Consider the following 121,893-nt stretch of genomic DNA (forward strand, 5'->3'; position numbering starts at 1 on the left):
TCTATGTGGTCACAGCTTCACATGGTATACTTCATAAGAATTTAAGAAAACCATGTTGTTCAGTGCTCCCTCTACCCCCCTTTCCAGTGTTCCAGTTCAGAAAAAAACCTTATTTTTTACACTAGAAAAATGCAAAAATTGCATCTAAACAATGGCATCATCTGAAGACAATCAGACTGCCAAACTTCATTGCACCAAAAACATTCAAAAGCATGGAGAAAATAAGATTTTCATAAAACCTTGGTGCTGCATTTAGTCACAAGCAAGGAAATCCCTGTAAGGAACTGAAAATCCTTTCTATATTTAGCATCAGCTTAATAGGATAATGTGGCTACAGTTTAGTATTCTTCAGATTGATGGAGTTTTGCATTGTTTCACTAAAAAGGCCAGGCTTCTTCAAGAAGTCTGATCTTGCTACTTTTGCAAATAAGCTGTCTTAAGGTCAAGGAGAACAACTTCCACTTTCCTCTTTCTGTAGTTCTTTGTCTTATGCAAGTCTAATATTGCTCTGAAGAGGCCAATACAAAATTGTCTGCTTTCCGTGTTTTAGAAAGGTGCCCATACCATTCTCCAAAACAGAGTTGTTAAGCTACAGTCATCTTTTACAGCTTCAGTATTTCCCAGGGACTATCTTTTTCTGCATAGTACAATTCATATTTACAATCCTGTAAGAATCGGAATTTCTATGTTTGAAAATGAATTACTACATTTCAAAAAGACCTCTAAGATCATCGAGTCCAACCATTAACCCAGCACTCCTTGTTCACCATATCCACCAGTGCCACATCCACATGTCTTTTAAATACCTCCAGGGATGGTGATCCCATCACTTCCCAGGGAAGCCAGTTCCAATTCCAATCTAAAATAGTACTCTCTGACTTGCTCTAGTATCTTATCTCAAAAACCCATTTGAAGACAAAACTGAGAGCTTCATGTGATAAGACAATGCAGCAATGCTCTAAGCAGATGCAGAACATAAAAGGAACACATCCTAGAAGTTTTAGAATAGCCTAGCTGTGCCCTGGGTTGAAAATGATCTCCAGTCTTCCACCTGCAAATAATACAGGAGATGTTAAATGAAATGCATAACATTTTTGTGCCAAATTTTCAAAAAGTGTCCACCTCCAACTTCATTTTTTTTAAAATATGCTAGAATATTGCCATCTGCAAATGGGAAGCTGTGAAAGCATGAATCTGAAACCTGTCAGCTGTTCATCAACATGCTGGTAATAAAAAAATGGAAGTGACAGAAGATTGGGTTTTGGGGAGGAGGTTGTGGAGGGTGAGGGAATCATGCCTATTTTGCCAGATGGCAATGAGAAGCTGCACCTAGACCAAACTCGGGATGCTTCTGCAGGCTGTGCTGCAGAGCCAGGAGCTCTGCACCACTCACGCCTGGCTGCAGAGCATCCCAGCCTTCCCATGGAGACAGCATGTGACAGATCCCTGTCTCTGGGGCTAGAAATCAGGCACCTCTGCAATTTCAACATGTCCCAGGGATATTCACTGAAGTAGGAGAGAAATGCTCATAATGGCACACCAGCTAGGTACCCAACACCCAGCACTAACAGCTCAGTATTTGCTCTCAAGCCAATTCTTGACTTTTAAAACCCACCATTGTTAAAATAACTTTTCTCTTGGGAAATTGAATAAATAAAGTTTATTTCCAAGAGGAAGATAATGTATTATAAAAATATTAATAATTATCATAAATTTGACCTGGTAGAAACCTTTCTGCTTTTTTGTAATTTCTTCTCACTCAGTTAGTATTCAAAGGTTCTATTATGGAATTGTTCAAGCCATTGCTTGTAATACAGCATATTAATAAATTAATTTTCTCTTTCTAATAGCAGTTTTCGATTCCAATTTCCTTTATCTGACTTCTGCATGGTTTTTTAAGATGATAAAATGCTCTCTTTCATATAGTTAATTCATTAATTACTTTTAAAATCCGTATTTCACATAACTGTGCTGGTAAGTTTGCTCACATTAGATTGATCCCTCTCCCCTATAGTTTTGAGTTACCCATCTGAAGAGATTCCTTAAACTTCCCTCTCTTTTAGAAGCTTTAATTCAATCCAGACCTTTTGTAAGAGAACTGTTATGAATATCAATTTTTTCACACATGAGAAAGCCCCCTTATTATACAGGATTATATTAGTTATAATTACCTGCATGTTTCTTAGCAATTCTGGCACCAGTTTGCAGTACACACCTATAAAAACTCATAATGCAATGTCTCAAAATTCGCTGGAACAACATTTTTTGTGTGCTGAATGAGGCTTCATAAGAACAATAACTGCCTTTAAAGTCCAAACACCTCATAATCTGTTCATCTCCAAAATATATCACAGCTTTTGTTCTCTGCACAAACCCTTCTGTTGTATTAGCTCATCTTTCAAAAGGATTCTTATTTTTGATATCTTGACTTCACAATTTTCAAAGGCAAATGAGTAACAGCTTCTCCTAAATTGTCTTAGTTTATACATTGCTCGTAAATTCACAGCTTGTTTTCTAGTTTTGTCTTCTAACCCTTAAGTAATACTTAAACAAGGATTGAATAAGTTTTTATACTCCTAAGTCAAGCCCAGAGATGTCCACAAGCACCCTTTGATCCCCAGAATACCCACACAGCATCTTCCTGCTTGCAGCAAAACTCCTCTCTCCTGGTGAAATTTTGCTTCTCATCATCGCATGCACTTTCCCTTAAAAGATGGGCAGAAACAGAAGTGAATGAGAATATGCAGCCCAATCTTCACATTGTATCTGAGACACACGAACTGCAGTACCCTGAAGAGTGAGGTTTAGGTTCAAGCCTCCCTCAGGCTGAGAAAATTAAACCTTGGTGTCCCACCTCTCATAAAAATGCCCTTTCACCCCTCCTGGGCCCAAAAACAGGTGAGGAACAGGAGGGAGCTGGTGGTTAAACCACCTTTTTCCTCTTAACACAGTCAGAGTTGGGTTGTAGTTTCAAACCACATCAACAGTTACCAGACTCACCATCAGCTTGTCCTCCAGGTCTATTTTAAAAGAAAGCATTTACACACAGCCTTGGTTCTCTAGCAGAAAAATAATACTGAGTCCAGGACATTCTGGACTCAAAGTTCGGTGTTGGTGGAGATCCATCCAGGCTCCTTACCATCCAGAGACAGTAGAAGATGTCAGACACCATCTGGCCATCAGTGTTTTCTACAGTCTTGACCAACAAAATCCACCCCCTTGTCTGCATCCCATCTGGGGATCATCACTGTCCCTGTGTAGCACTGAGGAAAGCTGGACACCTCTCTCTAGGTGCTTGGGGCAGACATCATCCTGGGTGACTAGGGCTGGCTGTTAGCCTTGTGCTGGATGACCCCTACACCTCTTCTTCCCTTGGGTACTGCTCACAATCACAGTACAGGCAACTTTTAACTCTTGGGAAAACAGCACAGTGAGCTTTCCTGACATATTGTTATAACACATTTTCTAAAATTGAACACCTGTTTTCTGATCCTGTTTTCTGGAACTTTTCTTACATTACAGCACATTCGCCAAAACACTGTATAACAGCCTCTCAGATAATTTGTAAAACTGTACTAGCTACCTCGCTGCTCTCAGACAATCTGCTTGTGTATTTGGGGATTTCTGGTTGCCACAAATATAGTATATTAGAAGCTTTAAGCAACCATTTATCACCTCCTTTTTTTTAGGTATGACTTCACACCAGGATGCAACAAAACTCCCATCAGACTTAAACAGAAACTTCCACATGAGGCACAGGGTCATTAACAAGCTGATAAATTTTCAATTGTTGCAGAAGCCAGCTTATGCTAGCTTTTGAATTAGCTCCTCATGCATTCCAGGAGGCTGGTTTGAGAACTGGGATGGCCAGTAGCAGGCAGGGGACCGATACAGCTAAAGAAAGCTCATGAGCCAGTTCAGAAGATATGTTCCAAGCTCCTCCCCAGGTCTTTTGCCTTTTATTCTCCAATTCAGGTATTACATTTCCACTGGTTTCCACCAGGATTGTGCATGCACCTTGACATGTTCACAGAAGTTCCACGATACAGAGTTTCACAACTGGGACAGGTCCCTACAGTCGGGACACCAGGGTGACAAAACAGATTCTGGAGAATTTCCCACTGAATAGGATGGAGAGAACATAATTACCACATCGTAGCACTACAATGTCTCATAAACATAGAATAGACTAGATCCATTTACCACAAAAATCACAGAAAATAACTTATCAAAGAATATATATTTTATGTAAAATATACATTTGTAGAATATAATTTTAATACAATTTTTATACTTATTGATGTTGGGTTTGCAATACTTTGAATTTAAAAAAAACCACAAAATATTCTTGCTGCCAGAATTTTATTTCTGATAATACTTATAGTTTGAGGTAACAATGAAAGAAGACTGTGTGCTGTGAACAAAGTCAGTGATGTTTGTCTGCAGTCACGTTTTTGTTATCAAAGTGAAAAGTAAACTTAGGACTTGGCATGTACACTACAATTCATAACAACTTAGGTCATGGCAAACTGAGAAAGCAAGGACTTATGCAAACCTACTCTGTTCAAATTTGTGACTTTTGCAATATATGCCATTAGTATGACAGAAGTCAAGACAGATGTAGTTTACATCACTATCATTATTAAGCGTGTGTCTTTGTATGATCCACAGCACAGCTTACTGCAGGAACCAGGAATAATAAACACAGGGGTGGGGGTCTTTGCATGGAATCTTAGCAACGATGACATGAATTCAGCTTTCCTTGATATAGATAAAAACTGATTTTCCATGCACACACGTTTTATTTACACTGACTCATCAACAATGACTAGTCACCCCTTCCTCTGGCAGCAGTAATTATGAGCGGTCTTTCATCTTCTTTAACGAGCTCTGCTTCGCACGCAAAGTCTCAGTGACCTCCTCAAGGTGTGAGTCGTTTATCAGGGCCCATTCAGCAGCAGCAGTCTCTTTCCAGTACAGTCCTTGGTATGGCTAAATTCCATTGTCCCTTTTTCAGCAGTCAAAAATCCATGATAAATTCTGTACAACACTGTAGTTAATATAACAGCAGCACCAGATATTATATTAATTCATTTGCTAAAAGCTGTTTGCAATTATTCTTCTATTGACAAGATTTTACCAAAAGTAAATCAATGTACATCTCTAAATATCAGAAATGTATACTTTGATAACTACATTATTGTACAAGAATTCTGACATGCAGGTCATGCTATTGGGCTTGGCTATATACAGAAGAACATGTTACATGGTCAACAATAAATTTAATTTGTTTTCCTAACAAAAAAGTAAAACATGACAGTCAGGTATTATTCAACAATTTCAAGGATCACTTAAGATTTCAGTCATTATGGTCTTCCCCATGTAGTTCTAAAACTCTACAGTTTAAGGGTAATTTTTCCTCACCAGCCCAGAACCTCAAATTTGCCATTGCATTTGTCCTTTTGCACAAACAGAGGTTAATATTGAATGAAAAAGCCACTAGGGGAGATGCAGTTTCAAAATTGTAATGAATGCTGGTTGCTGGGAGGAAGATTGATGCAATAGGCAACCGGTCAGTGCTGAAAAGCCGCTCAAAAATCTTAGGAGTGCACACGAGTTAGTCTAGATGATACTAACTGCACTTGAAAAATATGTATATTTCTATCTATACATGGATGTATAGTCCATATGAAAAAAAGAGAAAAGGAGAAAAAGTGTTCTTAGTTCAACTTAAAAGAGGGGGGCATTTTAACAGTATCTCTGTGCTTTATGGAGACAGATGGAGAATACAAGGAGACAGGTTGCAAAACAGACAGACAAACAACATATAGGACAAAGCACCTCAAAAAACATTGACTGAAGAAATTTTTGAAGCCCACTAGCCAGAGGTATAAGGCTGGTCAAAAACCCGACTTCAGAACTACTACCCTCTTATAATGGTAAAAAAAAGCCCCCGATCATTGTTTTGATTTTACTTGGTACTCAGTTTCTGAAAACGTTGAAGAACCCTGGAGTAGAGAAAATACTACAGTACCAAGCAGCACTTGCTAGCTTAAAATTGCAAGTCTGGATGGCGTTTACCTTTCTTGCATGTTTTGTGCCTTCCCCAAGCCATTAAGAAAGAGATCTGGCTTCTGCTTGCGTGTAACCAGTAATGACAACCTCTTTGCAGTTATCTGTGTGCAAACAACCGGAGACATTCAGAACTCTGATACAGCAATCCAGTACCGAAATAAGTTAATCGCAAAATAAAGGCGTTTATAAACAAGTAGATAGTTAAAAAATAAAGGAAAAGGTTAAACACAGAAAAACAATCCCACATGCAGACTAGTTTATCAGTGCTTTCATTTCAGCAGGATGGTAACAATGTGAGAACACACATCCAGAGCCCTCTGTGGTCTCCACGATCCGCAACACTGCTTGTCAGGTGATGGAGACAGGATGGTCCATGCAAATGAGCAGACCCCTCAGAGCAGACATCTTCAGAATGGATTAGAGTCACAAGAAATGGAGGTTCAATGGAGTGACTGATAATTACTTGGAAGCACATTATTTTAAGTAAATCTCCCTGAAAATATGCTTATTTATTGACTATATGGACAACAGCATCCACTAACTGTCCTTTTATTGCCACAGGAAAGTAGGAATATATAGTAGATAAAAGGAGAAATGCTACCTGAAGTAATCTTTAAAAGCCAAGACAAAAATCTTCAGGTGCCCAAGTGGCTTTTCTTACTACTGACAGTTGTATCATGCAGGAGTTAGACCACATTTGTGGAGCCTATGCTTAATGCTACATTTATTTCCAATAAGTGGTAAACAGCATTTGATTTAATACTATGTAGCCGATTGATGCCATCTGGTTTACAAGATGGAAGGGATGGGAGACCGAGAGCGCCTTAGAGGACAAGGTGAGCTGTAGGGTGATGTTACTGGAGACAGTCGCAGAGCATTGCCTGTCAAGCCAGCTATGTTGTTTAAGCTTCGAGATTTTTCATAGCCTTGTATGAGAAAATGCACAGACATCAGTTGAATTCAGCCAAAAAATAGACAAAGACAAACAGTACAATGTAATGTAATCCAAGGAGCTATCAGGGACTCAGAGGGAATCTGCCTGCAAAAGAACTCAGTGCTGAGACACATTACTACCAAAAGATACTAATAAATAAAATTATTTACAAATTAATGCATCCACTTTTTCCCAAAAAAATTAAACAGACCACCACACAAGAGGTCTGACCTGCTCCTCCACATCCCATCTTGCACTTAGTATCCCACTGTGGGCTTCAGCAGGGGTGCACAGAGAGCAAGATAAGGGATCCCACCAGGGTGACTGAGCTATCTGGCTAAGCAGAATCAAAAACCCATTAAGACAGACTACAGAAACTGTCAGAATTACATAATCTGTGCTACATTCAATTTCTACTAAAGTACAATTTTTTCTTTAAAATAAATAAACCAGAAACCAGATAAATTTTATACAGTATGTGTGAATCAGTTTTGCAGAGGACTGAATGATAATATAAGAAGCTTTATCCTCAAAAATATTAACCTTTAAGCTTTGCTTCTAATTTTGAAGTCTAATTAGACAGCAGAGTTTGACGTATTTGTAAATGACTCCTGAATGGCTAACTTAAAACACTGAATTTGTGCTTCTTTTTCAGATGATTTGAACAAAATCAACAGTATTAATTCATATAAGCAAGTAGCAAATTATTAATCATTAAATGAGGCAACCACATAATGCTTCACAATTTGAAGGGAACATTGCACTTGCAGATATTTCTGTTCACGTACACTGTGAGCTCTAGCTACCCACTTTTTGCTACTGTGGATTGTTTTCACTTCGTAGAGGCTATGCTGTAAACCAACTAAAAAATATTGCTATTCACTGCATCACTATCTTCATATTCAAGTATTTTCAGCAGCTGCTGAATAACCCCATTTGTTAGGAAGCAGATCTGCTCATGAGCCTGAAGATATCAGCAAGGAAATACAACAAAGATTGAGCCAGGCAGGACCTCACTCCTGAAGTACATGGGTACATGCTTCGGTGCAAGCAGGAGAAGTCTCAGTGATTTCAGGGGTACTACTTATTTCATTGAAGACAAGTATGCATTTAAGCATTTGTCAGGTTAAAATATTCAGGTCTAAATTGCTTATAGGGAAATAATGAGACTTTCCCCCCCAGAAATCTTAAAATACCAATGACAGTAAAGCTAAATACCACATGGAATTGGTGGAGCAAATATATATTTTTTTTCTGATTGAAACAGTTACTGGCTCAAATTCCAGGTCTCTAGATAACAGTCAGTTAATAGCATCTTTAGGAAAAAAACGTATCTTAGGCTCTCCCTTTACGACAAATAACATATTTCTTACCCTGAAATCTGCATACTGTAAAACTATACTTAAAGCAAATGCATAACCTTATGTCTGCTAAAACATTGTGCAATGTTCTCTCCAGATGGCAAGGGCTGGCTAGACTGTGATACTACACAGAATTCTGATACATTTCTTAAACAGCCTCCAGTTTCTGAGTTTCTATCAGTATTTACACAGACTAGAAAGAATTATGTTTGAAAAGGGAATTAAAGAGAAGCACAATGCTAGTGTATATATTTAAACTCCCTGTAAACATAAAGCTTATTAAAAAATCAAAATAATCAGGTAACTTTTTCACATAGAAACTAGGAAAGTAGTTTTTAAGATTATTTTCTTGCTACTCTTCTAATGATAAAAGGAAAGAACTGAGAGAGGAGGATGGCAACGATTATAAATAAAGCAGAAACTCCTAAAAATGAAAACCAGGTACACAAGATGAATAGTGAGAGATGCACGATCCAAAAATCAGTACTTTTCAGGTATTATTAGTGGATCAGGTCTGAATCAGTATCATCTTGGAGATGGAGATGCAAAAAGCTCAGAATAAATTATAATTGAATAACCAAGAATCAACCAAGGAACAAACCAAACAAGAAGAATGTACCAAAAGAAGGAAAGGGTAAAAATAAAATGTGAAAGTAGTAGACTTGATGTGTGAATGACATTCAAGCATTCAAACCCATTTGTACATTATTTGAAGATATCTTCTGCTTATGAGCTAACTTCCCCACTCTGTATAAAATACACTCCAAAGCCAGTGACTAAAACATTTCAGCCTTAACTAAGATTATCATCAGAGCCAGGCAAAGAGCACATTTCTCATCAAAAACCTGTCCATTCTGAAGTCAAGCCCCAGTTTACTAGTAAAAACTATAAAACCTACAAAAGCTACACAAAAAAAATTATTTTAAATGTAGATTTACAAATCAAAATGTTCTGGGAAAAATATGTTTTACTGTTATATAAATATGTCTTTAGTAGCTGATGGGTAACTTCTTCCATTATTTCTGATCTGCTCTAGTCATGGTTACCACCATAACTTGCTGAGTGAAGTCAAAAAGCTGTTCATGCGAGATGCCATGGTACTCTACCTTATCCAGGTGTTCTTGACCTCCTCAAAGACTCTTAGCATTAGAGATATTTTAAATAATCCTAGTTGTTGAGAAAAAAATTAAATATATGCTCAGTGAAAAATGTAGTAAATTTGTGCAAAAACATGCTTGCAATGATTTTTTATTTAAGCAAAACTTGATATACCGGAGTACCTAAAATGCCCGAGCAAAGTCATACTCTGCAAATGCCATACACATGGAACTGGTTGCATATCTGGGTTCACAGGTTTAAACTACTGAGCTTATGCTTTGAAGTGCAAAAAGAGCATTGGCAGAACAACCCAAGAGAATTCCTTTAGACACGTGGCTGGCTGGGACAGCTATGTTTGCTATTCACCAAACAAGTTGGAAAAAAAAAAAAAAAAGAGCCAGAAAAATCTAGGGCAAAAATGTTTGTCCAGTGCCACACGGCTACTTCAGATGAACTCAGAGGTGAACAACTACACTTCAGCAGTCAGGTATGCAAAATCTGTCTGAATGATACAAGGTCAGAGGAATATAATTTGCCAAGAAACAAAAGCAGTTCCTGTCTAAGGAAATGGGAAGATTACCGCTGGCATGCTGATCTTAGGGCTGTGTCCTGATGTTAGGTTTGCAGCCACAGCCAGATGTGGCCTGCTGGGGTAGAAAAAATCAGTCACGTGGGAGATACAAGTACAAAACAGTTTTGCAAACTCCACCTGGGTGCTCCCATCCTACTGAGCAGCAAGTTATCAGATTTGAAGAGGCTAAATAACTAGAAGGGCATTTTTAACACCTTGAAAGGTTAAGCACTGTTTTACTACATAGCTGAATTACGGCTGGGGTAAACAGTAATCTTTTAGTATCAGTGGTTATTATTGCCAAGGGAAAAAAATAGTTTTTAGCATTATTAGCTCAAAATTTTGTTTGAAAGAAATCTAAATAGCATCTCAGGACATGCTTTTGTGTGTTCAGGAATGTTGCTTACTTCTGACATGTCAACCTTTAAAGTGTATTCAGCTGTAAATTTTATAAAGAGCAGACCACAGTTATAAAACGATTAATTTGTCTTTTAGAATGACAAGTTATACTGAGTGATGAGTGGTTGAATGAGCAAGGTCTGAATTGCAGGCTTTTCTACTAGAGATTATGGGCAAATGAAGACACAAGTGAAATGAGGGTCCAACATCAAGCACATTTTTTGAAGACTAAAGGGGATGAGAGTTTCTAAAAGGAAAAGAATGACTAGGAGTAAAGAAAAAAAGGTACATTGTGAGTACAGTCTTTCCTCTTAGATTGTTTTTCACAAGCACATTGCTGAGTAATCTTTTATGATCTAATGAAAGAAGTCCATACCTTTCCTGATCCCTCCATCAGTAGCACACGTGTAATCACCTGTTGTCAGTAGGAAACATGTTCCCCCTCTTCTGTTTTTGTCTCTTGTACTAGAACGTCTGATGGGAGGGAGCCTTTCACCAGGTGAGAGTGGCTGCTCACTTCCTGCACTGTCTTCACCTGATAACACTGGTTAAAGCACCATGCCCATTTACAGACAATAATGAATGAGGAAATGAGACATCACAAAGAGCTTACGCTGAATGCCAGATATTCCCATCACTCAAAAAAGTAGATATAAAGTAAATCATTAGAAGAAAACAAGATTGCAATTCATCATTAATCAGTACAAAATGGCAAAAGATACACATTTTGTTCAAGAATAAATGATCTTTCGGCTTTCTTGTACTTCTAAAATTTGTATAAAATTAGATTAAACTAACATGAACTAACAAATAATCAAACCAAGGCTCAGTTATTCACCTACTCTGGGCTGTAACTTGTCAGAATACAGTCAGCCTTGGATATTTAAAACACCTATTTACTATTTTGGCTATCATTTTTGCTAAACAAAAGGTCATGTTAGGCATTTTTGTTTAGATGTTTTAAAGTCAAGCCCTCACCCAGAAGGACAATATTTTCAATATTTGGCACTATACACTGTTTATTAACACACTTAGCTTTCATCTCCATATTGATTACACTTGCACTGCTTGTCATCATAAGCACCCAACATTAAATGCTGTCTTGGTCTCTGTACTTTATTTTGTCAAATAGCAAAACTTGTACCTCTCCTGATTTGTCACTCCCAAAGGACTCTCTTTTAAAATTATCTACCGTTTCAAATTCAGGCCACACTTCAGGAAAAAAAATCTCTTCTCAGTACAGCACACAACTTCAGCTTCACCTTTGCATATAAACCTCAGCATGGTTTTTTTCTGAACTGGGAATGCAAAGGGCAGAATTCAGCCTAGAAGTTTTGCACATAATTCATAGTGATTCTAATAACATTCTCTACCAGAAATAAAGCTACAGTGCATGATGCGAGCGGTGGCGCTACTTAAAAGGAAGATAATACTTTAAAATGAAGTCTGCATTCTTGCATGTCTGCTTTCTCTTTAACTTCAAGGATTATAACCCCTTGTAAATAAAGCTGTAGACACAAAAAAAGTGTCTCTTAGTGAGAGACATAGTGATCACACTGAGCTCTCTCCATTCAGAATACCTTTGGCAGGACCTGATGGCATGAAAAAGCTGTTATCATTCACAATTTAAAGATGCTAGCTCAAAGTGGGTATCAGTCAAAGCACTGAAAATCTAACTATATTTTACTGTCAGTCCGAGTCTTTTCAAGTGTTTCCATCCTTTTAAATACATTTAAGATGTTCAAAAAACTGTGTTAATTTGTGAAAAGTAACTCGGAGAGTGAAACCGAGCTTCTTTGAACATAAATGCTCTTCAGTAACAGAGCAACAGACCAAAAAAAGGATATTGTTCAGAGATGGATTTTCCAGACTCTTCTTTTTAAAATCTGTATTTCAATTACTGAATTACACCAGTCATGAGTGGTTTTGCTCTTATTATTCTTTAGCAGCTTTACAGGTGGAGTCCCATGACTGGTATGTGAGCTTTTAAACAGATTGTGTTTGGCTTAAGCATAAATACACTTAAGAAACAAAAAAAAAAATTTATTCTTGCTGCTAAACTATTTAATTACACTGAGAGGTAAAATTTACTCTTTAAATGCAACAGATTTGGAACATGGAGCAGTGGCTTGGATGGACTGAGGCTGTCATTTGATATGCAATTTCACTGAGTAAAGCACAAAATACTCCTTATTCATCATTTGGAACTCTAACAAATAGGGTAATAGAAATCACAAAAATCAACTGTAATAGCAATAATGGTGCTAAGAGCTGTCATTTTCTTTTTTCTTGACAAGATTTACATCAGCTATGCTAGTGTAATTTAATGAATAGTAAATATCATGCAATGTCTTATCTAACACAGATGAAGGAGATTCTTTTAGCCAGGGAAGCAGAATGCCAAATGGAAAGAAAACTAGAAAGAAAATTTCTTCCTATTTCCTTTGAGTGCTGGGCTTTGGATGTAAAGCACCTGCTCCTTTTAAATGACTGCTTCTTTGTAGGATCTTGCTTAACAGGCCACGATGTGGCACAGGCAAAGCTGACACAAGAGACAGACACTGAGGCAAAACACCATGGAGTCCAACAGGGTGGGACACGGTGGCTGCTCAAATAGTCACAGTCATGCAGAAAAACAAGAAACATCCATACAACGCAACAAACAACAGGCAAAAGAAAAGGTTGATATCATCAGCAGGAAAGCATTCTCAACAGAGCAAGCAAAACTGTATAGACCAGCTACATAGAGGTTTGGGAACATCACTATACCTATTTTTGTCCTCTATGAGACTGACACACGAAAATGTTGGAGGGGAGAAGGGTGGGAGCTACATCTTCTCCTGGCAGAAAGACTGGCTGCTTTCTGACCCCTACCAAACATACTGGTCTATAAAGTGTTTTCAGAGGACATGCATTTCCAGTGGGGTCCTACCTGATGATCTGTTGTGTTCCATCAGCTGGTTGTCCTTGCCCAGGCAGATGTCACCCTGCGTGCTATTGCAGGCCATATTCAAGTCTGTCTTGCAGAAGGTGGGTGAGCTGGCTTGAGGAGCAGGAGGGATGTGCTTCTTTCGCTTCCTTGGCAGTTTCTGCTTTGCCATGGCCAGGGAGTAGTACATCCCAAAATTGTTAACTATCACAGGCACGGGCATGGCTATGGTGAGCACTCCCGCCAGTGCACACAGGGCACCCACCAGCATGCCTGACCAAGTCCGTGGATACATATCCCCATATCCCAGGGTGGTCATGGTGACTACAGCCCACCAGAAGCCGATAGGGATGTTTTTGAACTGTGTGTGTTCACTTGCTGACGGGTCATTAGGCTGGGCTCCCACCCGCTCTGCGTAGTAGATCATAGTGGCAAATATCAAAACACCAAGAGCCAGGAATATTATCAGCAGCAGAAATTCATTGGTGCTGGCTCGCAGAGTGTGGCCCAGCACCCTGAGGCCCACAAAGTGCCGGGTGAGCTTGAAAATCCGGAGGATCCTGACGAACCTTACCACCCTGAGGAAACCAAGCACGTCCTTAGCAGCTTTGGAGGAGAGCCCACTCAGGCCCACTTCTAGGTAAAAGGGCAGGATGGCCACAAAGTCAATGATATTTAAGAGGTTTTTGACGAATTCAAGTTTGTTGGGAGAAAAAATAACACGTACTAAAAATTCAAATGTAAACCATACCACGCAGACTCCTTCCACGTATGTCAGTGCAGGATCTGTCTCAATCTCATACTGTAACACAGCTTCTGTCCCGTTGATGACCTGCTCAGTTTTGTTTATAATAGTGTTGAAAGCTTCGTGTGTTTCCAGGCAGAAGGTTGTGATTGAAACTAAGATGAAGAATAAAGAGGCAAAAGCGATGAACTGAAACACAAAGAGATAAAAGAGACATCAGAACCACACAGGTCTTCACATTAATACAAATGATGTCTGCGTTTATAGTAAAACTTTTACTCATTCTTCCCCAAATGGCTGACAAATTCATACGCATAAAAATTTCCATCTAGGCCAGAGAAGAGCAGCAGACAGCTCTCACACACAGGTCAGGAGTCCAGGAGCAGAAAAAGCCTTGGCAATGGATTTTGTCAATCATGACAAAATGCAACTCATTAGGAAAGTGGCAACGAATTCTTTAACTTGTACTAAATTGTCTGAATTTGATTCAGTGGTCAAGGTTCCTTTCAAGCAGTCCCCGTACACACCACCCACAGCAATACTTACACATGTCCGGCTCTCACACAGTGGAACACGTGGGCTCACCCTAACAGTCTTGAGATTATGGTTCAGAACTCACACCTGTCTTGAAGAGCACCTCACAGGGATCTAGAAGCAGATCCAAACTCTGTGTTTCCTTTAGATTTTTCAATGATTTACAAATACAGGACATTTACTGATAGAAAATGCCTTCTGTATTACAGGTAGAGTTGGTTGTGTAATGTATTATGTTTTTAGTCATCCATCACTGATTCTCTTGGGCAGCACTAAAAGTAAGCCTTGCAGAACCCCACACACACTGTGGTGGCAGAGCTTTCTCACATTCTTAGGATCCACAATCCTGCTAACCAAGTTACAAATTCAGGGCAATCCAAACAGAAAGGGAAATACAAATTCAGTTCTAGTAGAGGGATTTGAATTGATAAAATACAGGTAAATAACCTGGAAACAGCCATCACAAAAGATTATTTAGGACTTAAAAAGCACAGACTGCCTGATTTTCAACTCAGCCATCACAGCCAAGCATTGAATAACAGAGAACATCCAGAACAGGATCTCAAAAATTAACACTGAGCCAAACAGTTAGAGCAAGAGATAGATTTTCTTACACTGAGGAATATACATCAAATGAAAAGGTGTTTTGAGGTCAGCTGCTCCTCTGCCATAATGGTCGACTTCTTTTTAATGACATTACAACCATATTACCTAGCATTCAAACAGCAGTGGTGTGGTACATAAATAACAATAGCCAATATTATTCTGGGGAAAAAAGCCTTCTGGAGACATGAAGGTTTTTTGAAAGTGTTAGGGGCTCAAGGAGGCAAAAAGCTGCCTTAACAGGTTAAAAATATCTAGTATCTAGTTACCACCCTGAAATCTTGAATGTCATTGGAAAAATCTAGTTGCAAGGCAGACAAAATAACAGCCATAAGCAGGAATGCCCCTGTTCTGCCACTTTAATCCATGATACAGCATTGTGGCAAAACTGATTTTGTGTACTTCAGATATGAATGACTGAATTTAGTATTAGCATTCATACTTAGTGCTATGTGCCACAGGAACTCATTTGGGCTCGTACAATACTGAATGCTGGTATTTTTCTAACACAGAACACTTGTTAGACAATAAAATATTGTCTCCACAACCTGTAAAGAGAATTCCTTTTATTCTGGAAACAAGCTTAAATTTGCAGTGCAGGTCTGACAAATTTATTACATTCAGATTCACGAGATGGAACTATGAAAAATCCCATATAACTACCTATATCAGATATTTGCAGGTTATTTATGACTTCCTTTCCCCAGTCAAGGAAAGAAAAGTTATTACACTGTGCCCTACAATTGCAAACACTTCAAATCTGTTACCTTTCAAAAAGTACTGACTCAGACTGAACTGAACACTTATCATCCAGTCTGGACTTCTAGCCACAAGCTAAGCAAACAATCTTACACTGTCTGATTTTTACTGAACAGGCTTTTCTGCCTTTGCCTTAACTACAAATCTGCTGCAGGCTCATAGCTCACAGCACCTGACACCAACACACACAAAAGAGCCTCAGTCTTGTGTGAGACAACTGGAGTCAGCAAATACAACCATATTTATAAAACCTAAGTGAATTAATCTCAGCAGATCTTTGCAAAATTTCTCCACAAGAGGGATAGAGAATGTATCAGACTCTAAGCCACTGGTGGGCTAAGAATGACCCTTGGGTGTCTCCTAAAGCATCCTCCGGGATCCTTCTACACAGTCAAGGATGGAAAAAGCAAACAAATCTTTGGAGGCTGAGTCACTGAAGCTAAGTCAGCACTGTAGTTTGTAATTTGGGAGGGAACTTTTGACAGATAAAATATTGGGCAGCCTCATCAACAGCAACACTGGTGATTTCAGACAACTGTGAAATTTTTTTTGTCTGAAAATAAAAGAAAACTACGTTTAGACTAACCAAAGTAAAATTTACCAACAAGTAAATAATTTACCAGCAACTCAGATATGACAAGGATTAACTGTGCATTCAACAGCGCAGTGAACCCAACAGTATATAAGTGATTACCACTGTTTTCTGGACTGTATTTCAGAGTCCATTCAGGTTCAGAAACCTTCTAAAAATGCTAAATACCAAGAGAGCAACTACAGGTAGAACTGCCTGACAAGCTATTTATTACTGTTTTGCTTAACATTGACACTGCATTGACACTGCACTTGGCAAGGCAGATTGAAATTTTTAGCTGTGCACCTACATTTAGTGTTTTATTATCCCTAAAGGAAAAAGACATTCAGTCATGCCCAAAATCTATCCTAAAGACAGTCACGTTCCAGAGGTTAGAACAAAGACAAGAAAACACTATCAATCTGGTGACAGATTTCTTGGTAAGCCTGCAATAAACATTCATAGAAATGTAAAACAATAAGAAGTACACATTTTGCCATGCATATACATGCCATCACTGATTTTGAGCAAACACACACATTCCTTTTTATCTCTCATTGGATTTGGTTTTAAACTGCCAGCTCCTTGGATCAGGACAGAGCTTGCATATCACCTAGCAAGATGAAGACTCATACACAAGAGACCTACACTGTTATTGCAATAATTAGAGGATTCAGAGAACATGCAAGAAGCAAATGCAAGGACCAATGCAAGCAGGAACATTTTATTAGTCAAACAAAAAATGCTTAGGGATTAACCTTATATTAACAAAGATGCTTTGTTAGTATTATGTTACATATCAGGCAACGTGTTGAAAAGTTTTTCATACACAACTGCAATGATAGAAACTAAATGAAGTCATGTTCTATCCCCATTTTATGCTTTCCTTCTCCTTCATCCTAATTCCAGCTTCTTTAAAGTAATTAATATCTAAAAACACATCAATTTTTGTCATGTGGGCAAGCACCACATTTCAGAAAAAGCCAGTACAGATTTAACTCACAGATTCTCTGGTGGATGTGACCAACTAAGTTCTATTCCTCAGTCCTGCAATAGTTCCTCAGTCCACAATAGCCAGGGTAGCACACACAACTTTCTGGGTTTTTTTCCTTTTTACTTTTATGAAGCACAAAAATCTAAAAGCAGTTAGCCTGATCATTATTTCAGAAAGGTTACAGCAAGAGACAATCTTCTGTTTGAATCATTAGCAACCTTTCACTGTGAGAAGTTCTGAAAACTTTGGTTTTGACTAGTTGCAAGACAAGTTCAGCCTTGGTTTAGAGCAAAACGTCTTATTCACCCTCTTTTTTAAACCAAAGATTGCAGCCCTAAAACATTTTTTGAGAGTCTTCAAAAAAAGCTGAAGAAAAATTTTCAAATAATACCCAAGTAATTGTGATCTTTTCCTCATTTCTTAAAATGGGGTTGTTTTGTTGTTGGTTTTTTGATTTTTTTTTAAAGTAACTGATTCTTGTTTGGTTCAATAGATGTGATAAAATTAACTTTTTTCATTTAGGTTTTTTTTTTTTCCTCCTGAAGGAACCATCTTTCTAAGTGACAGAACGGTTGTAGGGGGCCACCGTTTTCGAATTTGAAATTAATACAAATTGAATTAATAAAAAGTTCAGTCAATTTCTGCCAGAAGAGAGCAGTTAAAAGTAACAAAAATGTTCAGTATGTAATACACAGCATGTACAGCATTCCTCATTAAGCAGTTAAAGCTCTCAGTAGGCTGCTGATTCCCTCTGCTCACAGTTTGAAGCCAGTGTGCACCCAATTGTGTTCTTGTGGGTCAGCATCACACATTCAGACAGTAGAGATTCCATCTCCCAGCTTGTCTAGTTGACAGGATCACTAGCTAAACTCTGTTGCTAAGTACTACTCATGTTCACAGTAAGTGGATTAATTATCTATAACTTAATTTTCAATGAACCATATAAATCTAGAGTGTGAGGTGCCTGCAGATAACTTGTTGGAAGTTATAAAGAAAAATGTATGATTCTTATTTTGATTTCAGCGTTTCATGGGGGTCTGAGTAGCTCAGAGTTTAAAGCAATTGCAAAATTGACAACCAATTCTAGAACACCAAACTGAGCAGTCTGTGGATTAGCAGAACTATTATGAGTCCAAAGTCATGTTTTACCTTGCACATAGCTCCTTAAGCTCCTAGAAAAATTAAGGTCAATTGTGGCTGCAAATAAAAGGCACAAGGTCAGAGGATGCTGTGGCTCACGTTTCTTTTCCAAGCAAATCCAGACATGGGACTGGTCATTGTCCTGAGATGGAGCCAGGGCCTTGCTGAAACATTCTAAGGTTCAACAGCTTAGACAGAGCCCAAACAAAGCAACAGCGGAGCTGGAAACTGACCCTCCCACTCAGGTGTATTATACCTAGTCATAAAATCAGACTGGCCCTACTTCATATTTGAAGTAAGTTTTTTTCTGTCCATCCCATGCCCTTAAAGAGGCAATTATTTCTACACAATTATTTAGTGTTCCAAAATGGACAAGTCATAGCCAGTGAAGAGGTTAATGCACAGCAAAGCGTTAATAGTCACAGTCATCCTTACTTCTTGCTTCACATTTAAGTTTTGAATAAAATCTCTCACCATATTTCAGTGTTTTCCAAAAAAATATTGTATCTTGTCTGGATACAACTTGTTCTGGGGTTGGAACTCAACACCTCCTCTTTCAACTCCCCTCACTGTGTAATGTATATTTTCCATCGTGAGCACTTAAAAGCAGCTTTTAAGAATCATTTAGTTTGAATTACATTCCAGGACACAGAAGGTTTGCCCTTGACATACTTGGCAATGGCAAAAGAAAATGACTGAATATTCAATAAGCACTTGAAAATACAACACTTAATATTATCTAATGCAGGTACAGAATTGCCTTTAAAGAACTAAGACCAAAACATTGCTTTAAATAAATTTCTTCACTGGCACATTGTGAGATTTAATATATGTGAGTTGCTGGAACTTAAAATGATTTTTAAAAATCAATATTCCTCCCCACCACACTCATAGACTAAAAATACAACTGTAAAGCATCCAAGAAAAGAGACTGTGATGGTTTTTTTCTAATGAAACTAACTCTGATGGCTTGCTCACTATTATAACCAAAATCCTGCTTTCATTACAAAAGAAGAGCTTACTGAACAACTTAATTTTTTTCTGACCAAAACAAGAGTAGAGGAGTTTCCAGGTTCTTTGGGTTCTTTGCTTTCCCAGATCATTCACGTTAACCAGAACCCTCAAAACTGGGTAACTTCTGTAGGATAACAGAAAACTTAAAATGAAAGCAGTATTTTTTATAGTACCATACTCATTTTGATAACTAAAAGAAAGTCCAAACTTTGGAGGTTTAAAAATTATTGCCAGTGATTTCTGTTCACATCTGTTAGTTTAAGCCTTGTCTTTTCATATTTCAGAATATAAAACAAATTATTTGAAAAAAAAACTGATTCAGTTTCTTCCTCGTACTAACCCCCTGACCACAAAAAGTAAACTACATGCACCCACTCTCAATGACTGCAAGAATTTAGTCATATATACATTACAAAATTTTATTTTACAAATTTTCTTCACATGTATTTAAAGACTCATAGAGCTACTTCTCAGGCTAAAATAGTTAATAGTTGTTATACCAAAAATATATACTCCCATCATACTAATTATAAATTGATATTGATTTTTTTTTTGTCTCTGTCAAGGTTCAGGAAAGAAAAGTATTTTTTTCCTAAAAACCTTCATAATTTTTTCCTGTAATATTTTCCAGAAGCCTTTTTTATTCTTGCAGGAATTCAAACTGACAGTTTCTGAAATCCCCCTAGCTCTGCAGGAGGACTGAATGAGACCCAGTCAAACAGGGAGCAGAGCCAAAATCACGTACTGTTTCTAATCAGTCCTAACTAACTTGCAATGCTGATTTTTTAATCTAGTTTTATAGCTGCTTAGTCATATAAAACCAAAGTTTCAAAAAAAATCCCATAAAAATCCAATAAATTTGAGGGATTTGGGCATTCAATGAGAATATGACTCAACTGTGAATGTTACTTAGGCAGAAAAAGAAGCTGCTTTTGTAAGTATATGGCATGCTTCACTCAAAGTAGCAACTAACCTTGGCTATGAAATCACAGAATTAGATACCACTTCCAGCTTAAAGAGATTCCTTTTGTTTAAATTTGACAGGTTGTCCTCACTTCTGATTTCAACAGGATAGATTTTTTTCCCTCTGTTTAATTCCATCTGGCTATCAGGAGACTGTTAAAATCATAATGTGATTTCAGAATGAGCTGTTGTGATGAACTTACCTTTCTATATAGTTTAATGCTCTGTGTGGCAGAACTTGAACATTAATGTGCATTTTACATAAACCTAAATACCTCACCAAACATCAAAACTCTTTTTCACAAAGCTGCTATTCTTCCTTAGCTGTAAGTTGCTTTTGGAAAACTATCATTTCATGAAAAACTAAAAAGAAGGCAAAGTCACAAGTTTTTATGGTATAATGCATTTTCAGTGCACTGTATCTGGATATACTTAGTAAGAAAACAAATACCATCAAACTACCATACCAAACAAATACCATCAAATACCATAGCAAACTACTGACATTTAAACTATCAACTCAAGGCAAACATACTATCAATTTACTTCACCACTCACAAATCATAATCTCTCATAATATTTCTTTCCAAAGATTAAGGCATTGATACAGACATAGCATTTTAAATAAACCATCAAAGGACAAACAAAAATGTACATAAAGTATCAGGCACTAAGACAAATTTTATGTCTCTAAAAATCTGCAAAGCATCCTCCTTCTGGGAATAATATGGAATGTCAGCATTAAAGTGTTTTTTTTAATGTCTACATAAAGATTTAACAGCCCAACCTTAGCATCCTAATTGGGAAACTCTGGTCATCGTAATATCTCAACTAACATCAAGCCACAGTTAGATTAGTTCCTGCCAATATTTTTGTTTTCATCCTACAAAAAATAGGAATTTTCAAATCCCCAGTACTGTTCTACCTACTACTGCCCTACTCTTTTCAAATCCCCAGTACAGTTCTAACTCATTTGTACCCTCTCCTGCTAACAACATCTGGCATTCAATTTAGCAGTTAAACTGCTGCTGTTACAATTCTACACATAGTCATAATTGAATGAAAAAAAAAAAACCTGTATGTCAATACATTTTTATTGGTATACTGTCTAAGAACAGCCTATAGCTAATGTGCAATGTGTAGATTTATAGTGCAGTAGTATTTACAGCTGAGAGTGGCTACTATCTGTATGTAGTAGCAAGAACACAAATGTTCTCTTGCTTGTTCATTCTTTTCTCATTTGTTACAGTTTTAAAAAACAGTTTCAAAAAACAGTTTTAAAGAACTGTTATTTTTCATTACCAGCTGGAACACAAATAAAAAGGTTATTAATGCATATTTTCATATTTAGAAATCCAGGCACAAAATTAAGTCACTCTAACTAAGCTGTTAGGTAAATCAGCAGTCTAACACCAGTTTGACCCAGATACATGTCTGACTCAACAAATCTTAATCACATCTACATTTTAAAGCAGATCAGAAAGAAAACCAGAGTTACAAATCATTCTGCATTTTAATTGCATTTAATTGATATATATATTTCTAGAGAATTCAAAACCGATTTACAAAGCTACCCTGATTCAGGCATATGTTTGTCTGCTCAGCATGGAAAACTTTTTCCTCTGCCAAGTAACTGGAAAGAAGACTTGAGCACAAATTTCAGTGGCAGGACCACATTTCATGCAGTGGGATTCCTGGGGACAGGACTGCTGCCCAGGACATTCCCTCGTACTCCATCCCTCAATGCCTATCATCCAAGAAGATTACAAATTTCCTAAGTGACCATTGTTGTTTCCCACTAGGCAAATCAAAATCATCTGACTTTGTTATCCCATGGGGCAGCTAAGTAAAACATGTCACACCAATACACAACATACATTCCACTGCATGCTATTGCCTCTTGGAGACTCAGCAGAAGTCCTTAAACAGCAATTACACTGCCTCCAGAAGCTTCCGTTTCCATTCACTTGAATTTATGAAGCTTGCTTCACTTGTGATTTTTCTGAGCCGTGACTGTTGCAGCAATGTTTTTGGTTTAACAGCTAGCTGTGTGCATTATTTTAACTAGACTTGGCATTTATATTCTAGCAATCATTTTTTAAAAAGGCACACAGCAAGGCTCACTTTGCCCTTGTCTTACTGAAAAGGTCTGCATGGCTATGTGGCTTGATAAGCAAACCACTGCCACTCATTCATTAAACATTGCTGTAAATCAAGCAGGCAAAATATTTATAGCAGCTGCAAAAACGCAATGGATGTTCTTCCCAGAGTCAAAGCAAAGGTGAGAAAAAGAAAAATTCACAGTTTGTATTCTGGCCTGGCATAAGGCACTCAGAGGTTTCTTATTACTAAAAGAGCATATTCCAAAATGAGCTAAAATTGTCTGAGGGGAAGAAGAATGCAGATTTTGAAGCGTGCATTTCAGCCAATCCCAAATTTACATAATGTGTCAAATTAGCCTCTCTGTTTGCTTTGTTGCCCTTCTGCAGACTACCCGCTGTTCACATCATTACAGGAAAGATTAGGCTCTGGGACCTGGCAACTTGAAATACTACACTGGCAGTATCTCTCTTTCTGCACTTGATTTATCATGAGAAGTTCTCATTTGGCTCAATGGGTCAAAACTGGAAAAAAAATCTTCAGTATAATACTATTTATTATTAATAGACTTTTACACCCATGCAGAGAAATGGAGAAAAGAGAGACATTCTTAATATAAATTAATGAAAATTCTATTATAATGCAGTTTGCGTAGTACATAAATCTCACATCCATTAAAATTACAGAAACATCTTCATCTGTATCATCTCTATCTCACTTAAGCACTCAGGCTCATTTATGTCTATGTTTCCTCTCCCTGAAAACAAGTCTGATGGCCTAATTTAAAATTACACTTGGGTGAATTCAGAAGAGATGTTGAAGCTTGATGTCCATTAAGATTTGTCATAGAGCCCATCCCAGATTTCATCAGAGAAGCCTTTTAACTAACTCATGTAACCTCTTTTTGTTATCTTGAAGTTAACCAATTCTGGAATTACTTACTAGTTTTCCAGGCCTGTGTCTTTCCTGTACAACATAATAAGACTTCTACTGCCAGTGCTGGAATGAAAACTACTAAACTACTTCTTAAAAATTGAAGGGATGGAGCCATTTCCTAGCTACTCAAAAGTGCATGCAAAGTCCTCAAACTGCTGATTAACAGGTCTCATTTGACTGGAAGCTTTTAAGCTTTTCCTTCCAAACACCATTCAAGTAGCACTGGGTTAGTTTTTCATATCTGCACCAAGTTAAAAAATAGATTTGATACTAAATAGTACCTTTGCTTCATGATTACAACTTAGTTATGGGAAAGCAAAACCATAAGGAACAGGATGCTTAGACTGTGGCATTGCCTAACCCTTAGTTGCTTGGTAGGACAGTCCTAATGATGAGCTTCCAATGGAGCAGGCTTTGTGGAGTAATCTAGGCTTAATAAAAGCAGATCATGAACACAGAAACTTCAGCCTGTGGCTTCTTACAGGAATTGCCACAGGTGCAATCCTGTAAAGAAAACCTCTCTGCCATTTGCACTAGCAGGAGTAGCTTAACTGACTCATGGCAGAGCACACAGTTCCAAGGCTCAGCAGTTTCCAGCTCCCTGGTTCTACCTTGAAAATCCTCTAGGAAGTATAGATTTCCCCCCCCGCCCCACCTCAGATGTCAAGAGTTTGACCCTTTCTGCATTTCCAACTCCAGTGTGTCCCTGCCATGGTACTTCCTGTCCTCCCTGCCCTTTCTCAGCCCCAGCTCTGTTCCTCAGGTTCACTGCTGGATCTCAGACTTACTTCCTCTCTTCTGAGCAACCTGTTCTTACCTTATTTGTATATCCACGTCCTATTCCTCTAATCATTCTTTATATCCATGTCCTATACCTCTAATCATTCTTTATTTCCATATGCAGCTCTCTTTCCAGAGCTGATGTGCCTCTGCTCTTCCAAGCCCCAGACTCAGCCTTCACCTCACAGGCTAGCCGGCTGTTTGTCCCAGGCCATTTGCTCAGTTCGTTACTTTGCTCAGCTTGTTAGTCTCACTCTCTTTATCTTTCTACCTTGCTCCACATTTCTGACCTTCAAGCCCTTGCCTTTTGACATAAATCACAACCACCTTCCTGTTTTCCATCTCCAAAAGTAAGAGATCTTCCTTCTGCTCCAGTGCTGATACCGCTCCATGGTCCCCTGGTCCAGCCACCCACCATCATGTATCTTTTCTCCTCATCTCGCAACCTCATCAGGATTTTTATGCCAGCCTACACTCCCTGTGCAGTTTCTGTGACTTTCATATTTGTATGTGAAGGGCATATGTGCCTGGAAAGTCATCTGATTTTTCCAACCAAATTACTGGTCTAATGAAAGATATTTTTTCTTTCAAACCTGGTTTGACTTTGAGATCAAGACTTCCTCCCGTGCATCAACTAGATTCCAGGAAAATGGAAGGGAGCAGATATGCTGATCCTAATTTTAAAACTCTACCTTCTAATAAAATTAGAACAGCTCCTCTTCAGAGAAACAGTTACATCTTTCTATAGTTAAATCACTGGACAGTGTATAAAATAGCAACAGTATCTCATCTTTACCTTTTTCTTAGGCCAGACAGGACAGCGTCCTTGCAACTCCTCCATGGTCTCACACGATCCTCTGAAAAGTCTCAATATTTTTTTAAAAATAAATATTTGAGATACCTGAGTCAACACACCTTAACACTCTGGTACAGCTGGAAGAGTCATCAGAAGAACTACTTGAAGAAGAATTTCAGGTCAGAAGGGTGTTTTTATGAGAGAGTGAAGGGTAAGACTGCTGAAACTCCTGAGCTTGATGTATGTGAGTATGTTTCAAGTTCACAACACAATCACATAGATCAAAGCTAAATTTAGAGACTGTGAATTATTCATTGAAACTGCAGTCTGCTAGGCTTATCTGAACCCTGAGGAACCAAGCATATCACCCCAGACAACACCAGTTCACATGTTTTTTTCAGATCAGTCTTTTGGCTCCACAGTGCAAAACAATTGCATGGTCAACCAATAACCCAGAATCTCGCTGAAGGTTTTTTAAAAGATAGGTAAAAAACTATACGTAGCTTACTTCCACTTTTTAATACATTAAAATTCCATTTAAACTTGTCTCCAGGAATGCAGAAGTGACAGCTCAATTGAGCACAGAAAGCAAATGTAAGAAAGAGAAAAGCCACCAATGCAACAGTTATTAGGACAGTCAGACAACTGTGACATTCAGATTTCATTCTCTGTTCAAAGCAGACACTTGAACTGAGATGAATGATAGTTCAAGGCTCTCCTCTAGAACCTGGGAGAAGCATATGAAAGAGATTACACATGTTTATGAGAGGGATTAAATGACACTGGCCTGTGATAAGAGAGGGCTGGACTCAGAGACCCAAGAGGTTCCCCCAGCCCCTTGCCCCCATGAATATTTCCAAATCCAATTTACACATTTATTTAATAAACAGATTATGTTCTAAGCTATTGCCATTGCAAGCATTAGCACCGACTCTGTGAATAGCACCATTTCAAATGTATTCCTATTATTTAGCTTAAACATTCTCTTAGAGCTTCGTCACCAGTTTGCCTGAGAGACTGACACTAATACTTACACTCAGGGCTGGACTAATCAGCACAAGGACAAATACCAGCAAAGCTGTGCATCATCCTGCTGAAGATTCCTTTATTCAAGAGCTTGTTGCTGATGAGCAGAAGCTTGCTAGCAGCAGAGGGGAACCATACAGGACTTGCTTTGTGACCTCAGGAAAACCCAGGGCTGAATTCCTGTGTCAGACCTGTCAAGCCACCATGGCATATATATTTCTTCACAACCAGGCTCTGATATGGACAAGAGCATACATCCCAATCCAGTAGGCTTCAGAAGAAGCCTTCCCAAAATACCAGGGAAAGCTACTGTCTGTCTACTGCTTATGGCAACTCACCTCTTTCAGAGGTAAAACAGCTATTCAGAAAATAAATAACTTTATCCTTTCCCTTGTGACTCCAAATGCCACTTATTTTTTAACTTAAATTATTAGCTTACTTACAAAAAAATCAATACTGGAATACACACAGTGGACCCATTCCAGGATCTTTTAATTACATTTTCCACAAGAAGGAGTGTGGGAAGAAATATAAACTTAATATAATAAAAAAATTGGATGTTCTGGATGTTCAAAATTCACCTACAGTAAAGCAGCCAGCATTAAGTACTCCAATGTATGTGTCAGAGAGAGCACACTGTTGAGTTGGCTGGGGGAGATGCTTTTCTGTGCAACTAGGGTTTCAGGCAAGCTAAAGGCAAAGAACTCTGCACTGGTTATCTTTACAATGGGCTGGTATTTTTATTTATTTATTTATATATTTTATTTATTATTTGTGCTGGTGTCTTTCTAATGATTCTCAATGAAAAGCAACATTTGCAGTATTCAGTGGAAACTTTGCTGTAAGGGAATTCTCTAGAGAGCATTTCTGTGGTGAAACCAGAGTTAGGAAATCAGGCAGTAAAGGAGATCTTTGACACGTCTGGAGATCTTGCTGATGATTATGCACAAAGGGGACCATGGGAGAATGAATTGCCACTGCTGCCACTACCAGGCAGATTATGCTCACTAGAGACCTTTTGTGAATGTAATCTGCAGGAGTGGCACACAATGCTGCACTGAGGCATATTTTGCAGTTTCTATTTCCAGTTTAAGTTCTACATGGCATATTTACTGCTGGCACTTTCCTTTCAAGACTAGTTACATCTGCCTGCAGACTCCTCCTTAAAAAAGAGCAGATTACTTGTCCATGGAATTAAAAGTGCTGTCACTGATGAAATATGCATGTAACATACCAGCAGAAGGTGGTCACTGGTGGTGTTTATGAGGCAAACCAAAAAAATTAGCAGGATGCCAGTGTACTTACCAGCCTCCTAAATCCACTTCTTGATCATAAAGACTCTTTGTTCCTTAAGATGTCCCTTCAGAACTATAACAAAACTGCATCAAGACATCAGCTGTGGGGATTTTCGGAGGGGGGGGGGGGGGGGGCGTGTTTTTGGACTGAAATTGCTTACATAGACGATGATCATGAAAATAGTTTAAAGCTTATCACTTGCAGTGTTCAGGATTACTTTGCCAAGCAAGAGCAGAGCTAAATTAATAGGCTGTATGTAACAAACCAGGAAGACTGTGGGAAACAGAAGAAAACTTACATGCATCAAAGTATTCTTTCTAGTTTGCAGCACATAGGAGACAGTATTCATTTTTAGGAATAAAAAGCTGATTCTTCCTTTACTAAAGGAGATGTTATAATAGAAATGTCAGCCCAGCCAGTCAGGTATTTCCCCCACCCTCAACAGATGAATAGCTCAGAACAAAATCATTCAAGATTTTGTGTGCAAGATTTACCAAGTATTCTATGTTTATAATCATATTTGCAGTACAGGTTACGTATACATCACTGTGTTTGACCCACAGTTTTACATCAGGCTCCTCTGGGGCTTGTCTCTCAGTGCAATTATTAATTTGGCCCCTGGGGAGAGACAGGGGTGGTGCCAGGTTAGCAAGGTACCAAGGCTGAGAGTAGCATCTCCACCCAACAAATCTTGTGACTAAGGGAATTTTAGCACTGCAATAAATACTTTCATCTGATTTCACAGCAGCAGTACTGACTCCCATCTGTAAACCCAGTCTTCTCTAGAGGAAAACAATGAAAACAGAAGTTACTTTCTAAATGACTAAATAAAGAGAGTCACCTATACTGAATATTTTTCATCCTCCCCAGCTCAAGTACTCCAGAAAGATCCATGATACCACTTGTACTGTGTGGGCTTGGATTTTTAATCCCATGTGCCCATAATGCTTCCTGATCCTGAGCTCAGTTCCGTCCCACCAAAGCAAGAGCAGGCAGCTCTCAGGCCACAACACTATTATAGATTGTCCCAGTACCAAAAAAAAAAGGATTATTTCTAGTTTCCTCATATAGAACAGAGATGAAAATCATCAAAGTTCAGATAAAAATAACCTGTCTCCCACATCTATGCAGTCTGGTTGCTTCCAAGACCTTCAGGCCTCTCACTTCTCTCTCACTTCTCTGTCACTGCATTCATTTAATCTAGAAATGAAAACTTCCTAAACTGTGAATGACATCCAGTTATAAGTGAGGTGTTTGGATAAGCCACTGTGCTTCAGTTTGATTTTTTTTTTCTCTTGGTCCTTCACCTTCATTCATGTGAATTTGAACCCTCAATTTCTGCATCAGTACCACACAGAGTGGACACAAAAGCAGTGCCTGGTGAAAGCCATGAGCAATTCCAGTACATTTCCAGCTTACTGTGAACGTTTGGAAGGACAGCACTCTGCATGGCATGCAGGATCTTTCACTGCCAAGTTCTTGTGTGGAGACAAAGCTTCTGTCTCAGGCAATACAATAGATGCCCTCCAAACTTACAGACATGAATAACACTCTTCTAGTAACATCTTTCTTTACACTGAATGTGGACATTGATGCAGAGTTAATGCATGAATAAGGCACTTAAATATTTCAAAACTTTCTGTGGCAGTGGATCTTCCAAGAACACTGAAAACTGTCAAACCTCTTCCTCCCAGTCTCAATATATTTCTGGGGGGGAGGACATAAAGAAGTGTTATACAATATCTGGAAATGATTCAGTTGGAAAGACCATAATGTCTGGTCAACTCCCTTAGTTCTAGCACATCATCTGCACTCTGCTACTTCAATTTCTAGAATAATGTAATCCAAGAGGTGAAAATCTGCTATTATTAAGACAAGAACTGCTCATGGTATTTTCACTGGGGATTCCAGTCTCCTCAGGAGAGAATTTAATTTCTTCTCTCCCCTGTCTCATCCCCCTCAAAAGAGGTGTCCCAAAAAAAATCCAGTATCCAGTGGTCCAGATGCTCATGGGGGTGATGAAAGACCATGCTGAAGTCTCTCAGGAGTCAATGTGTGCCCGAACTGCAGCCTTCCAAAGTGAGAAGTCCACCTTTCCCTGCCTTCCAAAGGGCTAAACAAACTTCAAACCCCAAAATTTATTTTAAAAAAGCTTTTGTTTTCCAGTCTGCCATAACCATTATTTTATCCCAGTTCCCAATGAGTAAGATTTTCTAACTGTAACACCACAACATATTCTCTCTCATTCTTTTCCTCTCCATCTCTTCTTTCTGCATCAAGCACCATCTGAAGTGACAGACAGGCAGACAATGCACCAGCCTTTTTAAATCCTACTGGGAAGCACGTGTGAAAGAGAAGTATCAAAACCATCCAAAACCACACAAAAAATATAATAGCAAGGAATTAATTAACCTGTCAAGAGAGAAGCAGACATTATTGTTCTGATGAGCTTTTTAGATTGTGGGTTGCTTCCTCTTGCCAGGTGCAGCTGCAGTGATAGCAGGGGGGAGCTCACAAAAATACTATACCACCAGTCCAGAACAAAATCTGGCCTTCAGACAAATGGCCTGGCCAGGCACCCAACTCAATACCAGAGCTTGCTCCAGAGAAAATCAGACAAAGCAAGGATGAGCTTTTTGTATGGATTCGGGGTTTTTATTTTCCATTTTGCACAGCTGGCACCAATACTCATTTCTACTGAGGAAAAAAAAAAAAAAAAAAAAAAAAAAAAGCTGTCTGGAACTCAAATGGAACCAAATATATGTAGCTGTTTAGGCTCAGCCCTATGAAATACTGAGCACCTCCTGCAGTGGAAACAGTTCTCACTGTTACCCACGTTAACATATACAGCCTTCTCTTTTGGCTCCATCGGCAAAAACTTTCTGGGGTTCAGAAATTTCTCTATGTTACATGAGGTTACATCACTACAAAGATTAAGAGGGTTTGTTGAACTTGGCCACTACACAAGCCTCCTTATTGTGGGGCCTTTCTTGTTCATAATTTCACTGTAGTTTATTCATAAGGTAAATGAGTAGGAAACAGCTAATTTTTCAGGTACAGATAACTGTGGTGCAAAGAGCAGACAGTTATTCATTGGTGAGGGGGGGTTGTTTTCGGTTTAGTTTTTTTTTTTAGATCTCAGCCATAAAATTTCAGCTGAATCTCAATATCAATAGGCATCCTAGGGAAGACATACAAAACATAGCCAGGGAAAATATTCTAAAAGCTATGAGAGATATGTCAGGATGGAGTTTTGATCACTGAATATAGATCTACATTTTAAAATAAAGGAAGTTTTATTTCCCATGTCACATGTAGGGATTTCATCAAGAATTTTGGCTACCAAATGCTATCAAGTCATATAATGCTTCAGATATGAAGTCTGAAAGAGTATGTTTCAAAACTTTGTATTAACAGTTTATTTCAAACACATGAAAAATTATGAAAGGTATGACCAGAAAAAAGTATTCAAATGTCTAGATTTAAATCCCTTTCCATCTACCACTGGTCAACAACCCAAATACTCAGATGTCAGAAACTGAGGATGAAGCCTAGGAAGGCTTTTGTGTACTTGTAGATAGACCTGAGCCCACTCTAGATGAAGCGACCACTGGTACATTGCCATATTCACTGTCACAAATCCATGACCACACTGGACCACCAGAACAGGAAAACATTAAGTCACTACCTCTACTGGTTGAGTTAAAGTATTTTTTATTTTATTTTTCTTAATCTGATAATAGTACTGTCTGAAGAAATGATTATATTTGTTTTCTGCTGCTCTCAGTTACCGAAATATGCACATTGCAAGAGGTTAAAGAGGCCACGGTGTGACTTTGCTATAACTGATTTGACCATGAGGTTCTTGAACTTTCCAAGGAAAGAATATAAGGTAGGCAGAAAACTTCCAAGCAAAATGGGTCAAATTCTGTGTAGACAGAGCCAGATATTAAAACGTTTTAGTGGTTTCTTGGCTGCAAAAAATGACAAAGCATAAAATCGGCTCATGCAATACAGGGTCAATTTCCATTTATGAACAGATGCACATGGAATCAGAAGCAGCTTATTTGAAAACCTGTGCCTGTGAAAGAACATAGAAGGCAATAAGGCAAGTCACATGCCAGAGCAAAAGAACTTTTACCAGTTGAATGTGAATTACAAGGCACACCAGGGAGGCAGGAGGCCATTAGGTGAGACTCAGTGTGGTATACATGCACCCGTTATAGTGCAGCAACAGCATGCACAGGAAAGGACACCTTTCCATATTTTCCTTCAAATCCAGGCTTCCTGTAATGCTCCCAGTACCAATGACAGTCTTCCAAAAATATAAGCTGATTCAGGCTTGTAGTCCTTTAGTGCCTGATCATCACCATACAAGACCTGATTACAAACGCAGCTGCACTGGTGCAATAACAAAATAACTTAGAACAACACAATGAAGTTTCATGCTGTTGGAATGGAGAAAAGAAACAAACTAAATCTCATAGAACTGGGGAAATGAGAGAGTAAGCCAAAAAAAGTAACCTAGGCTGGCAATGTCAGATCATCTGAGACAGTGACTGCAATTCAGAGTTTGCAATGAGGCACATGCTTAAGAATCTTACTAAGATAGCAATAAGCACATAGATTTTGGTAATGTGATGCTGAATCCATGTGCCCACATACACATAAGCTCACTCAATGTGCACCGACTGCTGCTGTACTGATCTGCAGCTACGAGGTGCAATAAAGTTACAGAGAAGCCGTAAAACAAAACTTGACATCCATTGCTCAGAACAGGGACTTAACAATCTTTATTTTACTCCAAATAAATCTGGAAAAACTCATGTAATTTCAAAGTACCCAACAAATATATTCAGTACAGTCTTGTAAGATATGCAGACACACAGCAAGATCCTGATTTATGTGACAGGGTATGTGAGAAAGCTCCAATTCTCCCAGGTCCTGTTAAATATCTCCACTAAGCTAATGGCATGGTAGAAGTGTTCATTGAACTAAATCTGGATGATATGTATGCATCAAGCCTTTTGAATCTTTACATACCAAACCAGCCAAATTTAAAGTGCTCAGTTGTCGCTGTAAACCAGGCATGAGTGGATAAGTTGGTGTAACAGAAAACATCAGTAAAATAAAACTTACCCATCTGTCCCCAAGGCACTTTTAAGACTATGACACTGCCTTTTTAAAGATTACTAGCTGGAATGACTTGTAGGAGACAAACAGTTGATGCTATTTTCAAGCATTATTTTCATAAAGTGAGTCCTAATTTCTAAGAATAGTCCTAATAATTATGCCACATAATGTACTCAGTACAAATGAAAAAATAAACACAACCTTATTCAACCTCTGGTGATATTCTTATCTTAGATGCAACAGAAGCTGATGAAATGCCAGCAGAAATGTTTTGAATTAAAGGCTGATTAGAAGCCTCATTTTGATCTTCAGCATGAATTTACTTTAAACCTCAGGCTAGACTTGAGAGCTTCTATCATATGTGGGCTAACTAGCTCACGGAGGAAACAGGAGGAATTCCCAAGTTAGGAGTGAAAGAAAGGCTCACATACTTGATACATAAAAATAAAACTTTTTTCAATTCAATATCCTTTTATTTACTTTTTAGTAAGTTACATGCAAGTAGGGTGATTTATTTCAGAGACTTGCTGCCACCATGCAGTATTGAAGGAGCAGTTCTTCAGAATTTCCTGGTTCTCAGATACATGTAATTTGGACAGTTGGTCTAAATCACAGATAAAAAACACAGTGAGGCAAAGGTTTAAATTTTCTGACGGTCTTCCTGTTCTGCATATGTAAGTGTTCTTGTGTGTGTTTGAATATTCTGTGCAGTTCTAACAGATTTTAGACTTTCAGCCTACATTCCTACTAAGGAGAAAATTCTAAGAAATAAAGAAAATGTAAGAACCAAGAAAAGGTAATAACATATTTCATGTTTTGACTACTGTAACAAAGTACCACCACAGAAAGACAAAATAAATCCAAGCCTTCAAAAGTTTATTTCTCAACCTGGTGGACTCAAGGAAAAAGTAACGAAGAAGGAAGAACCCACCAGGTTCTCCAAAAGCAACATGAGATATTGGAATGAAACATTAAAATAGGAGTCAGTCTACACGAGGGAACATATTAACAACTGGAAGCTGGAGAGTACCTTTAAATGAGCTGTTCTTAGCCCAGCAGTGTAGCAGTGCACCACAAATAACTGTAATTCCTTTTCTTCAGTGAGATGATTATTTACAGTTTTACCCCTGGAAGAAGTATCCTGATTCCTCAAGTAGACAGCCTGGTTAAGGAAAAATGGGACATGGACAGAACATATGTTCTGATCACTAGTACCTATTTAACATAATAAGCCCTTCACATGTGTTTTGGCAGTCATTTGTGCCACAATCAAAACCAAGCTTTCCATAAACATCAACCACCTCCCACAGAAAGACTGGGTTTAGATGTGTAGTTTAGACTCAGACTGTGTGTAGATGAGATCAGACACTTTTAGTATTGCACAGGCACGTCTGCAGGTGGTGAATTAACACTGAAAATTCGTGAGGAAGGAGCTGATCACAATTACCATAACTGGAAACCACCGAATATAAGAAGTGTTCCCTTCTGTCGGTGTAACAGTTTTGGGAATTGCTCTTGTACATTTGGTAACAAAGGACAGAGAGAAAGAGCTGCTTATTAGAAGACAGGATCTCTCCCTGGCAAATGTACATAACTGAAAATATGCCATAGCTATGGGCTGCTCTGTAACTTCCCCAGCGTACTAGATCCTCAATTCAGGATGGTTTTAGAGTATATCAAAAGAGAGACCATATTCTCACCAGGAACATTAAAAAATCATCTTGTCTTTAACCTGATCATGCAATAGGCAATTGATTTGTTTGCTTTCCTAACAAAAAGGTAAATAAATATGCCATAAACATTCAATCTGCAATCTTTCTCTCTTGCCAGTATGTAGTTGGTTTCTCATAGCAACAACAGCTGTGCCATTGTCAACAACAGGCCACTTGAGTTACTGCAAACCTGGACTAATTCCACTGAATGTAACAGTCCTGCATGTTCAGTCCTTCATCATAGCTGTGCCCCTGGTGCCAGCTGGAAAGGCTGGTTCATGATGGTTCAGCAAGCCAAAGGGCAGCAAACAGCCCTGGGCATAAGGTCCTAGTCCCTAGTGGGATGTCCCAGTCCCTCTCACCTCTCACCTCCTGGCTCACCTCCTTTGGATGCTGCTCCTACAGGGATGCAGGAACAAGTGGAGATAAAAACAGATAGCTACATGTCCTCCAGAAACCACTGAGCAGAAATAGCTATGCAATAGTGAAAAACAAAGGCAACAGAAACCCAGGTTGGTTCAGCAATTTCAGAAGTCCGGATTCAAAGTGGTGTGTCAGGAGCAGCATCTGACCCACCATCAGCTCACTGTGATGATATTAAATGTTTTATCTTTGTAGCCTCTACTACATTCTTCCTTTTGGCCATCAGTCATGTAAAGTACCTGATTTCATTCTGCAGATTATCAGGCCATTTATTGGTAAAACTGTTTTCTGCCCGTGACCTTCTCCTTAATATCTAGTTGACCTTGGTCAAACTCCCAATTAAAGATTCTTCCTTCATCAGAAAACTGTTTATATACCATGTTTTCAGCATAATAACACATCAGTCAAGATGCCAGCAGTCACTAAATGCAGGTTTCATGTTCCACACTAGGTAGCTGTTTGCTTCTCTAGTGGCCTATAAATTTCACAGTACCTAATAATGCATGAAAGCAGCTAAATAGGAGGAAAATTATAACAATACGAACTATAATGAACATTTCATTGCAGCTTACATTGCCAATGTCCAAAATTCTGGAAATATTACTGATCAAAACACTATTATTTCTGCACATAACACAGTGAATTATTCCCTCTTAATATTTAACTGTAAAAGAAACTGTCTAGATAAAGTACATGCAGCATTCCAGAAGACATGGATTTAATCAGAAATCAATCAGCATATATACCCTTTGAATTTAATAATGAAGAACTGTCAGTGCAAGTTGAAAATTTCCCAAGTTAGATTTCACCATAGTTACTAGCCTGTTAGAAGAATACAAAATATGATCTTAAAAATCCCTGTAACCAATTGACTACATGTGTCAACTTGACTTGAAAGATTAACTTAATTATGTAGAAAGGGGGAACTAGAGCTTGTAGGATTGTTGGGATTTAAAACTCTTTGATGTATGTTTCTTAAGTGCTGAAATAGGGCAGTTGAAACCACATAAAATACTATGAAAATGTGCTTTGAAATTCTTTGAAAATATAAGGTGCTACATAGCTGCTATTACAATTACTGTATTTAAAATGTCCATGCACAAACCATCTTTGAATGGCAAATGTTACAAAATCCTTAACCAGGCTGGAAGTTATCTCAAAGAGGTGCTTTTAAAGCATGTTTTCTAACATCCTGTAAGTTCATGCTATTGTAGAAATAATAAATCTCATCAAAGATAGTGGAAAATAGGCCTGCATTGAAAATCTAGCACTTGCCTATTTTTCTCAATTGGTATATATGTGCCAATTCCTTCCAAGCTAAAAATCTCTCCCTTTTTCAAGCTCCTAGGTTAATAAGGCCAAATACAGAGGTAATAGTTGTATGTGACCATGTGACCTACAGCCCTCAAAACTATCAAAACTATGATATAAAAGAATCTCCTAACCTGTCCTCTGAGCTTGGAGGTGCACCAAACTGCCAGCTGACTCCTTGTTGTGTCTTCATAAATTTCCAGGAAACATACAGGTTCTCCTTATTAAGAGCTGCCCCACTTGGGGAATTTTAAGGTCTATGTTCTCCTTAAGCTCACTGGGGTTCCAGAAAATAGATATTCTCTGACATTTACAATGAGTCTGCACAGAATTCCTGCCTTCTAGTCTCTTTTTATAGTCAACAGAGAGAGTGGGGCAATTCTAAGTTACCATTCATCTGGCCCATGAAGAGGTCTCCTTCAGAACAGAACCACAGGGCATGAGAGTGGACATTTGACTGTGGATTATGGAAGTAGATCAGTCTGAACAACACTGTGCACGCCAACATTTGAGAAAAGGCCTCCCATCTTCACTTCTAATGCACTTGGGATACAAATACCATTGAAACAACCTGAGGATACTTCAGAGAGCAGACTTCTTAAGACGAAAGGCTGATAGTGGCAGCAATTGTACTTGGAACTGTTAGGCTTCAGTTACCCTAGTTTTGAGGAGAGGGAGAGTACAGATGTAAAGTTTACATAACATGAGGAAAATCTGAAACACTGAATATGAGATTTTGTATTGGAGAGAAGGTTCAAAATGTTTACAGACTTGTAAAATTTCATTTAAAAAATCAGTGAGATTATTTTACCTCTGAAATAATTTCATTATGACCAGACAGCATCATATTCTTCAGGTATCTTTAAAAAAGTCTATTAATTTTTTTTTTTAATTTCAAATCAAAATGTTGGCCTCAGATCCTGAAACACAACAGAATAATTTCTGCTTGTTGCATCTCAGACTATAGTTATTCAGCAGCTATAAAATTATGTCCCAAGAAATTTCTACTAAGTTAGTCATTAAAGGAAACTGTAATGTAAGAGCAGGTTTTCAAATACTGCAAATGCATTGTTAAAACCAGATCAGAATAAATTTTTAGCAAAGAATGACATTGCAATTTCATCAGGAAACAAAGTGTGACATCTTAATTCCATCTTGAGATACAGTCTGATTGGCTGAATGACTGGCCAATTCTTTCTGTTAAAAAGCAGGTATACAACCTAGGGTAGAGAAACAATCAGTTATTAACATCTACAAATGAACCTCTATCTTAGGGCAACAATGCACTGTAATGAACAAACATTCTTATTTTAAATACAAACTGAGAAATATTTTGCTCTAGAGAAACAGCACACAGGAACGTTTAGGAGAAAAGTATCTTAGATACAGTATGATTTAAGGAGTGCTTATAACTCCAGGGACCAGTGACATTTCCTGTTACACTAGCAAAATTCTATTTAATAGGAGCAAACCTATTAAATCAGGGATTTCCTGGCTATTGCTCAAGCTAGACATCATGACTAGAAGAACATGAGTTCTGAAGGTCTCCCCAGAGACCTACCAACAAGACTGGATTTTCAGAGATCGCTTCATTGGGAATTCAAAGGTGTCTTAACACACACACTCAAGTAAAACCTTCCAAAAGACTTCAAAGCTCTTCAGAGGCACCGAAAGCTGCTGAGAGCAAGAGTGACTGCAACACAACAACCCTTTTCCACAAACATTAACAAACCATCACAGCACACCTCTTCTGCATCTTTGTTTTAAAAATTAAGAAACTGACATTTAATAAGGTGAAATTAGTTTACTAACAGGAGGTTGGAGTGAGTGTCCCTCCCATCCCATCCCATGCTACGCAGACACATGTAGTACCCTCGCTAGTCACTTACATCAATTTTCAGAAGAATATCTCTAACTCACTAAAACTGCCATCATATTTTCTGGTTTACCTAAATCCAGTCTAATTTGGCTACTTCTCACTCTGACTACAAAACTACTAAACAAGCCTAATTCTCCCTCATGTTCCCAAGTAGAATGCCACTGAATGCAAAGATAAGAGAAGTAATTATAGACCAAACAATTTCTTTTATGAGAAAAAACAAAAAATCCACTTTCTTTTTCAAAAAGATTCTTCAGGTTTTCTCCATTGTAGCAATGCTTTGAAGATATACAATGCTACATAGCTGCTATTACAATTTACAATTACTGTATCTAAAAATAAGCTATTAAGGTATCATAGAAAAACTAATTTAGAAAAACAAATATATACCACAATACTCTATCTCTATAAAAATGCAGTCTTGAATGTTTTTATGAGCTTGTTTCACAACGTACATTTACACAGCCAGGATACACAGAGGCCAATGTTAATATCCCCTTCAAAACATCTGAAAAATGAGTCAATAGTATTTACAACCAATGTTCTGTTTCCTAGACATGCTATCATTACTATATTTTCCTAACTTAGATATATTTTACTGTAATATATTTTGCATTTCTTGCTTCAGGATTTTTTATGCAGGTAACAACAGCAAAAATAAACAGACAAATAGAAAACAGTAACCACTTTAATATACCCAAAACAGGTGGATGATTATTTTGTTGCTTGGTGAAACTTTCCTGTGTAAGAAATAGCAACAGGTATAAACTAACAAAAGCAGATTCATAAGCACTGAGTGCAAGCATTAACTGAAATAATGTCCCTCTGGATTGAAAACTAAAGTTTTCAGATTGCTGATCTTTAGAATTGCTGAAAAATGCATCTATTTATACTCCTAGGTTTTCAGCATATTAAGAGAAAACTTTGACTTGTTGCCTCGCAGATGCACCTTTAGCCTCTATGTTCTCTTTTTTGTTCTGGAACATATGAAAAAAATAATAATGATGAAAGTTCAAAAGAAGCAAAAATGCACTCTTTAAATCTTCAAAGCTTAGAAATTATTAGCAATTAGGAATTAGAAGCATTTAAATTATTAAAATTCAAGTAAAAATAAAAAATTTTGACAGCCTTTGAAGGCATCATTTAACTTCATTCTCTAACAAATAAATATGGTTTTCATATAATTAAAAAGTATCTGTGATACTTCCCTTTTTATTTTTACATCCTTAGCCTACACATATAAAGACTGCATCTTCCTATGGAATTATGAATGCAAGACAAAGCAAGGCAAAACAAAAATCTAATGCTCCTTGGTTAAAGAGGAAAATCAAAGCAAAAATTCAGTACCCAAATAACTCCTTTCCCTATTGCTTCAGAAGTAATAGTGAAAAAAAGAAAGCATTCTGTTCTCTCACTTGATTCCACCATCCACCAGTAAGCCTCCCAAGGGGAAAGGATGTCTGACTCATGAACTAACGCCTTGGGAATTCTCAGAACTCTTAAAGTATTTAGTTGCCTTACTCTCCTTGTCCTTCATCCCTAGACATCACATAATGTTTAAAAACTGCCTGAGTCCTAACAGATAGGTTCACATGTGAGCTGAACTGCTGCAGCTTTCATTTTTTGCCATTCACATACCAAACAGGGATTAACTATCAATAGACTGTAGAGACCTAGAAGAAACTTCAATTTAGGGAAGTAAAATGGTGGTGCAACATCTTTTGGTTTGACTTTTAAATTTCCTTTCAGATGATGAAAATTTCTTCAGTGGCATTTTTATTTTAACTGTAAAGTTAAGTTCCCATACATTTATAACTCCATGAATTTTTTTTCTCTCTCCAAGAAGGCTTATCTCTACCTCTCTTGTATGGACTGTGTCCACCTGCTTACAAATATTTAACAGTAACTAATTAGACATAAAACCAGGAGCCTTCCTGTTGCAGATCCAAAAATAATAAAATTGTGCTTGCCCTTGAGATGTTGTACATCAAAGAGGCTCTTCAAGCAAGCTAAATGAACAAAGATCAGAATGTTCAGCTCACATTTCACATGAAGAGCTTTGATATTTGCAGCATGCTTCATTGGCTTACTTATTAGTGCCTTTCTCAGGGTTTGTAGGGATTAAGGCAGCATTTCTGACTCACTACCAAAACCAATGGAAGCCAATAGAAAGGAAGAATTCAATCAAACATATTCATCAAATATGTTATCATATAATGTAAAACAGCATTCCTCCCCTTGTTTCATCTGCCACCACTTAGTAAGAGGCCTGAGAAGCCTCTGTATTTCATTGTTCAAAGCTCAGAAGATAATCATGACAAAGCCCTCCCTGAACCTTCTCAGTATTTTCCACCTCTGCAAATTAAAAGGGCAAATTTATTTGTTGCTTCACAGGCAATTTCTCCTCACCTTCAGGCACCTGCCTCTTAAAATATGGAGGCGGGGGAGAGCAGAGGAGATGAAAACAATAAATTTTTCCTAACATTCAACAAAACCTTGGTTTTTATACAATCCTCTCCAGAACTGTATTTTCCTTGCAGGTCTTCTCAATGAAACATTGGGATTGTTGATAGTCAAGGAGCTGTGAAGAGTTAAAAGAAGGTCAGAGAAGCCAGTAACAAGGAAAAATGCAGCAAAAAAGGCACTGTCACGGAGCTGGAGGGTATAACTATCAGTACAAGTCCAGGACTGTCATTTTGAAAGTTCGTGCTATGAGCAGTCAGCAGCTTGGGTGGTGAAAAGCACGTCCCATGAGACAAGTACACAGGAGTTGAGGCACACTTCAGCCCACAAAACACCTACATGATTGCCCATGATGTGTCAGCATCTGGCCCTCAGAGTACATTACCATGGGTGAGTAAGATAATTTAGCAGTACGGTTTACACTTTACAGTAGGTGCTTCACAGCAGAGGAACAACATGGGCACGACACCAACTGGAATCCCTTCCACAAGAGACCACGAAAGCCATTGCCACTCTGAGAACGTCCATTTGACTAAGGGGCTGAAACTGATGATGTTAGATGGGCAAAAGAAGTGAAAGAAAAAATTAAAAGGAGGCAGGGAAATGTTTTTGCCATTGACTATGAAGGTTACATATAAGATAACATTCAGAAAGAGTTTCAAAAGATAACAGATGATTTTTGCACAATTTCAATTCTACTGGACTCAATTGGATATATCATTTAACTATTATTCCACTTGTCATGTAAACAAGGAATAAAGGAAGATATTCGAATACTTGCTTTGATTGCATTTCTTTTTTGGTATTGAAATGGCTGCTTTACATAATCTCAAATTCCAGTTGACTCACTATGATACTCATTATGAAATAAACTATGAAATAATGAGTTACAGAAAACACACATTTCTGCAATGGTCTCTTAGGACACATGCTTGGGGCTAGCCATAAAATCACCTTTCTGTTTAGAAGGCTTTGGCCTTGAATACTTTCTTCTAAATTATTCATTAAGGCATTGACATACACACAACCACAAGGATTAGAAAGTTCTGTCTCCATTCTTTCCCCATACCCTCTCTGTGTAAAAATATATAACATGTATTTGAAGTGACAGTATGTATACCATCTCAAACTAAATCATTTCAAATTACCATCTCTGTTTAGACACGCATAAATAAAGGCATATTTCTCACTTCCAAATAAACTTCTTTATGTTCCAATATTTGCAATCCTAAAACAGCATCCCTTTCTATAGGAAACAATTTTCTCCATGCCTCTACTGTATTAAGAACGATCCCACGGTTAAAAAAGGAGAAAGCAAAGAAAGAAGAAATGCTGCTGGCTGATCTGAGTTATTGAAGAATATTAACCAGGACAGACCCATAATTTCACCTATTAAGTAGTTTCTCTGTATCCTCTGCAACCCATACAGTCAATAGCAGTCTTCCTTCCTAGCAACAGATATCACAACATGCAAAGAAGTCTGATATTGAATTTGGGGAAGAAAAGACACAGGAAGCTGCACAGTTTTCTTCACCTCCTTCTGACTATTTGGGAACAGCTAAATCTGCTGGCTCCTCAGCTGTGCTTCCAGCAGGGAAGGGCGCATTGACCATCCCCTCACCTTGGACAGCAGCTGAAAGCCACAGTTTATTTTTAAACACTTTAATAATAGAAGGCTGAAATAACCTTCTGAGGTCTGAGCCGGATCCAGCATGCACATCTGACGGCACGATAACTCACACGGCCTGCACAGCTAGTCAGAGACACTTTGAAATAAACTTGATTGAAGTCACCAGCCAAGTGCTAGGTGCATTTTGAAGGCAAACCCCTCAGGCTGTGTCTTCTCACTTCTTCTCTGTCCAAAGCACCGGCTCAGTGAGCAGGCTCTGAAGCAGCTGCAGCCAAAGCACAGTGACTATTAATTGTGAACAGCAAAAGCCATCACAACAGCCAGGGGACGAGAAAAACCTGAGAAGTCTCAGGCATGAGGAGCTGCTAAAGGAAAAACACAAAATAGCTTTAGGTTACATTATTTCCTCTCAAAAAGCATAGAGAGAGCAGATACCACTGAACCACTGAAGATAAAATGAATAAATGCAAGAAAAAGATCCCATTTGTGCTCAGGTCATTGGTAGCAACTTGGTTTGCACAAGATACATGATGCTACATATTTTGTGAGCAAAGGGAGGCTTGTTAAAAAAAATCCATAAAATCCATAATGACAGCCACAAAGCACGGCTTTCATACTTAGGGCCCCTCTGCTGTTTTATAAAACATGTGGACACCAGTTAACTTTCAGCCACTTCCCTCTGTACAGAAAAGAAAATTGTCAAGTTCATTCTCTTCACATACAACATAAGGTTCCTCAGATGATCCTTTGAATTTGCCAGTGTTTTCATCAGAAACGCTGCTTTTCTGACTTAAATTTTCCCAGCTCACGCACTTCTTAAGTCATTAATTTCCAAAATCAATTCACAGCACAGCTGCACAAAGCTTTGTGGCAAAACTGCAAAGGGAGCAAAGTCGGAGGGAAAATGATGGGTCCATGGCAAAGCAGGAGTGCCACAGGCCAATATCACATATGGCTTTGTCTGATAAACCCTTGGCTGTGGCTGGTTATTGAAATGCCTGAATTTGGGTGATGAAATCTTCTCTCTTCCCCCACAACTTTGTGATTAGAGGTGGAAAATAACAGCAACCTAAGGGCAAACAAGAGTTGCTGCATTAAGCTGCTCCTCTCTCACTAGCCAGCCTGTGCCTTTCCACAGCAACACACATCCTGAAACACCCAGTGATCGCCAAAAATTGATCCATTTTCAGCAATAAAACTTACAGCAATATTTTCCAGAATAATTAACCTGCCACAGAATAATCCATACTAGTTTTACAAAATACTGAGCGTGTTATATTCCATAAATTGACAAGGATGCTAAACAGTTTTGCCCCCCCAACAAGCACTTAAAGCCAGTGAGAAATTATAATTGTCAAAAGGAATATGACAGAACAGCATTCATGAACAAACAAACATAACTAGACTCTTCTTCCCTCCAGGATAAACCAGATATGATTGTGACCAGGAGTTAGAGAGGTCTTAGTCCTGATTTAATGCAGTGAAAACATCATTATCTTACCAGGCTCTAAGCGGAAGAGCTGGAAGGACAGAAAGCCACAAACAAAATCACCCTGAAAACTGCACAGGGCATCATGCAGTGATTTACAAAAGACAATTATCTTTCCCACTGCTTCATGAAAGGCACTTTTCTTTAGGTTTACACGTGGGGAGAGAATGCAAACTCACACAGCTCCTTTGGGTTTCAGTGCTAGCAGTTAACACTCAACACACTCAAACCAGAGGCATTCAAATGGGAGATGGACAGCTAAAGCTGCATCTTTTTAATTTTACTTCACACTGCTTCCAGCATCTAAGACAACACCTTAAAGGTTGTTGGCTTGCCTTAGCTGTGCAACTGGAGATGGGACAGAGGAGAGAAAGACTTTTTTCCCTTCCTAATGAAATTCAGTAAAGCCTTCATTTGCATCAAACTGACTTTTCATTGATGAATAAAGAGGGAATATTTAAAAAATCTAGCTCAAACATCTTATTCCAGCAATGGAAAGTGACAGCATATGCACACATATAATCACATGGGAAATAATAATAGTACGTCCCAGTGCACGGCAGAGCATAAGAAAGCCAACTGCCTAAGGGATATGTCAAGAATGATTTATTTGTATACAGGGCTCTCTTTCCATGTGTCACTGCCTGATTTCTTCAACAGAATCACCAAACCTTGGTGGAAAATAGCTATAGTTTCTTCCCCTCTTAATTTTAAAATTTAAATCGTCCTTCAAGACAAATATAGGATCTTCCTCAGCAGCTGAAAATTTGAAGGGAGCTGTTTAAACTACTTTGTTTCTAACTTACATTCACAAATGTAATACTATAAAATGTCTAGATTCTACTAAAAATACCAGTATTTTTATTTGAAAAACACATTGCTAATTCAGAAATTGATGGAGGCCTTTTCCTTTCTCTCCTGTAGTTGTTATCTCATGTGACTTTCTGTCTCAATATTTTCCAGCTTTTGCAATGTGATTGTTTTGATTCTGTACATCTAAATCAGATGTATGGGTAATATATCTATGCATAATAGTTAAAAAGTTAGTATCTTCTCACAAGACTACTCTCTCCTTACTACCTTCTTCTATTTCTTTGTTTCCCTCATCCTTCATTGCAACTTCCCCGAAAAGTTTAAAGGAACCAGAATCTACTGGACAAGGAACTGAAAGACAACATGAGGAGTGGTAACATCTGGCTTTCCCTGTAGTAATTCCTTCTGGAACTGGGTGGTTAGTCAGAATTTTGACAAAGTTTTAGCAACACTATCTGCAGTATGAATTTCATCCAATGCACAGGAGCGAGGTGCTTATGAAATAATGGTACCTCGTCCAGTCATCTGACAGATGAGAGAATATTGTGTTTTCAAATGCCCAGCAGCATTAACACTTAAAATTGTCAGAATTCCTCCAAAGGCAAAGGCATTGCTCCTGAAATGGGTTCTAAGTGTTCCCATTATATCTTCCTGTGCTCTACCAGCCGCTAAACCCCTTAAAAACACAATCCTGCATCTAATTTCTAGACTTACTGAAATTTTGAAAAACATACAAGTCCTCATCAGATTTCCAGGTGACTTTTGAAGATCAGTGGGCTTTAACTTTGGCCTGGCAAAGTTTGAGAAAAATTAATAAAAGCATTATGAAGTAAGACCACCTACTACATAAAAGCATGAGATGACACATCATTATGGTCAAAGAGAACAGCCTGCAAGAAGACAAAGTCAATCTTAACACATTCAAAAGATGCTCTGCATGATACACATCTTTTGGTAGCATTGAATGGAATAGATGACAAATGCATTGAACAGCTTTGTTTTCACTGATTTTTTTGTTATTTTTGGGGAAATGAGGACAAAAATTATACACAGACTCATAAAATGACATAACATTGATCACATGCTGATGTACTCAGTATAGATGAATAGAAATGTTCAATTCTTAATACCACACAGCATGTTTAAACAGACTGCATTTGGTATTCTCATTGATGATCGGCCTACACTGTGCCAGAGATACAAGCAAACTATTGCTATTGTTTCCTAGACAGCATCAAAATTGTCATCAAAGCAGTTTGTGGTCAATAGGAAAGAGAAAATTTGATGCGGTGAGATTCACATGTGTCTGAGTCCAAGGGAAGGAGCAGTAGTGCTCGTCTGTGAAGGGAGTCAGGTAATCATTCAAGGAATCACAGTCCAGGTGCATGCAGTGAGCACACAAGGCATGTGCTGCAGCACTGAGCATAGCTTATCCATGTGGGAGCTGCAGAGTTTCCTGCTTCCCACATCACAATTTAAAGGCTTGTTCAGCGAGGGAGAAGGTGTGATTTACCAGAAAATCTAAAGGCAGAAGAAGTACAGCAAACAGAGGAAGACACCATCATGGCATTATTCAGAGAGGCAGTGCCGGGACATTGCTCCCTGGACATGAAATGCATTGAAAGGTAGAAGTGGGAATCTCTGCATGAGCACCCACATCCAAAGTACTTCTAACTTTATTTCAACATATATGATGCAGTGTGATTAGGGAGTGACATATTCATTAAAGCAGTAACTATCATTGCCATTCTCCAAGCTACACCACAGAAAAGAAACCAAAGATATAAACAGGCATTCAGGTTTACTGATGAGCTAGAGTTGTGCAGGGTAAAGGATTTCAGTTTCCCCACAGAAAAAAACATACTGCATTCATTTTTCATCAGCCAATTTGCATAAAGAACAACAAAAGCATAAATAATAATCACGCGTTTTTTTCCCAAATGTTGGGGCCACAAGCTTTCCTTGCAAATTTCATAACCTGAGTTATTTTCCACCCATATTAGATAAATGAGACAGGGATGACTATGCATTGTACAAATTACTCTAGATAAACCTCTAGAACAAACTATATGTTCTGAGCTAATGCTTTTTAATCACGGGCCTGCATCAGCAGCTAGAAGTCACTCAGCTGCAGATAATGACTGGGATAGGTGTCAGGAGACAGTCCCCAAAAGTCACCTTGCTTCTTGGACTGCAGAGGCCGAGCTGAAGACAGTAAGAAAACCTTCCCCAAATCCCTTAACAATGTGTGAGGTGCTGAAACCAGCAGCATTTATTTCTGCCAGGTTCCTGATTCTCTGCAGCCTCACAACAATCAGGCTGGGGTATGTTTTGCCTCCTTTCCATATGCCCAATAACCTGAAAATGTTAGCTGAAAGCTTGAAAACAAAAGAGATGCATGCAGCTCTCCTAAACATGCAAACATCACAGAGATTATGCCAAGGGTTAGCACTATAAATGTACCACAGTCAGGATGCAATCAGGCACAGGTTTGCTTTATTCATAACTGAAATGTCACCATACCATGCAAATTTGAATTTATGATGAAGAGAGAGGTAGTGCGTGCAGCATTTAGTTATGCTTAATAAGTCATATCCCACTCTTCTTAAGCTCTTTTTAAGAATCTTGGAAGACACATTTGCTTATCTTGTTATTTGACTGCTACTAAGCAGACATTAAGAATTTGTAAATACTCATAAGTACTGCAGTTAACAGTTTCTCTAAATATTTTCATGAACTGCCACCAATTCAGCACAGAAGGGTTCAGAACCTACAATTCAACTACCCCTAAATTCTTTACCTCTGTAACTACCAGGACTCATTCAAAAGTTAAGATGTGCACACCCAGATCATTACCTAAATGATTTTTAGGCTTTACATTCAGTTTCTCTGTTTTTTAATTTATACTGTCCTTGCTCTTTAAAGGGATTTTTATTTCCCTGATAAATATGAAATACTTTACATACGGAAGAAAATAAACCTGTATAAAAGAGACATTTTTTCAGAGACAAGCAAATGTACAAATCTCACAATTTTACAACTTTTACTACATAGGAAGATGCAAATTAACATATCATTTTCATAAAGCACTTGTGAAAATAAAAAGAGGAAATGGCCAATTTTTAAGAAAGTCCTTGTAAAATCTGCCTTATTCAGAAAAAGCAAAGTAAAAACCTCAATAAATTACTTAACAGACATCTTAAATATATGAAATCCCAGGATTCCTACCTTCCTATTAAAACATTTGTGGTGGTACTGAGCTTTAATTGCAATGACAGCAGAATTTCACAAACTCTGAAGTGACAAGTCCCTGCTCCAAGAGTTTTTAGCATAATTCAAATCCAAGAAATTAGTAATGGCTTAATTGCTTCAAAATTTTAGATGAATATATCCATTTGATATAAGCATGTGACAAATTTCTGAAAAAGCTTAGAGAACGTACTATTTAGTTAATTTATTATAAAAATGTGTGTACAGTTATTTCTACTTGCATCAAGTTGGATAGCCAACAAGCCTTAATTAGTTGCAATTTTCACAGAGCATGATCTGCAGGGACACTGGAGTCATTTTACATTACAGTAATTAATCTGCTAAGCCCTATAGCTTTATGCTTAAAAGGTACACCGTATCTACTACTCAAGCAGAACGGAAGGAGATTGCATGGATTATGTGAAATTAACACAGTTACACAGTAGTTTATTTTTTTCTCTCTTTAAAATACACCAAAATTACTTATAAGTATATACATGTTATAATTTATATATTATAAATAAATATGTATTATAAATAAATATATGAATTACATAGAATTTATATACACGCAACCACTCACTCATTGATAAAGACAACATTCCTTGCACTTTCAATGAGCTAACATATTCAAAAACAAGAATAAGGGTTCTCCATGCTCATTCTTAAAACATATTCCTATAACCTGTTTGGCACTGAAGGTTGGCACTGTGGAAACTTGCCTTCCTCCCAGCTACTTCAAAGTAGGCTTTCTCTGCAGTCAGGTAAAGCAAGGCTTTGACAGCGCTCTAACACACCATTTAATCAACAGGTCTTGACAACCATTTTCTTCCTTTTCATCCTTAGACCTCATAATTGAAATGATACTAGAAGAGTAAATCTGGAAGGATTACTCTCTCCTTTATTCTTATTACAATTTTTGTGTGGAATCCAAAGAGAGGACAATTAGCATACACAGCATACGTTAGTCATTAATGATTAATTTTAGATTCCTGATCCGTAAATATCTAAATCTATGCTGTCTTTATAGCCAGTGGAGAGAAATAAGCATTCTTGGAAGACACAGTACTCAGCCCAAAGGTTTTTTCCTGCCATTGCAGAAGGGTCCCATAACACCTCAACTATTTGACATACTCAGTTCTATAGAGAAAAGCTGGGAGAAGTGGGAAGCTTTGCTGGAGATGTCCTTTCTCTGTATGTGAAAGGTACACAAAGACAAGTGCAAGGAGAAGCTGACATGAAAGAACCAACTAGAGCAGTTCCAGGAGAAATTTTATACCCGTAGAACCACCACAAAGGGCAAAGCATAATCTAGGTCCAGGGTGCTTTAATTTCAGCAGCTGCAGAGGTTCTTTTCTGTCTCCCCAAAGGAAAATGCAATACAAATACCAGCAACCACCAGGCAATGTACCTGCTAGAAGGAACTGAGGATTATGGATGATAAAGAAATTGAATCCATTAGCATTTCCTTCCACTTCTTAGTAGATGGACCTTTTGGACCTTATTGTGCTCCAGACAGGACCAGACAAACCAAATAAGGAAGGAGATTCCATAACACTCCTCCCACCAAGTAATGAAGCCAGGAGCTATTTTGCCTTTTCATCCTGCCTCAGAACTACCCTATGTAGCCACAACATCTGAGTGACAGGCACTTCAGGTACTGAAATAAACATTACCTTCCTTATTTTTATGAGCTGTGTTGTCAAGAGATGCTCTAGTGCAATTACAACTTCTGTTCTTTATTTTTTTTGTGAATTCTGCGAGTTCTCACCTGCCATTGGACACATACTATGCACTTCAGTGTTGGTCTTGAATTTCTCCCAAGCCACTAAGCTAACCAGCTTTCATCTGGTAGCTTCCCTGCTTGATGTGAGTTAAAAGAAAAAAAATTCAATAGACATTTTAATAAATTACTGGTTTTAAGAATTAATTTACTGAAACTTTTAACTTTATTAGTTTAGCGTGACCAATGCAGGCAAGAATGGCAGCAGACATTGTGCATTACATTTCAGGATGAAATGCTCAAAATCAGTAGGTAACCATGGAATGGTTCCCACACTGATTTATTTTAGTCTGCAAACAAATGACTGGAGGTCAGTTATAGTTTTCTTAGGCCATTAAGAACAGGGAAAGTACACATGGAAGCTCAGCAACTCAGTTTAGTTTCTGGTTGGATACACCACATGGCTATTTTAAAAAGAAATAGAAAACACTTGTTAAAACATGGAAGTGCTCACAGTCTCATTTTTTTCCACAGCACTTGGGCAAGGAGAGCACTTAATTCCTGCAGTATTTTTCCTACAGAGTAAAAGCATTGTCACTAAGCTCAACTAAGATTACTCAGACTATGTGTATTTTCTTAGTGTTTTTTCTCCCTGGATAATGAAAAAGTTGGACCCATACAAACTCATGTTCCTAATGATTCTTACCAGAAATATCAGCAGAGTCAAAACAGACATTTTCATGGGCTATGAAAAAATTATCATTGAACCATTTTTCCAAATTTATTGTATATATTTTTGCTGCATCAACTCCTACTTCTCTTTAGGCTGTCTGACTGATACTTAGTTTTGCACTAGCACTTCACTCAAAACACCACTAATTTTTCAAAAGGTTTGAGACTGTATGGGCAGAGAGATGGACACATATTCTAATAAATACTCATTGAAATAATTCCCAGAAATTTGTCTTTAAAGTGTTTTCTTAGGAAAAAAAACAGCTGAAATGAAAATTATGAGGTCTACATTCATGCATCTTTAACAGGTCTTGTCAATTCAGTTTCAATGTTTAGATATTTAGATGTGAAATCTGTCATGGAATCTGCATAGTCTACAGGCTTATCTGAGGGTGAACTAAGTATTTGGCATGGCAGTCAGCCTCAGAAATATTAAGATGGTTATTCGCACATAACATTTCCAGCTCATTAGAAAATTTGCAGAAGAGACAGAAAGTCACAGTTTCCATGTATAGTCCAAGCCTGAGCCTTGGAGCAGAATTTCTGCTAAAAGTAGCACTACCCTGCCTGTCCTTGTTTTCTTATTAGAAAGATTTTCTAGCTAGCAGAAATCCCCAACCATCATGTGTTTTTGCTTTAAGCTCTGATTTTCACAGGCAACATCTCACTTTGAATCTAACTTTAGCCAAGGGTTACCTTCCTTGTGTTCTAGTCAATCTTTGATTCTTTACCACAAGGCTGCAGGCAGCATCTTTCCTCCAGCACTTACTGTCCTTATGCGGTGTAGACAATTAACATTTGCTTAAGGGACATCAAGAGAGCACTCAGTTGTCCCCTTTTGCAGCAGACAACAGTTCAACTAAATATCAGCCCTCAGGAAAGCTTCATAAAACTAAATCCTAACTAGAACTTTAAAAAAAAAAAAAAATCCAGTTTGTTCTATAGGCTTAACAGTTTTAAATTAGTCTCTCCTGTCTGAATAAAAGGCTCTTTCACACCATGTGGCAGAAGGTGGAGCTGGGAATTTTTCTGAAAATGGGTCCAGGAATTTGCTTTGACTTTTCCTGAAACTATCATTTCCAGACACAAAATGGTTCTCCCTTTTCCCTCCTCCATAAGGTTTCCTCAAGAAGGAAAGCTACTGTTAAACAAAGAAGGGAAGTGACTGCAGAGAGGGTTCACAGCAGCTGGAATCACTAGCATGCAAAAGAATGCTGAGAAGCCATGGGGAAAAGCCTAATTGCTGCAAATAGGCTTCATTTTGAATGAACAGGTTCTAAACCTCAAGTGTAAAACATGTCAAGTTCTTCCAGCTAAGGAGTCATGCACATACCCGAGTGACTGAGCTTCTAGCCTGGACAGGTCTGCAGGTAGGATTGTACTAAGGAACAGGATGGATTCAGGTCAAAGAAGTACCACAACAGCCAAGCTCAAATCAGGAGTAGGAAAGTAGATACTAAAAGTTGCATTTTTCACGGTATAAATCCAGGTAGGGATAATATATACCCTTGGCTGTCTGAATATAAACCTGGTTGCACATAATATGAGGAAAAAAAATCAGTAAGTTAGGAGAAACACAAATACTTTTGTCAAACATCACTCTGGTCTAAGAATGCCTTCAGGAAAGCAATATGCTAGATGAGGAATGTTGGATGAGGAACCAAGAGCAGAATTACTCTTTCACAGTCTTTGTAGAGAGGCAGTATTTCAGGAAGGAGATTCTTATCCTTTGGAAACTCTTTCCATGGACTGTGATGAGAGCGCAGACACTAACTAAATACAAACAAATAATGTTTGGATAGATTAGACCAGGCAAAGCCAATGGTTTACTCATTGGCCATTTCTAATACCAGTACGAAAAGTAACACACGTCAGTGACCCACATGCACAACACTGGACAACTTACACCACTTGTAGGAAGAAATTGTGCATGGCCCCCAGCTACAAGCCATGTAATATGAGAAGTCAGGAATTAAATATCTACATGAGAAATTTCCACTTAGTTTTATTTTTAACCTGTGTGTATGTGCATCATCATGACATCATCATCACCACTATCCCAAAGAGATTTACAAGAGGTGACATTCCAATGAACATACCTGTCTCTGCCAAATAAACAAGTGTAGAACTTCAGGAATAGCTCCTGGAAGTTGTAATGAGGGTAGAACTTGAACTATCAAAAGGTCTAAAGCATTTTTTTTTTTTTTCCTGTCTGGGAAGCACAATTAAAATCACTAAGCTCTTTAGAGTTCCATCTAGCTGACTAAGCACTGTTTCCCACTCATGTACAGACTCTGGTACAAAGCCTGTTTATGCTTGGCCTACTCGTTAAGTATAACTACACTACATCGTGTACAGGACTCCACTGGGACCTACTCAGAGTAAGCAGAGGACTTTCTCAGGGAAGTTCTTTCTGAAAGGTTTCATAGGTTTAAGAGATACCATAAACAATTCAGTTTGTTTCCTAATCTTCACCCTAGAGAATCCAAGAGACCTGGAAACTTCCTTCAAAACCCAAGCTGCTGGAACTTCAAAAAACCAGACACATACTGATTCCCCATGAGGTTAACAGAAACATGGTGAAATCACTGGCTCTCCAGCACAGGTAACAACCCTGAGATAGCACCAAATGTTGTTCAATCCATTAGGACCAAAAAGGAAGAAATATAATTGAAAGCCCAGGTGTCTTCCAAGCTCAGTGGGAATCTGTTACTGTAGTTCTGAAAGAGTAGGCGAAAAATGTTTTACAAGCCTGACATAAATTGCTAAGAATAATCCTACTCCCATTCATAAAAAATCTTGTTTTCTATTTCCGATAGCTGTCACCCAGATATCAGCCTCTTAATTTTTGCATTTAAATAGTGGGGCGAAAAAGAGCTTTATGAGAAAGCCGAAAGTCTTCCCGTGATGGATTTCTTCTAAATTTCTCTGGAGATACATCAAAAAACGTAACTACAGGCAACTGCCTATGAGTTTAGATTATCATTCAGTTAATTTTCCATGCATATTCATGCTAGATGATGCATATGGTGTTTCAAATCATTCTGCCTGGATAGCCTTCTAAAGTTTTATGTAACACAATATAAAATAAGTATGGTTTAACCTACACTTCATAACTAGTATTTTTAAGGACAGAAAGCATTTTAACTTGTGTGATTTTCCATTTAAGTCATTGCTTTCAAAAGAAAATTCATATAAGAAACCACATATGACTAGTTAATACAAACTGTTCTAGTCAGACAAAGACATTTATGTGAAAACAATGATTTCCATGTGCAAATAACCCTTTTCTTTCTTCTTTTTTTTTTTTTCCAGAAACTACAGCTTTTCAAATTCCCATTTTGAAAAGCCAACTTGAAGCTCACTTGTTATGGTTCTTTTCCAAAGTCACTATAACCAGGACAAAAATTAAAAATTTTAAAGCCAAAGTTTGAGGAATTTAATTTTTTCTTGTCTCAATATTTAAGACATTTCTGTCTTCTGCACAGTTAGATTTATGTAAGAATAAAGTAAATCATTTATTCCAACTAGTTTTTACATACTTGAAACAAATGTTCACAGTTCTAAGAGTGGAAGGAACAGAGACAATTAAATATTGTAATTTATTAAGTCAGAGACTTTCATAACACCATCTTCAGCCTATTAACTACAACGTGATTCTTTACTTGATTCCAATTTAGTTGCAGTGAGCAACTTAGCTCTGATAAGACAGCTTTTTGCATCTACGAAGTAATCACTTTTCTCTGGGCAGGACTGTGGAACAGCTTTTGAAGCTGCCATGCAAAAAGTGTAAGAATAAGTAAAGCAGGTAAGACAAGTAGCTAGGGAAGAGCCTCAGATACACTTGATCAATTTTTTCTTTAAGAGTCGACAATGTGGAAACATACAAAACTACAGATGTGTAGGGATGCCTTGTGAAGGACTGAGATTAGTGTCTCAGCAGATCTAATAATCAAAATCACAACTTCTTTCCTCAAAAAAAAAAAAAAAAAAAAAAAAAAGATTGGCACATTCACTTTGATTACCATCATGAGGCTAGAACAATGCACTGGACTGATTCATTCCTATCATTCTTATTCTATACATTGTAAGAGATGTGTATAACTCATTCAAAGTTGCAGCCAGGCACAAGGGAGGCATCCTTTTTGGCATAAAGGTAAGGTACAATATAGAATCACAGAACCATTTAGGTTGCAAAAGACCCCCATGATCATTGAGTCAAACCATTAACCCAGCACGGCCCAAGTCCACCAACAAACCACGTCCTCAGGTGCCACATCTACACCTGTTTTAAAAGCCTCTAGGGATGGTGACAATCACCTCACCGGGCCACCTGTTACGGTGCTTGACAATCCATTCATTGAAAAAAAAATTTCCTGATATCCAATCTAAACCTCCTCTGGCACAACTTGAGGCCATTTCCTCTTGTTCTATCATTGGTTGCTTAGAGAAGAGACCAACTCACACTTGGCTACAACCTCCTTTCAGGTAGTTGCAGAGAGCTATAAGGTCTCCCCTGATCCTCCTTTTGTCCAGGCTAAACTACCCCTCAGCCACTCCTCATCAGACTTGTGCTCCAGATCCTTCACCAGTGCTGCTGCTATTCTATGGACTTGCTCCAGCATCTCAATGACTTTCTCGTACAGAGGGGCCCAAAACTGAACACAGGACTTGAGATGCAACCTCACCAGTTCTGAGTACAGGAGGAAAAGGTGGAATGAATTTGGTTACTACTTGGTTTTGAAATCTACACTGATTTTGTGTTAGGAAGGCCTGCACTTTAAAAGCTTGCTCATTCCTCTCTCTTATATAATACCTTGCAAACAAGTCCCTTGAGTTCTTGCAAACTTGAAAAGAAATTTTAGAAGAGCATTCCTTTCTGGATCTCAAATAACCTTGTCCTTTCCCCTGTTTTATGCATCCATATTTCTTAGCACAGCAAAATTAGTAACTACAATAATATGCTAGGGATAAAATTTTCGAACATAAGGTGCTTGTCTACCTTGATAAAAGCCTATCGTTTAATTAAAAGAAGGCTGATCCTGTTACTTTCAGTATTTTTTCCTGGATGAAGAATTACTTTGGTTTCAGATTTTTCTTGTCAGTATTTGTTTCCAGAGAGGTTACTCATGGCAAAGACAGCATCTCCCGATGACTGATTTTCCACCAGAAAAATACACATGGTATTTAATTTTCTTCTCACTAAGGCAATAAATCCTTAGAGACACTTCAGTAAGTAACATGCATCTGATTAATTCATTATTCACTTATTTTTAGCTGTTTGTTTCATTTGCACAGATTGGCTCTTAAATACTTTACCATGGGACAATAAATGTTCTAATCCAGAATAAATAAAAACCAATGGTATGCTCAATCCTAATGGGATAGTTATTTTATAAAATATAACATTTCTTTCCAGTAGAAAATATGAGTAATTGAAGACAATTGTATTGAAGGATATTTACTTTTCACCATCTGCTCTAATGTGAAATTACACCAGATCCAAATTTCAAAGCCAAACACTTTTTTTCAATCATCTTAACCAAAGTACTTCCAAAGAACTTCAGCACTGTATTAACCCAAACAAATGATCTCTGAAGAAGTCTGAAAGCATTTCTAAAATCAAACAGGTAGGACAGTCAGGAAGGACAGACCATCCATTAAAAATCTGTGAAAGTCAGTTAATTCAGGGGTTTCCAAATAATCTTTTTGAGTTCAAGCTATCAGCATTTCTAAGTTTTACTTTCTTTGAAAATCTAAAATAGTTTACATTTTTAAATAATGCCTGAAAATTATTGCTGTTCCACATTTCTAATAGGAATTCCACATTCTTTCAGTGTTGGAATGAACTAAATATAGACTTTCCAAGTGGTGTCTCTTACGTGATATCAAAAGGACATTAATTTCTCTGGTTTTTTCCAATATTTTTTAGACTTATAAAAGTTATGACTTACAAAAATGAGCCACTCAATAGCTTTATGCTCTAGATAAAAAAGTAAGTAGCACGGTAATCAAGTCAATTTAAATAAGGTAAATTCTCAGGTTGAAAGAAATTGCAGTTGCTTTCATCTGACATATCCACTAGTCTCCAAAAACTCTGCAGCCTTCAATTAACTAAGCTTACCTGTACACTTTTATCATGCCTTTTTACTGACATGGAAACAAAAACATGCAAAAATATTAAATGACCTCTTAAACCTCCTGCTAGAGCTGCAAATAAAGATCATTCCTGATTCTTATTTCTTTGTTTCAATTATAAGCAATTTCCTTTTCCTTCTAAAATAATTTTTCATGAATATAAATACCAGCTTTTTCAAAATGTTCTGCCTTGCTTCTCTTTCACTGTTAACATCCCAGTTCACCACTAGCTTTAGCATTTCTCTGTTTAGGGAGACAGGCATAAAAACCAACACAACTATTTGATTTTTAAAAATGAGCCTGAAGTGCAGTAGCCTCATCAAAACCTCACAATTCAATGATTGGAAGTAAATTGTCTCAGTGTGCAGGGGAATATAATATTTTATGAACATAAATCCAAATATTTTAATATAGCTTGTATTTGCAGATTTGACATTACTGTATGTCTTTAATAACTAGTAAGTCAGTAACAGCTAGATCTAGAGGTCATTAGTGCATGTCAAATCTATCAAATTTCCTCTACCACTTCTGTCGAAAGTATAATCAGTCAATATAAATTTATTTAGACCATTTTGCCTTATCATAAATTTTATTTATGGTAATATTTATAACCCATTTGTTGCCTTTGTCTTTATGGAAAGTGCTCTTAAAGAAATTGAAATGTCAAAAAGCACTTATTTGAAGCCATTACATTGAAACTACTTGATTTTATAGGGATAAAGACAGTGCAGTGCAGTCATGGATTTGTGTTGAGGTCACATTTAAGAATAGATTAATTTTATTTTGCTAGAGACAAGACCAGATCCAGAACACTTTTACATGTGGCCTGACACCACTGAAACCAAAGGCAAAGACTGGTCTGTCTATTAAAGAAGGCTGGGTGTTCTCAGTGAAAACACAAAAGGGACAGTAGTAGCAGTTGTATCATTATCACTATTACCATTTTTGCTGTTGTTTTTACTGTTATTTACACTATAAATCTGTAACACTGACCAGTATATTTTCACCTTCCTTTTTTCACTCCAGAGAGGGCTTAAACTATGCCAGGCTTAAACCTTTACATGTCTGCATCTCATAAGAGTGATTTTTCTGGACACGTGAAAACTCTAGCCCTAAAAATTAGTCTTATGTTTTTCAAAGAAATATGTTTCTTTTTTGTATGGAAATAAAATCTTTTTCATAAGGAGATTAAATATTGGCAAACAGGGTACTGTTCATTTGTAGTTTTTCTTTCAGCTATAGGAGCACATAAAAATACTACCCACAGACCAAAAAAACAGTAAATTATGCACCATATAGACAATTGAGAACAGCATCTTGCTTTGATACACAGGAGAGATCTTTAATAGACCAGATCACAGTAAAAAGAAAATTGATTGTAAAGGCAAAGTAGCAGTAATGAAACAAAAATTCTGCATTTCTACTTGGCCAAAAAACTAAATACCAAAAAATATAATTTAAGAACTCCATTCATACTTAGATCATCAACTCTCTTAATTGCTAAAGGAGATGCTCCAAAGAAATGAAACTGATTGAGCAATTACACGCACTATAATGAGCAAGCAGAAGGAAGGAGAATTTGCTTGGGCAGCTTGAACTTTTGCATGCCTTGACTTTTGAAGTGTGCAAGCCTCATGACTTTTTTCTGCAACCGCACACAGCAGTGACTCTGAGCATCCCTCCAGGGCTTGTGCATCCCTCTGAAGCATCACAGACCTTTTTGGTGCATGGCACTATTGATAATTATTTCTGAACAATCTTACAAATTACAGTGTGACTCCAAAACTGACAACTGAAAATAAGTTAGCTGCCGCTACGCACGGACTTTACTAGAACAACTTAACAAATTTCATCTTACAGATCAAGATGACAGGAGCTTACCTTTTTACTAATCTGATCTTGTTAAGAGTTGCTGGTCAGGTCTTCCCCTCCAGCTCAGCACCTGTACTGGGGAGGCTCTCCTCGAAAAGCACCTGTGAAAATATTCTCACTAAAGATAACTAAAGCTGAACCAGGAGTAGATTTTTTTATTTTTTTTAGGTAAGTGCTCCTCACAGTCAAGATCTTAAGCTGTGTAGTATTTCATGGTAGTTGTTTTGTCATTTTTCCTGTTGCTAAGAAAAATAACATTTTTTTAAAAAATATAAGCTTGCAATTGGAAAGGGAAAAAAAGGTTGTTTCTCTTCTTTACCTCTATATTTGACAATATACCATGAATTTTCACAGTCAGAAGCTAGCAATTAAACTTTTTATATGGACTCAGGAGACAGGCCAGAAAGTCACCCTTCCCCTCACCTGAAAGCATTTTAGTTTAGCCTGCACAACTGGTATCAAAGATTTTCAAACATAATATGAGATGTCACTTATCTACTTAAGCAGTTTTTAAAAGCCACTTTGAAGACCTTATATGCTTTTCACAGCTGGAAACCCTGACCCTACACCAGCAAAGAAAACTGAAAACAGCATTTGTTATATTTGCTGTCTAGAAATAAAAACCTCTTGCTTACTACCACAAAACTCACACTTCTATTAAAAAAAGTCTACATTCCTCAAATATTTCTATTTCCATTTTTGCATTTACTGTGTATTTTTGTATGTATATATGAAATTTGTTATATTTCATGCATATAACCTGGGTTCCTCATGTAAGCATAAACCTCTTGAAGCACAGTTCTCCTTTGCCAGGGAAATTAATGTGCTTGATAAAATTTGCCCTCTGTGCAGGGCAAATTAGTTTAGTACTTACCAGTATGGAGTGATTTTGACAAAAATAAAAGCAACTAGAAAAATGAAATTGCAATGAAAAAATAACAGACAATCTAACTGCAGGCTAAAGCTATGAGTTGTTTTGGCTCTCATTGTGTTCAAAGAACCTGAAATGATTCTTTGTGCTCTGAAAAACTATAGTGTTTGTTGGTAAATGAAAAGAAGGCGTTACAAAAGGCTGCAATAAGAAAATTCTGAAAAGAGAAAATGAGGCATAGTGGACCAGAACCAGGGGAAGAGCTAATTATTGAACATGTCTGAGTAAGTCATCAATTCTTCACTATTTTGTCTGTCTATTCTATATTTTTTTCCTAAATGGAAAAAGATATAGTGCTGCTTTTAAAAAGAGAGATGGAAAAGCTGTGAAAATGAGAACCGACATCTAATTGACTTACTGGAACTGAATTGCAAAAGAAAAACAGAAGAGAGCAACTCTTCTTTCCAAGTGAAAAAAAGGTCTGATTGCATGGCTTTTTCAGCTCAATAGTAAATATGGCTGAGATGAGAGCAAATGAGAGCAAGTATGCTAGTAACTACTCATATCCTCTTTTTTAATTATTTTTATCCCCAAAATCCCAAATGGCAAGTTTCCACGTGGTACAGGAACAGGTGCAACACAAAAACTAGTCAACTGTATCTATTATGTTTGTTTTGTTTTTTTTTTCTTTGTTTGCTCCCTTTCCACTTTTGCTCTCACAAAGTAATCATTCATCATTAGAAAATATCATATATACTGATGTCATAACCCAAACTCTGATTTTATGGGTCTTGAGAGAAGACAGAATTCCACTCTATAGGAACATCCATGGAAACAATATACATAGAGTTTGGGACAAAACAGGAAGTTAAAGCCAGCTTCCAAGTTACTTTCTGCAAAAGTCCACCCAAGTCTAAATATATACAGAAATACTCTATTTTCTCTCTCAGAATTCAGTACAAATTCCCTCCACAAACTGTCCATTAAAGAGCATCAACATGATAAATTGTCACAACATTATTTTCAACATGCTATGCACAGCTGTAGAGAAGGAATTTGAATAAAATATCTGTCTCAGCTTTGATTACAGTGTCATTTCCTCAAAGCTGTAATAAGGTTCATTTCTGCAAAGCAGTTTTCCATTTTTCCCCTTGCTTATTTTATCTCAACAGCAAATGCACAATTAAAAATTTCTTAGAATCAGAACAAATGTTTCATGTTAAAGAAAGATTTAACAAATCCTATGAATCATTTCTCAGGTGAAAATTAAAAGGAAAAAGAATAAGAAGAAAACAAACTACACAGAAGAAGAAGCTGTTCCACTGTAATTGTTGGAAGAGAAAAGGTTTATTTTAAATATTCTAAAACTACTGGAAATACAAATTTTTCTAACTATAAATGTTGCAAAATCACTTGGTTTTAAGGTACTTCTGTATCTGGCACCTAAGGACAGCTAACTACATTAGCAGAATGGTTCACGTGTCTATATCAGATGTTTCATCCACCTTTTTATCTTAAATCCCTTGCAAATAGCAAGTGAAAAAGGCTTCGAAATACTCTACTCGCTTTAGGAAGATCTAAGTCTGAATCACTAAGCCTACATTTTGGTTGAAGGTCCTCCTTCAACCAGTACCAACCAGGGAAAACCACCAGAAGTTTGGCTCTTTCCTCATGTCACAATTAGAGGGCTACATCCCTTGAAACAAACTGAATAAACAAAGACAATACAGAATTTGAATGCTGAGCATGAACTTAACTTGTTAGCCCCAAGCTAACATGACTAAAGAGACTTCAAAGCTTAGACATTACAGACTGCCACAAACCACTGAAAAATGTATCCCATCCAACAAGATGGTGCAGATATATTAGTATTAAAGTCAAGTCACCAACAGAAGAATACAGGTGGTCTTGATGCCTGAAGCTTGAAGCTGACTTACTGAGTTTGGAAAGCAGTAAAAGAGATTTGCATTATATACAAAAAAAGAAAACATAGCTGACTTGTAGCTTTCTGCCTTCTAGCAAAGCCAAAAGAGGAGGGAAAAAACCCTAGATTTTTCAAGGTGGATTACGAAGAACCAGGAGAAAGGCTTGGCAGCAAAAGCAAAACATAAATAATGCAAGCATGAACAAGGAAGACTTTGTGTCACTGTTAGAAACAGAGAGGAGGTTAAGGAGGAGTCTAAGCTTGGGGGAAAATCTGTAGCTGTTTGCTGGTGTGTGTGCAGAACTGTTTATAGTGTACAGACTGGACGTACTGGATGTTGATACCAGGTGCTACCTGACTGGTCCATAGTTCTGCTCCAGAGGGCCAACTCCACACACCCTGAAATCGTGTCCCTGTATTTTCCAAACTCCTTAACACAAAATCTGCTCTCTCAGATAAGGGAGATCAAGAGTAAACTGCAACAAAAAACATTTTTATTTCTGATGCGTTGAGCATTTGATGAAGCAAAGCTAAAAATTAAATTTACTGTTCCCTGCACCCATCATCTGGGACATGTAGTCTCAAACTGCTCAAATAAAATTCTCCTACTGCTTCATCAAATCGAATGGAGGTGTTTTTTTTTCCCTAAAGTACAATGTGGCACAGTAACTAATAAACATCACAAAACTGCACAAAACCTCTTACGGGCTAATTTGTTGCTCCTGGGAAAAATCTACACACAACAAACATTTTTATATGCATGGTTATTTTCTATTTATATTTAGGTTTTGACTAAACGCACTAATCACATTTTAAATGGCCTGTTATGAAGAGAAGGATTTACCATATTGTGTCACTGTCAACACAGAGCAGTAAACCTCTCAAGTACATAAAATTCAGCCCTTGCTTGTCTCCTGCTCTGTTTAAGCACAGTGCTGCAGCACTGTTGAGGCAGGCATCATTGCTGTCTGATGACTCTTACCATCAGGATGTGAGAAAAATCGAAGTTTCAATAATATTTTTTAATCAAGACTCACAGTCAATCAGTAATTTTGACTGAAAATTTGGAACATTACAGCAAGCTAATGCTTGTGAACAAAACAAAATCCTCTTCAGTAGGAAATGTCTCAGCTGTTGATCACTACAGTATTACTGTATAATGGCCAATGTGGAATATTACCCTGCTGGGTTTAGATTACTGCTTACATAGCTGCAACTTAAAAATAAGGAGATAAACTTGCAAAAGAGCACTTAAACAGCACAGAGCTTAGAATCATAGAATCATTTAGGCTGGAAAAGATCTCTAACATCACTGAATCCAACCGTTAGCCTAATACTGGAGTTCATCACTAAACCATGTCCCTAAATGCCACATCTACACCTGTTTTAAAAGCTTCCAGGGATGGTGACTCAACCACTTCCTCAGGCAGATGTCTCCAATGCTTAACAACCCTTCTGGTAAAGAAATTTTTCCTAATATCCAATCTAAATCTCCCCTGGCACAACTTGAGGCCATTTCCTCTTGTTCTATCATTGGCTGCCTAGAGGAGAGACCGACTCCCACCTGGCTACAACCTTTCAGGTAGTTGCAGAGAGGAGTAGTAGTAAGAGAGCAGTGAGATCTCTCCTGAATACCCTTTTCTCCATGTTAAACAGTCCCAGCTTTCTCAGTTGCTGCTCTTTACACTTGTGTTCCAGACCTTTCCCCATTCCACTGCCCTTCTCTGGACTCGCTCCAACCCCTCAGTGTCTTTCTTGTAAGAGCAGCCCAAAACTGGACACGGACTCAAGGTGTGGCTTCAACAGTGCCAAGTACAAGGGTGAAAAACACTGCCATGGCCCTGCTGGCCACACTATTTCTAACACAAGCCCCAGTACCATTGGACTTCTAGGTTACCTGGGCACACAATGGTTCATGTCCAGCTGCTGTTGACCAACACCCCCAAGTCCTTTTCCATCAGAAGTGGTTTCCAGCCACTTTGCCCCAGGCCTGTTTGCTGCATACAGTTGTTGTGACCCAGGAGCAAGACTTGCTACTTCCCCTGCTCAAGCCTCATGCAAGTGGCCTTGCCCCACCTGCAGACCCCACCCTGCAGTAGATCAACACTCCCACCCAGCCTGGTATCATCTGCAAAGTTAACTGAGGGTGCACTTGATCCATCCCCTCATCCAGACCATCAGTAAAGATATTAAACAGGTCTGACCCCAACACTGAGCCCTGGGCAGCTCCACTAGTGACAGGTTATCAGCTGGATGTATCTCCATTCACCACCACTCCCTGAGCTTGGCCATCCAGCCAGTTTTTTTATCCAGCAAACAGTGCACCTGTCTAAGTCATTTCTCCAGAAGGCTGCTGTGGGAAATGCTGTCAAAGGCTTTACTTAAGTCCAAGTTGACAACATCCACAACCTTTCCCTCATCCATTCAGTGGGTCACTTTATCATAGAAAGAGATCAGGTTGGCCTAGCAGGACCTTGCCTTTCATTCATCCATGCTGGCTGGGCCTGACCCGTTTGTCCTGCACGTGCTGTGTGACGGCACTCAAGACGATCTGCTCCATGACCTTCCCTGGCACTGAGGTCAGGCTGACAGGCCTGTCATTCCTCAGATCATCCTTCCAGCCCTTCTTGTTAATGGGCATCACAATTGCCAACTTATGTTGCTTCTACAAAAATTTGTAACTGTCATTGGGATTTTTTGAAATATATTTAACTGGAATCTTCTCATGCATAATCTATTACTAATTGGACAAAAATGGATCTATCTTGTTTCCAAGCTACACCATTTTGCAAAGTAAAAAATAGTTCTATTGTCCTGTTTCAGATCAGTCATTACTTTTCCTTCTATTCTGGCCACAGAGTGGTTTCATTACTTATTTGCAGGGTTTCAGAGCTGTATTGTTGGAAAAGCAATAACCAGGTCACCCAATGTTTCTCCCAAATATAGCACTGACGTACACAGTGAACATGGTATAAAGGCCACCATGGTCAGTGGCAATGTTGGAAACAATTTAGATCATGAGCTTTGTTTTTCACTGCTGAATGTTCATTTAGGAGCACAGCACCAGAAGCAAGGCATGCAAATTGCCCAAACAAGGTGCACCAAATTTCTCTGAAAGCCAGCCAGAGGAAGAAGAAGCTGCATCTATGACCAGAGGATCTTTCAAGCTCTGCTGCAGCTCAGCCCAGCCTAATGGTTGATATTCAGCTGAGCTCCTCTGCTTTTTATTCGGACAGTGCCCATTTCTGGCAGATGGCAGTTTACATAATGATGACAAATGTGAGTGAGCAGCTGTCATCAGGGCTCATCATTTATGCATCCTGCAGTATCAGCAGTAAAATACTCCCCTTCTGAAGGGGGGAAAATATTTCAAATCCCCAAAATCAACACCTAAAACCACTCTCTCTAGCACAAAAATAGCAACAGGAAACAGTAATCACCAAAAAGTAGTGACTGGAGAACCAGGAAAAAGACATCCTTGACTATTTTGGGACTACTTGTCCTCTCCTATGGCTTATCAGTCCCACAGAAAAAAAAACCCTGTAAGTATCTTCATTTTATTTCAAAGCAAAGCTTTTCATCTTAGCTCTAAATACCTTCCTAAAGCATTTTGTAAGAAGTGGATGACAAATAGATAAATTATTCTTCCTTGCAACTATTATTCTTCAGTCATAATAACCTCTATCCTGGTGGCAATACACAGGTAACTGTTAACATTGTCTTTGATGCCTGCAGGAAAGGGCATCTGCTCTTGCCCTCAGTCGTGGAAGAAATGTTTTTTCATTCAGGCTCCCTCCCAACAGCCACATTTCAGCATTTGCTACAGCTTTGCAATCACACCAAGGTCAATGAACTGGCACTAGTGTGTATAAAAGCTTACCTTAGCTCATCTTTTTAGTTTCTGACTCTTCTGCACCATGAAGAGGATCTATAAAACTAACCACTAAACATTAATTTGCTAATACCTTCTTTTCCTGTTTCTCTTTACATAGTGGTTCTTTTCATTAAGTTTACATGGCTGTTAACTCTTCATGTTTACAAAAAAACTCACAGTAATTTAACAGATTCATTCGGCCATCGTAATTACCGTCTTTTACTACACTAACAGAGACTCTCTAATACAGTTCCTCGTACTTTAGGGTTACTACTTTGAAACTGGGTTGGTGCAGTCGTTCAAAACTGAAGATGATTTGTAAAAGAATCTTGCATCAAACTTTGTCCAGCTACAAAAAAGATGCACATGTCCTGTCTGTATGCAAAGTAAATAAAGTTAGGCAACAACCAAATAACACACCTGTTATGTGCTGCCTCCTGTCTTTTCCAGTTCATTCCCTTTAAATTAAAAAAAAAAGGCATTGGAGCTTCATATTCTGTCTCTCAGAAGATTAAAAAAATGGAATTTCCACAAACTATCACTTCAAGCCAAAATGGGTTCTGAAATGGGTTCTGACTCAATACAATCTGCAAAATTTAAAGTGGTGCCAATACACTTCACATTTTTACATTTTCTTCTTTCATCATCCATTAGCATGCAATATGAAACTCTGCTTTCTAATTACACTTATATTTCACAACCAACAGTTGTTTCTGTTATCAAGTTCCATAAAAAAAGTGCTTTGTTTCAGCTGAGAAAAAACTTTTTAGACCTAAATTTATAGCCATTCTGTTTTGGTTTGCTTGTTTGTTTGTTTTTATTTTCGTTCCAAACCTAGTCTGATTCTAGATTTTCCAGCTGAAAGCCACAATGAAGAACAGGTGTACTTGAAAGCCCAGTTAGCAAATTGAAGCAATTGTAGTCAATCTACACACTGTAGTACCCAGCTCACCCACGAAAGACATTGGCTCATTTGTCCATTAAAATGCAGGAACTTGATAAACTATAATTTTGCATAATTCAAAAGCAAACAAATTCCATCTGTCTTACCTTCAGAGACAGTGTTAATTAGGGGGCATGAATGTAATGAAGTAATACTCAGTGGTACTCTGCTGGTATAAACATAGGCTGAGGAAAAAGCCTAAAGGCTTTGAAGAGTTGCAAAGTTGCAAGAGTTTCAGGCTTATGTACAAAAAGAAAACCAATCAGGACTTGAAAAACTGCAGAAGGACTCGAGGTGTTCCTGCCCAGCTTGCAATATCATGACAGAATATTTAATCCTCACAACCACCCTTGCATGAAAGGTAGGCACACACACAGAAGGGAAAAAAAAACAAGAAAAAGCAAGAGTGCAAATGGGAAAATGTACTCACTTTGGGTCTTTCTAATTGCAATACTCATCTTTCCTGATAGATCTGCAAAGCAAAGGTCCCGTCAAGGGAGGCAGGTGCAGGCCCATTTGTGCAGCCTTCTTTAGACTACACAAACTGGAAGAAAGGCAGCAGGTTCAATGAGTTTCCTGCTCCACATACAGTTCAATACACTGTCAATAGTTCATATACTGTTCAACAGGCTGTCACAAAACCTTCTCTTCCCACCTCCAACTGCTCTCTGTGTAAACAAATACATTTTATTACACACAAGGCACAGGCACAAACTATCCTGAACTGCTCTAAAGCATGCACTAACCAGCATTTCAAATCCTGAGTCTCAAATGAGGAGCTATGGATATTGTAGGTATTTTCTGCGTGTTTTGGCTTACTCCTTTTAAGGGATAACACACTTAGAATACTATTGCACATTTTAGGATTTACAGAAGGAAAACACCAACTGATGACAACTCTCCAGCTGGTCTCTTCCATACTGTCTCTTCCACTGATTTCTGCCCCCTTCAACAGCCATGAATTGTGCAGGTGCTCTTGGCTGTCCTACTCCACGTGTTCTACTCCAAGGGACAACTTTGGAATTTGATACCAGTTACTAGCTCTTCCATTCTTTTTAGAAGACAGTTAGTCAGTTGATGGCCCCTTACAGAAGATCTCCTGGCCACCTCAGAACTACAGCTGCAGACTGATTGCCTCGTTTCAGCAACTGTACTAAATAAATACTGGCAGCTGCTGAAAGGTTTCCTTTTCTCTACCTCCAACAACACTGCATACAGATAATTTCTTTATTATTTCTGAGCAACCATTCCTTTCTAGATATCATGCATGTGACTTGACATCTGGGGAACTTGTACTGGCATGTTCAGTTACCTTCCCTGATATCTTGCCACAGAAAAGAGAACTCTGATTAACAAAGAGAAATGAGAGTGAGATGTAAGCTACACAGACTGATGGGTGGGGAGTGGGATGGAGACAGAGGGAAGAAATAAAACTTTTTTTTAAAAAAATGAGGGCAGAGTGCAACAGAATCAATAGTCCTTGGTAAGAAAAAAAAAAAAAAAGACATAAAACAGTATTTTAAAACTGCATTACAATAATTTGAACAGATCTCTGTCAACAAGCAGCAAAATAAATTCTAGCATACTGACAAAATAATTTCCCAGACATAAATGAGTATGTATTCCCCCTAACATACCTATAGACTTGAAGGAAAATCTGTATGTCAGCAAATTTTACCAGCCTAAGGCTTTCCTCCTCCAGATCAAACAATATGATCCATCACAGCAGCACTCTGCACCACAGGTAGGAAGAATTCTTTTCTCTGACTTGTCTAGATGATCTACATAATTAAATTCATAGCAATTGTTATCAACCTACTATCTCTGTTGTTACTATTTCTCATCTGACAAGGGCTTACACAGCCTATTTCTTCCCTCTGATCTCACAAAAGATATTATTTCTACCTGTAAATCATGTTTCTCTTCAATCTGTGTTCTAGCAGAACTACAACAGCCTGAACACCACAACTAGGACAAACAGCTTATGTAGGGCAGCTCACTTCTCTCCAGCTAGTTGCTGTCAAAAAAAAAAAAAAATTGCCAACATCCCAGGTTTCTGCTTCTCCCTTCAGTTCAGAAGGTTACAGAACATTACAATCCGCAGTAGCAAAAAGGGTTCAAACTGTATTGTAATATTGAAACTCAGCATTATAGTTTCAGAATTCCTTTTGCTTTCATTTGTTACAAACTGCCCCAAGACTTAAGAAACAGTCATGCTCTGCATGTTAGCTCTCATCTTCACAAAGGGAAACTCCAGCTGATGAGTTCCGTCTCAGCAGCAAGTACTACTAAGTTGATGGGAATACTTTTAGAAGCATTTTGGGAGATAAATGCTGATTCATCCATATGAAAACAAAGAATACACAAATAAAAGCAATAAACAACAACCACAACAACAAAAAGTCTTATATGTTTGCTACATAGTTACTTTTCATCTCACAGAATTAAATATTCATGGACTTTCCAAAGCTAGCTGCCTACTACTCAGGAAAAACTGTTAAATATGTAGCAGGATGATACACTCTGCGAGCTTCTAACACTTAGATATTCAATTTTTTATATGATGGCTTTAGGATTTCCATGTATTTCACAGTTTTCTGCACCTCGGTTCTTTGCCAATGCCTGTCACAAAAGGCATTATATCACATGGAAAACAGACAAAGAAGGCTGGTGAATTTCCTCTGTCTTTCCAACTCAAGCAGAAACACTGCTAAAAGCATCAGAATTTATGTAAGACAGCAGGGCAAAATGCAACTAAGGAAAGTATTTATTTAGAAGAGAATAAATATTGTAAAGTAAAAAATAAAAACCACGTGAGGTGAGATGAAAATTTTAGCAAACCTTTAGTTAGAAAAACTTACAGAATTAAATATCTTCATGCTAATTCTGATGTGAATTTCAATTTTATGAGGAATACAGGAGAAATCTGCACTCCTCCCATTCCTATCTATTATCTATCCATACATTAAGTCCATTATAAGTACTTTAAATAAACTGGTCATCCTATCAATGTCTAGAGTGATATCTGGCCCCAAGGAAGGCCCCAAGAAGACCTGGCCCCACCTCTGACCCCAATGAAGGACCAGCCTCGGGACCCTTCCCAAGATATCTGCATGTGCAACCCCTGCAAGTTCACATCAGCTCACACAGCACACTTCTCTTTCAGGCCAAGAGCTACTGTGCTGCTGCCTCCTACACCCCAAAAAGAGCAAGAGGTGACAGCTTCCAGGAGTTTTATAGCTAGATGGTATGGTGGCATATTGCCAGCCTTCCGAAGGCAGCAGCCTTGTTTCCAAACACAGCCTGGACCAGTGCTCCGTTCAGAAGGTTTTGAAGCAGTTTTTTATTTCTCTTAACAAAAGAAAATTTCTATAATAAACACTGCCATAGCTCACAGACAGGTGATCAATACCATTTAGGTAAACAATTCCTTCACTGATGTACATAAAAGAGCAATCATTAGTCAAGTCTTTTAACAGCTGCAGCCTACGTAACAGCAAGAGAAGTTTAAAATAACTCATTAAACATGGGAATCTGTTAATATGTTTGAATAAAACACCTACTGAATGAAAAGGTACAGTATTTGTGGACTGTGTCAACACAAAGTAAATTAGCAAATGCTTAAAGGGGCTGAATAATAAATCATTTAAAAAACCAAATACTCCACACTGATGAAAAAAGTATCTTGAATGACCTTTGTAGGTATTTCCTATGCATGAAAGTTGCAGTTTTTTAGAACTGAAAAGAATGAGTTATTTTTCTATTTGTATTTTTCCAAAAATAAAGCTCTGCACAAAGCAATGTTCTGCATTATATTCTCCACTCACAAAAAAAAGACATTAAAAATAATAAAGAGATAATAAAAATCAAATACTCAGAAGACAGAAATGCCAGACTCACTTGCTCCAGCTCCATTCACAGGAACAGAACACGTTACCACCACCATCAACCCTAAACCCAGAGGTCAACTAGGCAAGTGTTACTATTGCAGGCAAGTAAACAACAGATATTTTAAATTTTTTTAAGATGTGACCGCATGCTGCTGCTAACAAACATTTTACCATACTATTTAGAAGAAAACAAACCCTTTCCAAACAAAAAAACTCACATTTCTGTCCTAGAAGAGACCTAAAAATCAAAGGAAGTGACCCAGACCCCGTTCTACAATGAAATTAAGATGGTAACAAGCCAGCCAGCCAACCAACCCACCCACTCTTGACTTTCAAACCTGGGTGAGAATGTTCCCCTACCTTTAACAGTGCTGACATGTCTGAGTATGTGAACATGACAAACTGTTCAGGGATCGATGACATACTGGTACTTCTCATAGCATCAACAGATACCACCAGTTTTTCCTGATTACCTACTTGCAGACACTATTGTATGCTTTAAAAAAAGGAAAAAGAAAAAGAAAAAAGAAAAAGAAAAAAGAAAAAAGAAAAAAGAAAAAAGAAAAAAGAAAAAAGAAAAAAGAAAAAAGAAAAAAGAAAAAAGAAAAAAGAAAAAAGAAAAAAGAAAAAAGAAAAAAGAAAAAAGAAAAAAGAAGAGAAAGAGGGAAAAAGAGAAAACCCCTGAGAAGACAGGATATACATATATATATATACCAGAAGGCCCAGGGACAATTCCAGTAAGCTGTGGACAATGACTGATACACAAAGGATAGAAATAAACACTGTCAATACCAGTCATACCTCCTTTGGGGGTATCATCAAGCTGACACCCATGAACTCAGAGCAGCTGGTTCAATTTCTAGCAATGTTATCACCCAAGTCTATCCATAAATTTACCAAATTCTACCTTAAATAATTTTTTTCTTTGTTGTTGGACAGAATGAGTTCTGGTTTCAGCAAAGCCTAAGCTAGCCTAAATCAACACTGATTTTGCCACTAGAGTCCACAAAAAAAGCCATAATGCATAAAAACAGTGACAAAAAGAAGGAAGACAAGGATATATAGTTTGTCCTGGCATCTGAGCATTTCTCCCTTTTAAGCACTGCCACCCATGGCTGTCCTCTTCATGAAAGATCCCGAACTACCCCCAGATGAGCAGATATTCAAGGAATGCCTACTCTTACTGACTTCCTTATAAACAGAAAGTTCTCACTCTCCTCTCAGCATTTACACTAATGCATGTACAGTCCTGACCTGCCACAAGGGAATATGTTGAAGTGTAAGGGCTGTTTTCAATCTACTTCTAGTACCTCTGCTCTTTGGAGTCATTTGCTGTAATCCCAAATCCTGACACAGAGTTATAATCAAACAGCAGGCAGTTTAAAGGACCAGATTTTCAGGCTCAGCAATCGGACTGGTTATAATCCAAGGCAATGCTTCATGATATCTAATCATATATTCTGCAGCTTCTGAAGAGAGAGGATTTTTATTTCCCAAAAGAACTACAATTATCCTCCAGAAAGCCTGCAGACTTCTTACAGTACAACAGCTGCAATGTCCTGTTTGCTTTAGCTCTTGGACAGTCTAAGCGTACATATTCTTTTCAGGGAAGAATCATCTCAAAGCACGTATGTCCCACTAGGGTACCAAAAATTATTTATGTAAAGGCTCATGCCCCTACACAAATCTGCAGGCTTAAAACAAGCAGATCATGATATTTCTACCTAATTCTGCAATTTCCTCTTTAAGTAATTATCAAGCCATGATTTCTACTTATCTGAAAAGCAAGTACACTAATTTTATTTGTAATGCTGTTGAATACGCAGAACAATTTCACAAATAAGCATTTTTCTTTTAGCAGAGAACAAGAACTAGTTAAATCAGCAAACCATGCATCTGAGTGTCTTAATAACAAAACTGTTTGTTTTCCACTAAACTGGCCTCAAATTTAATATTTAGTTGGAATGAAACTGTGGCTGTTTCTCTTAACCAAAGCACTTAAAGGAGAAAAGCCCTCACAGCAGCCTTTTATCCTTCCACCATAATGCAAAGCCTCCCAGAGGAATGACAATGTATGGAAGGCTGGGGCTGCATGCTGGTGTGAGCCAACACACCAACCCACAGGATTCACACAAGCTTTGAACTCAAGCCAAAGTCATCAAAAGCTTTCTGTCAGAACAAATCAATTAAAACTGAATCTTATTATTATTAATATACCTTGCCCAAGATATTTCTGAGCAGAAAGGATGTCATGACATCCTGAAAACCATGACTTATAAGAGAAGCATGGACATATCCTTAATTATTTGATGACACAAGTAGCAATTTGACTGCTAAATAAGCTTTGAAGAACTGTTGCAGTAGTTTAGGAACAAAGGTAGAGAGTAGTGGTAGAGTTATTAATGCCACCCAAAGAAAGTTGTCCAGACAATATGACTTTTTTCTGACGATCACAGATGATCCCAAATGCAAGAGACCAAAAGGCCTGAGCTTTGGGAACAGACACTTGCAGTCTCTGAGTCCAGTCTGCTTCAAATTGTTTAAACTTTCTACATAATGGGGAAATGGCACAGCACTGCAGAAACTATAAACAAAAACATTTCTTATTAATCTAAGATGGGTTTTTATTGCTAGTGTGCTGTGCTCATGGCTCAAGCAGATTTATTAAAATGTTTGCCACTGTAAAACAGGAGATTTCACATGCACTGCTCAGAGTAGGCAATTATAAACTCATGAAGGCTACACAAGCTTTAATAGAAAAAAATGCTCTCACCCTTTGGTATGGCAGGCAAGATTAGTAAGATTCTTCTCCATGCTGTGAAGTAAACATCTGGACTCTTTCCTTTCCACGCTGTATTTCTTCCTTACTGAAAGTAAAATACCCCAATACTCCACCAGCTGAGAATGATAACCAGCTGCTTGTGCAATAAGAAGGGGCTGCTTCCTCTGAAACAGAAATTTACCTTTCTTCCAATATACCCAGTGTTTGTTTATTTTTAATCAAATGAATGATAATTTATTTTAAACACTGAAAAATCATCAAAACACAACACTAGTAAATCACACCAAATGGAACATTAAGAATACTGATTTCCCATATGGTCTTAGAAAAAAACTAGATTTTATCTTAGTGCTTTAAGCCTCTCCATACAAAAAACTTGATGCAGGTAATCACAATGATTCAAGCCAAGTTTAGGGCCATCCCAGCTCAGTCATGCATCAGTGAAAATGAATGATGACAAAAAGCCTGACTCTTCTCATATCTGCCCAGAGACAGGATAAAAGAAACTGGCAAAAAATGGATTATAGGAAATTATGTTTAATGCAAAAAAAATGCATTTTACTGCAAGAATGGTCAAGCATTGTCACAGGTTGCCCAGAGAGATTGCGGAGTCCCCATCTTTTGACATACTCAAACAGGATACATTACTGAGCCACCAGATCCAGGCTGCCCTGCTTTAAGCATGGTTTTGGACTAGACCATCTCCAGAAGCCCATTCCAACCTCAGCCATTCTGTGATTTTAGACTGGAATTTATTTGGATCATTGATTACTGTAGTATGTGTGCCATGACCTCAGCCCTCCTGCTAGCCTAAGCAGTGAAGCCAATAAGCAAGCCTATTGGCTCAACTCTGACTTAAACGCACCTTCATGATCTTAACTGGGCCAGAGCTGTAAATTCTGTGTCACAGAAGGGCTTTGTTACATGTGGAAAATGAAAAAAAACATGGCTCAAACTCCTACCAATGTTAGAAGAAAATAAATACATAATCGGTATTGCAAAAAAACTTCTTGTAACATCAAATTTTAAAAGTAACTATCAAGATAAGCAGTAAGAGCACACAATCGAAATCACAATCAGGTCTAGGAAATACCTCCCATCAGTTGTGACAGTGACATTTAATAAGAAGTTGACACCACACCTAGAATTGTTCAGAGTCTCATAAAAAGCACCATGTTTTGGCTTCCATCCCACACTGAATTAATTTCTAAAGGTTTGCAGATATACCCAGCAGAACCCCATGCCAAACTCTTATGCGACTGCCTCTCATGCACTTTATTTTGGACTAATATAAAATACTCATTTCGTGACCCCTAAAATTGACAAAATTAAAATATTCTCCCAAGCCAATTTTCCATGGAGTAGTCAAAAGAATAAATAAAGAATAAATATTTTTCAATATCTGATCCACAAGCAAAACCTAAGAACATTAATGTCTCTCAAAAGTTTAGCCTTGGAATTCCTGCATACAAAACTGAGACTTTTTTCCTACTTAATAAAGGACAATGATACTGAGGGAAAAAATCCTGAAATAAATTAAAGTAATAACAGCTTTCTGATGCATTCAGTAAATAAAAAAGACAGGTTCCATTATGGTGTAAACAAAGAGTTTCTCCACTAAACTAACAACTATCCATTATACTCAGTTTACAGCAATTTATAAGATGAGTGATAAATGACTATTGACCTCTGTCAAGCAGAAATGACAGAGCAGTTTAATAAGCTGAAGCGTTATTGGCATTCAATACAATTTGGCACAAATTCTGGGTTTTCTCCTTTGAAAACCACAACTCTGAGCCATGGAGAACATCAGCAAAAAGAAACCGGAATAGCATATAATTCTTCCTTTGAAATAAAAAAAGGCACATGTGGCAGCAGTTTTATTCGTTGCATGCAAGATAAAGACAATCAGGTGACACTTCTCTTAACTCCAGAACTGTGGATGCAATAGATCCATGATTTCCCTTCTCAAATATTTCATTCTCAAAAATTTCAGTGCTGAAAAATTCAAACCTATTCCCACTATTTGCATCTGATCCAGACCAAAAAAAAGAATAACTACCACAAATCAGAAACTCATGCTGCATTCAGAACACAAGCAAATAAAACATGTGAATAATATGTGATCCCTCCTGCAATTTCACTGGAGGTAGTACTCTTTTGACGTTTCACAGGCCTAAAAATAATTTTTAAAATGGGCTAAGAGTAATCTCATGCTGTTCAACAAAGCCAAGTTCTAGATGATGCACTTGGGATGAAGCACCTCTCCTATAAAGAAAGGCTAAGAGAATTGGGTTTGCTCAGTCTGGAAAGCAAAGACTTCCAGGTGAACTAAATGCAGCCTTCCAGTACCTGAAGGGAGCCCTCATGAAAGATGGAATGAGATTATTTACAACAGCAAGGAGTGACAGGACAAGGTGCAATGGTTTTAAACAGGAAGAGAGGTTTAAGCTGGAAATCACGTAAAAATTCTTGACTCTAAGAGTGGTGAGGCCCCAGAACAAGTTGCCCAGAGAAGTTGTGAATGCCCGATCCCTGCAAGTGTTTCAGCTGGATGAAGCTCTGAGCAACCTGGTCTATGGCAGGAGCATTGATACTAGATTAAGATCCCTTCCAACACAAATCATTCTATCTCTGTGATATTGGGAGGACTAGACCATTCGCCCCTATATCAACAGAGGGCATTCAGTACCTCCTTGTGTTTGGACCTAACATCACTGTTTGTCTGCTAATGAAAACCTAACAGGTTCTAGGCTTGAAGACAGTGATTAATAACATTAACTTACAAAAAGGGCTTCTCCAAGACTTTTACCAATTCCAATAATCCCACCAGCTTCAACACGTCAGAGGTTCTTACTTTGCCTTATAAAGCTCCGTGGCATCCCAACTGACATTCAAATGTGACAGTTTTTAATTTTCTGTTGTGTCTTGACACACTTGGCACTTTGCATTTAACATTTCCACCACATGGGAAAAGAACTCTGGCATGGTTGATCAAATATATCATGTCACAGCAACTTGCCTTTCTCTCTCTGTTCCCTTGGCACTTCATCTGCTATTAAAAAAAAAAAAAAAGATAATTTGGAAAACCCCAAATACCTGATCTGTTATGGTGGAAGTTTAATTAGACCTAAACTAATTTGAAAATGCCAGCAAGATCTTTTTTGAACAGCATTTAGGTATACTCCATTTAATAATAACATGACATGAAGTAAGTAATGAAATTATGACCGTGGGAGTAAAAATTGTTTTAAAAGAAAGACTATTACTCATACTAAATACCACATGTTTAAGTGACTGGCATTGCATTAATAATTATAGTAGTTATCACTCTTCATTGAAGAGAAAATATATTCAGATTACTAGCTCTATTTAACACAGCAAAAAGAAAGACGGATTTAACAAATGTTATTGTAGAGTTGGGGTAGTCATCTGCCAGCCTCTATTCCCATCATTAGTAGCCAACTAATGGCTTAGAGTCACTAAAAATATGGCTCAGTAAATTGTTATTCACACTAACACATTTTATTGATAAAACCCCAGGTATATATAAACAGAGAATTTAAGAAAAATGCATTTTTCATCTCTTTTTGTTCTTCTCCCTTTATGCTATCTGTTCCAAATTAAGAAAAATTAAACACTTATTCTACTTTCCATTGTTTTATGACAAGTAGAGTTTCCATATAGAATAGATGGACATAAAAACCCCTGTTGTTTCAAGTTCTATTTACTATCAGTAATAGATAAGCTAGAAGTGCCTTTACCTTGGCAGACTTCTTAAAATAATCATTTACCATGATTAACCTGGTTTCCTCAGGATTGAAAGACCTCTCTCGTGCTTTTCCCACTTGCCCATTAGACTGCTTGGTATTCTTTAAATGCTAGAAACTCATGATCAAAAGAATGACTGCCTTGGATATATCCTAAAACTAAACAGAGAGCAAAACACCCATTTCTACTAAGAAAATTAATACAAATCTATTGTAAAAAAAAAAAAAAAAAAAAAGCTACTGATTGCAGCCAATGTAATCTTGTATTCACTGGTGCAAGATCAGATTCTTCCAAAAAGAGTGCCAGTTTATAATCATACTAGAAATGCTATGAAGCAGATTCTGTCTAGCACTCTAGAAAATTGGCCTGGAACTGCTTGTTACTCCTGGGAGGGTCGGAACGAAGAGCAGAGGTGCTGCATTTGGCCCTTTCACACAGGCATTTCCAACTAACCACACACAGGCATTTTTACAGCTACAGGAGACTGCTTCTCCTTCTCTGAAGAAGTCTCCTTAACACAGAAAACAACCATGAGGCTCATTTTGCTCCAAAAGTCCCCCCACAATGTATATTCTGAAGAGTCAGTTGAAAAAGATCCTTATGTGCGTCCTGCTCACCTCCCTCTCTACTGTTGGTTGAATTGTATTCAATATCCAGATTTACCTGGCCAATTATTAATTTCTAAAGCAGCCAAATCAGCCAATAAAACAGGACATAGATGTCAAGTTTCAAACTCCCAGGCAGAAGACCACAAGCTGAATTATCACACTTCCCATTTCTGCATAGCTGTTGAAATAATCCTGGCACTGCTCAAACTCTGGGCTCATTTGAGAAAGCCACATATCTGGTCATACAGGTATCAGGGGCTGCTTGGTATTTTCAGTGCTTCTTTCCTCCCTCTCCCCTTTTGATTGAATTATTTACAGCTTTGATCATTCAAAGACCCTGTTAACCTTAAATATTCAAGACACGTGCTTCCATTAGTTCAGCATTTCTTTCTCCCTTTAGCAGAATTGCTCAGAAAGGAATTTTTCTATGAGACTGTGAGTACCAGGGAAACATGCTATTGTATCTCTCCAATGAAAACCTTTCAGTAACATCAAGAATGTAGCACTCCTGGTAAAACATCTGCTGAAGACAGTTAACCTTGACACTGCTGTGAGCAAAAGTATTAGTAACAAAACGAGCCTACATGGTGGGCATATGTGTCTGTACAGGAGGCATTCACCTCAGACTCTGTCCATCATCATTACTCCATCCAACAGATCACTGCACTGAGTTAACTCAAATTTCAACTCATACTACAGTGACTGAGAAACAGCACACAGTATAGCAAACATAACGACTGGGAAAAATTCTGTTAATGATAATAAATTAAATTCTTAAGGACTAGGATTTTTTTTTAGTAGTTATTCCTTCACACAACACAGCTCTTGTGTCATACTGATGTAAAAGGCTCCTTGCACAGGGAACATATAGCAGTACATTCCTCTTGCACGAAACTGCCAGCAAGTTGTACAAACCCTTTCTCCTCAAAAGCTCATTTAGCTGCAACCAGTAACTACTCTTGCAAAGAACAGTTCTGGTCTAAATTTCTGACTCGATCAGAACTTTTTCAGCTTGGTGGAAAATAACCATTTACTTGAAATAGTATTTCTCCTGCTTTGAGTTTAAAGTGAAACAGTCTTTGGAAACGGGATTGAGACTGATGAGCTTCACCAACGAAGCCCAGTCAGAACCGAGTGCTGTGCAAAAGACTTCATAAGACATGTAAAGAGAGAGCACGTAGGCTGGAGTTCCTAGTTTTCCCATGCAAGGGAAAGGAAAATCCCTCACTGTAGGTCTATAAAGTTCTCTAGAAGAGAAAGACTCATACAGGTCTGCAAGCTGCCAAAACACCAGCCAGGTGGGACTCGACAGCAGAATTTCAAACCATTGGCACCAGATAACTCAGCTCCCACAGGACAGCTGCCATTCACAGGGCAGGGACGAGCCTACACACTTGTACAACAGCTCAGTGACACCTGGACACCAGCCCTAATGCAAACTTCTTCAGTAAAGAACATCCATCACGGCACAGGAGCATATAAGAATAAATTTTGTGTAGGCATTCTAAATAGCAGAGATTACCTCTAAAGCTGGTGTTTTTTTTGGTTTGTGGTGGGGTTTTTTTCCCAGGGGTGTCTGTAAGGATAATACTTACTTCTTTAAGAGGAAAAGCCCTTCCCTTGCCTGTGTGCAGTCATACTCCATTAATTCAGAACTGCTGCTGTAACAGCGACATTAACTGTTGTGATTTCTCATATTGAAACTTCTGTCATTCTCCTCCACTGAGAAGACTCTGAATTGACAAAGTTTATTTATATCTTATTTATACAAGGGAATTCCATTCCCTTTCTGTTGGCGACTGGGCTATTTTTGTTAAAATTCACTTAGTAATTCAGCAGAACAAAGCTCACCTTAGTAAGTTATGCACATTAATAGCAGTCTATTATCCATGTCACCTTCTTATGAATCAATTAAGTTTAATGTCCAAACTTCAAAATGAGCAGAAAAGACATATTTCTGCATAATGAACTCTGAGAAAAAGTCAACAGATGTTCATAAAGTCTCACTACATCTATCTACACAGGCTTTTAGTGAAATATATTCATGTTTGTATAAGAAATCTCATCTATATTTTTCTAAAATTTGCCTCTACTTGAGCCTGAGATTTAATGAACTCATCAAGACCACAAACCATGCCAGGCTTTGGATTCTTTTTTAAATGCTTTTCACATGTCTTAATTTTATTGAAATTCTTGGACCAGATTTCCACTTCTCCTTTCCCAGGACAACTATTACTTTGAAATTAATGAACCTTCTCCTGACAGCCACGCAGAAGTTGTCTGAAGTGCACATGGCTCAGGCGTCCTGGTACACGTTTCAGGCAGCCTGAACCCACACCACCAGCTTCTCCGAGAAACCTGGTGGTTTTGCTTTGGGTGTTTGACATCTAAGTGTGGTTTGCCCTTTAATGCTGCAACTGTAGAAGTCCTCCAGAGAGCTCTAAATTCTGCCTGCCTTCTTCTTGGTTCCCCATAAAGCCTTAAATGCCTAACCAGAGACAGTCACTTCAACAACAAAAATAATGGACTTCTCAGTTAGAGGAGCACACAGAAAAACTAAATGTTAAAAGAGATCAGTACATAATGGGCATTTTTCTGGCTTTATTTTGAGTTTAGTTTTTTGGTTGGTTTTTTTTTTTCCTCTCAATATCAAAATGTTAAAACCTATAATTTTTTTTTTGATTTTTAGTGAGATTTCTACTGAACATGACATTTCAGAATTAGTAGCTGATTCAAAAAAATTTAAAATGCTGCCCCTTCCCATTATTTCTCCTTCCCCAGATCTAAATTATCCAACAATAACAACACAAAATTTATGAATGCATTCTATCTCCTCTAAGCTGCAGTTTGGACAAACTTATTACTACCCAGGTAATAATAATTACCCAGCATTTCAGCTGCCTTTCATGCATTTAAATGTAATTCCACCTATAAAAGACACTCACTGCTGGCAACATTACAGCCCTGATTCAGAAAAGTATTTAAGAGCATAAAAAAGGCATTTTCCTGCATAAGCACTAACAACAAAAGGCACAACATAAGAAGGCATGACAAATTCAGAAGAAGAAACAGTTGAACAAACATAAAATATATGGGAGATAAAGTCTGGTTGATGTCAAGGTTTTGGAGGGAATTTCAGAAGATTTCTGTTATTATTTTCAAGTCTTTCAGAACCTATTTTCAGATCTTGTTTCAGGTAAAAAATCTTGCCACCATTTTCCATAAGAAGATAGATCTCTCAATTAAGATGAAGTACTTTTGGCACAGGCACAGACTACAAATGTTTCTATTTTCCCTGCACTTGTTTAGATCCCTCACTGGATTATTTATAAACTAGTGCAAGTCTTTCATATGGATTCTAGATACAGAGGTACAAATTGGCTGGCATCTTCTCTTTGCTGAACAGGCTTATAAATCTTTATTTGTGTGACAGAAATCATAAGGGATGACTCTGAATTTGATGTGACCAAAACAACAGGATGCTGCACCTCCTTTGTCACCTTTCAGACTCATAAAAAAGCCTAAAGCTTGCTTCGTGACTAGAAACCCTGGAGCAGGAATTCATGACTGCCCATAGAGACTGCAGAGCGAAAATGTTCCAACCTCCCAGCAACTCTTCCTGGTGAGCTACTGCTCTCTTCAACATCACTATTTTTACACAGTTGTTTAAATATGAACACAAATAACTTCAGTCTCCATTCTGACTCCGTAATTCTCTTAGCTCACAACACTTCTCTCATAGGAGTCATAAGAAACTGCTTTTGTCACTTTGTGCTTTTAGCAGCTATACAGATCGACAACATGGAGTAAGAACACATTAAAAAAATTAATCAAGACAGCACAAAACCCTAACCACTCTCATATTCTACATACCACTGGCAAATACACATTTCTCAGATCTATGTGACTAGAAATATATTATCTCCTAATTATTAACAATTTCTACCATTTTCAAAACTCCAAGAAAATACTCTTGCAACAACAAAAAGAAACAAAACATGAAACAAGCACGGATGGGAATGAAATATGGATTTTCTCATCCAAAAAATTATTTATTTATTCTATAACTGTCCAGCTACAGAACTGCAATTTGAACTTTAAACCCTGAAGTGTGTTAGTAACTCCACAGAATGTGGAAAAATGCAGGGAGACAGGAGCAAAGTCTTGGTGTTTCATGCCTGTGGCTTCAGCTCAGTATCATCAGAATCTGTTTTGGCTAAGCTAAAGCACTGAACTAAAATTAAACTAAACCTATACTAAATCCTTCCAGCTCCAACTTAATCCCACTATATTTTGCTCTCCTTGGTATGGGCACTGGAAAAGCTATGATGAAAAGATATTCAAAAGATATTCAATGATTTAGGCAATGATCAAATGATTTATGCAGAAGATGCAATGAGCCTGGCCCACCCAACGACACAAATGCCCTGGGAAGAAAAGCAGCATCACTAAACTCTTCCTGTTCCTGGATAACAGCCACCAAGTCCTTGTGAGGTGGAACTTTGCTCTTGGCCCTGAAGAGCCACTCAGAAGGGGGTCACCAGAAGGAGAAGGGCACTAATGCACTGGCAAAGCTCAAGGGACAGAGCTTTGTGTAATCTCAGGAGGGAGGAATACTGTGGTGTTTTTACAGCCCAGGGTAATATAAAAAGGTATTATTTTCTTCTCTTGTTTTTTTTTTTCTGTCAGCTATTGTTGAAAGGGAGTCATCAGGAAATATTTATACAACTGTTCAATTCAAGACACAGTTTTTGCGCCTACTAAGACAATGCTATTTTACAGAAAAACAACAAAATCTTGTAAAGTACAACACAAAAGCCACATAGATTCATGTTGTCTTCATAATACTAGAATTTCACAATTTAATTAATAAAAGCATTTTTTATGGTATCAGTTTATCTAAATATTTAGTTTTAATCTAAGTCCTTAAGTCACAATATTTTGAAGTTAATGGACTTACATTTTTTATAAGATTACATAACCAGAAAAATAATATTTTTTCTTCTTTTAATGTGTTAATCAGTTAGAGGGTTAATCATGTTGATGCTTATTTGGTCAAATACGGGCTTCAGCATCCACTGATGCAAATGAGATAGTTCATGCTTCTTGACAATAATGTTTACCTTGCCTGACTCTTGACTAAATAAAATATTACTTTGGACCCAGAATTAAACATAAGCTCTGCAACCGCCAAACCTTGGAAGTTTGTATGTCCTCAGGTCAAAATCATGAAACATAAATTCCTCTAAGTCAAATCTTACAGTAAGCATAAAACATTTAAAAATTTAATAATTCTTACTTGGGAACAAATTAAATTAAAGAAGTATATCAGTATGAGGTTAATGTACCACATAAGCATCCACCATCCAGTAAAGCAGCATACCTGGTTCTCATAACTCACCTCATTTGCTAGAAACTATACTATAAATAGGAAGCAAATGATGTTGAAGGGATGCTGAGCAGCTACACATTGCATGAACATGTTAGGGTCCCACTGGCAAGAACTGTTGCTTTGAAATTTAAATCAAGGATTTTTTTTTCATATTTGTGACATTTACAGTGACGTGTAGACAAGCAATCTCTGTCTAGCAAACTAGGAGACGGTCTTCTCTGAAATGGGTGAAGTCATTAACTGCAGTCAAGAAAAAGAGTGTTGGCTTCCAGCTTCTGGAAAAACAAAGCTGCAATAGGGAGCTGTTCTTCTTATAAGAAGAAAGTTTTTCCATGATAGTTTGTTTATTTATTCTGGCAGTATTTGGAGTGCAGTTCTTGGTCTTTGACAGAAAGTCTGCATTTGTACTCTACTCTGACACTGCTGAACACTATGCAGCAAACTGTCCATACAGACCAGTGTGCACGTAAGTAGAACATAATAAAAAGTCAGCTTGGATGGATACAAATCATTCTGATGCCCACAGCAGTGTTGAGAAGGCAGCTTAATATGTGTAATGAGAAAACCAAGGTCACCTTTAGAGCACCACCTTGTTATTCTTCATTTAATCCCTGAATCTGTTCCTTTCATCTACTCAATGGCTTTGAAAGTTACAAGAATATTTTCACTTCCCACAAAGGTAGAATAGATAAAATCTAATGAAAGGGAAACCCTTTTAGCACAAAATAATACCCAGTATTCCCAAATGAAAGCAAGTCCCAGTCCACACTGGGATTCTTGCTTTTCACACCAGATACTGAATCCATTGCAAAGTTTTCAAGGAAATATAAGGACATGAAAAACTAGTAACTACCTACCAATATGTCTTTACCATGCAATGGAGTTTGGTGAACAAACTGTAGAGGTAGCAACAGCCCTCACAGTACTACTAAATAGTACCACCCATCACTACAGCCTCGTGTCTTAAATATACACATAGAATAGTGTTACTGCTAAACACAGAATTTCAGCATTCCCTAATTCAGGGTGCCAACTGTGCAATTTTAATAGGTGCCTTTTACTGCAATTTCTACATTTAAAGGCTATATATTGTGAGTATACACAAGACCAACAAGAAAGTATGTGTCCATTACCTGCAACAACAAAAAGATCTTCTGAAGATCTTGGTGTTTCTGTTCCCCAGGGGGAAGGACAGAGGAAATTATCTAAAAGCTGCAATTGTATAACCTACTAGCCCACTCAACACAGAGAGCCACATTCATTTCCTCAAAGTGAACAGGGATAAACAGCAGTGCAAAGGAGACAGTTAATGAAGAAGAGGGCAATAGGCAAAAATATAGTTCACTGCATCAAAAAGCTACCCAATAGTTTCTTGTATCAAAAATTAAAACAGCAGAACTAGAATTTACAGTAAGGGAATTATTCCAGCTTCATAAGATAAAAAGAAACTAAACTGAGCTACCATGATGCTGCATAAGCACATTGTGCCTTCCACTTGAACATCACTTCAGCACTGCTGAGCAGGTGTGTGCCTACTGCAGCCTCTTCTCAGCCTTCCTGCTGAGACCCTGCTTTACTTTTCCTTTAAACACACCCTATTTACATACCTTTTAGAATCAAAACATGCTGTCATCCATTTTGACTATGACTGCCATTCTTTCATGCAGAAAAACAACTTTTATGGTTGCTGGTGTTTTGGTCTGTCTCTTACTCTGTCACCAAAAGAGGCCTGAAAAACAAAACCATGGACTTCCACAGGTCTACCCTGGCAGCTGTCCATGGCAGCCATCTCAGTACTGCTCTCACTGCCCCACACATCACAGGAAAACAGACCCCACCCTACAATCCTCCTGGGTGCAATCCACCACAAAAACACAAGCCTGCAATTTACTACAAGAATTTCTCTGCTGATTCTGAACAAATCCCCGCCTCATGTAAGTCCTCCCACGTGATGCAGCCATCCCAGCCTCTGCTCTCTGGCTTGGAAATGCAGAAGGTGGGGTGTGCTGAGGGGAATGGAAATCACTAATATTGAAGTAGTAGATTTAGAGGTCTGCCCCAACAGAGGTCATGCAGCCAAAGCACATCCCAAGATAATTCAATGGCTCTGTTGGGCATTTGGAGGGCAGGGCAAACAAGAAAGGAATTCAGCACGAATGCAAAGAGTGAAAAAAAATCAATTGGTGGTTATGTGATGTTATAAATTGCAATAAAGCACGCTGGCAGCTGTCACAGTTCCTCCACATTAACATTAAGAAGATATGCTAGAATAGAATGAGGATGATTTTACTGACTTGATGAAAAAAGAACATCCAAGCTCTCTAAAATATGCGAGACTTTGATGAGGTCACAAACTTGACAGCGAATTCTATTAGGAACTCATTACTCTCCCTACCAGAGCTCATGCTGTGCAATCCAAAACACACACAAGCCAAATATGTGCAGACATATGGCAACAACAGCCTGCACATATATGGAATCTACAGCTGGAAGATGCTATGGCAAGGACTGGAAAAATAAAAGTACTGAACACAAGCAATGAGTATCTGAGAAGTAGCCAAGAGTCAGTTCAACCTGATTTCACTCAAATACCTTAACCTCAAGAAAACCATTTCTGGTTACATGTCTGTATTTCAGACATCTCCGGCAGTCAGAACCAGAACTGATAGTTCAAGGCATGCAACAGTGGCTTCCTAGAATATCTTATGAGGGTCAGAACACTTTAATATCGCAAGTGACCTTTACAGAAATCACAGAGAAATTTCTCCAGTTTAGCTAAACTGATTTGCAAAGTAACTTATTTACATCAGAGATAGCCTCTAGTACATTCTGTTAAGTGTGGGAAAATGGGTTTGGAAGCCAAACTAAGCTGAATGAGTACTGGGCACTCTTTAACTGATTGAAGCATAGTCATAGAAGCTAGCTACATGGATTTAGGCAAATCAGCTTTAGCTATAGTTAGATCAGTGCCAATTCTACATTTAGGCCACAAATACAATTTTCACTTTGCACATTGCTTAGTTCACACTAGCAGAGCTTAATGGGAAAACAAATGCAGTTCAGTGAAGTAGAGAGCACAAGTGCCCATTTCAGTCACATATACAGCAGGATTATATTTAAAACAGTCAAAAGAGAGTTTACTGTGTCCAAATGAATGCATCTCTCTCAGCTATTTTCAATCATCTAGGCCTGTACCTCAAATTATTAAAAAGATGGGGAACTTAGATTCCTAATATTAGATGCACTGAATTATACCTCCAGGCCACGCAACTGAGAAATTATCTACCACAACACAGAGAGAGCTTTTCAGGCAGACTTTGTGTAGAGGATTGTGTAACAGGGATGCAACAGATCTGCAGATAGGATTAAAAACTAGATGCAGTTCTCTCTGCAGTTTTAACATTGTTAAAAAGAAAATTATATTGTTCATTATACTTAACAGTGAGCCTATCTATAAAGATTTATGGCTTTTTTTTAACAATACTCAGTAAAATGGAAAAAGAAGGGGGTATGGACTTTGCCCATTTATTCTGCATTACAGGATCAGGTATCTGAACTCATGAATACACCACTAGCTCTACAGATATAAAACCCACACTTACAGGAAAAAGCCTTGCTGATGAGTCTTTCTACAGAGGAGCACAGGGTTACCTAAATTTAGAGTCCTCAAATAATAAGGAGGAAAAAAAACGGAAAAACCTAAGCAGAAAAATAAGAGAATTAGAAAAAGTAGAAAATAGCCTGAAGAAAATTAGTTTGTTCCAAAATGTAACAAATTCATGAAATAAGGATGATGATGATGATTCATATGCTTTAATTAAAAAAAAAAAAGTTAAGAAAAATCTAAATTTAGTGGAGAAGTAGAACTGTCTCTGACTCTGCACATCTAGGCAGAGTTTTCCTTTCCACACAATTATGAGTAAGGCATTCTAAAGTGAACCTCTGATGTAAAGGTGTCATAAAATCATCTTTCACACATACTAGTTTTCATACATTTGGTTGTTCCACTTCTTCCTGTTTGTTCCAAAATAATTCAAATTTTCATGAAGTGGTCTGATCATGAACACAGACAAAGCAGATTATCAAGACTGTCTGATGCTTTCATCGCCATCACTTATAATTCAGGAAAAGGGGTATTACAAATCTCCAAACTTTATTTTTGATTTTTAGTGTTCTTCCACTCCCTGGGTCTTCATCTTAACTGAATGGACACATAAGTCTCCTAAACTTAATTATAAAAATTACAAAAATATATCCTAGAAGTAGAGCATATTTTTTTGTAAACTTACAATGTGTCAATAAGATTTTTTTTTCTATACAGTGCTTATGATTTTTACTGTCTTTTTATATTCACAGCACCACAGAAGAGGCGGTTTGCTTCATTCTTCACTTGGCATGCCTCTCCAATTCTGATACTGTGTAAAGAAGTCATGCTTCTTAGTGATCTAGAGCTGGAAGTCCTTTGCATGGCTGTAGTAGTCTTTATTTTCAAGGGGAATTTCAGAGTGAAATGCTTCTGCTATGGATTAGTGCCACAAAAAGTGGAATCATCATTCTCAGTATCAATGTTCTTTCAACAAGAGCCCTAAAATAGGTTGTGAGATGTAGAAAAAGCCTTAATTTGAGTATATCAGCTCAGAATGTATAAGACAGTCCCTTTAGGATAATTTTATTCAAGGCTATTTTGTTAAAACTAATGAGTTTGAAATTAAAAATAAAATTCTATGCCACTTAGTGGTTTTCCTGAATTTACAATATTAAACATTTATCTTATTAGCCTCTCTTCTTCCTACATGACCTATTTTTTACTTTCCTGTAAACTGAAATAAAAAAAATCCTCAGCATTCAGTTTTCTTGATATTCACCATTTAAATAATATTCTTCATATTGCTATGTACAGGTACACACTTAACTAGTTTATCTAACACAGTCAGATCTCAATGTCTATATGTTAATATATTTAACTTCAAAATCTCTTATCTAAAAAGTGACAGATACTGCACAACAGGCACCATGTTTAATAGAGCGTTATTAAGCACAGCATCAGGATTGGGAGCTATGGACTCTCCAGAAAACAAAAAGCAAATGCATGTACGGGACCCCATCCTAAAGCTTACAGCGGTGCACAGAAGTTTTGCCATTCAGATAAATCTTCAGAGACATACATGGTAAATTCAAAGATTTAATATATTGCCTTTCAAAAGTAAAAAACCAACTCTTTAATTAAACCTAAGACTGTAGCTTTGTACAAATGGACACTGAGGCTTCTCCCTGCCCTTCTCCTTTCTCTTCCCCTGTCAATACTTTATTCAGCTGAAGAATTCCCAAGGACTGGGACAAATGCAAATATTTCACCCTACAAAATTGTTAATGTGTATTATTTCTTCCCTAGGCAGCAGAATAAAACAAATCCAGAAGCAACTATAACCAACACAACCTACATTTCAGGGCATCACCAGTTCCTAATTTCTGGAGCTTTACTTAATTTATAGTCTTCAAACAAAACACACCTCCCCAGTAGGCCTTTTCTTTTCTCACTCTTGACCTTTCTTTTTATTTAACTGCCATTTCAAACATATCACTTTTCTTCAGTATCCCCCAATTAGATTTCTCCTCTAAGAGTCTCTCTCCTCAAGATCTTTATGTATTTTTGCAGATTGGCTTCCTATTTATAGCACACTCCCATCCTCTAGCACATTTAATTTACGAGTCTGACAATGCTCACTTTGTCCAGTATTCCCTGCCCATTCTAGGAAATCCTTTCCTGACTCAGAGATTGCCAGACTAATGCAGGAAGCAGCGTGCTTCTTTTAAGCACAAAAAGCCTTGACTCAACAAAATAGTACTATGAACTCCAATCTTCACGAAAAGCAAGGTGAGTATTTATCTAGGTAAGTCTTGAAAATCCATCCATTTATGAGGGTTTTCACTCTAATAAATATCACAGGAGTGAAGGAGAGCCTTCTTAACAACTAGTGCCAAACTCAGTTTAAAATGCACTGCAAATCATTATCATGGCTACCAGCTCGTAGCTTTTTCAGGGTCAAACTAGTCACTCATGCCAGCAATTTTCAATGACAACTAGAAATACACGAACTAGTCTTTCATACTAAACTCCTATTATGGAAGGTTTGGGGTTTTTTTAAGATACCAAATGAATATGAAAACATATCTGTCTTTAAACTCCTGGTCCAGAACGAGCTTTGCCAAATTCAGAACAACACACAACATCAGCACAGTACATGAACAAAAGAGGAAGTGCATGTGACAGACATGAAGTTATAATGCCATAAATTTTCTCTTGACAAATACTTCACAGTTGGTTTATTGACTGGGAATGTGCACTGAATTCTACTCAAAATGTTCTATGTTGGTTTAAGCTTTGGTATTACTCTGTATTAGGCATCAATGCTGAAATCCAGCCCTGTATTACACAGCTATAAACAACACACTAGAAAAGAGTTTTCAAACTTCAAAAGCCTCAGGAGAAATCCCCACAATACAGCCATTCTCTGTCAAAAGTATAGGCAGCCATCATTTCAGATAGAAAAAGAAACTGGGCTCACTTGTTTATTCTTGTTTGTTCCAAAGCAATTAACTGAATGAAGAAATTGCTTGCCGGTCCACGATCACAGCAGACTTAAGGCTTGCCAACTGCCGTCTTCTGGAATCCACTCAGCCAATACTGTCACATGCTTTAAGCACATCCTCAAATCTTGGCCAGATATAACTAAATGTTAGTTTTGTTTTGCTTCCTTACTCCCCAACAGAAAACACCACAGTTAAACTATAAATTAATTTCCTGTAGTAATTCAGTATAGCATCCTTAAAATGTATTTCCTGATATAGTAACTCAGTATAGCTTCCCCTTGTGAGGGAAAAAGAGAAAAAAAATCAAAATATTAGTGTCTCCAGGAATCTTCAAAACAACACTTCAAATTTTTATGGCAATGCCCTTCCTCTTCATGGCTTTCACATTAGATAACAATTCACATTTCTGATCAATAAGCAAAATGTTTGGCATATTTTCACAATAAACTGTTAAGCAACATGTTACAAATCTTGCTCATGAAAATGCATTCACCATATATAGGACAAATTCATCCATCTCTACAGAGAGAACTTACAGCTACAGCTCTTGTACATGAAAAGCAGGACACAAAGACGGGTGTTATTTCAGAATTAAGGATTAATTTCTGTTGAAAAACTCTCATACCAAAATCTACAGTAACTCAATTACAACACTTCTGTAAGCTTAGCCAATACTGATCTATATAATTAAGTACAAACTATTAACCTATTAAAATGCAGCAAAGAATAGCAACTAGCTTTCAGTAACTAATGCAAATGCTCCTGAAATACAAAATTAGGTGCTCTTGTACGTACTGATGACACTGACCATGCCCTTGGAATCTTACACTCGTTTTTTTTAAAGCATGATGAAATGCATCCCCTACAAAGCAGCTACAGAACAGAATCAACAATCAACATGAGCTCATTCAACATATTTATCATTCTAATATACTGCAGATCAAATTGACAGCAGAGCCAACTGTAAAGACTGAACAACATTTTTCACTTTGAGACTTTACACTCAGTTGTGCTAGAATTTAACTGCAGGTGCTGAATACCAAAGGTCTTCACAGACATTCAGTGAACAGTATGAAATTCTACAAACTTTTTATTTACTAAAAATGTGGAAGAAAAAATATAGCAGACTAGTATGTGCCAACCTCCTCCTTAACTCATGATTTTAAAGCTCTTTTCTACTGTTCTATGATTTTAATTCAATCTCCTTGTGTTTACATCCAACAAAGCAACTATTACTAACATGACTGAAGAGTTTTTTTCCATGTAGACTTTGCCTCAAAATTGTCACTGTATTCTTACTGAAATCAAAATGGGGTTTTTTCCTGTATTCTTCAGGTGTAGGATATAAGCGTTCCTCTCTGAATAGACTCTTCCAACTCTGCTCTGCAAACACCATTAGCAATACATTGAGGATTTCCTCTCATACTCATTACTGCATACATTCAAATTGCTACACAGTCACACTTCTACCACTTCTTCATTCAGCCGCTGAATTAAAAAAAAAAACAACTGAAAAAAAGAAAGAAAAAATGGGCTGTTAAATGATTACGTATGCTCACATTTTCAGGCACAGAAACACCAAACAATCCCCAACCTTCTTTAAAAATTACCTTAGCTCCCATTTGCACTATATTTTACAGTCACAAACAAAAATTCAATTCCTTCTCGTTTTCAGAAATTATGTTATTTGAGCACTAATTGTTTTTAAATTTATTTATTTTTTATTTTGTAAGGTAAGAGAACAGTTGTATCTTCTCAGTTTCCAGTCAAGGGTGAAACACAGAAGACTTCAACTTGGATTTCCAGAACTCCCTGATAGCACTTTAGTTCCAGATCCCTCTTCAATCTCAATGTCCCTCCAAGCCTGACCAAATGAGTTCATTATCACATAATCCCTACACCATTCCCAGCTTTCACTGTATTATGACATTCTGCATCTTCTGCTTAAATGTTGGTTTCGTAGTTTTATGCTTCTCATTAGTCAATAATCCTCACAAGAAGCAGAGATGTATGAACTGAACTTGAACTGATCCTCTATTCCTTTCAAAAATAAGAACTAAGTTTAAAAAGTAAGATAATAAAATAGTAATAATTAATTAATAATAATTAATTAATAATAAAACAGGCTGTAATACTTCAATGATGAAAAATCACTGGGTGTGTTATCAACATGACCTGATGAAAATGGTTGCCAAATCTGATTTTATTTAATATATCCCCTTACTAAAGCTGAAGGAGGGAAAGCTGCATCCCTGGGAGACATGACTTTCTTAAGATGTCTTATAAAATATCGTAAAGAATGTATGTTTTGACAAACAAGAATAACTTTATCCAGCCCTGAGAGTCACCAATGAGATGGCAGCTCACAGAAAATAACATGTCTTAAGTTATGTAACTCCTTCAGGTTTCTCCCACGTTCAGTGAGATAAACTTTATAATGAATGGAGCACTACTCCTGTTATCAAACATGATTAATTACTGTATGCCAATATTGTAATAGATAGATGCATATCTAGTAAGATTGATCCATCATAGACTAAAAAAGCAAGATACTCATACAGTCCACAAAACTCTACTCAAACTTACAGCCAGGAACTTAATTAAACATGTGAAAGCAAGAACATTTAATTAATAATGAAATAGAGGATGCAGCCTTCTTCATTAAAATCTTCAAGGACAAATTGGGAAATCAAAACAAATGAAAAGAAAATCTTACTATATAATTCAAGCTAGAAAACCTATGTATTAGTTTGTTTATAAATGTATGCATGTGTCTGTGCATGTACATACATCTACACACACACACACTTGCATCCACATTCGCAAACATATGAACACCTGAAGTCTGAAAGCACTAGGATCCCAAACATTCTCCCTCCTGTCTCACACTCACATTTCACCCCATTTTCGCATTTCTTCAGAGCACACAGTTGTCACACTACTTGCCTGAACAGCAGAACTGCAATGAAAAATTTAGGTCACACACTTTCCTTTAGCCTCCACTTTTCAAAGACTACCCCAACCACAGGCAGGGCTTGGGTTCCAGGAGGCAACATATTACTCGCCCAGTGGTTAAGAAACTGTAACAATTACCTTGTTATTTTGTTATTTTAAAATTGCTTGGCCAGTAAACAAACAAAATAAGATTTGCAAAGTTTGTTCATTATAATTACTAACAGACACCTCCTGATCCTTATTTGCAAGGAGCATAAAAACAGCAACAGTACAAAATAGGACTTTAGTATTTTTTCTCATTTTAGAAAATTAGCTCTTCATATTTGAAGAAAGCAGGTATCTTTTCAAAGAGTAATGCCTTCATCTCACAAATGCCTTCATCTCACAAATCTGTCAGGACTGCATTGCAAGAGAGGTTGCTCTAATGAAATACAAACATAAACTACATCTTCACTTCTCTAGAGACTAATGGGTACATTTCTGCTACCAAATACTAAAGCTAAATGTCTTTCAATTGTTGAGAATACAAAGTTACTGAAATTTTGCAGAGTTTTCATTTCAGTAAGTGAGGCAAGCTATCACACTTTCAAAGAAAAACTGCTAACACAGCTACTAAAGTAGTATTCACAGTAGATAGGCATCTACAGCTATCATTGCGCTTCAAGCCATAGCAAAATGGTAAATTTTATTACAAAAGCATTGGAAAGAGCATCGATTCAGAAGTACTAGAATAGCTAGTCATTGGCTCAGTGACAGTGCAAGATGCTGAATGCAATGAAGTGCAACTGTAGAGTGAAGAAACAAGTAAGAACCAATTCTGAGAGCCTTCAATGATAATTTTAAGAGACACTCACTGCTGTCACAGCCCCTGGATGGAGGTGCAGACTGTACCTACTTAACATAGCTGTTTCAAAAATGTCATAATCTAGTCATTAGGGAAGTAATTTTGAAAAGATCGAAACAGCAAAGCTCCCATCTCAATAAAAGATTAAGGAAATGGCAATTGAAGCAAGAAGTTTTAGTAGATAAACCTGCAGTTCATAAAAACCCAGCATCTTCCATCCTTAAAACAGTGAACACAGTCAAAAGAAACACACATGCAACCTGAAATATCTTTGCCACTTTTAAGGTTTGGCTGGCTGTATTTGACAAACCAAGACAATGAAAACATGTTCTTTGCTTCAGTCCATAACAGCTCTGGTTTTTTGTTGTTGTTTTTCCAAGACATAATTTTCCCTGTTAATAAATGTTTATTTTCATTTTTGATTCCCCCACTCCATTTTTTCGGCTATCAAAGCACTAATTTTAAAAATGCAATGACTAACTAAGGAGACCTTGTAGCTGCAATGCATCAAACCAGTTTTGTTGACCATTCACAGGTCACTGCACGATTAGTTTCACATGCCTGTTTTGGAGACAAATGGCAACCACAGCCATTTCCTTTCCAAGCTGCACAGGTATATCACCGAAGCAATCAGGAAAATAACTCTGTCTTGCTGTCAAAAGTCTCAATTGTCAAATTTGAAACTATATTCAAAAAGTCTCTAATACAGCCAGCAATAAAATTCAATGGCCAAAGGATTAAGATGCCTTAAGAATTTAAATCAATTTAACATACAGTATTACCAGATAATGAAGAGATAATGAGTTATACAGCAATGCTGATGTTCAATACCTACACTGAAATCCTACCCTGTTTGATTTTTAACTTAAAAAAAAAGTTGATGTCATTTATTTTATATCTTTACTATATACACTTTTGTTTTTAAACCATGAAAATATGAAACAGCATCATTACTAAATAAAAGGACTTGATTTTCCATTGCAAGGGAAAGAAGGTAAGGCTGGAAAACCAGAACTTACTTCTTTAGAAGAGGATAGATTCTTTCAGTTGGAAGGGTCCTACAACAATCATCTAGTCCAACTGCTTGACCACTTCACAGCTGAATCCACAGTTAAAGCATGGTTTTAAGGGCATTGCCCAAATTCCTCTTAAATGCTGACAGGCTTGGGACATTGACCACTTCTCTAGGAAGCCCTTTTCAGTGTGTGACCACCCTCTCAGTAGAGAAATGGTTCCTAGCATCCAGCCTAAACTTCTGACACAGCTTTGAACCATTCCCACATCCTGTTACTGGACACCAGGAGATCAGCAACTCCCTCTCCACTTTCCCTTCTCAGAAAGCTATAGAAAGGCGTAACTCCATCACAACTGAGTTATTTACCATTTTTTAAAATAATTTTTCATCCAAGGGAAGAATGTTCAAGGTGAAATTCAGATGTGCTTGTGCATCAATTACATCCTAAAATTCAAATGAAAATCTGATGGTAGGTGTCAGATCTAGAACTGCAAATGCAAGAAAATTTATTTCCCAAATGAAATACGAAACCAGGAAGACAAATAAGGTTCCTCTCCAAACCATATCTGGATTAAACTCAGAATACTGAAAAATTCCTGTCACAAAAAAGACCTGTGTTACACTTTTGATGATACTAATAAAAATATCAAAATTATCACTTTCAGCTTTTAACAATTATCCTGTGAAAATGAAGATACTCCTGAAACCAATTATTAAACATAATTGCAATTCATGTTCGTAGGATTACCAAATAAAATAAAGACTATTGCTCACTTGAAAAGTTCAGAAAATTTTTAAATACCAACATAAAAATAAGGACCATCGAGGACATCTCCTTTGATATTGTCTAAGAACTAAAGAAAATTTATACCTAGACATTTGTATACTTCAAAAACATTTTTACATTTTACTGTAATAATTTTTGTATCTGCATTAATAAAAACAAAGTTTTGTTACTGCATGGGCTTTATATAAAATATTAATTAGTACATATTTGATTATCTTCAATCTTATATTCAGGTATATTCTTCGTTCAGAGCATACAAAAGCCTAATGTATTTTGTGAATGTTCACAATCTGAGAAATTACTTAGGCCAACAGGAATGTGACTAGAAGACATTGTTATTCCCCCAACCCTCCAGAGTGCCCAGCAGCAGCAGGGCGCTGTTGGGGATGGTTAAACTCTCGCTCAGGGCTGCAGCAGGAACCAACACAGTCAGTCCCCTTGCAAAACTGCCAGGGACTCAGCCTGTGCTCTGCACTATGGCAACAACATGAACCCAGCGCTTCACAGCACTGTTCCGCAGCCCCCTCTTTCAACTCCACTACATTTCATCATCTCCAATGCAATTTTCTCTGCCATTAACTGAGTTTCAGCATTTGATTTCTGTTGCTCTAAAATCCCAGGTACTATCAGATCCCTAATATTGAAATAGCTTTGTGCTTTTATCAAAGCAAGCATTTTAGTGGGGTGAAAGTCATTGCCAAAGAAGAATTATTTCTCTTACAGTAAGGATAAACCGTTAAAAATAAGTTTACTGCTACATATCTACTATATCTTTAGTACTCTAGAAATTATCCAAGCCAAATGCACAATCTTCAAGGGATACCTACCCTTTTATGAAGACTAGGCCGAGTGGAAAAATGTAATTCTCTAGCTATACACTAATGAAAATGTAAACACTTTAAACTATACTTCTTTAAAACCACGCTTATTTCAAAAACAAGCTTAGATCATACTGCATGTCAAACTTCATGCATATGAATGAATTCTACCACACTATTCTGCATTGGGCTAAGTGACTTCTGCTGGAAGAGCCTTTTGCTGGAATAAATCAAAGAACCGATAACTAAGTTTCACCTAGAAACACTAAGAAACTACAAAAGGCTGTCTGTAACAAGAAAGAACTGAATTATCACACTCCTGTAATAATTAACCTACTGGTAAAAAGACCAAAACCACAGCAACACCTCAGAATTTTCAACTTAAAAGCAGCAGGGGGAATAACATACTACTATAATACATATTTAGATTATTTGATTTTCAAGCTTCAAGCCACCACTTCAGCCAGGAAATCTGTAAAGCAAATCACAAATCACAAGACATTGTAGTTCATGGGATTAGATGGCATTCTATTTTTAACACTTCCGATTAACAGATGGAAGTGGAGTTTTTCTTTCAAAACTGCTTTAGTCATCATAAAGTACCACAGAGATGTTAATTAAACAAATCAGTAGAACAAAACAAAAATCCCCAAAAACGTGTGATTTCATCTTCATTCTTTACAGCTATTTCTATAGCATCTGACAAAATTACCATTTAGTTATACCAACATATACACATGTATACCACTGCAGGGAAAAAAATGTACCAGGTCATCAGTACAACTTGAATCCCTTTGATCTTGTTGATAAATATCACCAAGCTATATTTATACTACTATGTCCTTGCACATTACCCCAACTGAATATTTCGTTCACCAGAATAAACGATTTCTGACGTGTGAAATATCCTCGTGTTTCAGCCCTCGTGTCAGGGAGAAGGCTCTTTGGAAGTAAGAGCACACATAAGACTGCACGTTAGCTCTCCTATTTCCTCTCCACATAAAATCATTGAATAGCCTTGCTTAGCATTTCTTTAAAATGAAACTTTTATTCCTATGTAATTACTGATTTATACTGGAAAAGTGTGTGCTTGTGAAATAACAGGCACATGTAAAGGAACTGTATAACTATGAGAAATACACTAAGTAGACTGACAGCTGATAGCTTGATATTCTGAGTATTATATACCCATATTTTATTTGCCTAATTTACTCGCAATTGAAAAAAAAAAAAAAAACAACCACCAAAACCCTGCAGAAATCCACACAAATTTTTACACTGAATCAATAAGTTTATGTAAACCATGCTGACAGAAGTGAGGTCTAAAGAGAAGTTTAAAATTAAAATGGAACGCACTACCTCCGTTAGGTCCTAAATATAGAGAGCATAAACTCTCTCTTTCCAGTCATGGCTGAAGGAAACTTTCTTTCCCTAAGATGAGCCACGCATCTGAATCACAGGACGAGCAGGAACCATCTCTGGAGAAATAAATAGTGCTGAAACAGCAGTTGATCATGAGAAGAACTTGTTTCTTCCATCTTAAAACTACTAGACATCACTTTTATAAGAGATTATTAAAACATTAAACATTTATAGAGGGAGTCTTTCCTCTTCTCTTATTCTTCTACCCCAGTTGCAAGGCACATTCATAGGAAGAGAACAACCATGTTCTGCCAATGAACACCGAGGGAGAGAAAGACAGGCAAATTTTACACAAACTTCTCTCATAGTGTATTAAAGTCCCTACAGTGAAGAGCATTAATCAAGGATATGGAATCTGTTTTTATTATTACTTAACACAAATTCACCAAATCAAGCAAAAATGCTGATTTCTTCATAGGGGATTGATTGATGTATTTACTTTGGACTTAGTACCAAACATCTAAAGAAGAAAAGGACCTTGAAGATATCAGTTTTCTTGCATCACTTATTCTGACTGCATCACATGATGTGCATGATAACGTGATTCCTCATCTGACAGTAGCACTGAAACCTATACAATATTCATCCCAAGTTGTGAGCTATTCCTCCCACTACCATCTTAATCAGTTTGAGAATAAATTCTCATCCTTAAAATAAAGCATTTAAGAATTTTATCATTGTAAACAAACATGACAAATACTACATTCTATATTAACTACATAAAAAAAGAGAACATTGAGAAATCTGGCAGACAATCTAAAATATTTCTCACACTGTTACTATTTTGGGCTGTGTCTAATTAGCTGATTTCCACTTCCAGTTACACCAAAGCAAATTCAACCTAAGTCCATTAATCAAATTATTTTAGAGTCACTGAAGGACAATCTGGCTGTATGGATGTGCACATACCTAATAGCATCTATTTCTGAAATGATAGGACAGATCATCTCTGTGTCATTTGTGTCAGAGCCATAACAAAATCCTTTTCCCAGATGAATAAGTGACAGTGAGAAGGCTGTTTTCAATGGGAAGAGGAAGCGAAGAGCTGGCTTGTTTCCATGGAAACACTAGCAGCATCAGGCAGAACAGCTGTAGAGGAAGAGGCAGAAGTTAGGAAGGCAGAAATCTTGCTGATTTTACCTCACTGATGTCAGTACCATCAGAAACCATCTACACTTAGGGTAGAGCAAGCTAGTTGATTATACATCATGTATTAAGCCAGAATTTCCAATCAGGACTTTTAAAAGCCAGCATGCCAGAAATAAATTAATAAAAATTACTTACAATGTCATTTGGGCAGCCCATGCATGCATGAAGCTACAGAGTGTATGAATATCATTCAGTAATGATAATGTAGTAACAGTTATGCAGTATGACTTTTGTCATTAGGAACACATCTTGACGTGTCTTTAAAAAAGACAGGTCCCACAGCATAAATGCTTCAAGCAGAATGACTGTTTCTCACTAATTTAATGTAATTTACTATCTTCCCACACATAAATAAATCCAGTGCTTTGATCACCAACAAAAGGAATACCCTCTTTGAAGCATCAACCTTAACGATTTTCTTTGTGCCATTTTCAGACAGATGCCTGCCTAACTAATAATTGAATGGTAAAATCTAAAGTATACCTGCTTTCCTTGTTGAATAAAAGACAGAGTAAAGATTTCCATTTATGTATTAAAGGGCTTCCTATCAGTTAAGAAAGCTAACCTTTGCTATTCACTATTAATCTACAAACATATATTCTGAGATCAATGTACCTCCACCACTCCATTCACAGTATTTCAGACTGATGCAGCAGTGTTATTTCCACCAAAAATAAAATATGTCTTGCATCAGAACAGGCAAAGCCCTAAAAATATAACTCACTTCAGTCATTCACCATAGTACATGACAGGCTTCCTAAATCAAGGCTTTCCTGACAGGTATCAAAACATGTATCTAGGTACCTGGAGAAAACATAAGCAAGCCATCAAATAAAGACATAAGTTATCTTCGTTAAGAATGCTCTCCAACATAATTTCTGTATCTTTAGCCTCTCGAGGGAATCTATAAAACCTTATTTTTCCCCTCTCCCATGCCACTCATTTCAGCTGATTCTCCACCTCATCGAATGTCCAAAGCTGGTGTAGATGCAATGGGTCACTGAAAGGAATCTCTGACAATTTAACATCATATAAAGCAGTAGAGGGGGCTGGTATTTTTTCCCTCCAAAAACACCACCCACTGCTCAAATACAGCTCCCCATGTCACTATGAAGCAGCATCAGTATTTTTAAGAACACTTTCAAGATATATCTTGATGCCTAGTCTGCAAGGTTTTTGTGGATTTACTTGCATTGCAATGAATATTTACTTGCAGCAAACTTGACAAATACTTGCTAATTAGGATTCATATTTCCTTGTAAACCAAGTAATGATGATCTTTCCTAGAGATAAAAACCATAGCAAAGGGGCTGTGTAAGTTGCCTTCAGCTGCTGCAAACAGCAGTGCCAGCTCAAGTGCCCTGGGCCATGCTGACTCCCGCACTGCTTAACTACCCCACGTGGCAGGTGCTGCCCCTTACCCACGAACAGATTTACAGTCTTCCCAAAATATTAAGGATATATAGCTATGGACTTGGTGAATTTCAGGGCCATTTTTGCATTCCTGCACCCAGTACAGGAGTAATCTATAATCTTTAGGAAAAATCAATGACAAATACTAATTACTTCTTTATACAGCATCATTTTTTAACTATTATTCAAAAGTAGAAAGGCTTTAGAGGTAATTATTTTGAAATAGGATATCTGAGATGAGCACTGGCATTCCAGTTCCTGCTGGACATCTGCAGACACTTTTTGAACTCAGCACTTAATATTGCCTCTCGTGCTTACAAAATACTTAGATGTATCTTTGCACTTGACTAAAGCAAACAAGTACCTGGCACCTAGGAGCCACCGGACACCAAAATCCCTTACAGCTATAAATCAACAAAACAGTGCACAGGTTTTTAGTCAGGTAAGAATTAGGTGTCTGTTTCAGAGAGGTTTAAACCAACACACAAAGGTTCAGTCGCCCAGCGCTCCTCCTCCTATGAGAGCACCTTATGCCAGTAGATTTCCACATCTACATTAACAGCATTGTGTCAAACAGCCTTTGTGAATGATCGTGCTATTACTCGTGGAGTGAAAGGAGTACGGCTGCACTCTTTAATTTCATTTCACGGGCTATGAAATCCAAAATGATAATATGAAGACAGAAATAACATTCAGACCTAACTCCTGAACTTGGGAAACAATGGGAAGTGTTGCAGGTTTCAAAGCAATCATATATACATGGATTATATTTCGTATTTACAAGCCCCATGTTTATTAGATGCAGCTGACTACCAAACTGCATGCACTAGAAGTTGATTTTTTTAGTATCTCGACTAAAGTAAACCTTCTTGTCAACAAACTAGTTCCACTATTTATATAACATCACTGGATGGTCTTGCTAGAATAATCTTGTGCGTGCACTATCCCCAAAGAGGTTACCATGGCAACTTATATTTGAATTTCTATAAATTTCTATTTTTAGAGATCACAGTTTCAAATAAAGAAAATCACAAATATTAAGTACCATTTCATTAACAGAAAATATCCCATTTTTATCAGCATCATAATTCCCAAAAAAAAAAAGACATCGGTGAACCTAAATCAGTAATGCTAAAAAAAAATAATTATCACAGTTCTTAGGAAAGTTTACCACTAAGCAGCCCCACCATAATCTCAGTAGTGTATGAGTCAGTAACTAACACTGTGAGGCAAAGATTGATGTTCACAGAGTTTTGTCTTGATTTCAGTAAGCTCAGGATTTCACTCAAATGTTTTTAGAGTTAGTCATCATCTCAGCTGACATAAAACAAGAGTGTATTTGCCAGAATACTGAGAAAATAAGGGCTCTCGTTTCAGGTGCAGAGAAACATAATGTCTCAGTTCCAAACTAAAATTAAAATCACCTTAAATTATTGTGTTCAAGAGTGCTTACTTAGTGCATGCAAGTCCATAAATACAAAATCACTTTAGTGCTTTAAAACTCACCAGAAATTCTCGAAATTGTCTCCCTACCTGAAAGATCAAGTATAGATCTTCAGAAAATGAAAATACAGATTTAGACACTGCTGTTATGGTTCTGACACTGCCTTATTCTGGCTGCCTGTGTTTGAAATCAGAATAAAATCTTTAAAACCAGTTAAGTTATAAAAAGGTAAATACTCTATCTTCTAAGAGATTAATACTGCCATGCTGCAATTTCCTACCATAGTGTTAATTACTGTATTCATTCTGCAAACTTGAAATATCTTCACCCAAGCCACCAGTGGCTCAAGATGACCTAGTACAGATGGAAAATTTGGAAAGCAAGTGCCTACAGCTTCTGTCAAAGACTGGACTGAAAACCCAACTTCAAGGCACAACAGCATGCCTACCTTCCTACTTCTCCTGGTATATTCCATTTAACATTTACTCTGTACTCCTCAGTTCTCCAGCAAAGTTGAGCAGGAAGATTCTCTGTCATAAAAGCTACAGTTTTGACACTGTCAGCAACTTTCCACAAGACAGTAGGTGAAAGAAAACCAGCAGGGCAATCACTGCACACACTACAGTCTGTCAGGTAACTGACAGCCAAATTTTCTTTAGGATTTCGACAGCTGAGATGCGAGATGTGGGTATGTCACTGATGAACAAAGACACTTCTGGTAACTTTTCTTCAGAACCCATTCTTTATTAAGAAATTACTTTAAGAATCAACTGGAGCCAGCTGTTGAGGGAAACATACTGGTAGGCAATCTTCAAAAACAAACAACGTTGGCACTCAGTAAGTGACAGTAATAAGTGGGAGAACTTTTACTTTCTGTTTAACTTACCTCAGTAAGCTCATAGGGTGAGCGGGCAGAAACTGCATCATGCCATGGGGTACAATTCCAGAAGTCACTAAACCACACACTTAAGCACACATCTGTGAGACTGCCAGCAGATAAGTGGAACTGATTAGGAGATTACACCCACCATAACCTCACTTTCTGCAAAATGAGGTTTAGCTCTGAATACTGTGTGGAAATTCTGATAAATACACTACAAAATACTTATTGCCATTTTATAATCAAGCATTTCCTGTTACAAGTCCTTTGTCTTGTATTGGAGGGAGGATTTGCTGGTGGTTGCTGTTCTGGTTAGAGACACCCCTGCATATTTCTCTCAAAGGAATTACAACTGTTTTTTTGCTCCAAAGCCCTGAGTAAGAAAGCGAACCCTCATCACCACTGACAACTGCAATGAAAAGATAGAACTAAAATCCAACTCATCAAAGTATAAAGTAGTGAGCATAAAACCTAAAATCCCTATCTAAGTAAAAGAAAGTTAGCATGATCACTTACTGTCTTGTCCCCAGTCCCTCAGTCACTGAGCCAGCCAGGGTCACCCTGAGAAATCAATGGAGGAAGAGCCAGGGTGACCCCCTGTCACATTTACTTTGTTGAACCAAGATCACCTACCAGCGCAGACAGAGCAAAGCACAGAATGGACTGAGGTCGCTCTCCTGTGTCACTGTCACCCCCTGACCCCAAACACAAGACCTCAGACCAGCTGCCCTGGCCCCAAACACACATTCATGCAGGCGCTCAGGGAGGATGAGGGTGCCTTGGGGCTGCTCCTGCTCACACCCACACACAAACAGGTCCACCAGTGAGTCACCCCCTCCACACCCCCACACAGGCCAGGGGGTGACTGTGGGCTCCCCTGCAGGCTTCTCGGGGCACAGCTCCCACCTCACTCCCGTACACTCCCAAGGGAGGGATGCTGGCACTGCGGGACCCCCGTGCTGCCTGACACCTGCCTGCAGATGTGCAGGGGACAAGCATCACCACCCCAAGTGGACCGATGTCCCCCCCTGCAGTGGCCCACCAAAGCATCACTTCTGCACGCACACCCCAAGCGGGGCTAGCCTCCCCGTGATGCCGGCTCCCGCTCGGGGCACCCCAGCAGCCCCTCGGCCTCCCCAGCGCCCGCTGGGAGCGCCGGCCGGCGGCGCTTACCCTGGCGGCACGGGAGGAGTAAGGGTCCTCGAAGAGCGCCCAGACACGGGGCTGCAGCCGCCGCCAGCGCCCGCCCTTGCCCTCGGCGGCCGCCCCCACGTCCTCGATGCCCAGTCTCTTGGCGGCCAAGTCGTCGTCGTCGCCGTCGGGGGGCGGCTCGCCCGTCAGCAGGTCGGGTGCCTCGAAGATGTCGAGGGCCTCCTCGGCGTCGCGGTGCTGGCGGTAGGTCATCCAGCAGCAGGGCTCCACGTCGGTCTCGTCGATGCCCCAGAAGGCCAGCTCCTCCTCGAAGAGCGGCCCGCAGACGTCGGCGGGGCAGTGCAGCTTGCCGGTGCGGTAGTAGTTGAGCACATAGGCGAAGACCCCCGGGTGCCGGTCGAAGAAAAACTCGCTGGCGCCGCCGCTGCCCCGGGGGCTGCAGCCGCTGCCGGGCTCCGGGCAGCCGCCCGCCGGAGGCGGCGGCGGGTTGGGGGGCGGCGGCGGCTCCTCGCCGCCCGGGGACTCGCTCTGGGACTCGCAAGCGAGCAGAGCGAGGCGGGTCCCCGGCAGGGTCTTCAGGGTGCTGCGGTAGGTCTCGTGCCGCGTGCCCCCCACGTTGAGGATCACCCTCTCGTTGTCCTCGAGCTTCCCCATCGCTCCGGGTGGGACATGACTGGGGAGAGCGCGGGAGGCGGCGGCGGGGATTGCGAGGGGGGCGCGCCGGTCGCTGGGCGGGGGGCAGCCGGTCGCGGGCAGGTCCGTGGGGAACGAGCTTCTGCCTTAAACGCAAACAGAAGAAATCGAGGAGAAGCCCCTCAAGCACCACCGTAGGCGGACCGTTCCCCGCGGTTACGGCCTGTTCCAGACCCCTCCCAAGACCTCCCGCAGACCCGCACTCCGGGGAGAGCCCTCCCGGCCCCGGCCCGCCACCCCCCGCCGGCCAGCTCCGCACGCTCCTCCGCGAAGGGCTGTGCCGCCTGCCTGCTCCGGGCACAGCTCCGGGCTGCCTCCTGCCTGCTCCGGGCACAGCTCCGGGCTGCCTCCTGCTTCCCCTGGAAGCAGGCTACCGAAATGGCACTGCTGCTGCTTCGACCGCGTATGGATCCGCCACCGTCCCCACCCCCTTCTCCCTCGCGGGGCTGTGTGAACCGAGCTGATGGAACAGAAAGTGTACGGTTAATTATTTAATGGGCATCTATCTTTTATTGTCCTAACAGCTTAACGAGGGGGAAAAATGAAGGCTTAGATATTTTTCTCTTCCTCCCCACCCGAACTGTGGAAGGGAAGAAAGGGTTGCTTTTTGGGAAGAAATACAGAGCACCCCATAAGCGCAGGCAGCAGGCATAGTCTAGGAAAAGCTGTCTGTGTGGAGCTCGGCTCGCTACTTTCTCAGACAAATCACTAAGGCGAGCGCGCATCTCGGGGAAGGGCAGGTGGGATCAGCGGCGCCGCGGGTGCCTCCCGCTCCCCCGGCAGCCCCGCGCTCCCTCCCGCCGCCCCGCCGCTACCTTTGCTGGAGGAGCGACAGCGGCTTCTGCTCCCGGGCAGGCTCCGGCCCCAGCCGCTCTCCGTGCCGCCCTCCCAGGCGAGACTACTCGAGACTACTTGTTGTCGGTTCGGGCGTTTCTCCGCGTTCAGGTGGCTGTTTCACCTCCCTCCGTGCTCAACTCCGACAGGCGTAACAGCGGCTCCCGCCGCCCGCGCGGAGATCCCGCTCCCCTCATTTCACAGGGGGAATGCGGCCGTTCCACGTCGGGGCTGGGAGCGGGGACCTCCGGCGGACCGCAGAGCCATGAGCGGGGATAGGGACGGCCGTAATTCCAGCGGCGCTCCAGGAAGACGAACCCAAAGGTGAAATCGTACCTCATTTGGGGCCGCAGCTCCGCCCCGGGGCGGGGGCAGGGGCAGCCGAGCCAGCCCTACGCACCCCTCCGGTCCCGCGCTACCAGCCTGGGGGGCGCAGGGAGGCGACAGCGAAAACAAGCGCTGCATCTTGCCGAAAAAGACACCTCCTCCGCTCCTGAGATGGAGCGGACATTTGGTTCCCTTAAGTAAAACACGCGGGAAGGGAGCGAGGCTGAGAATAGCTCTTTTTCGGAGAAATACGGAAAAATCAGCCGTAGCTACAGGTGGCTGCGGAGAGGAGCTGCTCGGCCCCCAGGAGAGGGTCACACAGAGCCCGCAAAGCCCCGGCGGGCCGGGCAGGGAATGCGCGGGGTGCCGGGGACCGCGGCGGCGGCGGGGAGTGCCCCGACTCGAGAGAGCCCCAGAGGCAGCCCTTGCGCCGGCCGGCAGCCGGGTTTGGGAATCCGGCCTAAGGAGAGGACATCCAGTTTCCATGTCGGCTAAGAAAAATAAAGAGATGTGGGTGCATCAGACTTCCTGCGCTGCATAGGTGTGAGGTTTGGTGTGGTAGAGGGGATGGAACTTGAGAGTCCCCAATAATATACGAGGAAAACCAATGCCTGTGCACTATAATACATGAGAGAGTCCCATATCTCTGCCTCCAAGCCAGCTGAGTTATTTTCTACAGCCAACACTGGTGCCTGGTTTCAGCTGGGTTGGTCAAAGGGAAAGAAGCTTCCAGTCCCAAAGAGAAGATATACAACATGAGAGGTGATCCCTCTTGCTACTTCCTCAAAAAAAAAAAAAAAAAAAAAAAAAGTCTTCCTCCACGCAAAGGGTATTCCCTGGCCTGAAGGAGGGCAATGAGTGGAATAATGGTATCTGAAACATCCTCTTTCCGCATCAGAGCCTTCGGCTGGGCACTTGCTGGCGTCTGGAGGGCAAAGCTCTGCTGGAAGCAATGCTCTGAGGACACTCTGCTTAGACCAGATTGCTTTAACCCAGATCTGTCTATATGTGGCATCCATGATGTAAACACAGGCTCCCAAAGCAGCAGCAACTTTAAGAAATGGGTTTTGGAAGGTTTCTCCAGATGTATGTATAAAGTTCCGGGGAAAAAAAAAAAAAGAGTAAAATCTATCCTGCCAAAGCAGATATAATCAGTTAATGAAAACCCTTGGAACCAAAATTAATATTCAATTACATAGTTGTAAATGCAGTGAAAAAATTCAGCCATCCTAATGCCACCTATGGCCTATCATGCCATACTTTATTTCCTTTGCAGATGGGAAGTTTCTGAAAAGGGGACAAAGAGAAGGAGTGAGTAAGACAAAAGGAATATTCCTTGTCTTCTCTCTGACCTATAAGAGGTTTCTGGAGAAATGCAACAAATTAAAACTCTGCAGCATTCATTCATTATGGAAAACCATAGGGTGGCAGTAGCTGCCAAAACACTACACAAACTGTATCATCAGAGTACCAGGACTTCCTTCTGAACTGTCACTGTCTGCTCAAGTCCCACATCTGTGCCCAAGTTAAGAAGCTGGCTCCTCCAGAAAAGACAAGACCACACAAAACAAAAAAAAAAAAAAAAACAAAAGCCCCAACAATATGTAAATCAACAAACCCCCCCCTAAACCCAGCCCTGCTTACCACCCCCCCAAAAAACCCCTCACAACCCACCCAAAATCCTAAGAAACCTGAGACTAACAAGGATGGCATCTCAAACAAAATCTTTACAGTCATACCTGTAATGCCATTGCCATGAAAAAGGCATTTATTATGAACAACCAGTTGACACTTCAGACTTATGAAGCACGTGGCGGGTTTTACTGCATGGGAGGAATAAGCAACAGAAAGAATTCTTCTAATTGGTAAGAAAAGGAATGGTCTCTTCCAGAATATAATAGTCCTTCAGTCATATAAAAAAAATTCCCATTCTATAACTTGTCTGTTACTAAATATAATGCTGTTAATTTCTCTTTGTGTCATTCTTCCTTGTAGTTTCATCATGTGGCAGACTTCTCAGTGAAGGATGAAATTATGTTAGATGTTGACTTTCCAGAGCTGAAATTTTCTTGAATTGCAATATCCTACATAGACATAGTGACATTTATGAATTAATTTCCTCCTTACAAGAGTTTGACCTGAATTTTTGCACTCCTCAGTGCTTCCAGAAAGAGTGAAAGCGTGAGACATATGTAAGAGAGAGAAAAATGTCTGCTGAGTAAGCCTTACCATGAAATATGTCAGCAAAGGGGAAAAAACCCCAACAAACCAAAAACTATTTACACACATGCTCAAACATATTCATTTAAAAGATAAGTGGAAACATTTCTGTAGCACAAAATTCAGGGCTTTATTTGAAGAACTAAGTGATACTGAGCAATGCACAACTGATTATTCCTGCTGGCTAATAATTCATTTACAAAGGGAAAGGTCCTATGTTACGGTTTTCACCAGCAAAGCAATAAAATTAGATACAACAAACACTGTGAGAAAAGCAGGGCAAATGAGCATTTTATTTACTAGGAACAATCATTCTTTGTGCAAGCTTGAGTACTGTAAGGCAAACTCATTGGGTTACCAGCTGTGTAATAACAAGAGTAAATGGAAGTAGGGAGTTGAGCAAAAAAAAAAAAGGCAATTTAAGGTTCAGCTTCAGCTGAAGTCATGCTCTGAACCACCTTCTGCAGGAGGTCTGTCCCTGATAACTAGTGGGTCTCTGGGAAGGATAACCCGGCCAGATAACATCTGCCATCCTGAGGAGGGCACGAGAGGTTGAAGCCACCAAGTTCTTCTAGTGCAGATCACTATTTCATATCATTCATATGATGCTGAATTGTGAAACAAAAAATAATAAAGTTTATAATCAAAAATTATAACTGATGACACTGCCAAGATAAAATATGATCTGTTTATATCAATTTACATCCATCCTTAAGTTAATTATTTTAAGTATCCACTGTCATTAACATTTTATTAAGTCTCTACTTGTTTCTTTCCTGTATTTTGCTATTTTTCCTTATTATTTATAACAATTTGTACTATTTACATGTATTAATTTATTACACATCTTGCAGAACATGGCAGCGACATTATACTGACGTACACTGATGATCAGTCAGAACCTTACTCTGAAACTGCAAAAACCTCTGAATTAATAGATTAAGTAAACATCTTTGAAATAGACCTGTAAGGAGTCATGGTGTAGTTAAGTTGGATGAAGCTCCAAACAAAGCTAGCAGAAAAATGTCATAATTTTTAAATTCCAGTGCTGGATTGCATTTTTAAGGTAGTTGAGATATAAGCTGGGTTTGATCAACAACACAGAATTATTGAAAAAAGTCTTATTGTAGAGAAATATGAATAAAAGTAAGATTGGACAAGACAGACATACAAAATGTGAAAGCTGTGATTAAGTCAGCCTACCCTTAGTCCCACACTAGCACACAGGAGTTCTCCATATGAGAGGCTCTATACAGACAGGTGTGCTTCATATGCTTTCTCCTAAATTTCAGCTCCCTATGAAATTCTGGCAAATGTGGTATCTTTCATTAAAAAAAAACCCTGAAGTTTTTTCCTGTTCTTTTTTTTCCTTAAAAAGGAAAATTAAAGGAAATTTAAAATAGGGAGCACAAGGCTGGGGTCTCCTGAGAAGAGATGACGCAGTACAAAAAAGGACAGGTAAGCACTAATTGCATTGCCTAATTAAGAACCCGCTGTATGATCCAGGCTATATAGTTAAATCTTTGCCTTCCTTAGTGGTGGGATGGAATTCTAAAGTGCATATACATTAAAACTGGCTTTAGGTTTCTCTCTTCAAAAGAAAGGCAGAGGTTGGTGTGTTCAAGGGTGAAAATCCCCCACCTCAGGACTGTTTTGCCTGGGATACTACAAGAACACACACAGGCAAGTGCAGCCTTTCCAACAGATCACCTCCCCGAGGCTCATAAACATTCAGAACCAAGGTACCTGCTCTCACCTGGTGAAACTCTCCCTTAGAAACTCACCGTTCCACTGTTCCTTTAGATCAGGGATAAACAGCACATGGCCTTTGCCCAGTGCTGCTGTTCCTCGCCGGAGGAGCAGGATCATGGTGGCTAGCCCTGACACAGCCAGCACCAGGGGGCAGTCTCCCAAACCTTGCAGGATCTGAAGAGTACCTTGCTAGAATGGCAAGCGGCAGCGATGGCAAGAGAAAAAGAGAGTCCACTCCATCCAGGGGCACGGTCCATATCAACAAACCTCCAGGCAAGCCAACCAGGTGAAGCCCAGCAACGACCTGTGCAAGGGTTTATAAGGGGGAGGAAATGGGGGCGGAGCCAATTCCGTGGCCAATGGGAAAGCAGGGGGCGTGGAAAGACAAGGGAATGACATTGGGAAGGACCAATGGGTTTAACTCATGGGAGGGACCCTGGCCTCTGAACCAATCACTCGACAGCAAAGGCAGAAGCTTCCAGAAGAAGAGGAGGGGCCACCGAGTGACGGACAAAAGGCTGGGGAGGGATCATGGGAGTGACTAAGCAAGAACACCCAACAACAGGGGCAGAGACAGGGGGATTGACATGTCATGGGCGGGAATGGAGAACCAGGGCAGAACCAAGTAACAGGGGGTTTACGGAACATACCAAACATGCACTTAATTTATATATAAAACAGTAACCCGCCACAACAGCCCAGTGTCAACCTCACCAAAATCTTCAAGTCCCTGCCTTTTTCCTTCATCACCCTGGGATGTCCTTTGCCCCTCCCAGTACTAAAGGCAGAGGTATTAGCAATGCAAGATGGTGGAAGGCAAGATTACTCACCTGTTCTGCTGTGATTCAAGTGTCTTCGTCAGTGCTGATTCACGTTTGTGGGACGCAGATTTTCTCAAGAGCTTTAGGATATTACATTCTGCTTGTAAAAGGAGATATTGCCTCAGGCTCTGTCCACACTTACATTCTTTAGTGTCCAGTGCTAAAATAGTTGAAATGAATTTTTTATCTATCCTGAAAATTTCCTTTGATTTCAGGGAAAGGTCAGCGATGTGTTTTTCTCATTCGTAACTAGCCAGCACATGAAGCCACTTCTAAGGGTCTGGCACCTCTCAGCAAGACAGTGTCTTGTAAAGACTCATTAGGCAGTGAGAGCAGTACTGAGCTCCTCCACAGCCATTTACTCCTTAGTTCAAGTGTAAATACATGGACTGAGCTTCTTCCAGGTGCTCTTAGTACTTAAAGAGACTGAAAGAAACGGGTCTTGGAATCAAACATACAGATTCCCAAGAGATAGGAAAATGAATGCAGTACCTGCAACAGCTCTCGGGTACAAGCTTTCCTCATTCGAAAGGAATAAAGCTTTCCATTTCTATTCAAGAAGCACAGAGAGATGGAAAATGGGGAAATGCCAAAGCCATGTATCTTGTCTTACAGCATGGTCAGCAGAGCCAAGGTAACCTGCACCAACTTGGAGGAGTTTCTGTTTCCTGGCAGTCTCATGAAAATTTTGGGAAATTCTACTTCTAAAATTTCTGTGATTTTCTATTCCTTATTCCTCTCATTAATTTTAACTGAAGTTTTTGGGCAACACATAAATAATAAAACTTCCTGTCATTGTAATGAGGGCCTCATCTGGTTGCAAGTCTTAAGCATTCATATAATATAAATAATAAACAACCGCCTAGATTGCAGGATGGTTAGGTTTCTTCAGCTACAGAAGAGCATGCTCTAAAAGAACTAAATTTATCTAAATAGAAGTGCCTTATTAACTAATTTTAGAAGTCTCTTCGAACAGAGACAAAATAATTCCAAACCAATAACAACAATAACAATAACAACTCTAAACAAAACTAAAACATCTGTCAAAACAAAAATATCTGTAACACACTTTGCTCTGAAACATCTGTCAGTTTCATTTCACTGGTATTAAGAAACACTCAGTTTATAAAGGACTGTATATGTAACACTAAACAACCTTGCAAAGAAATTTAAAATGATGTTTAGTTTCTAAGTCTTTGAAGTGATCAAACTGACTTGGACATATTTTGACTTGCAGGGAAAAAAATGGAAAAGAGACCTTTACACTTTTATTTTGGTAAATTAAATTATCCATCATCCAGCATACACTCTATCTACCACCTAATTGATATTCAGTTATTGAACAGCTAGTCTGTGTTTTTAAAATATTAGGTACGTTCAATAAAATATTCTGGAACTAGTCTTATGTTTCAGTTAATGCTAACTTTTACTAATCTTCTAAAATCAATTCCAATCTGAGACATAATCTACATATGAGAGTGATTTATTTGAGGAAGTCAGCACACCCTCCCTCACACGCCACCAAAAGCAATGGAAACACACTGCAAGGACTACAGAGGTTTTCAGGTGACTGGCATTGTTACACCTAGTTTCTGTGGAAACCTCATCTATCATCTTCTTCCTTCCCATGACTAGCAAACTCCATTCCTCTCATTAATTTTTAGGAAGAGACCATAATACAAATGCCTCAAGAATGCCTCAAGAACGCAGGCATATGCTTTAACATATCATCTTCTTAAGATGTTTGCACTGGTGATCATTGAGGCAACCCTGAAGCAGCATCGATTTAATTGATTTTCAGTGTATAGAGGATACTTTGTAATAATGATTCAAAGTCTAATAATTTTGTTTACAACGCTTTTGTCTTCCCACTGTGAATAGCTATGGTTTACCTGTTAGAAAGGCAACTCCAAGAGTTCAAGGCACAGAAGTCTCCCACAGAGCATCACTGATTGAGGCAAGCAGATTTGAAATCAGATGCCTGAGCAGTGTGGGAAGCAAAGAAGTTTCTTCTTAGCTTCTGCAGTTTCACATGGCAGACCCAATCTCAGTGCATGCAGGCTTGATTAATTTTGACTGCCTCCATTCAGCTGCAGTCAAGTTTTTCCTCTCCTAATTTTTTTTTTGTGCTACTTTGCAGACAAGATTGCCCAAATCTGGACTGAGCTGTCTACTGCCATGGAAACAGAACAGCATTCTCAAGAGATAAACACTACATCTCCTCTGCTTCTGCTTAGGTCTTGCTTGCCAAAGTTGGAGGTGCTGCTACAGATTTCTGCTATGACCCACAAACTGGAACCATTACCCCATCGGACAGGGGAGAGCCAGATAGGAATCACCAGAACTACTGCAGGTAACATCATCAGCATTTCCTCCTCAGAGACAAGGGGCCACTGAGCCTTAACAGTGCAAGGTCATGCTGAGGAGGGAAGTCTTGCCAGAAACAGCCTAACTAACTGTGAGTTAGTATCCCTTCTAAGTATTAGGAAAATAATACAGGGTTGTAAAACTGCAGGTTTCTCTATGTCTTTGAACAAATGAGGTTATATACTTGGTCACAGAGTAAAGCCACATTGGTCACATTGACTGTTACACTAGACTGTCAGAGGACATGCCATGTCCATGCTGATCTTGTAAACATTTCAGCAACATTTGATACCCTTGAAATCTTTTCCCAATTTGTTTCGAACTGCTGTGTTGTAGAAGAGGTATGCCTTCTTTAAAATAAAATAAATTAAAAAAAAAGAGCTGGTTTGGACCAAGGTGGGGTAGGTGCAGGCTCAGGGGCTGATGTTGCAGCAAATACTGTTAAGCACAGCACCTGGGTCGGAGCCAGGAGGTACAACACAACCAACAAAACACCAGCCACAGCCACCTACCTGTCCTGTGCACGTGGGTGTGAGTGGAGATGTGGAGAGATGTGCCTGGACTGAAGGAATGGGGCCATCATGGCCTAAGCAGTGTTATCTGAGGCCCTGCATACCTCCTGCAGTAGGACCCCAGGCCCTGGACTGATCTGATCTGTCCAACCACAGAAATGGAAAATGGGGATCAACCTCTAACATCTATGTCCAGGAAGAGTGAATACCCTCTTCACTTTTGCAGGTCACTATAGCTGTGGTGATTTCCATAAACTTTTACATATTCAGAAAGAGAATAATACATGCCTTAAAGATCTGGAAGGCTCTGCTTTTTCTTTGGAATAAGCAGGCAGCCTAAAGAGTGTGACAACAGAGGTACCCTAAAGTAGCTGCCTAAAGCAGCACACACCTGCCAGGGACTAACTAAGACTCTGCCACAACTCTCATGACACCTTTTCTTGAGCATGGGTTGCTGTAAAACCTCCATTTCTCTCCAACTTGAAAGCATGCAGGCTAAAATGTCCTGAAAGTTTGATACCCTTTTTTAAGAAGACATTTTCACTTCAAGAGCGCAGCTCATATGCAGCAGCATGGGTACAAACTTCCTGTCAGCTTCTGGTGGGAATTCAAGGTGCCAGTTTTGTAACTTTCATCCTTCTACTTAGCTTGCAACTTGCAATTCGGCCTTTAAGAGGGCTGGCAGAGAGACAGAAGTCAATCAGCTGTAGTTGGGAACACCCTTTAAATATGCAAGACAGCTGCTAGCAAGGTAGGCACAGGGAAACTCTTGCTGTCATTGTGTTCCACTCAGGTTCTCATCTGCTTTTTCTCAAGATCAAGGTTCACAAAAGCACACGCACAACACCAGCAAAATCCTTCCTATTAGATTTTTTTCAAATGTTGACTGTCAAAATGGAAGAAGGATTCTCATGTCATGTAACAATTGGGTTTTTTTATATAAAACTTTATGCAGCCAGGAAATACCACATGGGAGATTCAAAGGCTCTCTCTAAAAAATAATGGCTTCTAAAGATCTGCTTGCAAAACAAAGAAAATCCTTGTAATATTTTTAACTCCTACCTATCTAGGGACCTACCTTAGTGTTCCTGCTAGACTATGCAGAGTTGAAGATTTGCTCTGACTTTGCAATAATCTTTTCATATAATAAATTGCTGCCATAGGTACTTGTTAAGCAAGATGCAATTTGAGATGCTTGCTATTACATTAAAAGTGAGCTGTTTGTATCATTAACATAGTATTCCCTGTCTCCCATCCTCATGTCTTCCCTGTCTCATGTATTTTTCCAACTCATATTTTCTGAGGCAAGGATTATATCCCAATGTAGTAGTGTGCATTGTGTCTTGCTGAGGCCATGACGCGCGCATGTTTTAGGCTCCTCAAAGCTAGAAAGCACATTAATGAAACAGTCACTGACATGTTCCAGCTCAAAGAGATTCAGCAGCAAAAGGGGAGGCAGAGTAGAAGAAAAAATGCAAAAAGAGATGCTCTGAGAGCAGAGCTGCTGACTTAAATATACCTTTAAATTTCTCCCACTACTGTGACTAAAAGATTGGTACTCCTCCTCCATAAAAGGAAGCTCTAATTTAAAATATAGCACTATCATAATTAATGTGAATATTATGCTAATCCTGGGGGGGGGAATAAAGGATCACTGCTTATCAGGTTCATTTACATGTTTTAATAATTCCTTGGCTTAGGCTTTTAATACTAATTTTGAAAATTTCTTAGGAGGTTCCATGTGCCAGCTTCCACCCTACAGCCACCCAGCCCTGCCCTTAGGCAAAATACATTCAAGATGGGCAAGAAGTCCTATGGTTCATCATCTCTCCTAAAGGGAAAAGCATCTCCACATCCTGTTTTGGCAACAGGACAATCAGCTGTATGCTATAGAGTGGGCATAAGGCATTTCCAGAAGCACAGATATGACACCAGCCTCCATTTACATTTTATTAGATCACTAAACTGACACTTACCATGCCAATTCTTGTTTGATGCTTCTGAACACTTTTTATCAAGACAGATATTGGAAACCAGCAATTAAAACTCAGTCTAAACTGAGTATCATAATTTTGTCCTCATTCTGGGTTGATTTTTTAAAAAACCGTATTTTTCCACCTTTAATTGCCCATAGATATATTAAGAATTCACAGCCTGCATTCAATAGTCTCTACAGCCCAAGAGTACAATTCAATCTAAAAAAATATCAGAAACACTGTCTTTGAAGTTGAAATGCAAAGGAACAGTTTGTCATCCATGTTTATTTGGAACTTATACAGCTGCACTTTTTAGTACTCCTTTCATTTTAGTGAAATAAAAATGCAATTAAACCAAAAAGAATACTAAAAAGTTAGTAATTTTGACATAATCCTGACTAATGTCTAAAGCAACCTTGTGTACCGCTCCTTCAGGGTGAAAGGCAGTTCACAGTTTTATGTATTATTTATGGTAGTAACTTCACAGGGGAGGAGGAGGAAGGCACTGCAGATATTAATACACTAGCAAGTTGAAAAGGGGGCTGAAGAAAAATCTCACCTGGAAACAGCATGTTTACTGAATAAAACCTTTCACTTCACCAGCTTAGAGGCAGCCTAACTTAAGTAAAACTTAACTAAGCAGCCTAACTTAAGTAAAAGAAGAAAAGAGAGGAGCAGGAAGTAATAGACATCCTACATCTTTAACATTTTTGTAGAGAAGCAAGCTTTGGCTTGTCTTACCTGCATTTCTATGCATCAGTCTGCAACAGGGATTACTATGCATCTCAAAGTCTAATGAAGATATTTTCAGCTGACACAAAGTATTTTCCATAGATTCCATTTCCATATGGTATCAAAAATAAGCAATGGTAAAACCAATTCTAATAAATACCTGCACACATAATACATTTATTAAATACATAAGAGAATATTTACATACAGCACCTGACAAAAAGCTGCTGTTAAACACCTTACATTTTGGTTTGGCTTCCCTTTACCCTTCCCCTGCTCTTAAAAAAATAGGGACTAAAAAATAAAACAGTTCAGTTCTTTATTTTCCATTAAAGATTCCATGTTTATGCTGTGGATTTCACTAACAGGTATCCTATGAAGCTAAACTGGGAAGGTGAAATAATACTTCTAGTCAGGTAAAGCTGATGCAAACCTGTTAGGAGCCTGAAAAGAAACATAAGCACAAAGCCCCCACAAAACTGAGGCACTCACATCAGATTTTCCAGCAAGAACATCTCCCCATATCTCAAAGCGTGGTGGCATTCACCGTTTCACTTCAGCTGAAATGATGCAAGAAAAATCAGTTCTTGAGAAGAAAATTTGTGAGTTAAAATCACAATGTCAGCAAGATTTAATAAAATCAGGTTGTGAAAGGAAAGAGAGAGGGAGGAAAGACATATGATATAAAAGTAAGCTCTATAATGCAAGTACCTCACTGGCAAGGCCTTAACCGGAGCACTGCATCTCATGTAGAACATTGAATTCAACACAAGGAAAGTACCCATTGGCACTTATGGGAGAAAAATGAGAATGGTCTTCAATCAGTCCTGTTAATGCAATTTTCCTAAACAGCCATATTTAGCAGACTTCAGATCAAAGGGGATGTAGCAATAGTTTTCAAAGCTGTTACATAAGGGAAGGATGGGATAGTGGAAACTGTAATCAGCTTAAACCATAGCAAGAAATATTCAGGTCAATCAGCAGGCAACTTGTACCAGCAATAGAACAGATTACCTGGGAATGTGATGGAGTCTCCATCACAAGTGAGAAAGCAGCACAACTGGTTTTTTTTTTTTTCAGATAATACAGAATAATGGAGTAGACAGCCTTGTAAAATATCTTCCAGACAGATCTCTTCTGACTTAATGTGAAGGAAGAGTATTTACATGGAGCAATACTACAGGGTAGGCTTTGCTTTATGACTGGTGTTCCAGAAGGAAGAGGGAAGTCAAAAGATATTAATTAACAAAAAATAATAAAGACTAGGAATGCCATTGGAGCTAGTATTTGCTTTTATCTGCCCTGTCTCCTATCCTTTTTTCCAGAGACTTTTCTTGCTGGATGTTAGTTCATGTTTTGATTTATTTCTGAACATATTTTAGCATTATGGGTGTTGCTGAAGAAGCTCATTTCCAAGAAGGATGCTCCCAAAAGAAAAGTTTGGAGGCATACCAAGATAAAACTGGAAAGAGAGCTTAGAAATCACATAGTCCCAGACAAGGGGAAAAGTATCAAAAAATAAACACGAAGAATATGGAAAGTTAATATCTGGCACTGACAACTGATTCCCTTCTAACTGCACTGGTTTTAGTAAATAAATAAATAACTGAATTTTTGGAGTGCTTATTTCCTGTGGTTACTTGGATCCATGCAACATAGTATCTAGAACAGATACCTCTCAAAAGCATATTAAACGCATAAAAGGCAGAGTATCTCAGTTTAAACTGTACTGCTACATCAGGCACTTGCAAAATGATTGTTCTAAGGGAGAAATAAAAGCACTGGTTTGACTTTTGTTGCTGTTTCCTTTGGTCATGAAACATTGAGAACACAGAAGAATTCAAGAATGTCTAGAGGATGAAAACAACTGCAGAATTCACAGCTGAAGCCTGCAGTTAATCACTGCATCTGCAAGGCAAATGCTATTGTCAAAAGAAATTACTTCTGGGGAATAATTTTACCACCGTGAGTGCAGGATTTAATTCCTGCCAAGACAAATCATAGGATCCCAGAATTAGACACAGGAGTTCACTTACTCAACACAAGTTGTAAGAAAAAAGGAATATTGCTTTAAGATACATCTCCAAAGCTGTTTTTTTAGCTTTCACTGATATTAACCTATGCTTTACTATAGCAGAATGGGGTTCCCCCGTGTGAAGTATACAGCAGTGTAAAGCAGTTATCATTCAAGGCCTGCTCGTCCCAAAGCAAGTTTTGTGACCCCTCATCTGGGCCACCCAGGGTGCTGAGGATCTCAGCCTCAGCCCCCAGGCACCATTAGGGTTAGCGCTAGGGTTTAGAGACTTACAAAGCCTACAGCTCCAAGGATACTCGGGCTGGAAAAGGCATGCCAAGAGGAGCATGGCTTAGCAAGAGCACTGGTCCTTTCACACCTTCCTAATTTGGGTTTCCCACTTTCCTGGGCCCCTCAGGCTCAACCCCAAGCTGCCACTATGATTAGGGTTGACTATGGTCGACTGGAACAGACTGCTAGGGAGGCTATGGAGTCTTCCTCAATGGAGATATTCATATAAGATGTGGCATAAACCAGAAATATGTGGAAAAATAGAGGTTGACGTGTTCAAGGCCAGGCTGGATCGGGCTTTGAGCAACCTGGTCTAGTGGAAAGTGTTCCTGCCCAAGGTGTGAGAGACTGAAATGTTATGGCTGATGGCTTCAACATTGTTATGAAGGACTTTTTGCCCATTCTGGCAAAACTGTATAAAGAAGCTCTGACCACTGAAGCCTAGTCCTCCTCAAATATGCCCCCTGACAGGAACTTCGGACTGTGAGTTAGGCAACCTTAGGGAACTTGAGAAAAGGTAAAGGTGACACTGTTGTCCAATTATCTCAGGTCTAGGCAGAAGTAAACAAGGCTGAGGGAGAAGAATGCATCCACAAAGATAGGCAGGTAGCTTCACCTCTGCCACCCACCAGGGCAGCCCTTCTCACCAAGAAATTGCTTGTGCCTGCTGACCTCAGCTGTCCCAGAGGAGAACCTCTCAGGTCTTTGCCTACTGGGAAGGAGTCTACCATCTCATTCTTTGAGATGACTCAAAAGGACAGTTTTGAAAGCCGTGTTGAGTGTCTAGAGGGAGAATTCTCATTAGTTAGATACCCAGCCAGCACACCTTCTTAAAAACTATTTTTCTTTCCTTTTTCAGAATTTCTCAGGTTCCTTTTTTCTCCTAAAACTGGGAGTGAAAATTACTGGGAGTGGAGTAAAAGGACAGAAGACAGGAGTTAAAAAAAGCATACACAAGCCAGCAAAAGCTGTTAAAATATTAAACATCTTTCATGAGAATGGAGCAAAAAAAAATCAAACCACAAAGAAATGGCTATTACTCTTCTTGTCTCGAAGCTGCTTCTTTGGGGAAACTGGACACACTACATCCTGACATTGGCAGCAAATGCTGATACTGAAGTTTCTATGCACATATCCAGTTAATTCCACCCAATATGTAAAGCATGAGAGAGGAGGAAAAAAATACCCAGAAAAGAGGTAGTCAGATACTACAGATTCCAGGCAAACACAACAGATGCTCTAATAAACCTGTGATAAAGAAACCTCTGCTCTGAGAAACCTGTGATAAACTTCTTTTTTTTTTCTCAAAGGTATTTTTTATCAACTTGAGGCCTCAAGTTCCTCACAGTCAAAAAGGGACACCACAAAAGTACAGGAATCACAAAAGGAAAATATTTCATAGGGTCATCATGCAAATAATGTCTTAGCAAATTTCTTTCCTAAGTACGTTCCAATCTGGTTAATATTTTGAAATGTCCCCTGTGAAACAAATAGTCTAAATAGACCTCTTGCATCACTGGGGACATCTGATGGTTACAACAGAGTAGTTCTGTCTCAACTTCTCAAAGACAAGATGGTTAACAACATGAAAAGCAAGTACTGAACTATTTCAGACTCTAAATTTCTAAGTATAAAGAAGAAGGACAAACTATTAGAGTAATAGCAAGGAGAAAAATAGCATGCAATTTTTCTCCCTTCCTTTTTTTTTTGACACAGAAACTTACTGGTTTTCTTTAACACATCAGAAATCAGTTCTAGGCTTTTTTTACTATGTAGAGATAGCATGCTGAAAACCAAACCAAACAAAAAATAAAACTACAAAAAGAAACAAACAAACAAATAAAAAAACCCAAACCACAAACCCCCGCATACACAATAAAAAAAATGCACAAACATAAAAACCCAACCAACAAACCAAATAACCAATGCACATAAAAACCCAAACTCCAAAAGTAAGCAGCATGTCCTTACAAACACACATAGATAAAAGATACATAGTAGATATGTTTTTAATCTTTTTGTTGTTCTGGCCACAAAGATGCACACAATTTGATCACCTGGCAGTAACCTATGGAAATGAGTTTTTGAGTGTAAATCAGTAAAAACGCCTCCTCTTGGCAACAAAGCCAAGCTTGGTGAGGATGCTGTATTTCCACTAGCAGACTAAGTGAAGCTACTGCAGGTTTGCTCTTTGTGTGCCTGTGCTTTGATTTTTCAAAGTGCTCTTAAACATTCCCGCTTACACTATCAGTGCAAATTCACTTAATGAAGTAGTTACAGGACTTAAGAATAAGGAGTTAAATCACTTAACTAATTTCTGCTTGTCTTCTGGGAGCCTGCACATCTAATAGGACAAAATACATTCACACCATAATGTACTTCTGATGTTCTCAACTACAGCAAATTGCTATAACTTTTTATAAGAAGTGTAAATCATGGTGGCATGAAGACAACTAGTTTATTAAACAGTGAGTTTCAGTGAAGGATCTTCTTTGAAAACCCCACTTTAACTAAGAACACACTCTGATTTGGAAAACATGGGCAATTCTTAAAAAGATAGCAAATATAGAAAGTTTTATTTGAAATGCATTTAAAGGCAGTAAACTCAGTAGACATTTCCAGATGGTTTTAAAGCTACAAAGCATTGATTAAAGGAAAGGATTCAGGTTCATTAAATGTTCACAAGTATGTAAGAGCAAGTTAGAACACAATTATTCAGGCCATTGAGACAACTCTTAATGAAAAATCAGATACCACAGACCTTGGTTTGAATAGTTACTGTGTTTTTCTACTCACGGTAAGCATGGTGAGCAAACTTTGGGAAGAATTTGGTTTGAATTCTTTTCCATCATCTGAAGTTTAGACAATGAGAAACTGTGGGCAGATAAGGTTGACTTTTGTGAATGCCATTAAAAATTCATCATAGACATCACGTCTGATGAGGCAACAACTGATCACAGAATCAGTAAGGTTGGAAAAGACAGTCAAGATCTCAGAGTCCAACCTTTGACTAAACACCACCATTTGTGAAGTCATTTCTTGAACACTTACAGGAATAGTTACTCCACAAACTCTCAGGGTCGACTGTTCCAATGCTTGATCAACTTTTCAGTGAAATTTTTTCCTGATGTGTAATCTTAACCTTCCCTCATTGCAGCTTTAAGCCATTTCTTCTTGTCCTGTTGCTGGTTACCTGGGAGAAGAGGCCAACCCCCACCTGGCTACAGCCTCCTTTCAGGTGGGTGTAGAGAGCAATAAGGTCTCTTCTGAGCCTCCTTTTCTCCAGGCTAAACAACCCCAGCTCCCTCAGCTGCCCCTCATATGACTTATTCTTTAGACCCCTCACCAGCGCTGTTGCCCATCTCTGGACACACTCCAGCTCCTTCTTGTAGTGCAGGGCCCAGAATTGGTGAGGTGTGGCCTCACCAGCACCCAGTGCAGGGGAACAGTCGCTGCTCTGCTCCTGCTGGCCACACTATTGCTGATTCAGGCCAGGATGCCACTGACCTTCTTGGCCACCGGGGCACACGCTGGTTCGTGTTTGGTTGCTGCCAACCAGCACCCCCAGGCCCTTTTCTAGCAGGCCACTTTCCAGCCACTCTGTCCCCAGCCTGTAGTGCTGCATGGAGTTGTTGTGACCCAAAAGTAGGACCTGGCATTTTGCCTTGTTGCCCAAGTGCAGGACCTCACACAATTGGCCTCAGCCCATTGATCCAGCCTAGGACCTTCTGCAGAGCTTTCCTACCCTCCAGCAGATCAATACTCCCACACAGTCTGCAAACTTAGTAAGGGGGCAGTTGATTCTCTCATACAGATCATCAATAAAGGTATTAAACAGGACTATGCCCACTATTGAGCCCTGGGGAAAACCACCAGTGACCGGTCACCAGCTGGATGTGGCTCCATTCAGCACCACCCTCTTGGACCCAGCCATCCAGCCAGGTTTTTACCCAGCAAACAGTGCACCTGTCCGAGCCATGAGCAACCAGCCCCTCCAGGAGAATGCTGTGGGAAATGGCATCAAAGACTTCATTGAAGTCTAGGTAGACAACTCCCAAAGCCTCTCCCTCATCTACTAGGCAGGTCACTTGATAATAAAAGATCAAGTTTGTCAAGCAGGACCTGTGTAAATGACCTTGTAGTTAATAGAAATTACATAGCTAGCAGGTTTCACATAATTACCACAGTACTGCTTTCATTTTCAGGAAAATTTTGGTCTTTAGGATTTATCTCAGATTATCCTGTTAGGGATCTGTCTTCAAATTAAAAAAATAACACAGGACTATGGAAGCTATGTTCTTATAACAGCATCTCATTTCTATGATAACAACAAAATAAATTTGCAGTAGATATGACTTACACAGCTTCTTCTGACAAGCAGACCCACTTAGCATACATCTATTTGTCTTGAATTTTTCCATTCCATAGGAAAATGTGGAACAATTTTCCTAAAAGCTGCACAATAAAATTAAACATTGCATAAAGAAATATGTCAATACCTCATTTCACAATCAGTTTCATTCATTAAATTGAGCTACAGTTTTATCTGTTGGTACAATTCTCTTAAGTGAAAAAGTCTAAATAGAGCACGATTCTTTAAAAAACTAACAAAAATGCAACTTGGCATTTTTTCAGCTA

General features: G+C 38.7%; 1 protein-coding gene across 11 annotated transcripts; it reads right to left on the reverse strand.

Moving 5' to 3' along the window:
- Positions 1 to 3,925: 3,925 nt before the first annotated feature.
- On the reverse strand, positions 3,926 to 104,686 carry KCNC2 (potassium voltage-gated channel subfamily C member 2). Of its 11 annotated transcripts, none has more exons than XM_038153616.1 (6): positions 104,225 to 104,684; positions 102,738 to 103,495; positions 13,371 to 14,301; positions 10,815 to 10,982; positions 6,082 to 6,176; positions 3,926 to 5,050 (listed from the first exon to the last, which is right to left on the reverse strand). In XM_038153616.1, the coding sequence occupies exons 2-5, from the start codon at positions 103,368 to 103,370 to the stop codon at positions 6,115 to 6,117; spliced, it is 1,794 nt and encodes a 597-aa protein (XP_038009544.1). In that variant the 5' UTR covers positions 103,371 to 103,495; positions 104,225 to 104,684; the 3' UTR covers positions 3,926 to 5,050; positions 6,082 to 6,114. The 11 variants fall into 11 exon arrangements, 10 of the variants coding, with proteins under 10 accessions (XP_038009544.1, XP_038009538.1, XP_038009537.1 ...); XR_005258903.1 differs by having other exon boundaries at positions 4,997 to 5,050; positions 6,082 to 7,001; positions 104,225 to 104,685; XM_038153613.1 differs by lacking the exons at positions 3,926 to 5,050; positions 6,082 to 6,176 and adding exons at positions 6,980 to 7,001; positions 9,477 to 9,537 and having other exon boundaries at positions 104,225 to 104,685.
- Positions 104,687 to 121,893: the final 17,207 nt, after the last annotated feature.

This window comes from Motacilla alba, chromosome 1A (assembly GCF_015832195.1).
Source record: "Motacilla alba alba isolate MOTALB_02 chromosome 1A, Motacilla_alba_V1.0_pri, whole genome shotgun sequence".
Taxonomy (NCBI): Eukaryota; Metazoa; Chordata; class Aves; order Passeriformes; family Motacillidae; genus Motacilla; species Motacilla alba.

Excerpts from the sequence above, each read along its gene's own strand:
- KCNC2 (XM_038153610.1), bottom strand. The coding sequence starts at position 103,370 with ATGGGGAAGCTCGAGGACAACGAGAGGGTGATCCTCAACGTGGGGGGC. Across the intron at positions 10,983-13,370 it reads GGAACACAACAGATCATCAG|TGTTATCAGGTGAAGACAGT; the intron begins GTAGGACCCCAC and ends TGCTTTAACCAG. Across the intron at positions 7,002-10,814 it reads TGATGGAGGGATCAGGAAAG|GCTATGAAAAATCTCGAAGC; the intron begins GTATGGACTTCT and ends TTCTCATACAAG.